Below are 144,179 nucleotides of genomic sequence, written 5' to 3'. Positions count from 1 at the left end.
CAGTAGTGGTAAAACTGCCCTAAAACTTTAAGACTCATAATATTCTAATACCCCAATTAAAAGCTAAATATAAGGTAGTGACATCAGATGTATCTAATGCTTATATTCTTTCTTTGAGTTAAGGTCATATGTAGCTCAGGCCCTTGAACTTAGATCTGGTCTCCCCAGTGCTGGGATTACAGACAGGCTTGCCCAGCAGTGTGAGGAATCCAACCCAGGTCTTCATGAACACTAGGCAAATATGCTACCATCCACATCTCCAGCCTGGTTGTTTCAAACTCTTAGATACGTAACACAAGACCTATGCTAACTTCTGCAATTTAACATGATATGTTACTAAGATTTAAATCTATGAAGATCACTCCGACCAGGTCATTTGACTAATAAAAATGAATTCAAGCCCAGGTACACATCCTTTAATCCCAGAACTAGGCAGGCTGAGGTAGGTAGATCCTTAAGAGTTCCAGGCCATCAGGTCTACATGGTGAGAGCTTGCCTGGGAAAAAAAAAGAAAAAGAAAAAGAAAGGAGGAAGGAAGGAGGGAAGGGAAAAAACAAAACTCAAAAAACAATCAGCCAGCCAGGCGGTGGTGGCGCACGCCTTTAATCCCAGCACTCCAGAGGCAGAGGCAGGTGGATCTCTGTGAGTTTCAGGCCAGCCTAGGCTAAGAGAGTGAGTTCCAGGACAGGCTCCAAACAGAGAGCTCTTACACAGAGAGACTCTGTCTCGAAAAACCAAACCAAACCAAACACCACTCAGCCATACACACCTCAAACAGCAGTCACCGGCTATCACCTAATTCCCTTTCTTTTTCTGACACTGGTGACTGAACAGGCCTAGTGGGTGTACCACTGAATCAATTCCCAGCTTCCAACATTCCAAATTTCTGCTTTTATCTTTCCTTGCTTTTGTCCAGTACTAGGGATTGAACCCAGGGCCTTAGGCATGCTAAACAACCACTTTAGCAATGAGCTCTATCCTGGCCCATTTTTACTATTTATTTAATAGGATTTTTCAAGACAGGGTTTCTCTGTGTAGCCCTGGCTGTCCTGGAACTTGCTCTATAGACCAGGCTGGCCTCAAATTTACAGAGATCCACCTGCCTCTGCCTCCAGAGTGCTGGGATTAAAGGCTCTTGCCAACATCACCTGGATTTTTATTTTAAACAGAGTCTGTTAAATTCAAACTGACCTTGAACTTATTCTGTACCCTGGCAGGTCCTGAACTTGTCCTCCTACTTCACTCCCAGAGGCTGGAAGGAATCAAAGGCCTGAGCCCCACCCCCACCCCCAGGCCTGGCATTTTCCTCATTTTTACCTTACCAGTTTTAAGTCTTTCTGATACTAAGCTCCAGGGACTGATCCTGTGGTGGGCTTACTGTAGCAGGTAGTTAGTGTATGTAAAGAAAATGTTCCTTTTAATCAACACCAAACATTTTCTGGCACATCTAAAGAAATAGCAGACAAGGTAGAAAAGTACAAGTTTCTTGTAAATAAAGTAATGTTCTCCAAAGAACACATATCTGAGCCAGCAACACTAGTAATCCCTGTGCTTTTGGAAAGGGGCTGATGCAGGAAACACCCAAGAAGAAAGTCCAGCCCGAGCTACAAAGTACATGTGGCCAGCCTGGGTTAACTAAGCACACGCCTCCTCCCAGAATTCCCATCTCTAAGTCAAACACTCAACAGCAGCAAAGAGCAGGTCAGAAAATGGTGCCATTGCCTGCAGTTTTCTCCATTTCCTCCTAGGCTTCCTCTGGGTATCCTTAACCTATTTGTAACTTTTCAAGTACTATTTAATTCTCCGAAAAATACCAAGTGTCAGAGTAAGGTGTGCTACCATTTTTTGCAAAGAATATATACACAACTTCTTAAAGACACAAAAATATATCTTTGGAAACATGTGAGAAAGTTAAAGTTGTTTGCTCCAGGGGAAACAGGGTTTCAATTCTATGCCCTACTGAACCTTTCCAATTTTGAATCTAAGTATTATTCTTATTAAATGGACCAACAGTTAAAGACTAATAAAACTCTCTCTACCCATCTTTCTCCACTTTTCATAAAGGCAGAGCTCTCCTTTTTCACTATCCCAGTTGCCAGGTCCATAGCTCGTACTCGAAAACCATCCTCAAATCAATGAACCAAATGAATGACTCCTTAACTTCCACGCTGACTTTCATACTTGTATAACACTTGAACTGAGTCAACTCAAGACATCCAATCCAACTTTATCCTATATAAACTCATGTTTCCTCACCTTTTCCCCATCCCTGTACATGGTACCATCATCCTCCAGTTGAGTTCTAAAACCCAAGAGACCCTTTCTCTACCAACTTTACTCTTATCCAAACTATAACATGTTCAACAAGTGTCTTCAACATAGCTGGAAACCTTGTTACTTGTCTTTTAATGTTCCAAGGCCACAACTCTGACCCCGGGTGGGGGTGTCTTTTGACATCTACTCTCCAATCTATAGAATGTAAATCAGATGATTACTCCTTGGCTTTCAAATTCCAAAACCTACAATGTTTTAAAAACCAAACCCTGGCCCCTGGCTTCGGCTCAACCTCTCTTACAGGGTCTACCTTCCCCGAGCTGCTTCCAGTGGGCTGGACTCTAGTTCCACTCTACCTTGGGGCTTTTCCATTTGTATTTCTTCCAGAAAGTTTCTTCAGAACTTCCAAAGACCTGTTCTTTCTGGCTTTTTCAAGTATGTCAAAGGTCACCTGTGACAAGCCTTTGCTAACCACAGAATCTGAAACAACTCCCAATCACTACAATTCCTTATTTCCTTCAGAGCACCATTCTATTTATCTACTATGTCTCTCCATCTCGGGCAGAACTGAAGCCTGAAAGAATGCAGAATTCAGAGCCATATCCCTAACTCCTGCACTACTGCTTAGCACAGGAACCAGATCCTCCTAAGGGAAAACTAACTTTAAAAAGGTTCGTACAGTTGAGGCTCAATTACTGAGGATGAAAGATTAAAAGATATAGATAAGCAATCTTACACATTAACATATTGATAAAATACAGAAAAACTAAAGAAAGCAGGGCCTGGTGGCACGCATCTGTAATCCCAGCACCTGCTGAGGTAGGATCCCCAGAATGTGAGGTAAGCTGAGCTACACAGTGAGTTCCAGACCAGTCAGGGCTATACAACAAGACCCTCAAAAGAGAACTGGGTGTGATGCTACATGCTTTTAATCTCAGCACTGTGGAGGCAGAGGCAGGTGAGGCCACTCTGGTCTACATAGTGAGTCCCATACAGCCAGAGCTGCATTATAGAGAGACCCTGAATCAAAAAAACAAAATAAACAAGCAAACAAAAAACAACTCCTTCCCTCAAAACAGCAAACAGTCCCACAACTCATAAATAGCATGGGGGAGAGAGGAAAGTAAAAAAAACAAACAAAACTGTGCACTACTGTTAAATTCATCTGTGACTCTTTGGGAAGGGACTTCCACATACTGAATATGGACAAAAAAAAAAAAAAAAAGCCAAAGTTTAGCTAATTAGATCACTTTTATGGCTGGGCGTTAGTGGCACACGCCTTTAATCCCAGCACATCTATGGGAGTTCAAGGCCAACCTGGTCCACATACAGAGCGAGATACAGGCCAGGCACCAAAACTAAACAGAGAAATCCTGTCTCGAAAAAAAAAAAAAAAACAAAAAATCACTTTTATATCATGGAATGATACATGAGATGAAAAAAAGAATAAAGTAATCTCCCATATTGTGTGTGAATGTGGGTTTGAGGTAAGTTCTAGGGCAAGGATCTTTTCCATTGAAGTAGGTAAAATACACACACACTTTTTTTTCTTTTTTTCTTTTTTTCTTTTTTTTTTTTTTGCAGAAGGCAGTGCTGGAGTTGAACCCAGGGCTTCTTGCCTGTGAGGCAAGTGTGGAAGCACCGAGCTACTGCTCCAACTTAGTAGTTTACATCTTATCTTCAAATTGAAACTTGGAGGGTACTGCCATCCAGCCAGTAATAGTAACCAAGGAGGACGGGGGGTAACATAATAACAATAGAAATTCAAAGATGTTCTACTTGCATGCACGTAATGGTAGGAAAGGGTCTAGACTCTAGTATGTAAACAAGTGCTGCAGTGAGTCTAAGCCCATAAGTGTTGAGGCAGGAGGTGTAGCATGCACGTACAATACTCCTCCCCAAAGCTATCAATCTTCACTGTCTGCGGAAACAAAAGTGAAATACTCGTGGCTAGGATGTATGAGATTGATGCCACCCTCTTCAACAGAGACTTTGGTCTCCGCGCGCGCACGTAAATAAGCCTGAGAGCACACTCTCACCTTCCCTCCTTAGGAGGAAAATGAGGCCGAGGGAGGGGCGGCCGGCAGCAGATCGGGGAGGCCCGGGATCCGGTCCAGGGGTTGCCTGGCTTAAGGGTCAGCAGTCTGGGGAGCCGAGGTCACTCACAGGACACCATCTTGCCGGGCCTCCAGCTCCCAGCCCGCTCCCCTCCGCCAGGTCGCCCCTAACTCCGTTCCTCCGCCCCATCCCCGCCACCCATTCGCCGGGAAGGGAAGTTTCCCTGCGCCCGCAGCCCGGCTCCCCAGCTTCTAGCGGGGTTACCTTCTGCGGAAGCAAGGAGAGGACGGGGGCCCGGGGAGGGAGGCAACCCGCAGGCGTGAAGGACGAAGCCCCCGGCTCTGAGGGTGGGCGGCGGCGGCTGTCAGCTCGCGTTCCCCGGCTCACAGCGCTGCCATTACTGTGCGCCGAGGCCGCCTCCCCGGCCGGCCACCGCCACCACCCGGGAGCCACGGGGGTGCCCGGAGCAAGGCGCTGCCACTCACCTGCTGCCGAGGGAGCCGTACAGACAAGGCCGCTGCCGCGGGTCGGGATAGAGCCAGGGGAGGAGGACGGGCAGGTGGCGGGCTCGGGGAGCCAGTCGTCCTCCAGGGCTCCGGGCTTTGCCCGACACACGCCCTCCGCTCTGCTCTCTCAGCCTCTTGCACTCACACACCCGCAGGATGCAATGGTCCAGTCCAGGTTACGGCAAGCGCAGGGAGCCACGCTTCGAGAATCGCGAAGCCCTTCTAATCAATTGTCAAAGTAATTCATCGCCCAGCACACTTGTCAATGAGGCAATCGCAGTTCCCTGAGCTCAAGGGTTGCAGTGCCCACCAAATTTGGGGAATGTTGATATCCAAATCACAATGGGGGCGCGGGGGGGAGGGGCGTTCTCTTTGTTTTATTTGTATGTGATTTTTGTATGTGATTTTGTGTTTTTGAGACTGGGTCTGGCTAAGTGACTCTTGCAGGCCCAGCGCTCCTTTTACAGCCTGAGCTGGCATTGAACTTGCAATCTTCCTGTCTCAGCCTCCCCATTAAGCCACCACTCCCAGCTCTTGTTTTTCCCTTCAAACAAAGTCAAAGACCCAAATATCTCTTTTCAACAGTGATGGCTCAACACCTCCTTTGAAATACAGTGTCGGGGGTGGGGGAGGGGGAGAAGAGGGTGAACCTCACCTTTGTTATTAATTGCCTTTCCCATAGCGAAGATGTCAGTGGCTGGGGATGTGGAAGAGTTATCTCCATTTCTAGCCTTGAACAAACTTTTTCTTTCCAACCTCTTCCAATCTGTGCCACTCCTTTAAAGTTCATTTAAAATCCTATCCTTGCCAGGCGTGGTAGCACACGCCTTTAATTCCAGCACTCAGGAGGCAGATCTCTGAGTTTGAGGCCAGCCTGGTCTACAGAGTGAGATCCAGGACAGGCACCAAAACTACATGAAGAAACCTTGTCTCAAAACAAACAAACAAACTTGGGAGCCAGGTATTGGGGTAAATTCTGAAAGATCAGAGAAACAGAACAAGCCACAGCCACCTCACCTCGCCAACTTCTCAGCCGATCCTGTTTCCTCAAACTGGAAGGCTCTGAGTCCTCACCCAGAATGGATGTCAGCTGAACAGCTGCTAAAAAGCCTCTAGTTCCTGGCCCTCATGCCTTATATACCTTTCTGCTCCCTGCCATCCCTTCCTGGGATTAAAGGCTTGTGTGTGTGTGTGTGTGTGTGTGTGTGTGTGTGTGTGTGTGTGTGTGTGTGTGTGTGTGTTTTGAGACAGGGACAGGGTTTCTGGATAGCCTTGGCTGTACTGAAACTCACTCTGTAGACCAGGCTGGCCTTGAACTCAGATATCAGCCTACTTCTACATCTTGAGTGCTGGGATTAAAGGCCTGTACTACTACTGCCCTTGGGGAGGGGGCCCTGGGGGCACTTAAATTTAAAAGGGGCTTAATTACCATACCAATATTGCAGATCCAAGTCAAGGGATGAAGTCTCTTCTGGTCCTGAGCAGGAGCTGATGGCTGAAAGAGGGACTAGAAGTGTGGGGCTCAATGTTGAAAGTATTTGCTGCTCTTGCAGAGAGACCTGGGTTGGTTCCCAGCACCCACATGGCATCTCACAATTGTCAGTAGCTCCAGTCCTAGGGATCTGATGACCTCTTCTTAACTCTACACACACCAGGCATGCAAGTGGCACACGGACAGACATACATGCAGGCAAAACACTAATACAACACAAAATAAATAAATCTAAAAAACAAAACATTCTACCTTTTAATTCATTGGTATGACATCAATATTAAACTCCTTGAGCTGGGGACATAGGGCAAATCATTAAAATAATAGGGTGGGAGGGCAGGAAAACCATTATCCGAACCAGGTATGGTAGCACATGCCTTTAATTTAGGAGGCAGAGGCGGGCAGATCTCTGCGTTTAAGGCCAGCTGGTCTATAAAAGAAATTCCAGGACAGTCAGGGCTACACAGAGAAACCCTGATTTGTAAACATTTTTTAAAAAAGAAAGAAAGAAGGCAGGGGTAGGGGGGATCAATTATCGGACCAACTTCCCTGTCTAAACTTAAAGTTTAGCATGCACATGGCTTAGCATGAGATTGAGCTGGTGTGGTGGCACAAGGTTTTAATCCCAGCACAACAGAGGCAGATGCAGGAAGATCTCTAAGTTTAAGGCCCTAATGAGTTCCAGGCCACCCAGGACTCCAAGTGAGATCCTATCTCAAACATACACAAGTCCCAAACAAAACAAACAAAAGCAGATGTCTTGGTTAGATCCTATCTCAAACGTACACAAGTCCCAAACAAAACAAACAAAAGCAGATGTCTTGGTTAGGATTTCTATTGCTGTGAAGAGACACCATGACCATGGCAAGTCTTATAAAGGAAAACATTTAATTGGGGTGGCCCACTTACAGTTCAGAGGTTCAGTCCATTGTCATCATGGTGGGTCAGGGTGGCATGCAGGCAGACGTGGTGCTGGAGAAATAGCTGAGAGTCCTACATCTTGCAGGCAACAGGAAGTGGTCTGTCTCACTGGTGTGGCTTGAACATATATGAGACCTCAAAGCCTGCCTCCACAGTGACACACTTCTTCCAACAAGACCATGCCTACTCCAACAAGGCCACACCTAATAGTGCCAATCCCTTTGGGGGCCATTTTCTTTCAAACCACCACAGCAGGCATGATGGCACAGGCCTTCAATGCCAGAACTGAGGTAACTGAGGCACATAGGGACCTCTGTTTGAGTTCCAAACCAGCCAAGGCTGGAGAGTGAAACCCTCACGGCAGGAAAATCAAGCATTCAGGGTCATCTTTGGCTACATATGAGTTCTGAATCAGTCTTGAGAGATTATTGTTGTTATTTGTTTTTGCTCTTTTGGGGGTCCCACCACCCAGCTCCCAAATAAATCACACATGGAGTCTTATTATTACTTATAAATGCCCAGCCTTAGCTTGGCTTGTTTCTAGCTAGCTCTTCTTAAATTATCCCATCTACATTTGCCTCTGGGCTTTTTAACTTTCTTACTCATGTATATCTTACTTTCACTCTTACTCTGTGGCTGGATGGCTGGATGGCTGGCCCCTAGCATCCTTCTCTCCTGGTCTCTTGCTCTTTTTTCTTTTCCTCCCAGATTTTTTCTTCTATTTATTCTCTCTGCCTGCCAGCCCCGCCTATCCTTTCTCCTGCCTCACTATTGGCTGTTCAGCTCTTTAATAGACCATCAGGTGTTTTAGACAGGCACAGTCACACAGCTTCACAGAGTTAAACAATTGTAATATAAAGGAATGCAACACATCTTTGCATCATTAAACAAATATTCCAGAGCAGAAACAAATGTAACACACCTTAAAATAATATTCTGCAACATATTATGAGTTCTGTCTCATAATGAAAAGAACAGAGGGCGGGGGGGGGGGGGGGGCCTAACCCAGGAAGAAAAGGCAGACAGATCTTTATGAGTTCAAATCCAGCCAGAGCTACACAGTGATTTAAACAAACAAACAAAAACTAAGCACTCACAGGTATGAGCCCCAAAACAAGTCACTATTAGGGTTTATGATTGCAACCCCAGCATTTGGGGGTTGCAGGCAAGAGGATACGACATTGCTTTCCTCTGACTCCCGAGTGCTGGGATTCAAGAAGCACACCACCACGTGGGTTTTGGTTTTTAAAAGATTTATTTTTCTGTCTTGTATATATTTTTGTTTTATGTGCATGGGTGTTGTGCCTACATGTATGCTAGTGCACTGTGTGCAAGCCAGGGCCCACAGCCATCTGTCCAGCCCTCTACTTTCTGTCCTTCAGTATCTCTTTTCTTCCATTAACTGAGTATTTCTGAGCTCCAGCCAGTGCATGGCTAGTGCTAAGACTAAGTTCTTAGCCCCACTCCACCTCCTTTTACTGGAGAGGGAACCTGAGATCTCTCTCATGCTAAGTGTTAGAAAAGCAGATTCTTGGTGCTGCACGAACAAAGACCAGAGCACAGTGGCACTAACCTGGCAAGGCTACTTTGTGAAAAGGGCTTGATGCAACCCAAAGCAGACTACCGACAAGCACACCAATGCAGGGTGCTCACTCCGTTTTTATTCTGACGAAGGTGGTGACTTGTGCTTCATCCCATGAATGGAAACTTTATCTCACGATCTGATGGGATTGGCTAATTTATAATTGGAGAACAGGAAATGAAGGAGAGGTGTAAGAGGTCAACTGCTCGGGGTCATCAAGTTCTGGGAATGTAGAAAGGCCTTTATGTAAACACACATTTTTCATCAAGTGGGAGAAATAAAAAATTACATAAAAGGTTTTTGCAAGGTTGGAGAGATTTATGGACTATTGGCCCTTGGCAGGCTAGCCTCCTTTGATAGAAAAAAACTGTTTTCCAAAAAAAAGTAAGGCTCTATCACTGAGCTATACCTAAGATTCAGTTTTTTTCTTGATTTTATTTTGTTGTATTAAATAATTAAATATTAAATAAATACAACAAAATAAAATTAAAATAAATTTAATAGTGTGCATTTGAATCTGTCTTCCCAGAAACCAGGAGTATGTATCTAAATCTGTCTTCCTAGAAACGCCGTGTGAGGGCAGGAGAACTCTGGCTGTCTTAAGGCTGAAGAGTACTTGCCTTGCATGCACAAAGCCCCACGTTTAATCCTCGCAAACCAGTGTGATAGCACCAGTCGGCAATGAGAGCACTTGGGAGGTGTAGGCAGGAATAGCAGAAGTTCTAGGTCATCTTCAGCTAGTTAGGAAGTTGGAAGCCAGCCTGGGCTACATGAGACTCTGTCTCTAAACACACACATAGAAACTTTAAAAATTCTAATGCAGTATACAAAACAGCACAAACTTCACTCCTAATCATAATACGAAGTCACAATGAAAGGTATACAATGAAACATATTTGCTCTATTAAAAAAAACCACAGAGCCGGGCGGTAGTGGCGAATGCCTTTAATCCCAGCACTCAGGAGGCAGAGCCAGGTGGATCTCTGTGAGTTCGAGGCCAGCCTGGGCTACCAAGTGAGTTCCAGGAAAAGTGCAAAACTATACAGAGAAACCCTGTCTCGAAAAACCAAAAAAAAAAAAAAAAAACACAGGCTGTGGTGGTGCAAGCCTTTAATCCCAGCACTCGAGAGGCAGAGCCAGGTGGATCTCTGTGAGTTCGAGGCCAGCCTGGTCTATAGAGTGAGATCCAGGACAGGCACCAAAACTACATAGAGAAACCCTGTCTTGAAAAACAAACAAACAAAAAACACATAACAATAAAATCCATATACTTAGACACAATACTTTCAAGGAAATGCTCCTTCCAAAACCTGCCAGGTGGCTTTTGGTGTGTGAATAAAATACACTCAATAAGACTGAAGACCCTAGATCCAAAAATATTCTTCTCCAAGGCTTCCTTTCCAGAACATTCCCACACCCTGTTGAGTGATAAAACTTTTCCGCCGGGCGGTGGTGGCGCACGCCTTTAATCCCAGCACTCGGGAGGCAGAGGCAGGCGGATCTCTGTGAGTCCGAGGCCAGCCTAGGCTACCAAGTGAGTTCCAGGAAAGGCACAAAGCTACACAGAGAAACCCTGTCTCGAAAAACCAAAAAAAAAAAAAGACAAACAAACTTTTCCTTGGGAGACAACACAGATGCCTACTAACCCCAGATAGGGAACCCACGACAGAATAAAGTGATGATACCACCAAAGTCCAGCTTGGTGAATCCAGTGAGTTTTCCTGGGTTTCTTACGGGGAGGGGTCGCTTACAGGAGCAGAAAGGACTCGGGACAGCTGCATCAGCAAAGTCCGCCCCAGCCTGGCTGACAGCTCACAGAGCTGAAAAAGCGGGAGCACTCTGCACAGTCTCCAGTCAGCTCTACAGGTTGGAGAGTGTCCTTTCCAACTGGTCTACACCTCCTCCAGGCAGCTCGGAGGGCTTCTGCTTCTTCCAGGCAGCTGGCCTGGCCTCAGAGTCTTCTTTGCAGCTCTTCTCCTCTGAGAACCTTTTTTTTTTTTTTTTTTTCCCTGCAGCTCAGCTTCCCTCAGTCCGAGGGGGCCTCCCACAGCTGCCTGCATCTCCAGCTCCAGGAGATTCAACAGCCTCTTTGGCCTTTGAGGGTACTCATGCACACACAGAGAAAAAGAGTGAGGCCAGGCCAGGCCTGGTGGCACACAGACTTAATTCCAGCACTCAGGAAGCGGACACAAGTGTATCTCTGTGAATTCCAGGCTAACCTGGTCAACAGAGTAATTTTCTGGTTTGACAGGGCTATGTAGTGAGACCTTGTCTTTAAAAAAAAGAAAAGCTATCATAATGGCTCATATCTATAATTCAAGCATTCAGAAGGTTGAGACAGAAGGATTGCATGGGTTTGAGGCTAGCCTGGGCTACAGAGTGAAACCCAGTCTCAAAACAAGACAAACTGGAAGACCTTGTTCCTACTTTTAAACTTTTACTATTACTAAAGTCATTGCTTCTTTAATTTTTAAAAATTTATTATTGTTATTATTATTATTATTATTAGTGTGTGTGTGTGTGTGTGTGTGTGTGTGTGTGTGTGTGTGTGTTAATAGTAGTATTGGAGACAACTTTGGGGAGTCGGTTCTCTCCTTTCTCCTTGCTGTGTAAACATTTCCTCCAAGACAAACCTTGCAGGGGAACTACCTTGTACCAACACATTACTATAAAAATATCTCTTCTGTTCTAAGAGGCTGGAACTTCTGCTGGACCTCACAGGCAAAGTTAACAACACATGGTGAGGCCACTGGAGACTGCAGTCCCACTGTGTACTCAACGTGTTTGTTTGACCTGCCTTTAGGAGAACAATGTAACAACCAACTTCACTTACTTTGAATTTCCCATGTAATTAACTTTTACAACCTCAGGTAATGCATACAGCTGTAATCTTAAATTACTTACTCTTTCATGCCCCTGGACCCAGAGTAATGAATGTGTATATGTATGTTATGCTAATAAACACCGGAAACAGCAAATATATGTTGAAATCAATCTTCTGAAATGAACACGTGCCATAAATGTTGGGGATGACATACAGATATTGCTTCACAGTATTTGTCTGTTATCTGGGTCTGTTGGTGTCAACTGGAATCTGAGATTTAGTCCTTTCTAAAACTCTGTTAAAGATTGCTGTAAAGTATCCTTTATTCCCTCTCCGTGTGATGCTTCCTGTGCTACTCAATAAATACAGAGCAAAGCCCTTTGTTAGGGACACACACACACACACACACACACACACACACACACACACACACACACTGAGACAGGGACAGATTCACAAGACAGCATTCAGGCAGGCACAGATTCAGACTCAAACAACAGACAGACAGGGAACAACAGGAAGACATAGGGAGAGAGAAGTGGAGAGTTCAAATCCAGGCTGGCTCTCGGTTAAATTAGACCAAGGGGAAATGCTTTTAAATTTACTTTTCTTAATGAATGACTGGTGACTCTGGGTTTATCATTAAGTCGTTCATGCACTCGCTAGAGGAAATTCTACTCCTGACACTTTGCTAAGCCAATATAATATCTAACTGCATTCTAAATACTTCTCCCTGTGCCCACAGACAAGTATGACTCTTCCTCCTCATCAAGGAAGCTTCTTTTGCAGTTGATGGAGACTATTACAGAGACCTACATCTGGTCAAAATACAGAGAGCAACAGGCTGTGGGGTGTCCCACCCTAACTAACACATCTCCACCGAAATCCCTACAGCTAAGGTTCAGGAAACACTGCAGAAGAAAAGACAAAAAATTTCCTGAGCTCAAGGACTAGGGCATCTTCTGGGAGCTGGTGTCTTCTATATAAAACAGGGATGCTGCACCCATGAAATCTCAACAATATGGCTGCCTAAACAAGACCTGCAAAATGACCCCAGTTGACATATCATCGTGGATGGGAGAAACCTCACAAGGTCCCACCTCTAGATGAAGAGCTCCAGATGGGCCTTCAATGGCTGCCAAGGGAAGGAGAGAATCAGTCTTCTCCAGGTATGAGTATGAGGCTCCTGGCAGGTTAGACAATCCCAAACGTTCAGTCCTAAAAACATGCACATGTGAACAACACTAAATGGACCCAGTAGGTTGATGTGTGTGTGTGTGTGTGTGTGTGTGTGTGTGTGTGAATATGTTAGTGTGTATATGCATACCTGTAGCAATTATAATTAAAGAAGAATAAGTCCTTAATTTAAGAGGGCAAAAAGGACACACAGGAAGAGTTGGAAGGGTAGAAGAAAGGGTAGAAATGATGGAGTATGACCACAGAATACTGGGCAAAAGCAAAGGGGCATTGCAGAAAGGAACTGGAAAGGAAGACAAAGACCTTTGGTTTGTCTGCTTTTTCCTAGACTATGTCTTGCTATGGTCTCCAGACAATTTTTAAGCTCCAGTGAACATGTGTGTGGTTATTTTTAATTGCCAACCTGCCCCAATCATGGATCCACCAGAATGAAGGTTTCTGGAGCACAGTGGAAGGCAGCAGTGACGATCATCATGGAGGAGGAGAGGTGCTGACCCTATCTCAGAAGGCATCAGTACTGAAAGCAGAGGACAAGGTGAGAGCTGCCTTCTATCCCAGGGTCCCTAGAGAAATACTTCCAGTGCCTGCCAGACCCTGCCAGAGTATGGGTACAATGGGTAAGATCTAACAAGCAAGGTAGGAGGAACCCAGGAAGAAGAGATTGCAAGTCCCAGCCTCAACCAAGTAGCCCTGGTCACCAAGTGCCAGCAGAACACTGGCCAGCCAAGATGTTGGATGTATCAGTGTCTGGAAGGACGTGGTTAGAATCAGGGTTTCTAAGGAGTGGATCATACTGTTTCACAGGTGCTACTCATTATCAGGGCACAGTCCTGGCACCCTCAGATCCCTTCTGTGCTCATCGTACCTGGTGACAAGCTTCTGCAGGCTTCTGAGTCTAAGACAGGGCCTTCTTTGTGAAGCCCACTGACTGCTGGCCTCATCAGGCTGTCTCAAATGACGTGAAGGATGAAAGGCAGGCACTTGCTCAAGGGTCCTGATTGGGCCAGGCCCAGGGACCCAGTCCTCCGTGGTTATTCGGTTGAGGCATAGCCCTGCTCAGCTGGTGCAGTGTGTCATCCTACCCCTGCTGGCATCTCGCCAGGACGGTGGAGGAGGGTGGAGGACTGACTGTCCATCTCATAATAGAGTGGGTCTGCCACCAAGTGGACAACTCTTTGGTGAGTCCTGTCCTCTGACAGCAGAACAGGCAGGCACCGTTTTACTCCAACAAGGTGTCCACATCGACCGTTTTCTCCATGAAGATCTCATTGCTGAACTTGGATCTTCTGGGTCACCTTCCCCATCACACCTGTCCATAGCTATTGCTTTGATGAACTACTATAGTTGCCCGGTGGGAAAATCTCTCTGGGGTGTCTCTGAGGACACATCTGACTGGGAGGTGTATGGAGGCGGATTTCAGCAAGCGCTGGACACAGGGACTAAACAGGCTGGTAATCTGTGCAAGTCCAGTCCTGAGAAATGCAATCTTTCCTTCACAGACCTTATTCTGGCTTTTTCTTTTTTCAAGACAGGGTTTATCTGTGTAGCTTTGGAGCCTGTCCTGGAACTCACTCTGTAGCCCAGGCTAGCCTCAAACTCATAGAGATCTGCCTGCCTCTGCCTCCCAAGTGCTGGGATTAAAGGCGTGCACCACCACCTCCCGGCTAGTCTGCCTTTTTTAACTGCAGCAATAATTCTAGGATTCAGGTCCAGTTGATCCAAACCCATTTCCTCAGTAGGTTTCACTACCGAATTGCGTAACTTCCCAGGGATAGACAAAGCCATAGCCACAGTTTGCCTCTCAGGACTTGAGTTCATAACAGACTTAGCTAAAGTGTCGCTAGAATTCCCCAGTGTAATTTTCCATGTATTTCCATTGGAGATTCTCTTTTTCAATCGCATTAAAAATTTTAAATAGATCAGGTGTGGTGGCACACACCTTTAATCCTGGCACTCACGAGGCAGAGGCAGGAAGATCTCTATGAGTTGGAGGCCAGCCTGGTCTACATAGTGAGTTCCAGTACAGCCAGAGTTACATAATGAGACCCTGTCTCAAAAATTTTTTTTAGTTGTATTATTATGCTTTTAAAAAATGATTTATTTTATGTTGGCATGTGCATGTATATGAAGATACTTGAGGAGGCCAGAAGAGGGCGCTAAGCGTCCCGAGCTGAGTTACAGGTGGTGGTGTGTTGCATGAAGGGGGTTCGAGGAACTGAACTCAGGTCCCTTTTCAAAAGTAGCAAATGCTCTTTCTTAACTGCTGAGCAATCTTTCCAGCCCCAGTGTGTGTGTGTGTGTGTGTGTGTGTGTGTGTGTGTGTGTGTGTGTGTGTGTGTGTGTGTGTGTGTGTGTGTAGAGAAAGAGAGGGATGTTCACTAACTTGGAGGACAGAGGGTCAGAAGACAACTTCATAGAAGAGTTTGTTTTCTTTTTCCACTTTTTTTTGGTTTTTTGAGATAGGGTCTCTCTGTGAAGCTTTGGCACCTTTCCTGGCTAGCCTCAAACTCAGAGATTCACCTGCCTCTGCCTCCCGAGTGCTGGGATTAAAGGCTTGCGCCACCACCGCCCAGAACTTCCACTTTTATGTGGGTTCTGGGGACTGAATTCTGTACAGCAACTGACCTTCCCCACTGAGCCATCCCATATTTTCATTAATTAATTTGTAAAACTCAGGCTTGGTGGCAGGAGCTGTCTCATTGGCCTAGGATTCATATAGTCTTCCCTCCCCACCCGATCCACATTTAATTTGTGAGACAGGATCTCACTACACAGCCCTGGCTGGCCTGAGCTTGGAACTCAGAGACCTGCCTATGTCTGCCTCCCAAGCGCTGGCATTATAGGCATGTATCTGGCTCACGATTCCCTTTGAATATGAGGTCTCACTCTGTAGCACAGGCTGGCCTGGATCTCACTGTGTATTCAGGATGATCTCACACTTGTGGAAATCATCCCACCTCGGTCTCCTGAGTGCTGGGATTAAAGGCGTGTATCTGGCTCACAATTCCCTTTGAATACAGGGTCTCACTCTGTAGTACAGGCTGGCCTAGATCTCACTGTGTATTTAGGATGATCTCACACTTGTGGAAATCATCCCGCCTCGGTCTCCTGAGTACTGGGATTGCAGGTGTGAGTCACCATTCCTGGCTGCATGGTGAATTTTATTCTCAAGGGCTTGCATATGGAACTTCCGGTTCTGACTCAGTTTGGACTATCATTTTATATTCTCAACAGCTGCATGATCTCATTCCTGAGGGCTTTTCACTTTCAAGGACACGATGACCTTCTCATTTCAGCCCTGGACATAGAGGTCTAACTCAGTCTCCTGGGTTTTGTTGAACTGTACTTACTGCTTTGGGTCACATACATGCCACCCTGTTCTACTGTTCTGTGATCTCTGTTTCTGTCTCTCTGTCTCTTTCTGAGACAGGGTTTCTTTGTGTAGCCTTTGCCATCCCGGAGCTTACTCTGTAGACCAGGCTGGCCTCAAACTCACAGAGATTTACCTGCCTCTGCCTCCTGAGTGCTGGGATTAAAGACACATGCCACCACTGACCAGTGAATTATTTCATTAAATGTGGTAATATCTTTCATACTCCACATCCATTTCACAAATAATGCTGTTTCCGTTTGAATTTTCCAAAATTCTACTTTTTTTCCTGAAGCTTTTTGTTAAGCTTATTTTATATTCATACCAACTCCTGTCTGTGAGTTTGACTTTCTTTGATGAGAGTAGTTCTATGTCTTGCTTTAACCATTATCTAACTTCCCAAATGTTTTGTAAACTTTCTCCCGCGCACATTGCTTGGAACCATCCTCTGCCATGTATTGGCCGGGCGGTGGTGGCGCACGCCTTTAATCCCAGCACTTGAGAGGCAGAGCCAGGTGGATCTCTGTGAGTTCAAGGCCAGCCTGGTGTACAAAGTGAGTTCCAGGAAAGGCGCAAAGCTACACAGAGAAACCCTGTCTCAAGAAAACCAAAAAAAAAAAAAAAAAAGAAGAAGTATTGGCTGTGCTTCCCCGGTGCAGCGTAGAGCGTGCAGAAGAGGCACATCTTGTTTTAAGTGCTTCTAGGATGGTGATCTGTCTCCAGCATCCCCCTGCTTTTCCTCCTTCAGCCATCATTTGTCCTGCAGGATGTCCCCAACACTATACTCCAGCCCCTGCTCCTGGTAGATCCAGGGAGAAGCAAAGGGGTCTAAGCTGGCCAATCTGAACTCAGTATGGTCTGAATATTTCCATGAATCTTTGTTGCATCCATATTTACTGCAGAATGATCCAGAATAGCCTAGACATGTAACCAGCCCAGACACCCATTAGCAGGTGAATGGATAAGAAAATGTGGTAAATAGGTATACAATGGAGTTTTATTCAGCTGTAAAGAAGAACAAAATGATGTTATTTATAGCATGCTGGCTAGTTTTATGTCAACTTGACACAAGCTAAAGTCATCTGAAAGGAAACCTCATTTGAGAAAATGCCTCCATAAGAGCGGGCTATAGGCACACCTGTAGGGCATTTTCGTAATTAGTGATAGATGTGGGAGGGCTCAGCCCATCATGGGTAGTGCCAACCCAGGACTGGTGGTTCTGGGCACTAGAAGAAAGCAGGCTGAGCAGGCCATGTAAGCCAAAGAAACCCTTTCCTCCCCAAACTGCTTTTGGCCATGGTGTTTCATTGCAGCAATAGTAACCCTGACCTAGACATTTGGAAAAATGAAGGGAACTAGAGATCACCTTGTTAAATAAAATGACAAATAATGCATGGCTTTTCTCTGTTGTTAGACTTTTCCTGAACAAAAGTCTATTCCCCGTAGACAGAGCGTGAACAGCAGATTAAATGAATGATTCTACCAATAAGCTTACTGGGTTACCTAAACACGCCATACCAGTGTGGTGATAATTCACTAAAATTTGTTTCCTTGGAGTTTCCTGTCCAATGCAGGCAGGTTCCATGGAAGATTCTCTTTCCCAACAATTGTTTATTGCTTATATGACCTCGGGAGAGGGACTTGTGAGCCTTGTAACTTTCTGAGTTTTTGAGTTACACAGTTTTGTGAGCTTCCCAACTTGTGAGCCTCTCTCCAGTCTCTAGGAATATATGTTTCCATTAGGAGAATACAGCTGCACAACACTTCTGCTGGCCTTATATTCTTTCTAACCCCTCTTCCACAGGAATGCTGAGCCTTGGAGAGAGTAACACAGATATCTGATTCTTTTCTTCCATGTATGGCTGAGCATTGGGCACTATGCCAAAGCAACAGTCACTTATTTTCAGCAGCTTGAGCAGTAGTGAACCCCTGTAGTATCTACCACTCACTGCAAAAGGAAGTTTCCTTTCATGACAGAGGCTGGTAGCAGCAATATTCAATGATATTAACACAAATAGTTAGAAAGCAAGTTGGCAGGCACATCACGTTCATTCAGCGAAACAACAACAGTTGCTTTGCCACTGGTACCAAGGAACTCCCTGCCTTTTGCTTGGCTTCAGTACCAGACGAGAGTTCCCACCTGTAGAATAGGCTTTAAATCCACCTGGAAAGCAGCGTGTTGCACCCGTAACAGTTGTACCAATATTGCGTCAGTAGGTACACCTTGCCTAGTATGTTTGTAGTGTAGCATGAACAGTCCGGAACAGAGCAGAAATTGACATTTCTCCTCCAGCAGCTTACATGGCACCTCCAGGCACCACAAAAGCCAGCAGAAAGAGGGGATCTTCAGCTTAGTCCCAGTCTGAATTTTCCCTGTCTTCAGCAATAGGGTCTTATCATCTAGTTATGACATGCAGCCAACAGGAATGGCAATACTTCAATGGCTTGTCAGCCTTAAGGGTCTTCCTGTCCAACAACTTATGGAGAGAGAATTTACTTTGGTATTTGGATTTTCTTCAAACAACTTCATGGATCCTGGGTGTGTTTTTTTCTTTTACCACTCTTCTATAAGATTTTAAAAATCTTCAACATACTCAAGGGTTATCACTATATCATATACTTTTAAAAATTTTGAAAATTTATGTTTATTTATTTGTGTGTGTGTGTGTGTGTGTGTGCATGTGTGCATATGCCACAGCACATGTATGGAGGGCAGAAGACCACTTGCAGAGGTAAGTTCTCTTGTGTGGATTGAACTCATGTCTTCAGGCTTTGTAGCAAGTATGTTTACCTGCCTGCTCAGCCATCTTAGGCTTTCCTCCAGGTTTTTTGTTTTGTGAGAAAGCAACTCACACACCCCAGGCAGGCCTCAAAATCATTAGGGAGATTTGACTGGCCTTGAACTTCTAATTCTCCTTCCTCCACCTCCCAGGAGCTGGAATTACTGGTGTACATCAAAGATGACTTGAATATATACCACATAGAGACACTATGACCAAGAACTCTTATGAAGAAAGCATTTAATTGAGGGCTTACTTAGTTTCGGAGACTTACTCCATCATCATCATGGTGGGGAGCATGGCAACACACAGGCAGACATGGTGCTGGAGAAGTAGCTGAGAATTCTACATCCTGATCCACAGTCAGCAGGAAGAAAGACTACGCATGACCTGGGCTTTTGAAACCTCAAAGCCCACCCTCAGTGACACACTTCCTCCAACAAGGCCACACCTCTGAATCCTCCTAAACCTATCAAAGAGTCACTCCCTGGTGACTAAGCGTTCAAATATGTGAGCCTATGGGGGCCATTCTTATTCAAACCACCACACCCACTAACACTGAAATTTATACAGTGCTGGGGATTGAACTCAGGTTTTCCCACATGCTAAGCAAGCATTCTACCAGCTGAGCTCTATCCTCAGCCCTATATTACAGAAGACAGGTGAAGGGTTTCCACACCCGGTATTAAGTCTCTCCGCTGTAAGCCAAATCAAGCCAAATTAAAAAGTAAAGGACCAGGTTTAATCTGAGCAAAGCACACTCAGGTGACTCTCAAGCCCCCACCCCCACCCCCGGGGCGGGGGGACCACATGGCAAGCCTAGGGACCTGAACTTAAATACCTTGTAGGCACTGTCTTGAGCAGCTCCAGGGGACCCAAGCGGAGCTTCTAACTGAACAATAGCCAGCATTTTATAAGACCTACTGTTGTAATTTAGAAACGGCTGAAGGCAACCTTGGCGGGTTGGAGCCAAGGGGCCCCAGAAAGTCATGCCACAGGACAGACAGAACTCATGTGGAGAATTTATTGGCGGGAGAGAAAGGAAGAGATGCAGAGTGTGCCTTTGGAGACAAGAGCAGGGAGAGAGAACAAAGAAGAGCGAAGAGAAAAAGAGAGAAAGCAGGCCAGGGCTGAGAAGAGAAGAGGAAGAAAGGGAAGCCCCTTTTAAAGCGGGCTCAGCGCATGTGCACAGAGGCCACAAAGCAATGAGCGCATGATGTTGTTAGGACCCTCAGCAGGCCAAAGTACTGGCTGCATACTGGGAGCACATGGGCTCATGGATGACACATCCCTGTCAGGTCCCCAAGAGGCAGGCCAGGCAGGCCTGAATGCCAACACCTACGATCATTGATGTCAAATTAGTGCTAGTTGGTCTTGAGCAGCTAAGGGAGTTCTAAAAAAGAAACATCAGCGAGGTCCAATACAGTGAAAAGATCCAGCCCTTTGTATCAGTGGTCTCCTCAAAGGGGAAACGTTGTGTATAGAAGACACTGCCCCATCTAGCCCTCCATAATTTACAATCATTTTCCGAGAGCCGTCCAGCTTCCTCATTCTGGGGTGCTGTTGCTCCCACAGTGCAGGTACACACCTCTCCACTTCTGCTAGTCTCCATCTGGGCCTCAGCAAGGTCCGCTTGTGCTGCATTGTCCTATTCAAGCCCCATGGTGGAGCAAGGCCACACTCCAGCCTGCTATACCTTCTGATTGAGCCAGTGAGCTCTGGGCTTATACATGCATGGCCTTTGCCTTTCTACTGTTCTCTCTTGGAGGCTTAAAAGACTGTGGGCAGGGTGAACAATATCTAACCTCGGTGTACATACTTTACTTTTGTTAATTTATTTGTGTATGTGCGTGAGTGTGACCATGCTGAGATGCACATGTGAAAGTCAGAGGACAGCTTGCAGGCGTTGATTCTGTCCTTCACCACGTCGGTCCCTGGAATCGAACTTCGGTCATTAGGCTTGTCAGTAAGTCTTTACCTGTTGAGCTGTCTTATTAAACTGCTCTATGTCCCCTGCCTCTAGCCCTAAATGTTCTCTTACAAGGGAGAAATGCATAAGCATACTGTGGGATGGGGTGTTGGAGCGGGCAGGATGACTGCCCACAAACACAACAAGTTTAGCTGTGCAGTTGTGGCGCACGCCTTTAATCCCAGCGCTGGGGAGGCAGAGGCAGGCGGATCTCTGAGTTCAGTGCCAGCCTGGTCTACTGAGAGAGTTCCAAGATACCAAGGGCTACACAGAGAAACCCTGTCTCAAACAAACAAACAAAAACAAAACAAAAAACCAAATTTAACCTTTTTTTTTTTTAAACAGGGTTTCTCTGTGTAGCTGTGGTGCCTTTCCTGGAACACACTCTGTAGACCAGGCTGGGCTCGAACTCACAGAGATCCGCCTGCCTCTGACTCCTGAGTAGTGGGATTAAAGGCGTTGTGCCACTACCGCCCGGCCAATCCGTCCCTTTTTAAATTAAATGTCTCTGTTTTCCATGCGTAGGCATGCTCATGACATGGCATGTATGAGGAAGTCAGAGGACAACTTAAGGGTGTTGGCTCTCTCCTTCCACTACATAAATCCGAAAGATGGAACTCAGGTAACGAAGCTTGGTAGCAAGTGCCTTAACACACTGTCCAATCTTGCAGACTCCAATCCTTTTCTTTTTCTCCTTTTTTTTTTTTTTTTGGTTTTTTCAAGACAGGGTTTCTATGTATAACAGCCCTGGCTCTCCTGGAAATTGCTTTGTAGACCAGGCTAGCCTTGAACTCACAGAGATCCACCTGCCTCTGCCTCCTGAGTGCTGGGATTAAAGGCATGCACCACTATGCCTGGCCCCAGCATTTTTCTTAAGTCTCCTGTGAACAAAGTCCACTGTGAAAGGCCTCACACATTGCCTCTTGAGTGCCCATTTTCCTCAGTAATACCTGTTCTATTGCCCTCCAGTGCCTCATAGTCATGGTACCTCAGCCTGCAATAACCAATGCCTAATGACTCATATAAGCAAGTCCATCGGGACGATTTCTCTCATATTACCTGAGATTATGTACATTTTGTTTTAAGGAGGGATGAGTAGCTATATAACTCAGTTTCTCTCTTTCCACAGAACTGAGGCTGATCCCATCCATACCCATGTCCCATATCATCGCAAGGCAGGCTGTAAGAGATGCTTCCTTAAAAACAACCCCCCCCCCCAATTCACACAGCTCTGTTGCAGAGTAACCCTAATTATCACAGTTTCCCAAGTTGCATGCAGTGTTGAAATCTAACCTGAGGAATACACTTTTACCTCATTTTATTCTTCCTCACTATTCAATTTTCTCCAGGGGTTCCAAGTTTTTGGACCCCGGGAAGTGCTCACAGATCAGATTTATACTCTTTTTATTCTTGCATCCTCCCAGCTGTAAAAAAAACAGCAGGCCAGCAGCTCCATCTCATTCTGTTTTTTAAATTTCTTTCTTGCCAAATCTGAAGTTAGTGCAGAGGATAGCATCTGTGTGTTTTAGTCTTCATTGTAATTTTTGTTTGTTTGTTTATTTGTTTTGTTTTTCAAGACAGGGTTTCTCTATGTAGCTTTGCATAATTTTTTTCCTTACAGGGGCAAGTCATCTCTGGGAAGACAGCTGAACCTCAGCTGCATGTCTTACCATCCACAGCAAAAGCAACATGGCTCACACCATAGCCTCCTTAGAGCCATGTCCCATATGTACCATCAGGGATGCAGTGTACTCCCTACCTGTAGCTGGAGATTTTCCTGTGTCCCATCCCATCCCATAGTCACTCAGACCCAAATAACCATACAGACGCTTATATTAATTACAAACTGTATGGCCATGGCCTATGGCTCAAGCTTCTTGCTAGCTAGCTCTTTATAACTAAACTCAGCCCATTATTAATCTATATGTCACCTCATGTTCTGTGGCTTTACCTGTGTGCCATTACATGCTGCTCCCTGGATGGTGGGATGGTGTCTCCCCTGCCTCTCCTTTCTCCTTTCATTATCTCTCTTTGATTTTCCCACCTGGCTCCATGCTGCCCTGCCATAGGCCAATGCAGCTTTATTTATTAGCCAATGGGAGTAACACATATTAACAGCGTACAGAAAGACATCCCACAGCACCTACTCTCTTGGATGACTTGGGGTCATACCTGTTCATTGAGGCATGCCACTCCATACCATGTAGAGAAAGGCAGCAGCTATGCTGGGATTCTCCCAAAGGAGGCTCTGTACTCAGACAGGTTGGCCTAGGGTGCATACTTTACCAACCATCATGGCTATAGGAAAGAGACAAACCATCCCCAGTGACACGGGGAAAGGTAGTCATATTGTGATTGCCTCATGAATGCTCTCTACCCTCAAACGGATCAGCTGCTGTTGCTTGTCTTATCATCCACTGCATGGGCCACACAAATGCATCTCCCCAGCTTATCTTTGCTTCTGTCAGTCTTGATTTGGGTACCAATTATGTTGTGTGACTTTTCCTGGGGAGATGAGCAAACATCTCCTCACCCCAGAGAGGGCCCCGATGGCAGACCTAAGAAATCATCTCACCCGGTACTAGCTCGGTGAACCAATGAGTTTATTTGGGTTATTTACAAGACTACATGTCAGGGATTACTTACAGGAACATGGCTGCCTCAAAGGCAGGTGCATCATGGAAAAGCCCACCCCAGCCTCTGTGAGAACTCGTGAAAGCTGTAGCCTCGGAGCTCCCTGCACCACCTGCAGGTAGAGACACAGGATATTCTCCTCTGGGCCCATCCCACAATTGTTTATCGTTTATATAAACTTGAGGAGGGGTTCCATGAGAGTCTCATAATTTGGTGAGCTTTGTGAATCTTGTAAGATTTATAAGCGTTTCAATCTCAAGAGCCTCCATCCTGTCTCTTCCCTCAGGAGGAAATGTTTTAACCATGAGAAGATAGCCATACAACACTTTAATATGAAACAATTAGGGTTAAAATACATATATATATATATATATATATATATATATATATATATATATATATATCAGTGTATTTAGTCAGGGTTCTCTAGAGAAACAGAACTCAGAGAATGAATATCTCTCTCTCTCTCTCTCTCTCTCTCTCTCTCTCTCTCTCTCTCTCTCTCGCTCTCTCCCTCACTGTCTCCATATATGCCTATGAGTGGAACACCCAAGGATCCAATAGTCATTCAGTCCATGAGGCTGGATGTCTCAGCTGGTCTATAGTATTCCCTGGAATCCAGTAGGCTCTGATGCTAGAGAAGGAATGAATGTGCTAGCAAAGGCGAGAGCAAGCAGGCAGAGAGGGAGAGAGAGAGAGAGAGAGAGAGAGAGAGAGAGAGAGAGAGAGAGAGAGAGAGAGAGAGAGAGAGAGAGATTCCTTCTTCCATGTCCTTTGTGTAGGCTGCCAGCAGAAGGGGTGGTCCAGATTAAAGGGGGATCTTCCCACCTCCAAAGATCTGGATTAAAGGCTTATCTTCTCACATCCAAGATCTGGATTAGAAGTGAGTCTTCCCACTTCAAATGATTTAATGAAGAAAAAAATACCTCAGTGGTGTGCTCAGTCATTTGGGCTTCAGTTAGCTCCAGATGTAGTCAAGTTGACAGCCAAGAAGAGCCATCACAGACAGGAACGTCAAAGCTGGACTCTGTGGAGGTGGTGGTGAGTTTAATGCTAAGAAGAGCGGGAACAAGAGAAAGTGGTGGAGGGGAAGAAAGAGAAACGGTTCCATGTTTCTCTCATATGTGCGATCTAGGGGTGTGCGTGCATGCACGTGGGTGTGACATATATATGATAGGAAGAAGAATGCCAGGATAGAGGAGACCAACAAGATGGATAAGGAGGAATAAAGGAGGGAAGTGAGGATGGTCATGTGTATAAAGCATAGTGATATGTGAGTGTAAGATGTCATAATGAAGCATATTTTATATGTCAACTACAAATTAAATTTTTTTACATTTATTTACTCTCTGAGTGCACGTGTGTGTGTACACATGTGCGTGCTCATAAGCCAAGATGCATGTGTGCAGGTCAGAGGACAACTTGTGGGAGTTGGTTCTCTCCTTCTACCTTACAGATCACAGGGATCAAACTCAGGTCACCAGATTTGGCAGCGTGTGCCTTTACCCACTGAGGCACCTCAGCAGCACTGAAAATTAGTGTGAAAAACGTGCTTTTGCTGGCTCTTGCCCTCCCCTGCCCCTCTTCCTTTTATCCTCCTTGTTGGTTTGTTTCCCACGGGCGCTCACACATTTCTTTTCGGGAGTTGGTTCTCTCCTTTGGCCATGTATGTCTCAGGGATGGAATTTAGTTCCTCAGGCTAGGTGGCAGGTGTCTTTACCATCTTGCTGGCCCTGGTTTCTTTTCTCGAACAATGGAGGTTCTCTGGCTGCCATCTTCACAGTCAACACACAGCGCCAGCACAAAGCACCATTGAATGTTCGTTACATGGTGTTCTTCTGTTGTTGTTGGGACAGGGCTTCTCTATATAGCTCTGACCGTCCTGGAACTCACCATGTACATCAGGCTGGCTTTGAACTCAGAGATCTGCCTGCCTCTGACTCCCAAGTGTTAGGATTAAAGGTGTGAGCCAGTACACCCAACTATATGATCTTTTAAAAGGGAAATAGAAAGGATATTTCCACCTAAGTCCTCCTTCTTGGAGGAAGTAGAGCTCAGGTCCATCTTCAGTGGGCCTTTTTTTTTTTTTTTTTATCAGCTCAGTTATTTTTTGTCTTAAAATAGGTTTAGCCAGTAAGTAACAAGGAAGGCTCAAATGAGGACACAGGGAGCCTGGGAACGGGGAATACAATAGATTTTCTGAGTGGGCTGGGGTTGGATGAGGATGGGAAAGGGAAGGATCAGGCAGGTGGAGGGGGTTACTAGGAGAGATGACAGGGGGCATTAGGGGGATAATGTGGAAACCTAGTGCAGTAGCAACTCCCTGGAATCTTTGGAATCTTTGAGAATGACCCTACCAAAGACTCCTAGTAATGGGGGAATGAAGCCTGAACTGGCCATCTTCTATAACCAGGCAAAGCTTTCAGCAGTGGGACTGGGACGCCAACCCAGCCACAAAACCTTTGACCTACAATCTGTCCTGTCTCCAAGATGTGCTGGGGTAATGGTGGCACAGAACTTGTGGGAGTAGCCAACCACTGACAGGTGCAACTTGAGGCCCACACCACCAGAGGGACCCCATGCCTAACACTGCCTGGATAGCCAGGAACCAGAGGCTGGACAGCCCAGAGACCTAGGGTAGAATCAAACATGACTGAGGGAAAAAAATTCAATGAAATAATTACTAATAACATTCTGCTACACTCATAGATCAGTGCCTCGCCTGTCATCAGAGAGACGTCAAATGTGGATCCTCTGCAAGAACAGTAGGTGTTCTTAACTCCCACATGGTTTGTTTTTTGTTTTTTTTTTTTATAACCAAGCTGTGTGGTGGTCCTAACTTACAGTTTCAATACTTGGAAGGCAGAGGTAACAGGAATTCTAGTTCACAGACAGCCTGGCCTACTCAGTGTCTGCCTCAAAAACAAAGCACAGTGAATTTCCAAATAACTAATAAAAGTATCAAAACAAAACAAAGAGATAGCTCAGGGATTAGGACCACTGGCTTTTGCAGACAGGCTGGGTTCTTCTGCATGGCTGCTTCCAACAATCTGTAACTTCAATTCCAAAGGATCTGACGCCATCTTCTGGCCTCTAGGGGTACCACACAGGCCAAACTCATATACATAAAATAAATTTTCTTTATTATCACATTCAGTCTAATAAATCCTATAAAACCAGAAGATGTAGAATGAGGCATGCGACTTGATGGTAGAGCCCCAGTTTAGCATTTGAGAGGTTCTGAGTTGAACGCCCAGTGTCGCCACCACCACCATCACCACCACCACCCCCACCACCCCCACCACCAAAGACTTTAAGAGCACTACAGTGGTAATAACTCACGGGGCTGACATGGGAGGATCATTTGCAAAAGTTTCAGTCTTTGAAGCCCCTGTCAACAAAAAACTAAAGCACTAGCTTGGCATGGTGGTGCATACTTATATTCTCAGCACTGGCCAGGCAGAGGTAGAAGGACCAAAAGTTCAAATTCATCCTCAGGTACATAGTGAATGTGAGGCCAGTCTGGGCTACACAAGACACTGATTCAAAAGAACAACGATGGGGGAAAAATCTCCAAACTTTAAAAGCATTTCAACCTGGGTGTGGCAGCATGTATTACTAATCCCAGCATTTGGGAGCTTTGGGTAGGAGAATTTAATGAGTTCAAGAGTAGCCTCATTTACATAGTGAATGGAGGCCAGTCTAGGCTACATGGAATTCTGTCTTAAAAAACCCCAAACCAACCAAATAAACAAATAAAAAAAGAAACACTAATTTAACTGACATCATTCTACCAATTTGTTTTTCAGAGAACAAAATCAGATTTCTATTCTAATCCTACCTAATACTGCACTTCCCGGCAGAAGTCAGTTTGTGTTCATGTGGAATATTACTTTAACTATGTAAAGATGTGTTACATTTGTTTATGCTGCACTTGTTTAACTAGGCAAAGATTTGTTACATTTTTGGTTTTTTTCCCCTCAAGACAGGGTTTCTCTGTGTAGCTTTGTGTTACATTTGTAAACAAATGCATTTGTTTAACTAGGCAAAGATGTATTACATTTCTTTATGCTGCATTTGTTTAATTATGTAAAGATGTGCTACATTTGTTTTATCTTGCCTGCCTAAGGCAATTGATGGTCTAATAAAATGCTGAATGGCCAATAGCTAGGCAGTAGAGGCCTAGGCGGGGCTGGCGGGCAGAGAGAATAAGTAGGAGGACTCTAGGCTTGAGAGAATGAGAGAGAAGAGAGAACTAGAGGGAAAGAGAGGGAGACACCCAGGGCCAGTCAGTCAGGTAGACACCAGCCTGCCAGACAAGAGAAGCCAGAAAGTAGGACATACAGAAGAAAAGAAAGGTAAAATGCCCCAAGGTGAAAAGCAGATGAAGAGAAACAGGTTGATTTAAGTTATAAGAGCCAGTGGGACAAGCCTAAGATAAGGCTGAGCATTCATAACCAGTAATAAGTCTCTGTGCCATGATTTGGGAGCTGGTTGATGGCTCAGAAGAACCTGCTGCAGTTCATCTTCAGCTTTCTCCTCTTGATAGCAGCTACAAAGCAGGTCTGTGTGGGAAACTCAAAACCCGTCAGCCAGCTGAATTTGTTGCCAAGTAAAAACACACAAAAAGAGAACTGAATGTCAACTTTCATTCTATATTTATGATTTAAAATTAAAGCTTGGTGATGTAGCTCAGGGGTTGAGTAAACAGCTAGGTAGCAAGCATAAGGCCCAAGATTTTATCTCCAACCCCTGGCACTGTTTTTTTTTGTTTTTTTTTTTTTTGTTTTTTTTTTTTTTTTTAAATAGCTTAATGACTGCAAACAACTTTAGTGTTTTGGTTTGGTTTTTGGCTGCAAACAATCTCATAAGTGTTTTGTAGGCTGTCTGTGAGCATATGATCCTCCTGCCTCATCTCCTCCTTGCTGGGATTATAGAGGGGAGCTACCCCATCTAGCTTGACATAAGAGAATTTCTAAAGAGCACCAGTAAAAGAAGTGATATTTATTTAGCTGCCTTAAAGGATGATAAAATTTTAATAAGGAGACACACCCAATTAGTGTGAAAATGGAGAGAATAAAGGCTACAAGAGTTGGAAAATGTAAGGCATTTCTATGGGTCAACAAGAGGTAAAGGTTTAGCTATAGTGCTACAGAGGAATTACAGCTTTTCAAATTGATCTGCACATCTTAAAAGAAGTGTAACTATGGTCACCTATAGTCCTAGTACTCAGGATGCTGGAGCAGGAGGATCAGGGGTTCAAGGTCAGCCTTGGCTACAGAGTGAATTTAAGGTCAGCCTGAGCTACGTAAGAACCTTCCTTCAGAAAAAAGAACAAAACAAAAACAAAGAGTAGATTTATCTGTCCTTGCTTGGGAATTTTGACACACAGGTCAAGTTATCACCCCAGGTCTGGAAACTAGTCTTTGCAATAAATTCTTCACTAATTCTGATGCCCATTTTTGACTGATGTGTAGAAATGAGGAGGAGGTGCTGGAGAGGTAATACTTACTCTTCTCACAGAGGATGGAGGTTGGGCTCTTACCACCCACATGGCAGCTCAAAACTGTCTATAACTCCAGCTGCAGGATCTCTGATGCCTCTTCTGATCTCCGAGGGCTCCTGTACACACATGGTGTACATACATACACTTAGGCACACACACAGACATATGAAAATAAACAAACAAATAAATGTATGTATGGTCAATGTAAAATCCATTGCTCTCAAATATATTTTGGAGGTATTTTGAGTGACCATGGCCCAGGAAACACAGATTTAGGTTACCCCAAATTCCATGTTACAATGTGAAAGCAGTTTCATTAAATTTTTATTGTTTTACAAAACAAAGAATGTCATAAATCAAGACAAGTGTAAAATACATGGGTGGGCACACCAGAGAGGCAGATATATTGAGATGGGGTGGCTATTTTATAGGCCCAAGATGCTCTTAGATTGGTGGAAGCTAATGTTCTGTTAATAGCTTTTAAGACTAAGAGGTGTTTTTATTTATTATCACAAGGTATTAGTTCTAAGTTGATAGCTTCTAAGAGGTTTTTATTTATCGTGAGGTGTTAGTTCAGATACAGAGTACAGCAAGCAATGGCTGCTCCAGAGGGTCAAACCAGCCCAAGATAAAGTAATTAGCTTTTTAACCTACAACATTCTAACCCCTCTTTTGAGTCTTTTGTTCACAGCCAAACACAGCTTCTTTGTAGAAAATTTTGTTCACTAATATGTTTAAGCCACCAAACTTGGCTGGTGAGATGCCTCAGTAGGTAAAGGCACTTGCCTCCTAGCCTCATGACACAAATTTGATTCTGGGGCCCCACACGGTGGAAGGGAGAGAGCCGATGTGTGCAAATTGTCCTCTACATGCACCGGTCACAAAATAAATACGTGCAATATTTTTATATTTACTTTTTCTTTTTTTTTTTTTGGCCAGGGTTTCTTTGTGTAGCCCTAGCTGTCTTGGAACTAGCCAGTCTGTAGACCAAGCTGGCCTTGAACCCACAGAGATCTGCCTGCCTCTGCTTCCAAGTGCTGGGATTAAAAGTGTGAACCACCATGCCCTGCAACTGATCCGGTTTTATTTTTAGTTTTTTTGTATGCATTACAACTGAAGTAGTTTGGGTTGCCCAAAATTGGTAAACAGCAGGATTTTGTCACTGTGCCTCCTCCCACCCCAACCCCTAGACATCAGACACTGATTTGGGTTGTTGTTATTGTTTTTGGTTTTTTGAGTAGGGGTTTCTTAGTGTAGTCCTGGCTGTTCTGGAACTTGCTCTGTAGACCATGCTGGTCTCAGAGATCCGCCCTGCCCCTGCTTCCTGAGCGCTCTCTTGAACGTGGCATCCTAGACAAGTGCTGTAACCCCGAGCTACACTGCCTGCTCTACAAGTACTTTTGGTCACACACAAAACATCCCTTTTGCACTTGTGCTACCTTGTTCTAGGCATTTCGTTCACCACAACTTTTCTAAAGATTTCCAGATGGTCAGTCTTGAAAGAGTGTTGGTTCAGTTTATTTGTTTAGGATCGTATAGTGTTTTTTGTTTGTTTTGTTTTTTCTTCGAGACAGGGTTTCTCTGTGTAGTTTTGGTGCCTGTTCTGGATCTTGCTCTGTAGATCAGGCTGGCCTCGAACTCACAGAGATCCGCCTGGCTCTGCCTCCTGAGTGCTGGGATTAAAAGCGTGTGCCACCGTTGCCCGGCTAGTGATTTAGTTTTAAGAAGCAAGTCCTGTCTTCAGAGGACCAGACCATCCTGAGGGGGGTTTAGTGTAAGATGAGGTATTAGAAAGGCGTTAATTAAGCCGGTTGATGGTGGCGCACGCCTTTAATCCCAGCACTCGGGAGTCAGGGCCAGGCGGATCTCTGTGAGTTCAAGGCCCGTCTGGGCTACAGAGTGAGTTTCCAGGAAAGGCTCCAAAGCTACACAGAGAAAGGCGTTAATCACAACAGGTGACTGCTTTACAGGCCTTATGCAATATCTCACGGTCTCCAGCTCAATGAAACCCAAACTCTCCGTTATAACAGGCACTAAAAAAAATCCTGCCTTTTACCAAAGGCCTTACTTTGTTCTGCCACACCTCTGCCTACCTAAGATCTGGAGCTATTTTTTTTAAGACACTGTAGCAAACAAGTTCTCCCAGGAGACAGCAGCAGGTTAGGAATAAGAACCGCGCCCGAGTACACCCCAGGCCTAGCGGCGTTTTCCAGAACCATGGACACCGCCAAGGGGGGGCGCTCTTGAAGCCGAGGTGCCCAGAAGGCCTTAGTGCCCAGTACGCGTCTCCGGCAGGGACCGAACCCCCACACTCGGGGGCTGAGGACAAGGACTGGAGTCATCCTAGAAGACATTTAGGGGGGAAAAAGGATGAAGCACCGCTCGCCGCCGTCGTGGAAGCAGTTGGAGAGTAAGGCGATTTAGGGCGCACGCGCAGAGGATGCTGCTTCCGGTTTTCTGCCCCCACCTCTTAGCCCCCTCCTAGTCTTCCGCCCCACCAGACTAGCTCTTCCAGTAGCCCCGCCCCCAATGCTAACCACGCCCCCACAAATAGGCCCCGCCCCCGACGGTCCTCTCCACCCCCCCCACCCCCCCGCCCGTCCCGTTCTATTTAATTGTTGGATCGTCAGCGCTGCCATCCCGCTGTCGGCCAGCAGGGGGCAGAGTTCGAGCCTGCAACTTTTTCTTCTTTTTTTTTTCCCCCCTCCTCGGCCCGCGGCCCCTTAGGGAGGCGGCCGGCGTGGGGGAGGGGAGGGCGGGGCTCGAGGCCACCGTTCGGTCGGCTGCTTGCGCTGCTTTCTGTTCGCGTCGGCGGAGGGGCCGCGACAACCGCATCAGAGCTGACGTGGGCGCGACGTGGGGCCGCCGCCGCCGCCGCCGCCGCCGCCGCCGGGTTGCCTGGGCGGCGGCCGTCAGGGCTCTGCGTCCCCACCTCCTCCCGTCCGTAATCAGTGACGAGGTCCGCTACGTAAACCCTTCGCGGCGGGTAAGTGGCGCGCCAGCCTCGCATCACAGCCCGCGGCGGGCGGCGGGCGGCGGCGGCTCGGGACGCGGCCTTCCGCCCGGCCTGCCTGCCTGCCCGGCCTGCCTGCCCGCACCGCCGCCCGCCCGCCCGCTCTCTCGCGGCTCGCCACCGAGAGAGCCCACGAAAGTCCCGAGCGTGCAGCGAGCGGGCCGTCCGCGCTCGCCCTCTGCCGCACTTCATCTTTGGGACCGGCGGCAAAGCCGGGCGGCCGCTCGGGCTCGACAGGCTGACGGGGAAAAGGGCGCCCAGAGGGCGTCGGTCGGTCCTGCTCGCCCCAGCCCCGGCGCCGCCGTGGCGCCTTCGCCCCAGCCTTGGCGTACGCGGTGTAGATAGAGAAATAACGTACCCCATGTCTTCAGAAAGCCAGGCGCAGGGACTCCACGATCGTGCCATCTGGTCCCCGCACACCGCAGAGCCGGGGTGGGGGGAGCGGCACCCCGAGTCGCAGTTGGGGCGGGGGGAGGTTCCGGGGGTCCTCTTCTGACTTGTTCAGGAGCGTCGACCCCTGACTCCCCAGACCCGCGGAGTAGGGGAGACAGACAGACGCCTCCAGCGCAGTTCTTCCCCCTGTCGCCTGTCACACGTGTCTCCAACCGCCAGCTTTACGGGGCAGGTCCCAGCAACCCTCCCCGGGAAAGCCGCTGCTGTCTGCTCGCCATCGCCCCAAAGTCAAGCTAGAGCCCCCTGTATCGGGCTGGCTTAGGTGACTGCCTGCGTTTCTGCGCAGTGTGAAGCGGGGCCGACCCGACTGCCCTCATCCAGCATCGCATTAGTTAGAATAATTTATGTTCGTGTTTTCTTTCACGCGGGTCACCACATCAAGCTGGTTTCCCTTCGGAAGATACCTGTTCTTTGAATCTCTGAACTTGAGACTCCTTCTCAAAGGAACAGTGTGTTCAGACAACGTGTTTTGGCCAATAAATGTGATTATTTATCCGAAACTTAATTTTGAGAGAGGGTCTCAAGTAGCCCAGTTCCTTGAACTGGTTATGTAATGACTGACTTTGAACTAATGATCCTCCTGCTGAGTGCTGGGGTTTTAGGAATGCACCATACTGTGTCAGTTTAACCAAACAAACTTTAGAGAGGTTTTAATCCTTCACCTGGGAATTGTAATTGGCGTATTAAATACGGAAATGACACGAACTATCTTGGTGAAACTGTAAATAGATCACTGTAACTAGTGTTTTCCCAAGTGACAGTGCTTCATGTGTAATAATTTTGGAAATGTGAAATTGTTACAGCGAAGTTACATGTATCTGTAAGATATGAATAAATTTTTAAATGTATAAACAGAGGAACTTTTAGTCTTTTTGCTTTTACATTGTGCCCAAAAGTTAATGAAATTCCCTCTACTGAAAATTTTTTATTTTATATATATATAAATTTTGGTTTTTCGAGACAAGGTTTCTCTGTATAACAGTCCTGGCTGTCCTGGAACTCACTTTGTAGATCAGGCTCGCCTGGAACTCATAGAGATCCACCTCCCTTTGCCTCCTGAGTGCTAGGATCAAAGGCATGCGCCACCACCACCTGGCTTGTACTGAGAAAATTTAACTTACTCCAACATCATAGAGGATAGGCTGTACTTTGGTTTCCTACAGAGGTAAATAACTGCATGCTTTCCCAGTCTTGCTTAGAATATAGCGTATTATCAAAAAATTAACATATATAGGAATCCTGACCAAATCTTTACTAATATAAACATTTTTTATTTTCTTTTTCATAACATAATCATCTGAGTAAATATTGAGTCATAAAATTGAGCCAGGTTATTGCTGAAGGTAGGTAGTCTGCTGGGATGCTCTCAAATGTCCTGTCCCATTTAGATAGACTTCTTTAAATACTTTTTTGAAAAAAATTTAATTTTGAAGGAGAGAGAGAGAGAGAGAGAGAGAGAGAGAGAGAGAGAGAGAGAGAGAGAGAGAATGAGAATATGCTATGTATATTTGGGTGTTCTCTGAGGCCAGAAAAGTGTGTGTGATCATCACTTGGAGCTGGAGTTAACAGTGATTGTGAACGCCTGGTGTGGGTGTTGGGAACTGAACTTAGGTCCTCTGGAAGAAAAAGAAGTGTTCTTAATAGCTGAGCTGGTTCTCCAGTTCCATTTAGGTAGACTTTGTAAAAATGAAACTCAACAAAGTGAACTCTTGCCAATGAGAGGCTTTAACTTTTAGAACAGTGTTAGAACCATTGGTTGATGGGAAAATAAACCTGAAGTAGCTGAAATTTCAAAGTGTATTTTTACTTTATTGAACTCATGAGTTTCATATATGGAAACAATTTTTGTTCTTTGTTTTGAGACAGGATCTCACTATGTGTCCCAAGATGTCCTTGAATTTGTCATCCTGCCTCAGCTTCCCCAAGTGCTGGGATTATAGGTGTGTGCCACCAGACCTGACCAAAAGACAACTTTGAGAAGAAATACTAACATTGGATGTGGTTTCAATATTATCAGTGTAGGAACTTAAACATAGAGATGATAGGGAAATGTCTCACCTGTAACACAGTGGGCATAGATGAACACTTTAAGTGGTTACATTAATAATTTCCTTTAGTTCAGGGGTGTAACACTGCCTAGCATTGGAGCGTTCCTTGTTTTCAATCACCTGTACCACCTCCCACAAAGAAAAAGAATACATGAAGTTGTTTGTTTTTGTTTTTTGAGACAGTTTCTCTGTGTAGCCCTGGCTGTCCTGGAACTCACTCTGTAGACCAGGCTGGCCTCAAACTCAGAGAGTCCCCTGGCTCTGCCTCCTGAGTGCTGGGGTTAAAGGCATGTGCCACCATCACCCAGCAATATGAAGTTTTTAAACTGTGTTTTTCTACCATGACAACTGTATAGTAAGTAAGGAGTGGTATGTTTAAGACTAAAATATTTCTTTGTTCTTGTTTTCTAATGCTGTTAAAGGACAAGGAAGAAAATCTCGGGTAATTTTAGTAGGGATTTGTCTTTGTTTTGTTGAGACAGGCTGTTCTTCACCTTGAGATCCTCTTGCAGCTCAGAATAGAATATTATCTCAATTTATTTCTCTTTGATAATACAGTTTTATTTTGCTTGGAAATGTTGTCTTAGCTACTTTTCTGTTGCCATGGCAAAACACCGTGACCAAGGCATGTTTATAAAGGAAAGTATTTAATTGGACTCACGGTTCCAGAGGGTTAGAGCCCTTGACCATCATGGTGGGGAGCATGGCAGCAGGGAGACAGACAGACAGGCGTAGTGTTGTAGTGGTAGCTGACGACCTGGATCTAATCCACAAGCATTAAGCAGGGACGTGGGGAGGGGAGAGGGGAGAGAGGAGAGAGGAGAGGAAGAGAGAGCTAATTGGGAATGATGCGGGCTTTTGAAACATCAAAGCTCATCCCCAGTGACACACCTGGTCCAACAAAGCCACACCTACTGATCCAGTGGTTTTCAACCTGTGGGTCATGACCCTTTTGGGGACTGTCGAATGACCCTTTCATAGGGGTCACATATCAGGTATCCTGCATATGAGATATTTTCAATTCATAACAGTAGCAAACTTAACAATTATGAAGTAGCAATGAAGATAATTTTATGGTTGGATATCACCACAACATGAGGGACTGTATTTAAAAAAAGGTCGCAGCATTAAGAAGGTTGAGAACTACTATCCTAATCCTTTCCAAATAGTTCCACCAACCACAGGCCAAGTATTCAAATATTAGAGCCTACGGAGGCCATTCTCATTCAAACCACCACAAATGTTCTTAGAATCCCCTTTCTTCAAATATCAAACCCTGGGCCTTGCGTGTACTAGGCAAACACCGTACCACTAAGCTGTAGTCTCAGCTTAGTTTGATAGGACGAAAGCCTCCAGCTTTGGAATTAGGACACTTTTATCATGTATACTACTACTTACAGATGCTCTGGATACTTCATTTTTATGATGTGTGTGTGTGTGTGTGTGTGTGTGTGCTGTTCACATGAGTGTGCAGTGTACTCCATGTGTGTGTATTGCAGAGGCCAGAGTGTTGTCTATTGCTTTTTGCTGTATTGCCTTGAGACAGGATCTATCATTGAGCTGAAAGCTTTCCATTTGAGCCAGGCTGGGTGGCCAGAGAGCTCTTGGCATTCCTATCTCTGCTCCCAAATGTTGGGGTTAATGGCTTGCACAGTCACGCCTAACTCTTTAGGTGGGTGCTTGGAATTTCATTCTTATAGAGCAAGCATTCTTACCCTCAGAGCTATCTCTCTAGCCTAGTATGCTTTTATTTGTTTGTTTATTTTGAGGCAAAGTCTCATGTTGCCCAGGCTAGACTCAGCCTTCCTGTGTAGCTGAGGGTGGCCTTGACTATCAGTCCTCCTGCTTCTACCTCTCAAGTGCTGGGTAGATCCTGCATTCTTTTTTTTTTTTTGGTTTTTCGAGACAGGGTTTCTCTGTGTAGCTTTGCGCCTTTCCTGGAACTCACTTGGTAGTCCAGGCCGGCTTCAAACTCACAGAGATCCGCCTGGCTCTGCCTCCCAAGTGCTGGGATTAAAGGCGTGAGCCACCACCGCCCGGCTAGATCCTGCATTCTTAAAGTTGCCAAAGGGATTACATTTGGTTAGTCATGTTTCATTGCTTAGGTATTACTTAAATTTTAAAAAAGATTTTTATTTTATGTGTATGGGTGTTTTGCTTACATGTATGTCTATGTACTACATGCATGCCTGTTACCCACAGAGGCCAGAAGAAGTTGTCTGATCCCCTGAAACTAGAGTTACAGATGGTTGTTAGCCACTGTGTGAGTGCTGGGAATGGAATCCAGGTCCTTTGCAAGAGCAACAAGTACTTTTAACCACTGAGTCATCTCTCCAGCCCCTTAGGTATTTGGTTCAGAAATACAAGCTAGAACCAAGCTAGGTAAGTATAATAATTGTATAATAATAATAATTGTTTAAATTCTTCTCTCTAAATACTGGCTAATTTAAGTATCTATTTTCCCATATTCATATTATATTTTTATAAATTTTATTTTATGTGTATGGGTGTTTTGTCTACATGTGCTTACACCCCCTGCCCCCTCCGTGTGTGTATCTGTGTGTGAATGCGGTACAGAGTGATAGAGAATGCCAGGTGTTCTTACCACTCTGCACTGTCTCATATCCACAGTTTTTTGGTTATGATAATTATAGTTTTGAATTCTTTTTCTTTTTTTTCTTTCAACAGTTTCTTGCAAAAACGATCTCAGCAGTACAATATTTAAAGATTCTACTTTTGGTATTTAACAAGGAATCAAACTCTAAAACTTTGGCTGTTTTACGTATGCTTTCTATAGTGCTCTTTACTTTTAGAATAATGCCTCTCCCAGTGTTTTGTATTTGTGTCTACACTCCCAAAGCAGAATTTAAAAAGTCATTATTAATTATGTGTATGTATATGGATCTTCATGTGGGTATATGAGTGTGAGAGTAGGTGTAAGAGGAGGCCAGAGCTGGCAGATCTTCTGTAGCTGGAGTTACAGATGGTTGTGAACCCCTGCTGGATTTTGAACTTGGGCTCACTGGAAGAAAAGCCCTGGATTTGGTCCTCAGCTCCGGGTAAAGAAAAAAAAAAAAAAGTCCTATAACCAAGAGAAAGGATAGTGATCATTGGTTCATTAAATACCAATCAGCATCTGTTATATGTCATGCTCTTATGCAAATTCCTGGAGACACTCTACTCTCCAAGAGCCTGCAGTCTAAAGGGGGAACAGATATATAAACAAAGAATAATGGATATTCATAATGAATAAGCACTCTATCACTGAGCTAAATCCCCAACCCCCGGTTACACGAGTTTTAAAGAGGATAAAATATTTCCTTATGAAATGTTAGCATTATATAACTAACAGTAAGGGTTAATTTCAAGGAATGGCACCCTTTTTTTTTTTTGTTTTTGTTTTTGTGCGCCTGGCGCACCCTATCTTTTTAAATTAAAACTTTATTATGATGATGATGATGATGATGATCATTGTGTGTGTTGGGGAGCTTGTATGCCATGTTTTTAGATTAGAGGACAACTTTGTCCAAGTTGGTTCTCTCCTCCCTTTATATGGGTTCTAGGGACTGAAGTCCGACCACCAGGCGCATATATATATATGTATATATATATATATATATTCACTTATTTTTAGTTTATATGTATAGGTGGTTTGCCTGCAGGTATGGCTGTGTGCCATGTGCATGCAGTGCCTGGGGGGTTCAGAAGAGGGCATTGGCTTCTCTGGAACTGGAGTTACAATTGTTAGCCACTGTGTAGATGCTGAGAACAAATCTGGGTCCTTTGGGAGAGCAAGTGTTCTTAACTGATGAGCCATCTCTCCAGTGGCTCCCTTCAGTCTTTTTAATGCAAAGTATCTTGTAGTTCAAGCTGACCTTGAACTCCCTGTGTAGCCAGGGATGACCTTGAACTCCTGATACCCGAGCTTCAGCCTCCTGAGTGCTGGGATTACAGGTATATTCGAAAGGGGGGCAAGCCTGCCTGTTGTCTGCAGTTTCACAAAGAGGCCCGGTTGGGGAGGGGTTCTGGCCGCTAAGCCCTACGTTTCTGGCATTCTTTCCAGCTCTGAGATGAAATCTTATACACTTTGGTCTTTTCTTTACCAGTTTTGCCTCATTCTACAATGTCAATTGTTGAGAAGTAAAAACTGGTAAAATTTTAAAAAAAGATTTATTATGCTGAGTGTACCCCTTTAATTTCAGTACTTGGGAAGCAGAGGCAGGCAGATCTCTGTGAGTGTCAGGCCAGTTTGATCACCTCTGTGAGTTGCAGGCCAGCTAGAGTTGCATAGTGAAACCGTGTCTAAAAAAAACTAGTTTTATTTATGTGTCTCTGTGTGAGTATGTACATATGTGTGCAGCTGATGGTAGAGACCAGAGGAGAGCACTGGATAAATCCCTTGGAGCTGGAGTAATAGGCAATTGTGAGCCACCCAATGGGCAGGAACCAAACTGAGGTCTTTGGAAGAGTACAAGTGCTCTTTAATCATTTCACCGTTTTCGAGGTTCCCCCCCCCCCCACATCCCCCCTTTTAAAAATGTTTTGAGACAAGGTTTCTCTGTGTTACAGTCCTGACTGTCCTGGAACTCTCTCTCTAGACCAGGCTGGACTCACAGAGATCCACCTGCCTATGCCTGGGATTAAAGGTGTGTGCCACCACTGCCTAGCCTTTTTTTTTTTTTTTTTTAAACAGTTATTGTGTGTGTGTGTGTGTGTGTGTGTGTGTGTGTGTGTGTGTGTGAATGTATGTATGTACGTGTGTGTACGTGCATGTTTGCATCTGTGGATGCCTGAGACAGGGCACATGTGGAGGTCAGTGGGAGTCTGTTCTCTTCTATCTTTGCGTGGGTTCCAGGGATTGAATTTAGGCTATGAGGCTTGGCAGCAAGTAGCTTTACCAGATGAGCCTTCTTACATGCCTCTAAAAATATTTTAATTACTTAGGTACCAGCCTCTTTGTTTGTTTGTTTTTTCCTAGATAGGGTTTCTTTGTGTAGCCCTGGCTATCCTGGAAATCTCTCTGTAGTAGTCTCGAACTCAGATCTGTCTAGGATTAAAGGCATGTGCCACCACCACCTGAGGTTTTTTTTCTTTTCTTCTTTTCTTTTCTTCTTTTTTCTTTTCCTTTCCCTCCCTGCCTTTTCCTCCCTCCCTCTCCTCCCCCTTCTCTTTTTCTTTGATTTTTCAAGACAGGGTTTCTCTGTGTAACCCTGGGTATCCATACCAGCCTTTTAAAGTGGACTGAAAAGAAGTGTTTTAGATGAATTGGTAGTTTGGAATTCAAGCTGGGCCTGCTGGAACACACCTTTAGTCCTAGCACTCAGATGCAGAGGTAGGAGGATCTCTGTGAGTTAAAGGCCAGCCACGGCGGACTAGTGAGACTGCTTCTCAAGAGAAAATAAAATTCTTTGACAAAACTCAACTTTGAATTTAAGGTAAAAGTGGCTGAAAAATTTGATGTAATGGAGTGAAATTTAAGAAAATAATAAATTCAGTCTGGAGAGATGGTTCCAGCAATTAAGAACACATACTACTCTTCAGAGGACCCAAGTTCAAGTCCAGCACCACATCCAGGGGATCTGACACCTCTGGCCTCTGCAGGCATCTATACTCTCAAGTGGGGACGGACACACACACTTAAAAAATTAAAAAATAATAAAAATAAATCTCTAAAAAAGGAGAAAACGATAAAATCATTAAGTTTACAAAGCTGTCTTTGCCTTTGTAAATAGTGGATTACTGAGTGCTGTACTGTGTGTTGGGTTAGGTAGCACTGTATTTAATCCAGTGGTTCGAATCTGAGAAACAGCCATTGTAAGTCTTAGGACTCTTCCTTCTAGGAAGAGAAGAACACTGAATATTAAATTGATAAGGTTTTTTTTGGTGGTTGTTTGTTTTCTTAGATGGTCTCACTATGTAACTCTGGGTGGTCTGGAACTCATACAGTTCTGCCTACCTCTGCTTCTCAAATACTAAGATTAAAGATATGTGCCACCATATCTGACATAAATTGATAATTCTGAAGAATAATTACAGAGTCCTTTTCAGCCTTTAATTCTGTTTTTTAGTTTTAAAGAAACTAGACTACTTACCAAGTATAGGGGTGCACACCTCTAATCCCAGCACTTGAGAAGCAGGGGCGGTTAGATCTCTGTGAGTTTGATACAAGCCAGCCAGGACTACATAGCAAGTTCCAGGCTAGCCAGGGTTACAAAAAGTAAAACCCTGTCTTAAAAAATAAATAAAATAAGTAAAAAGGAGAGGAAGGAAGGAAGGAAGGAAGGAAGGGAGGGAGGGAGGAAGAAAGAAAGAAAGAAAAAGAAAAGAAAGAAAATATTTTTTCTGGCTCAGTTTTGAGAATTTAATTTTTTAAAAATAAAATATTATGACCTAATTCAACATTGTAATTTTACTGCAGGATAAATAAAGAAGAAAACAGGGAAGGAGCAAAGCGTTCTTTACACATGTAATAATAATGAGCAAATGTGGCAGGAAAAAGTATATGAGGACAAATGTAAGGTAGGTGGATATGTTTTCCTATTCTTTGGGAGGTCTGCTTGCGTGCATGCATTTCATTTATGTTGTGACTGTATGTACTCATATCACTCAACCATCCAGCTAAGGCCTTCAGGTTTTAAAATGTACTCTGCAGAGCAGGGGTTGAAGCTGAAATGGGTCTTTGGCTTTTGCTGAGTTTTGATGACATCTTCAGCTCAAAATAGACATGCCCATCTGGATGTGCATGGCTGAGAGGAATTATAGAATTAAAGAGTTCTCAAAATTTGAGACATCTTGTAGTCGGAAGTTTTCTCCCTTGCTATTATACTTTGAAAAGGAGAGGAGAATCTCCAGAGTGTTTTACAAATCAAATCTTCAAGTTTTCTTTTAATTATCCTCGGAAAACACCGTTTCATTAGTTAGATCTATCTCTAACAAGAAAATAATTTTTCTGTGCCTTTTGGTAAAGCTACTTGGAAACAGGAACACACTTTGGCCTGGAGATGCAGCTTGGTTGATGGCAGTGCTGTCCTAGTAGCACAGAGTCCCAAGTTCCAGCCCTAGCAGCAGATTAAGTGGGCATGGTGGTGTGGGCTGTAAGTCCCAGCGTTCTAGCTGTATGGATAAGAGAATGAGGAGTTTACAGTCATTTGGGGCTACATAACAAGTTTGAGATCAGTTTGGGCTGAGATCTAATCTTACATTAATGAGTTTTTTTCTTCCAATTGTATTATATTTTAAGAACGGATGAAAAATATCTCAAGGGCAATTTAGTTGTTTACCAGTCTGTTTTTATAAATTGGAAAGACCCCAGACTACAAGTTTACTAGTTAATTATAGTTTTAAAACTGTCTTATTTTTCGGTTAGAATTTTTGGGCTGTGCTTCCTTTTCTCTTCTTTGATCCTAACTTTTAAGAATTGTTTCCTGGGTGCCCATGATAGCACTTATTTAAAATGTTTTTCCTTTTTCCCATTCTTTTTCTTGCCTATATAACCTTGAATATGCTGCTTGTGTGGGCCCATCCTCAGCAGATGTCATAATTTCTGCCTGTGTTCTCAAAGTATTTCATATATATCATACTTCACATAGTTTAAAAAGTTCTGCCGGGTGGTGGTGATGCACTCCTTTAATCCCAGCATTCAGGAGGCAGAGGCAGGCGGATCTCTGAGTTCGAGGCCAGCCTAGTCTACAGAGTGAGTTCCAGGAAAGGCACAAAGCTACACTGAGAAACCCTGTCTCAAAAAACAAAAACAAACAAAAAAAAGTTCCTTGTCCTTGGCTTTGTGGTAGGACTGTGATCCCAACACTTGGGAGGCTTGACTCACAAGTTCAAGGCCTGCCTGGCCTAGATAGTAAGATCCCATCTCAAAACTAACACTTTACCCCCAACACCTTCCACACACACACAGCAGATACTGTTGATGAAAGGCAATAAGAAAAGAGATAAAATACTGGAACTGTTAAAGGAAGGACATTTTTCATAGTAGACTATAGGTTTTTATTTTGATATAATTACTCTTAAATTGTCATGATCAGATATTTAAGTATGAAAATGACCTTGTAGTATAGACTGCAGAGTGTTTTACAAATCAAATCTTCAAGTTTTCTTTTAATTATCCTCGGAAAACACCGTTTCATTAGTTAGATCTATCTCTAACAAGAAAATAATTTTTCTGTGCCTTTTGGTAAAGCTACTTGGAAACAGGAACACACTTTGGCCTGGAGATGCAGCTTGGTTGATGGCAGTGCTGTCCTAGTAGCACAGAGTCCCAAGTTCCAGCCCTAGCAGCAGATTAAGTGGGCATGGTGGTGTGGGCTGTAAGTCCCAGCGTTCTAGCTGTATGGATAAGAGAATGAGGAGTTTACAGTCATTTGGGGCTACATAACAAGTTTGAGATCAGTTTGGGCTGAGATCTAATCTTACATTAATGAGTTTTTTTCTTCCAATTGTATTATATTTTAAGAACGGATGAAAAATATCTCAAGGGCAATTTAGTTGTTTACCAGTCTGTTTTTATAAATTGGAAAGACCCCAGACTACAAGTGAGAGTGGAAGCCTTGGATTCAGGTAATGGCTATTGAAAAACCAAAAAAGTGAAAGGCCTAGATGAAGGATTTGTAGAATCTGGTAATAACTTAGTCTGGTAAAAACAGTTGGTAAATACATTACTATTTTAATTTAGCTTTATTTTGTCTGCATTTTTTTTCTCTCTTATTGGGGCAGTATTTTTAGATTGGCTGTCTTTCAGTCCATCTAGGCTTGCCTCAAACTCACTATGTAGTTGAAGCTGGTCTTGAACTTTTGATCCTACTGTGAATTAGAGGCATTTGATACTTTGCCTGGTATATTTGTTACTTTTTGTTGCTGTGATAAAACACCATAACCAAAAACTGCTTTAGGAAGACAGGTTATTCTGGCTTGAGATTCCAGAGGGTTAGAGTCCATAATTGGGGGCGTGGGGATGGGCACAGCAGCAGGCAGCTAGAAAAGAGAGCTGAGAGGTCACATCTTGAAGTTTGGGTTGTGAGTCTAGCCTTTAACAGCTGAACCATCTCTCCAGACTGAGAGATCACATATTTGTTCACCTACAGGAAGCAGAGAACAAACTGGAAGTGGATAGAGGGTATGTATTCTCTTTCTATAGCAAGGCTCTACTTCCTAGAGGTTTCATAACCTCCCTAACAGCTCCACCAGCCAGGGACCAAGTATTTAAATATTTGAGTCTATGGGGGACATTACCCATTCAAACCACTACATCTGGCTTTTATGTTTCTCTCTTAATAGAATAAACTTCTTGTAATATGATGTACCTTGTAGAAAGATACCATATAGAAACCATTAACATAAAATGAGTTCAGAAGTGAAAACATAACAAAAGTAAGTTATTCCTTGAGAAATGACTTACTAACTGAGGGTCTGATGTAGCTAGAGTTTTCCTGCCTGGCCCAAGGTCAGGACAAATCTCTCTCACCCGCCAGTCCCACAGCCACTCAGACCTAACCAAGTAAACACACAGAGACTTATATTGCTTACAAACTGTATGGCTGTGGCAGGCTTCTTGCTAACTGTTCTTATATCTTAAATCAACCCATTTCTATTAATCTACAAGTTGCCACGTAGCTCGTGGCTTACTGGTATCTTAACATGTTGCTTTTCATCACAGAGGCTGGCAGCATTTCTCTGCCTCAGCCTTCCACTTCCCAGAATTCTCTTCTCTGCTTGTCCCACCTATACTTCCTGCCTGGCTACTGGCCAATCAGCATTTTATTTATACAGGGCGATATCCACAGCAGTTTGAGGATGTAGCTCAGTGATAAAGCACTGCCTAGCATGAATACAACCCTGGGCTCCCCATCCCAGAACTGCAAATTGGATGAATGAATGAGTAAATCAGTAACTCGGAAGCTGAAGGAAGGTGCTCACTTCTTACTTATTCTACTTTTCTGGGACTTATCTTCAGAAACTGCTTACTGCCAACAGAGCCAGGTACATGATTATAACACAGTGTAGACAATGGGGAAGGAAATCTTTCACATCATATCACAGTAGAAAGCAGGTATTTTAGGTCCTTAGAATTACTGATGCTGAACCTTTCCTGTAATATTTCATCTAATGTTATTATTCATTCATACTAAACAGAACACTTATCAAGAAGATGATTAGTAATTGTTTTAAGTCTTAAAAAATTATGTTTGGGGTGTGTGTGTGTGTGTGTAGGTCAGACAGCCACTTATTTGTGTCAGGTTTCTTAGTCTACCACAAGGGTCCCAGGGATTGAACTCAAGTCATCAGGCTTGGCAGCAGACACTAAACAGCCAATTCCCGTAGAATACATTACAGTACTCCCTTAGCCCCCTTTGTGTTTACTGAGCAGAGAATTAGTGTCAGAGAATTAAGACTCCGTTACTGAACTTGTTTGTTGACCCCCTTTTTCTTTTTACTTATTCTCTCTCATGTAATACATCCTGACTGCAGCCTTCCCTTCCTGTTCATACCCATCCCACTAGAGTCACTGCTTCTCCATTCCCTTCAGAAAAGAGCAGGCCTCCCAGGGATCTGAACAGAACATGGGATAACAGGATGCAGTAGGACTAGGCACAAACCCTCATATCAGGGCTGGTTGAGGCAACCCAGTAAAGGAAAAGGCTCCCAAGTGCAGGCAAAAAAGTCATAAACACCCCCACTCCCACTGTCAGGTATCCCACAAAAAACCCAAGCTAAATAACCACAACATGTATGCAGAGGGCCTCACACAGACCAATGCAGGCTCTGTGATTAGTGCTCTCTTCTCTGTGAGCCCTATGAGCCCTGCTTAGTTGATTCTGTGAGCCATGTTCTCCTGGTTTCCTTGGCCTCTCTGGCTCCTACAATCCTTCCTCCCTCTTCTGTGGGGTTCCCCAAGCTCTGCCCAATGTTTGGCTGTGGTCTCTGTATCGGCTCTCATCAGCTGACAGAAGAAACCTTTCTGATGATGATTGGGCTAGGTACTAATCTATAAGTATAGTAGAATATTGTTAGGAATCATTTCATTGCCTTTTTTTTTTTTTTAAATGACAATAGTGTTTGGTTTTACCCTATGTCGCTGGGCTATTCAGCTTCCAACTCCTGGCTATCTAGGCAATGTCAGGCATGGGCTCTCTCTCAATGGGTTGGGCCTCAAGATAAACCAGTCTTTTTTTTTTTTTTTTTTTTTTTTTTTTTTTTTGGTTTTTCGAGACAGGGTTTCTCTGTGTAGCTTTGCACCTTTCCTGGAACTCACTTGGTAGCCCAGGCTGGCCTCGAACTCACAGAGATCCGCCTGGCTCTGCCTCCCGAGTGCTGGGATTAAAGGCGTGCGCCACCACCCGGCTAAACCAGTCTTTTTGGCCACTCCCACAAACTTTGAATCACTATTGCCCCAGCACATCCTGCAGGCAAGACTGTGGGTCGAAGGTTTTGTTGGCTGGGTTGGTGCCTCAGTCCCACCACTGGAAACCTAGCCTGGCTACAGAAGATGGTTGGTTCAGGCTCCATATCCTCCATTATTAGGAGTCTCACTAGGGTCACCCTTATAGGTTCCAGGAAGTTTCCACTGCACTAGGTTTCCACATCACCCCCTAAATGCCCACCCATTCCAGTTGTCTCTTCCCATACTCTCTCCCTCCATCCTTCCCTTTCTCTCCTGATGCATCCTGTTCTCATCCCCACCTGCCCCCAGGCCACCTGAAAAATCTATGTTATTTCCCCTTCCCAGGGAGGTCCATGTGTTCCCCTAGAGCCTTCCTGATTACTTAGCCTTTTGGGGTCTATGGATTATAGCATGATTATCATTTTCTTAACAGCTAAAATGTCTACTTATAAGTGAGTATATACCATGTTTGTTTTTCTGAGTCTGGGTTACCTCACTCATGATTTTTTTCTAGTTCCATGCATTTGCCTGCAGATTTCATGATGTCATTTTAACTGCTGAGTTAATGGAGTTTTAACTCCATTGTGTAAATGTACCACATTGTTTTTTATCCATTCTTTAGTTGAGGAACATCTAGGTTGTTTCCAGTTTCTGGCTATTATGAATAAAGCCACTATGAACATAGTTGAGCAAGTGTCCTTGTAATTGGATAGAGTGTCCTGTAGGCAGAGTTTTCCTGTCCCATAGCCACTCTCAAATAAACACACTGAGGCTTATATTAATTACAAATGCTCTGCCAATAGCTCAGGCTTGTTACTAACTAGCTTTTACAACTTAACCCATTTCTATTCATCTGTGGGCTGCCCTGAGACTCATGACTTTTACCTCTATCCCATTTTGTGTGTCTGACTCATTCTCTATTTTCCATCTGACTGGTGACTCCTTTGACTCTGCTCTTCCTCATCACATCATTCTCATTTTGGCTTTCCCACATAACTTTATCCTGTTCAGCTTGTTTATTAACCAATTATAGCAACATATATTCACACAGTGTACAGAAGGATTATTCCACAACATTTCCCCCCTTTTGTCTAATTAAAAAGGGAGATTTTAACTTTAACATAGCAAAGTTATATACAACAGAAACAGTTATTAAGTAAGAATTATACCAACAATGTCTAGTCTTTTATTTGGCAAAATTAGAGAAAATATTATTTATTTTATCTTAGTGAGTCTAAAGTTTTATACCTAATTTGCTTTCTATCATAATTAAAGAAAACTATAAGTTTAATTATTTAGTTTTTAACTCCATCAAAGACCCCAAAGGATGAAATGTTACCTAATGACAGGGACATCAGGCTGTCTGGTCACCCAAAGTTCCTCTGTAATGCTGGGGCATCCAGTTCTGGCCTACAGGCCTAGCATATCTGACAGACTTTCCTGTGAAGCAGGAAATTTTGAAGGACTGTCCTACCTTGTCTTGGAGAAGTTTGGCAATCCCCTTTCTTGCATCCTGCTGATCCAGTTTGGACAGTATGTTGTCAGCAATTGAGGCAAGGGCAGTTTTTTTTCCCCCCCAAATGGCTAGCTTTTTCCATAAAGAAAACAAACTCCATATGGAATTTCTTGGATGCCCCTCATCTTCTCTGAAGTAGATTGGTACTGCCAGGACCAGATGTGTCTCACTGTCATGAAAAGCCGTAGGTTATTAAACATATTAAATACCATATTTTATAGGTCTTTGAAGTGTTTGAACACCATCTGTATATCTAAATATATTTGTAGCCAGGCGGTGGTGGTGCATGCCTTTAATCCCAGCACTTGGGAGGCAGAGCCAGGTGGATCTCTGTGAGTTCGAGGCCAGCCTGGTCTACAGAGCGAGATCCAGGACAGGCACCAAAACTACAAAGAGAGAAACCCTATCTCGAAAACCCAAAAAATAAATAAATCTGTATGACCTTGAAAACATGCCTAACATGACTATAAGTTTGACTATTAATCTGTATTTCTTAATTTTACATTACATTTTTAAATGAGCTGCATAAATATAATACTTTAAACAAGACTAGAAATATACATACAGTATAACAAAATTAACTTTAAATTTGTATCAATAAACCAAAATCCATACCAATGTAAAATATTTAAGACTAATAGTTTTCTTTTTGGATTAAAGTAGATTTAATAATTTACCCTTTTATCCCATCATTTCTGTATCCCCCTTTTTTCTTTTCAGGCTGAGATCCCTGAATCTAATCTCTTTTGTTTAGCTTTTTCCCTGACCATTACCAGTAATGACTTGTAACCAACCCCCATAGATGATAATAAATATCCATAGCCCATGTTTTGGAGAATGTGGGCATTGTTCTCTAGACTACTTCCTGTTGTTTGAGGCACTGGTAATCTTTGGACCCTGAGAAAATTTAATATAATGGTTAAGTCTTGACTGGAGTAGTCTGTGTGGCTGGATCATCTCAGCCAGCAACCTTGAAGCTGTTGTGGATGTAGAACTTGGAGGAAATTGTAACAGAGGTGCTCTAAGATGTTGGATCATCTAGGTCATTCAATTTTATTAGTGTTTGGTCTTCTTGTTCTGAAAAATAAATAAACTGTTAAAGGTAACATACATTTTTGTATTAATACAAGTATAAACTGTGTGTTGTACACAAGCTAGCCAAAGATGATTTTTTGTTTTATGTTTGAGCAGGTAAAAATATACATCATGTGTCTTATAGTTCTTCTAGGTTTATTTACTTATTTTTTTTATGTCAGTAGCCAGGATTTCAGGGGGTCTTCCCCGATCAAACCTGATTGTCTTTAACCTGGAATGAACCCACAGTTTTATATCTCCTGTGGAAATAAAAGCATAACCTCTCCTGTAAAGCAACCAACTTTTTTTTTTCCGAGACAGCGTTTCTCTGTGTAGTTTTGGTGCCTTTTCTGGATCTCGCTTTGTAGTCCAGGCTGGCCTCAAACTCACAGAGATCCGCCTGGCTCTGCCTCCCAAGTGCTGGGATTAAAGACATGTGCCACCACCACCCGGCAAAGCAACCTACTTTTTTTTTTTTTTTTTTTGGTTTTTCGAGACAGGGTTTCTCTGTGTAGCTTTGTACCTTTCCTGGAACTCACTTGGTAGCCCAGGCCGGCCTCGAACTCACAGAGATCCGCCTGGCTCTGCCTCCCGAGTGCTGGGATTAAAGGCGTGCGCCACCACCGCCCGGCTGCAACCTACTTTTTGATTTAAATTTTGAAGTCAAGGTATTTTAAAAATATATAGGTTGGTTGACTCTAGCAGTTTTCATAATGCAGTGTCTCTTAGCTAAAAAATTCAAAGACAACACAATAACACATAGGAGTCAGAAATATATACAGAGAGAAATATATACACAGAGAAATACTCTGTGTATTTCCCATATTTACATGTTTTTTAATGTGTATTTTTAAACACACTATAACCCATTTAGAGGTTTTTTTTTTTCCATCTGAATTTGTTTTTACTGTGTATCTGTAACCTTTTCTGTCTGCATGAGCAAAACCCCTAAACCCTCCATGCAGCTTGCGGCTGGGACACCTCTCTATACTGCGGTCCGTGTGAGAGACTATAGGAACCCCACCATGTGTCTGCACATGTGTCAGCACAGCTCATGGTGTGCTGGCAGTAGCCAGGACAGGCGTTTCTGTACCACAGCAGGCGTAAGAGACCTAAGACTAGGAAGTCACATCTGGCTCTGTTTCTGTGCTTTTAGAACCTTTTTTTAAAAGCTTTATGTAGATATACGTGGCCCTGAATGTTGTGCGCCATTTGCAGGTGGAGTTTTCCTGTTCCACAGCCACTCTTAAATAAACACACTAGGCTTATATTAATTACAGATGCTCTACCAATAGCTCAGGCTTGTTACTAACTAGCTCTTACAGCTTAACCGATTTCTATTAACCTGTGTGCTGCCCCGGAACTCATGGCTTTTATCTCTATTCCATTTTGTGTGTCGATTTGTTCTCTGTCTGGCTGGTGACTCCTCTCTGCCCTTCCTCATCCCATCATTCTCAGTTTGGCTTTCCTGCCTAATTTTATTCTGTTCAGCTATTGGCCAGTCAGCTTGTTTATTAAACCAATGATAGTGACATATATTCACACAGTGTACAGAAGGATTATTCCACAGCAGTGTCCTTTGGGTATATGCCCAGGAGTAGTATAGCTGGATCTTGAGGTAGATTGATTTCCAGTTTTCTGAGGAACCATCATATTGAATTCCATAGTGGCTATACAAGTTTGCACTGCTACCAACACTGGAGGGGAGTTCACCTTGCTCTACATTCTCATTGGCATGAGCTGTCACTTGTGTTTTTGATCTTAGCCATTCTGACAGGTATAAGATTGAATCTAAAAAGAAAGAAAGAAAAGAGTATTATAGATATCTGCCAGAAGTAAATATCAGAAAGCTAGGTAGAAGCAGTAGCCGGTGTTTCTAGATCCTTCAGTTATTGCTGTAATGTATTTTTCTTTTTGTCTTTTAGGCAAATGACCATGGAAACAGTTGAATCACAGCAGGATCGAAGTGTAACACATTCTGTGGCAGAGCGCAGCTCTGCTCATGTGCATACTGGCCAAATTTCTGTTCCTACTCTAGCTCAGGTAGGCCATAGGCAGGCACTGATGAAAGTTAAAATAAATAGAAATAAGAATTGTGTGAATATTTTTCACTTATCTTAAACAGCCCATATTTATTTATTTGACTTTGATAAGATATTTTTGCATTGTAACGTGTGTTTGATAGTACCCTGACCTCCACTGCTCCCAGCACTATAGGAAGGAAAGAGAAAGACTCCTTTGTAGCATGTAAATTCCAAGTTATTACTTGACTGGTTTGCTAATTCCAAATATATACAGTTCTAATATCATAGTTATAAAGTTGGTGGGAATTTTCTATTTGCCCATTGTGTATTTAGTTTGATCTTTATTTTCCTCTCAGTCAGGTTATGAATTTTATTAGTTCTTTGAGAATTTGTACACCATATTTTGATCATATTCACCCTCTTCCAACTCCTCCAGTTCCATCTCCATTCCATATCTTCCCAACATTATGCCCCCCCCCCTTTTTTTTTGTTGGAGCTGAGGACCGAACCCAGGGCCTTGCACTTGCTAGGCAAGCGCTCTACCACTGAGCTAAATCCCCAACCCCCGTGTCTACTTTTTATAATTATTATTTTTTCTTTTTGAGACAGGATCTCACTGTGTAATCCAGGCTGGCCTGGAACCCACCATGTAGACCAAGCTGGCTTGAACATACAGAGGTCCACTTGTCTCTGCCTCCTGAGTGCTGAGATCAAAGTCCTCTGTACCTTGACCAGTTGTGGGTCTCTATATTGATTTCCATGTATTGCAAACAGAAGCTTCTCTGATCAGGATTGAGAGATCCATTAATTTATGACTATAATGATAAGTCATTAGGAGTCAGTTTAATACCATGTCCATTTAACAATATAATGGTACTAGGTTCTTCCTAGGTACTATGATCTATTGCCATAGGCTCTTGGCCTGACAAAGGTTATAGGTATGGCTTTCAACTTATTCAGCAGACCTTAAATCTAAACAGAAAGTGGCTGGTTGATTCTATGATGTTTATGACACTATTGTACCAGTGGACATATCTTGTCAGTGCAGTCATTATTGTAGCTTGCATGGTTTACAAGTGGCTATGACTGAGGATTATTTTTCTCCTCTAGTAGCATGAATAGCACCTTGCTGCATTATGGAAGCTAGCCAGTAGGGATAAAACTTTCAGGTCACTACTAAATTGATAATCTCTATGTTCTATGACTCTGGTATGTGCATTTTTAGCAATAGAGTCTTACTGTCAAGTTTCAGAGGGTAACTGATAACATTAGCAGTAGTAACCTATAATATGTGGGGGTCTATTGTACCTTACTGATCAATAACTCAAAAAGAGATAATCCATTCTTAGTTTGGGGGTTATCTTCATTATTGTTCTATTGCTGTGAAGAGACACCATGACCAAGGAAACTTACTGAAAGTATTTAATTGAATTAATTGGGAGTTTGCTTACAGTTTTAGAGGGTTAGTCCATGAACATCTGGCAAGAAGCATGGTGGCAGGCTGGCAGGCATGGTGTTGAAGCTATAGCTGAGTGTTTTATATCCTGATCTGTAGGCAGCAGACTGAGAGAGAGACTGCCCTGGCATGGACTTTTGAAACCTCAAAACCTACTCCCAGTGACACACCTCCTCCAACAAGACCACACCTCCTAATCCTTCCTGCTTACTGCTTTAGTTTGCAGAGTGAACCTGGGATAGTGGGGCCTAAAAATGAGGCAGATTAAAGTCTCATGCAATAGCCAACTTTATTCAGAGCATCAGGTAATTTATATTCTGATGGTTAGGAAGAGTCACCTGAGTAAAGTATGCAATCTCAAGGACAAGCTGCATGTGGCAAAAACATATTTTTTCATAGAGGCATATGAACCAACAATAGCAAGTTGTAATGAATAATCTGAAGTGAACTCACTCCTACCTATTACACCTGGGAGGGTCACGAAATCAGATTCCAAGAACAACCTATGTTATGGAGGAACAGAAATTACAAGACTCTTGACTTGTTTGCTTAGAGTTTTCTCACAAGCTCAGAAATCTCCCACAGCATCATTCATGGACTGTGTTCTGAAATCTTCCCCTTTTTTAAAATTTTTAATAGCAGGATATCTGGTGGTTTTGATTTGAAGTGTTGTAGATAAATCTAATTGTCTTTTTTTGTTTGTTTGTTTGTTTGTTTTTCGAGACAGGGTTTCTCTGTGTAGCTTTGCGCCTTTCCTGGAACTCACTTGGTAGCCCAGGCCGGCCTCGAGCTCGCAGAGATCTGCCTGGCTCTGCCTCCCGAGTGCTGGGATTAAAGGCGTGCGCCACCACCGCCTGGTTCTAATTGTCATTTGATGCATGAGTATCCTATAAGCAAACAAACTATATTATTTGAACAGTGAAAACATTGATTGTAATACTGTGCCATCAAAAACAGAGATCCAAACTATGTCCAGTTACATTATTTTATTGATTAGAAAATAGATTGAAAAGAGACCCATATAATTAGTAGTTTTAGTACCTGGTAAAATACAAGAACATATGTGCCTTCTAATAGGAATATAAATTTTATAATGTCCTATGCAAATAGGAAGTGATTTAAATCCCAAGGAAAAATTAAACACAGTCTCTTTTCTAGATGAATGAGTTTGTTACAGTCTCAAGGTCCAAGCATAAACACAGAGTCATTAGTAAAATAATTTCTCCCTTGGTGCACAGGGCCTTAACTTGGCCCCAGGTTGGCAGACTTGATTTCTGATAATACAGTCCAAATTTCCTTTGCCCTTCAGTTACCTGTTTGCTATCTTTCTAGTGACTTCTGCTGTTTCTCTGACTTGATTGCCCGCGTCCAGAGGAGCTGAAGAGGGATCCATAATCCTTAAGTGGATCCGTCTTCAATAACAGATGCATACCCCTTCCCAGTTTTCTTCTGGAGATGTAAAAATAGGACAAGTTTATACATCATCTTGCTTATTTTCTTCTGCAATAAAACCATGAGTCCATTGCTGGAAATAATCCTAAAACATAAGCAGAATCTGAAACTATATTTAAGGGCTTAGGAATTGACCATAATAGATAAATCAAAAAAGCCAGTTCCACCTGTTGGGCTGATGAAAAGAAAATTGAATAGATTGATGACTACCTGGACCACGAATTCTTCCTATACCATTAGATGAACCATCAATAAAATAAGTATCCGCCTGTGGAATGGCAGAAGGTTGAACAATTTTTGTTATCACAAATTCAGTTCGTATGAGAAAATCCCATAGTTTGCCAGCTGGATATTGATTTCCTATCTTTCCATAGTAATATGCAAATGAAATTTGAAAAGCCATAGAGTTCTGCAACCTTCTTAAAAACTGATTGTTGCCGGGTGGTGGTGGTGGTGGCGGCGGCGGTGGCGGCGGCAGCCGCGGCGCTGGTGCGGGCGCATGCCTTTAATCCCAGCACTTGGGAAGCAGAGGCAGGTGGATCTCTGTGAGTTCGAGGCCAGCCTAGGCTACAGAGTGAGTTCCAGGAAAGGCGTCAAAGCTACACAGAGAAACCCTGTCTCAAAAACAAACAAACAAACAAACAAACAACAAAAAACTCAAACCGATTGTTAATTAAGGGTAATGTAAGACAGCAAGGATCAAATCCATATAATTGTGGACATCAGTTCCTCCCCTGATTTACTAATTGAGCAAGAAGAATAAGGTAAGCAGTTCGTTTTTTGTGGCCCTTCTGGTGTAAATAAATCCATTCCAAAGTTTATCCTCTTGTGCTATAATACCTGTAGGAGACAATAGTGGGGGAAATAACTAAGTTTAAAGGCAGTGAAGGAGCCACCCTGTACACAAAGGCTTCTTTGAGTCTGAATTCAAATAGCTGTAGTACTTTCTCACCTCTCAAGATAATCTGCAAGGACTGTCCAGTGCTGCCTGTTCTTCTAGAGTTTTATATAGATCTGTTAGTGCATAATTAGGTAAACATTTTGATTTTGCTGACATTGCATTGAATATACCAAACGCAGCTCCTGAGACTGGGGAAGAACTGGTAAACAAATTCCATTTTCCTGCTGTGCCCAGCTTGCCTACATTGTAAGGTTAGTCTTTTCACAGGCTCTCCCAAGTCCTTATTAAAAGTGGAGCAAATTCAAGATTAGCTAGATTATCACATTCCTCACCCCATGCTTCAGGGTCGCGCGTTCAGGCAATGGAGGATACGTATCTAAAGGAGGCTCCAGAAAGGGAGGGAACTATCACCTTCCCTGGCATAGTTGTTGGTAGCACTGTTTTTACTTTCGAGCCTAAAGAGGGAAAATCTCTTTTTGCCTCTTTTGCCAATTTTAATGTTTGATCGTTCAGTTTATATTCATTCAAGGAATTAGCCATCATTTCCTCATGATTAATGTCCTCCTTATCTTCCTTAAGTATCTTGATAACAGTCCAGATTACTGTCCAAGTGACCCAAAATTGAACAGGTATCTTTCTCCCTTGTTATTGTTGCCTCTTCAAAATTTTTTCAGACTCTGTCCTTTATTTCTTCATCTGAGGTCCCTTCTGGAAACCAGGGATCATAATCATAAACACACTGCAAGCAATCTAATAGTTGTGATTTTGATACTTGTGCTCCTCCTTTCTTTAAGGAATGATGCATAGGCTTGACATCAGGCAAAGCTTTCCCTGGTCTCTGCCCACCATACTCACTCACCGCCTTCTCTGAGGGTCCCCACTCTCTTATCTCATAGCTGACTTCAGGCCCCTGATTCGTGGTGCCACTTGTTTAATGCTCTAGTTGGCGGTGTGGACCTGAGATAGCAGGGCCTAAAAATGAGGCAGATTAAAGTCTCATGCAATAGCCAACTTTATTCAGAGCATCAAACAATTTATACTCTGAGAATTTATAAGAGTCACCTGAGTAAAGTATACAATCACTAGGACAAGCTGCATGTGGCAAAAACATGTTTTTCTGTAGAGGTATATGAACAAATAACAGCCAGTTGTAATGAATAAGCTCAAGTGAACTCACCTCTACCTACTACATTTAGGAGGGTCATGAAAGCATATTCCAAGAACAACCTATGTTATGGAGGAACAGAAATTTCAAGACTGTTTACTTGGAGTTTTCTCATGAGGTCTCAGAAATCTCACACAGCTTCATTCATGGACCATGTTATAACATCTTCCTTAACAGTCCACCAACTGGGAACCAAAATTCAAGTTTATGAGTCCATGGAGGCCATTGTTGTTCAACCCACCACAGGGGCTTTTATTTGTAGTGTATGATGTCCAGTAGGGCATTGTTACCTCTGTTAGAAAAGAGAGGCTCTCATTCTGCATCCCAAGCTGACCTATAACTAAGAATGTAGTTAGTACAGGCTGGCCTCAAACTCAGTGTAGTGCTTCTGCCTTAATCCCTAAGTGTTGGGATTGTAAGCATGAGCTACCACATCTTCAGTTAGGTCTGAAACTTTGAAATGGCTTCATTCAGAGAGTGCTAATAACAGTTAATGCCCATTGGTCAGCTCCTGAGATACCTATATAAATAGATAAGATGACAAGTACATTTATGAATTTATTGGTTTGTCAAATACTTGGGAAAATTAACAAAATAAGTGTTTAAAAGAATACCTACTGAATCTTGGCATAGTTCTAGACACACAGAGATTTGTAGCTTCTGGATTTAAATAAAGTTTTGGAGTGGTGTATTAGTTACTTTTCTGTTGCTGTGTTCAAACACTATGACCAAGGCAGCTTGGTCTCAAGAAATAGGAAGAAAGAGTTCGTTTGGGGCTTATGGTTCCAGGGGGATAGGTGTCCATGATGGCAGAGTGGAGGCATGGCAGCAAGCGGCAGAAGTGTTGACTAGAGCAAGATACTGAGAGTTTACACCTTGAGCAAAGCACAAAGCAAAGAAAGTGAACAGGGAATGGCAGAAATCTTTAAACTCTCAGAGCCTGCCTTTAGAAGTGCACTTCCTACAACAAGGCCACCTCCTAAACCTACTCAGATAGTGCCACCAATGGGGCTAAGTGTTCAAATGCGTGAGCCTAGGGGGAACTTTTTTTTTCAAATCACCATAAGTAATGAGGTTTTATATATTTTAATAATTCCAGTACACATGAAGTGGTGTTAAATCTTACTGTATACAATACAGAAAGAATAAGGCATGTAGCAGAGGGAGTAGTCAGCTGCCTAGGTGCTCTTTATGTGGTTTTTCATTTGAGGTAGGTACAAGGGCTAGTAGTGTTTTAGGTAGATGTGGAAAGAGGGAAGTGTATTCTGAGTAGAGGAAAGAATGTGTGCAAAAGCACCAAGTCGGCATATGGGAAACTATAGATAAGCAACAGTTTGTGGGAGTCTACTGTCTAGTCTGGGAAGTAGAACTGGTCAAAGGAAGCAGAAGGTTGTTGATTGAGACTTTAAAGTATCCTGTATTCTAAATATGCTTGAAATAGTTTTAGATGACCACTGTGTTTAGAATAGTAGTAGCCCTGTGGAGATGGGGTTGAAAGTCATTGAGCCAATAGGCAGGTCATTATTAGGATTCTGGTGGAGCCATGGTGATGTGGGATATAAGAACTACTACAGGGCTGGAGAGATGGCTCAGCGGTTAAGAGCACTGGCTGCTCTTCCAGAGGTCCTGAGTTCAATTCCCAACACCCACATGGTGGCTCACAACCATCCATAGTGGGATCTGATGCCCTTCTGCCTTGCAGGCATACACACAAATAGAGCACTTGTATACATAAAATGCATAAATAAATCTTTGCCGGTCAGTGGTGGCGCACACCTTTAATCCCAGCACTTGGGAGGCAGAGCCAGGCAGATCTCTGTGAGTTTGAGGCCAGCCTGGTCTACAGAGTGAGTTCCAGGACAGAGAAACCCTGTCTCAAAAAAACCAAAAAAAAAAAAAACCTACAATTTTTCAGAATTAAAAAAAAAAATAGTGTGTGTGCATGCATGCACATGTATCTGCAAGTACCAATGAAGGCCAGAAGATATGATTGGGTCCTTTGGAACTGGAGTTACAGGCAGTCGTGAGCTGCCCAATGTGAGTGCTGGGAACCAAACTTTGGACCTCTGCAAGAGCAGCAAACACTTTCTGAGCTATCTCCAGTCCCCCAGAATCTTAAATAAAATATTTGTTTATTTAGTGTGTGCCTGTGCTGGCACACATAAGGCTAGAAAGCTGACTTAGCAGGTAAAGGTACCTGTTACCAAGCCTGATGACCTGAGTTTGATTTCTAGGATTCACATGGTAGAAGGGGAGAACCAACTCCCAAAGGTTGTCCTCTTAATGTCCCTCCACATGTGTGCCATGGCACTTAGTACCTCCACAAATACACACAAATAAGTGATAAGTAAATAATTTACAGGAAATTAGTAAGCAAATGGAAAAAGAGTAACATAAAACTGTCTAGCTTTTAACATCCAGAGATATAATCATTTTGATATTTTGTGCATATACTTTGTTATTTTTGTCTGTGAGAATATAATAAAATACAAAGCCTATTTTTTCCACTTGAGGTGTCTCTGTTTTGTTTTGTTTTTAAACCGTAATTCCTGGTCTCAAATTCTGCCATTTATTGCTGAAGTCACAGTTGAAATCAAGCCTTCCTTTTGTCTCTGCTTTCTTCCCTTCAGGTACTGACTCACTGACTTTTGCTCATGTCATTTCTCCAGAGGCAGTCAATACACTAGGTCCCTTCATTTTAGGTTGATAATAAATGTGTAGTTCGAAGGGACCTTCAGCTGTGTAAGCCTCACTCACAAATTGCTAAAAAGGTTACCATTAAGCTGCCTCCAAAGCACTTGTGATTTATGCAGTTTGGAAATTTAATCCAGTGGTTAGAAACTAGTGTTTTACATCATAATTAATTTCATCACACACACACACACACACATTGTGTGTATATATATATATATATATATATATATACACACACACACACACACATTGTGTATATATACACACACACACACATATATATATAGTGTGTGTGTGTGTTCGATTATATATATTGAGTGTGTGCGCACGCATGCATGCACCTGTATGTCCATGTATGTGCATGTCCATGTGAGTGCCATGGCACTCGTGAAGGTTAGAGGACAACTTGAAGAAGTTGGCTTTCTCCTTTTGGGAATCAAAGTTCAATTGTTGGGTTTGGCAGCAGGCTCCATTACCTGCTGAGCCATCTCAGTGGCCCAGAAACTAGATTTTAGTAGGCTTAGAGAATAAATAAGTAGAAAAGAGAGGGAAATTGAAAATATAGATCCCTTAAGATGGAGAGTAGAACTGAGAATAGAAAGGAGGATAGAGACTTAGGAAATGTCTGAATCAAGGAACTGGAAATTCCTTGATGGTTTATGATGGTTCTTTTAAAACAGCAAGTATCAAATACTCGATATTTTAAAACTCCAGATAGCAAGCTTATGGATTTTGCTGTATTCTTACTTTCTGTGTTTGAAGTATGTGATCACAAATAAACCAGGGAGCCCTTTCTGCCGTCTTTCTGTGCCGCCATAATGATACATGTAAATGTCCTGGCTGTTCTCAGTAGCATCCTTACTAGACTGTGTTCCAAAGTGGTTGACTGGTGTCTAAATGTGATGATGAAGCATGGCTACATTGGCAAATTTGGAATTACCAGTGATCATAGAGCTGCATTATTATGACTCTCCCAGGCAGGTTAAATAATGTATTGATTAGCTCCAGACTTGATATGCCACTCTAAGAGTTAGAAAAGTGGCAGAATAAACCACTCCCATCTAGCCAGCTTGGTTTTATTGTATGACAACCTCAGCAGGCATTATGAACCTTGAAAAAGCAAGACAAAAATACATATGTGGGAGAATCCCAGGATTGATTTTTAGGGCTATAAAACATATATATTGTGGTGGTTTGAAAGAAAATGGCCCCCAAAGGGAGTGGCACTGTTAGGAGGTGAGGCCTTATTGGAGTAGGTGTGGTCTTGCTGGAGGAAGTGTGTCACTGTGGGGGTGGGCTTTGAGGTCTTTTTTCTTTTCTTTTTTTTTTCTTTTTTTTGGTTTTTTGAGACAGGGTTTCTCTGTGTAGCTTTGCGCCTTTCCTGGAGCTCACTTGGTAGCCCAGGCTGGCCTCGAACTCACAGAGATCCGCCTGGCTCTGCCTCCCGAGTGCTGGGATTAAAGGCGTGCGCCACCACCGCCCGGGTCTTTTTTTGGTTTTTCGAGACAGGGTTTCTCTGTGTAGCTTTGCGCCTTTCCTGGAACTCGCTTTGGAGACCAGGCTGGCCTCGAACTCACAGAGATCCGCCTGGCTCTGCCTCCCGAGTGCTGGGATTAAAGGCGTGTGCCACCACCGCCCGGCTGAGGTCTTTTTTCTTAGGTTTCATTCAGCATGACAGTCATTTGACTTCCTGTTACCTATAAGATAGAGCACTCTCAACTCCAGCACTTATCTGCCGCCATGCTGCCATGCTCGCTGCCATGCTCCCCGTCATAATAATGGACTGAACCTCTGAAACTGTAAGTGAGCCACCCCAAAGAAATGTTTTCTTCTTAAGAGTTGTCTTGGTCATGGTGTCTTTTCACAGCAATAAAAACCATAACTAAGACACATATAAATAAAATTTCTCAGTGGATTCTGAAAAAAACAGAACCATGGAGCCTGATGTGGTAGCACAGGGAAGCTGAAACAGGAGGATCAAAACTTCCAGGCCAGCCTAGACTATGTAGCAAGACCTCGTCTCAAAAGATAAAATAAGCTTTAGCTTTTATCTTTCATATCTAGAAATGTGAAGAAATGAAAAAGTAGTGTGAGGTAATTCCTGAATTATTTTAGTTAACTAATAACCGTTGTCTGTGCTTTGCATGGATCTTGATAGTTTGAAGAATTATACTATTCTTAGCTAAAATCTTATAAGTAGGATTAATCATTTAGGTTCCTGTAGTATCTAAAGCTATTCATGCCTGAATATTTGCTGTCATTACACAGTACTATATATATATATAACTTAAAAAGTCACACTGGCCGGGCGGTGGTGGCGCACGCCTTTAATCCCAGCACTCGGGAGGCAGAGCCAGGCGGATCTCTGTGAGTTCGAGGCCAGCCTGGGCTACCAAGTGAGTTCCAGGAAAGGCGCAAAGCTACACAGAGAAACCCTGTCTCGAAAAACCAAAAAAAAAAAAAAAAAAAAAAGTCACACTGAAATGTATTTAATCCTATTATATGTGTCCAAAGTGGCTGATTATTCTCACTGGTTCCTGATAGCGCAATAAAATTAAATTTGAGGATGGTATTTAGACTTAAGTTCAGCTTTGTATGAAGATTATTTTCTTGTTTATGTGTCCAAATCATCATTAAACCATGTGGGATAAAAGTTGTGACCAAAAGACTTGGTGGGTCTGGTCTTTTTTGTGTGACATCATATGATGTTAGTAGCTGTGGCACCTCTGACTTTTCTAGAACTGCTAATCAGGTACTCTGAAGATCATAGTTTTAAAACTCTGGAAACTGTTGACCTTGGTCTTTGCCTTAAGACTCTGTACTGAAGAGTGGAGGGAAGGAGCCTACCAGACAAAGGCTGCAGTTTTATATTTCTCTGCTTTATAACTTCCTCTTATTTGTGGCACCATTTTCATCTCTGTTCAGAGGGCAAACTACGGGGCAGCTCTGTGTAGTGCTCTATGCCTATAATTCCTAGTACTTGGAGTTGGATATAGGAGGATTAGGACTTCTAAGACCATGCTCTGCTACTTAGTAACTTCAAAGTCAGCCTGAGCTACAGCCTGAGAGTCTGTCCTCAAGGAAAAAAAGGAGGTCAGCAAGATAGCAAGATAGGAAGAGGTACTGAAGGTCAAGACTGGCAATATGAGTTCAACCTTTAAGACCCACAAGGTAGAAGAAGAGAGCAGACTCCCACAGGTTGTCCTCTGACCTCCACATGCCCTCCCCCAGAGTTAATTTTGTTATTTATTTATTTATTTATTGAAGCTATTATCTTAAGTATATGTTCTGATATATAAGATTAACATCCCACTCAACCCTGAAAAAAACTCGTGTTAGTAAATTAGAGGATTGTAGCTAGAAGTTTTCTCCGCTCCCGAGTTCCTCCAGGCCTGCCTGGCCCTGCAGTCCTACAGCCGCTTATACAATAATCACTCAGAGGCTTAATATTATTTACAAACTATGTGGCCTATGGCAGGCTTCTTGCTAGCTAGCTCTTATAATTTAATCCATTTTTATTTATCTATAAGTTGCCATGTGGACGTGGCTTACCGGCACTTTCACATCTTGCTTCTCCTGCTGGTGCTGGTGTCTCTCCAGACTCCGCCTTTCTCCTTCCTTTCTCTCTCCTTGGATTTCCTGCCTGCCTCTAAGCTGCCTTGCCATAGGCCAAAGCAGCTTATTTACTAACCAATAGGAACAACATATATTCACAGCATATAGAAAGACATCCCCCAGCACTTCCCCTTATCTCTCTAATCAACAAGGAAGGTTTTAGTTTTAATATAGTAAAGTTATATATAACAAACAGTTATCAAGCAAGAATTATAGTTACAATATCTAGTCTATTTGTACTTGGAGAAATTAAAGAAAATATTCTATCTATCCTATATTTGTGAGTCTAAAGTTTCATATCTAATTTATCTTTTATCATATCCAAGGGAAATTATAATTATAACTAAGGAACGAGAGAACAGAGAGAGGAGGATGCTAGAGGCCAGCCATGTTCTTGTGCTAGGAAACCCTCAGCTGGAGAGAGAGCTACCTCTTGTACACTCCCACGTGTATCTTCCTGTGCCCTGCCTCTTACTCCTCTCTCCACCCAGTGACATCACTTTCCGTACAGACCTCCAGACCTGTGGTTAACTAGTGCTGGGAATTAAAGGCATGTGCCACCATGCCTGGCTCTGTTCCCAGTGTGGCCTTGAACTCACAGAGATCCAGATGAATCTCTGTCTCCCGAATGCTAGGATTAAAGGCATGTGCTACCATTACCTGACTTCTATGTTTAATATAGTGGTCAGCTTTTCCCTCTGATCTCCAGATAAGCTTTATTGGGGTGCACAAATAAAATATCACCACAGAGGATCTAGCTTAACCCAAGAAGAAATCCTTTCCAAAAATCAGAATGCTAAAAATCAAAAATACTACATATCTAAATAATTTTAGCTATATTTACATACTCTGGAACAAATGATAATCCTCCTGCCTTAGGCTCGTAGGTGCTAGGATCAGAGCATGAACTGCCATGCCCAGGTATTTGTAACCATTTATTATTTTGTTTAAACTGTGTGTGTGTGTGTGTGTGTGTGTGTATGTGTGTGTGTGTGTGTGTGTGTGTGTGTGTGTGTGTGTGTGTGTGTGTGTTGGGGAGGTATATGCTTACCTGTGTTCACTTGTGTGGCGTCCAGAGGATTGCATTGGTTACATGTATTTCCAGGGCCACACCTGGATTTTTACGTAGGTGCTAGAGGTCCATACTCATGTTCTCTTTCTTGCACAGCAAGAATTTTTGCCCACAGAGCCATCTCTCCAGCCCAGTTTTAGCCATTTGTAGTAAACAGTTGAAACCTGAACTGTACCCATAACAGTTCTCCTTTTCTTTTCCTCTTGGTTCCTATAACCATTCTACTCTACTTTTTGTTTCCATGAAATTTAACTAGCTACCTCCTAGGCAGAGAATCGTCTAGAATTTGTCTTTTTTGTGACTGGCTTCTTTCATTTGTCATGATTTCCTCTAGGTTCATCCATGTAGCTTGAGATAAGTTTCCTTCTTTTTTTTTTTTTTTAAAGATTTATTTATTTATTATGTATGCAGTGTTCTGCCTGCATATATGGCTGCAGGCCAGAAGAGGGCACCAGATCTCATTACAGATGGTTGTGAGCCACCATGTGGTTGCTGGGTATTGAACTCAGGACCTTTGGAAGAGCAGTCAGTACTCTTAACCGCTGAGCCATCTCTCCAGCCCAAGTTTCCTTCTTTTTAAGGCTGTATAAAATATTCTATTGCATGTCTTTGTTATTACTGTTTTGTTTTTGTTTTGTTTTGTTTTGTTTTGTTTTCGAGACAGGTTCTGTCTGTGTAGCTGTCCTGAAACTCACTCTGTAGACCAGGCTGGCCTAGAACTCACAGAGATCCACCTGCCTCTTCCTCCCAGGTGCTGAGATTAAAGGTGTGCACCACCACTGACTAGCCTGAAGTGTTCAATTTGTAATGTTCTGTTTTTCTGTTTCAGCCTCGAAATATTTGAGATATTCTTTAAACACTATTTTCCCACAAGAAACAGAAATGGAGACAGTTTTCAACAAGTTTCTTAGATCACTGAAGGGAATTTTCATTCTAGTCTTTGATGTTAATCTAGATAACTCTGAGATTTGATCTCTCAGCCAGCAGAGGAGACAGAGCCAGTAGTCTGCTATATTGTGAATTCACATCTCTTTAATCCTTTATTAGCTGTCCTGAATGCAGGCCATGTCTGTGACGTTCTTAGCTCTATTGTGACATCACAAACCCCACCGTGAGGGAACCTAGCTACGCACTGGAGCTGGTTTACTAGGTGCTGATCGCATGCTGTGCTACAACACTGTGAGGTTTCCCCAGTATAAGTGTCATTATTAGAACTTTTTTTAAAATTCCAAAGCCAAGTGAGGCTATCAATCGCATCACCTACGCTGTTTCTTTAGACTAACTACTGTCTGTAGTGGGTTCTCAGTGGATGTGGTGGCATCAGCATAACCTATGCTTCAGGCATCCTATAGAAGAAGATTATTCTTCAGGGGATCTGGATAAAAAGGTAAATTCTTATCTGCTGTGAGTTGAATTCTATGTTTTTAAAGCCTCAGGAGAAGAGCCTCAAACTATAAAGTATAATAAGTACCACCTTTATGTTTTTAACTTGTTTTTGAAAAGATGCCTATTTGGTTTTTGGAATGAAATATGTCTGTTCTTAGTTCTCTCTGACTTTTGCCTTCTCTTCATTTATGGTGATGGTCCCTCCCCTTTGACACTGCCTGTGCCAATGTCTTCTCCCCTTTCCCACTAGAGCACATCTTTCCATGCTCCTCTGCTGCATCACTTTCTAATTCCTTGCTTTGATTTTTCTTTGAAGAATTGAGCTCTTTCCACAATATTTGTTTCCCCAATCATTTTTCTCCTTTCTGACTTGGGAAGGCAGGCCTTGGATACTTTCTGCTTAATCTCTGAGCACTGGCCTGTAAAACCCAGAAAATAGTTAATGAATACAAGAGTGAGTTAATTAAAAAATACTTTGCATTCCTGTGAAAATTTTGGTTATAAAAATTGTTTTAGGGCAGCCAGAGAGATGGTTCAGCAGTTAAAAGTACTTGCTGCTCTCCCCTCACCTCAATCACTTGTCTTTATTTTCTCTTAACTACTTTTTTCCATTGCACTTAGGAAGATTTCTCAAATCATAGCATGCTTGCATATCTGTTAACTTCTACTTAGTCATTATAAAATTAAATTGCATATACATAGTGCTTGTTCTTTCAGAGGTTCATTTTCCAGCACTCACATGATGGTAAAAAAGCCTTCTGTAACTCTAGTTCTAAGGGGATCTAGTTCCTTCTCACCTGTAGGTGACCAGCATGCATGTGATGCACATACATAAATTCAGGCAAAATGTTCATACATAAAATAGACTAGTCTAAAAATTTTGTTTTAGATTGTAAACAGTGGTACATGTCTATAATCCTAGTACTCAGGAGGCTGAGGTAGAAGAATTGAAGGTTTGAGGCCTTCCTCAACTGCATAGTAAGATCCTGTCTCACAAACACAAAAGGAACAAACACCAAAAATACCAATAGCCTTAGAATTTTGACGTATATAAGAGATTTCTCTGTTTCTATCTGTATATTAGAATTCAAATGCACTTTATTGTCTTATAAGTAGGGTTTGTTGTTGGTGGTGGGTTTTTTTTAGTGTTTTTGTTTTTTATTTGATTGGTTTATTTTTGAGACATGATTTCCCTTATGCAGTCCAGGCTGGCTTTAAACCTGCAATCCTCCTGCATCTGCCTCTTTAATGCTGGGAATACAGGGATATACTGCTAAGCCTAGTTTACTAATTCAGTGTTTCCAAAGCTTCTTTAGAATTCTTTGCATGCCATAAGTAATTACATATGTCTATTGATTCCTCTCTTGATATTATTCAAGTATGCATTTTCTTCATGAACTCTAATACAAAACTCCAACCCTTAATTCTTTTTAAACATTCATCTTTAAATGGATTTAATATTAGCCTGCTTAAAACTGAATTTATCTCTTCATCTGAAGTGAAATACTACTTTTTACTTATCCATTTTGAGCTTTGGGAGAAGATAAATGTTCTTAAAATGTTATCCTTGTTCTTTCTGTGTCTTGTGTATATACCTTACTTTGAAGAGAGACAAATATTCAGTTGCAGGACATATAATCACTATAAAAACAATACTAATAAATTGAGAAGACGGGGAGCCATGTGAGTTTTGTTGTTGTGTCCTTACCCCCAGTTAATGGTACTAAGGTATGAGTTTTGTCTTGTAGAGCAGGCTTTAAATCCAGCCAGCAAGTGTGTGACTGCTCCCATGACACCCTTGCCACATTATTGCACTAAGTGAGCCAACCTTGTCAGGACAAGAGTTCTTGTAGCACACAGGGTTCACAGCTGGGTGAGACTGTTGATTACTGTTCTCTCCTGGCAATACGCACCATGGAACCTAGCCAGTAAGAGATGAAGCTTCTAGGTTGGTACTGGCTTGGTTTCTCCTTGTTCTGGTACTCAAGTGTGTGTGATCTTTGGCAGTAGGATCTTACCATCAAGTTCTGGAGAGTAACCAAGAGCAATGGCAACAGCCTGTAATGTTTGGGGGACACTCTATGGGACTACACTGACCAACAGCTCCAAAAGTGGTAACCCATACTTAGCACTGAACTTTTTATTTGATAGTCTGTGGTATCTGGGAGGGGCATTGCCCCCGTTATCGGGTAACATCACTTAAACTCCTTTTATATGTGTCTATAATATTTTAGGAAATTTCTCTAGTAGCAGTTTTTATATGACTTTTTCAAAGGTCTTTAGTGTTAGTTATCCCTCTCCATACTTCTCTATCCTGCCTTCCTAGTCCTTGCCCCAGTTAGCCCTCCCCCCCACCCCCCAAAACAGGGTTTCTCTGTGTAGTTTTGATGCCTGTCCTGGATCTCGGCTCTGTAGACCAGGCTGGCCTCTGCCTCCCGAGTGCTGGGATTAAAGGCGCATGCCACCACCGCCCGGCAACCCTTTCTGTTCTTATTTCCTTTCCCTCATACCACACACCTGTCTTCTAGTCCTCTTCACGTTAAGCTGACCCTCTGTGGCACCTTACTAGTTTTTTATTTTTATGGATATTTTAATTTCAATAGAATTTATCTAAAAATTCAAAGGTAGCATCCATAAACGAGAGAGAACATGTGGCATTTGTCTTTCTGGGTTCATGTTACCTCACTTAAAATTATTATTTTAAAATGCATCCATTTACTTGTGAATTTCATAATTTCATTTTTCTTTGCAGCTGAATAATATTCTATTGTGTACATGTATCACCTTTCCATTATCTATTCATTACTTCATGGACATCTAGGCAGTTTCCTTTTCCTGGCTTTTGTGAATATAGGAACAGTAAATACTGATGAGCAGGTGTCTCTGTAGAAGGATATAGAGCTCTTTGGGAATATGCCCAGGAGCTAAAGCTGGATCATATGGTACACCGATTTCTGGCTTTCTCGGGAACCTCACACTGCTTTGTTAGTGGAAACACTATACATTTTATATTCCCACCAGTAGGGAATGTGTGTCACCTTCTCCACATACATACCAGCATTTGCTGGCATTTAAAAAATCAAAGTCATTTTAACTAGGGTAAGGTGAAATCTCAAAGTGGTTTTAATTTGTGTGTCTCTGATGGCTAAAGATATTGAATGTTTAAAAATACATATATCAGCTCTGTATATTTCCTCTTTTGAGATTTTTGTGTTTAGTTTCATGCTCCATTTTAAGTTGGGTTTATTTTCTTGTTTGTTTGTTTATTATTTGCATTCTTTGTATATTCTAGACACTAACCCTCTGTTAGATGTCTAGGTGGTAAAGATTTTTTTCCCATTCTGGAGGCATCTTAGTCACTGGAATGATGACTTTTTTTGCTGTACAGAAGCTTTTTGGTTTCATAACATCCCATTTGTCACTTTTTGGTTAATGGTGGTATAATCCTGTTCAGAAAGCCCTTTCCTGTGCCTGTAAATTGAAACATATTCCCTACTTTCTCCTCAGATTTAGAGTCTTACATTGAAGTCCTTGATTCATTTGGAGTTGAGCTTTGTGCAGGGTGAGAGATAAGGATCTATTTTTATTCTTCTATATATTTGAATGTCACCACTTGTTGAAGATACTGTCTTTTCTCCAACATGTATTTTGGCCTCTTTGTTGAAAATCAGGTGACTGTAGGAATGTGGGCTTATCTTTGGTTCTTCAGGTTTATTATATTGACCAATGTGTCTGTTTTAATGACAATACCATGCTGTTTTTATTACTTTCAACTATTACTTGAAATCAGGGCTGTTGATACTTCAGCAGTATTTTTATTGTTCAGGATTGCATTAGCTAGTCTCGGTCTTTTATGTTTCCATGTGAATTTTGAGATTAATTTTTCAATATCTGTGAAGAATTTTATTGAAGTTTTGATGGGGATCAAATTTGAATCTATAGATTGCTTAAAGTAGAATGGTCATTTTTACATTAATTTTACCAGTCCAGTAGCATGGATGGTCTCTCCTTCTAGATCTTCTTCAATTTCTTTCTTCATTATTGAATTTTCATTGTGCAGATCTTTCATTTCTTTGGTTAGATATATTTCAAGTTTTGTTTTTGAGGCTGTTGTAAGTGGGATTGTTTCCTTCTCAATATGTTTGTCATTTAGTATGTAGGAAGGCGGCTACTGATTTTTTTATATTAAATTTGTATTCTACTACTTAACACTCTATCAGCAGTTGGAGTTTTCTGGTAGATTTTTTGAGGGTCTTTTATGTATAGAATTATATATTCTGAGATAAAGGTACTTTGATTTCTTTGTTTCCCCATACCTCCCTCTTTTTTCTTATTGCTCTAGTTAGAAGACTTCACCAACTATGTCAAAGAGGAATGGAGAAAGTATATATTCTTGTCTTACTCCTGATTTTAGTGGTAATACTTAGAAGTTTATTTATTTTTAGCATTTTCATGATGTGGGGTTATTGTTCCTTGATTGAGATATGTCTCCTCTATGCCCAGATTCCTTAGTTCTTTTATCATGAAGGGATACTGGATTTTATCAAAGCCCTTTTCTGTATCTAATGAGATGATCTTTGAGTCTCTTTATGTGGAGAATTACACTTATTGATTTATGTATGTTGAACCATCCCTGTATCTATGGGATGAAGATAACTTGATTGTAGTGGATGATACTTTTTGATTTGTTTTTGTTTTTTGAGACAATCTTTCTCTGTGCACCCTTGGCTGTCCTGGAACTCATCTGTAGACCAGGCTTGCCTTGACCTTACAGAGATCTGTCTGCCTCTGCCTTGGGAGTGCTAGGATTAACGGTGTATGCCACTGCTGCCTGGCTTTAGATGATACTTTTAACTGTTTTTGAATTTGATTTGCAAGTATTTCATTGAGAATTTTTGCATTTATATTCAACAGTAATATTGGCCTATAATCTTATAATTTTGTTGTTGTTGCTGTTACCTGTCTCGTTTTTGTTATCAGGGCAGTACTGACTTTATAAAAACAATGTGTTGAGCTGGGCAGTGGTGGTACATGCCTTTAATCCCAGCACTTTGGAGGAAGAGGCAGGTGGATCTCTGAGTTCAAGGCCAGCCTGGTCTACAGAGAGAGTTCCAGGACAGCCAGAGCTGTCACACAGAGAAACCCTGTCTCGAAAAACAAAGCAAAACAGAACAACAACAACAAAAAAAACCAGTGTGTTGAAAGGAAATGTTTTTTCCCTTTATAGAAAAGTTGGAAGAATATTGGTATTAGTTCTTTGAAGGTTTGGTAAATTCTGCACTGAATCCACATTGTAAGTGCTCTTTTCTGTTGAGTTATCTCTCTAGCCCCTAGTTAGGGGGATTTTATGTTACTAATCTCATTATTGTTTGGTCTGTTTAAAGTATTTATTTCATCATAGTTTAACTTTGGTGGGTCATATGCATATAGAAATTTATCCATTTCTTTTAGATTTGCCAGTTTAGTGAAGTATAAAAATTTAAAGTATGCCTATGATTCTCTGAATTTCCTTAGTGTCTGTTAATTTTCTCTCCTTTTCATCTCGAATTTTATTGACTCAAATTTCTTTCCTCTCAATCTTTTTTGTTTGTTAATTTTACTAGAACAGTGATGTAGCTGAAGTTTTCTCCAGTCCTGCCTGGCCCAAGGTCAGGATAAATCTCTCTCATCCGCCATTCTCGAAGCCGCTCAGACCCAACCAAGTAAACACACAGAGACTTATATTTCTTATAAACTGTATAGCCGTGGCAGGCTTCTTGATAACTGTTCTTATATCTTAAATCAACCCGTTTTTATTAATCTATAAGTTGCCATGTGGCTTGTGGTTTACCGGTATCTTAACATCTGCTTCTCATCATGGCAGCTGGCAGCATCTCCCTGCCTCAGCCTTCCACTTCCCAGAATTCTCTTCTCTGCTTGTCCCGCCACCTATGCTTCCTGCCTGGCTACTGGCCAATCAGCATTTTATTTATACAGAGCGATATCCACAGCACAGTGGTTCTTAGCCTTCCTAATGCTGCAACCCTTTATACAGCTCCTCATGTTGTGGTGACCCCCCAACTGTAAAATTATTTTCATTGCTACCTCATAACTGTAGTAATTTTGCTACTGTTATGAATCATAATGTAAATATCTGTGTTTTCTGATGGTCTTAGGTGATCCCTATGAAAGGGTCCTTTGACACCCCCCCCAAGGGGTTGTGACCCACAGGTTGAGAACTACTACACTAGTGGTTTGTCAGTCTTGCTAATTTTTTCCAAGAACCAACTCTTTGACTCTGTATTTTTTTTATTTCCTTAATTTCACCCTTATTTTATCCTCTCTTGTCCACTGTTTTTTGGGTGGTGTTCTTGTTTTTCAAGTGCATCATTAAGTTGTTAGAGATCTCTCAAATTGAATTTTTTTTCAAGACTTTTTTTCTGTTTATGAATGTTTATGTGCATTCATGTATTGCACCACATCCATGCATGATACCCATGGAGGTTGGAAGAGACCATCTGATTCCCTAGAACTAGAGTTAGTTATGGTTAGGAATCATCATGTAATGCTGGGGACTGAACTTGAGTACTCTGCAAGATCAATAAGTACTCTTACCCACTGAACCATCTTTCCAGCCCTCTCAAATTTTTTTTGTGGTAGGCACTTATACAATAAACCTTCCTCTTAGGGACTGTTTTCATGCTGTTCTATAGATTTTGGTATGTTATATTTTCATTTTCAGTCAATTCTAGGAATTTAAAATTTTCCATTTTAGTTTTTTACTTAACCCAATCACCATTCAGTAGTGTGTTGTTTAGTTTCCACAGGTTTGTGTACTTTCTGAAGTTTCTCTTGCTGTTGATAACCAGTTTTGCTCAGGTAGAATACAGGATGTTATCACTCTTTTGGCTTCCAACACCCACATGGTGGCTCACAACCATCGATGTTCTCTTCTGACCTCCATTAGTAACAACTGCACTTGGGTTCTTATGTATATATTGTTGAGAATTGTTTTGTGTCCTAATATGTGATCAGTTTTTGAAAAAGTTTCATGGGCTTCTAAGAAGGATTTGTACTCTTTAAGTGTTTAGGTGGAATGTTCTGTAGGTATCTGTTGGATCTATTTGACTTACGATATCATTTAATTCTAATGTTTCTCTCCTTAGCTTTTGTCAGGATGTCCTGTTTATTGGTGAGAGTGAGGTGTTGAAGTCCTCCACTATCACTGTGATGAAGTTAATCTGTGAATCTAGTAGTATTTCTTTTATGAAATTGAGTGCATCCATGTTTGGTATACTTATGTTTAGAACTGGAGTATCCTCTTGGTGGATTGTTCTTTTAAGGAATATGAAGGGACCTTCCTTATCCCTTCTGGCTAGTTTTAGTTTGAAGTCTCTTTCATTAGACATTAGAATTGCTATTCCTATTTATTAGTTACATTTGCTTGGGATACCTTTTTCCATTCTTTTATTGTAAGATGGTGTCTATCATTGATGGTGAAGTTTGTTTCTTGGAAGCAGCAAAAAGATTGGTCCCGTTTTTTTAATCCAGTCTGATAGTCTGTGTCTATTTGTTGGGGGAATTGAGATCATTAATATTAAGAGTTACCATTAAGAGGTGTATATTAACTACTCATATATTGTTGTTTTTATGTTTTCTTAGACTTCTTTTGAGTAACTATTTTGGAGTTATTTAATACCTGTGACCTCCTGGGTGTGTTTATTTTTTCTCAGACTAAAGTATTCTTCCAATAATCTCTGTAGAGCTGGTTTAGTGGTCATAAATTAATCTGTTTTTATCATGGAAATATCTTATTTCTCCTTTAATTTTAATTATATAGTTTGGCTGGGCATAATGATTTTCATCCCTTTATAATATGTTGTGGGGAGTTTCTTTTCTGGCTCTATTTGGAGTCCTATAGGCCTCTGATACTTGGGTGAGTCTTTCTTTCTCTAGGCTGGAGAAATTTTCTTCTATGATTTTTGTTTTGTTTTGTTTTTGAGGCTAAATCTCACTGTGTAGCACTAACTGGCCTACAACTCACTGGGTAGACCAGGCTGACATTGAGTTCACAAACATCCCCTTCCCTCAGCCTCCTGAGTGCTGGCATTCAGTATTGTATGCTACAATACCCAGGCTTTTCTATGATTTTATTGAAAATATATTCTATGCCTTCAGTGTGGTAGTGTCCTTTTATTCTCATAATCTACAGGTTAGATCTTTACCGGGTGTCCCATGTTCTCTTCATATTTATTTCAGAATTTCTCGATTGACCTTCCATTTCCTCTGCCTTGTCCTCCAAGCCCAGACTCTGTTTTCCCATGGTCCATTCCATTGGTAAGGCTTTCCACTGAGATTTACATTTGGCTTGTTGAGTTTTGCATTTCCAGTATCATTTTAGTTTGGCTTTTCTTCAGCAATTCTGTTTCCATTGAATTCTGTTTTCACATCTTGGATTGACTTCCTTACTTCATTCATCTCATTGTTTTTAGCTCTCTTGGAATATATTCATGTCTTCTATGAGTTATTTGAACATGATTGTAATTCTGAATTCTTTGGAAGTTTTTCCTGGTCACTTTCATTAGGTTCCATTATTATGGGATTTAGTTGTGGGGGAGTCATGTCATCTTGGTTTTTGTTTTTGTTTCTACTCTGGGACTTGTGCATCTGGAATAGTTTGTTGGTTGAATTCCTTCTTTTCTTTCATTGTCTTCCTCCAGTGGAGGTGTTTACAGTGTTCAGGAAAGTACTTAGTACTAGGTCTGAGAGGCCTGCTTTCTTTTGTAGGGCTGGTATCAGAAGAATTTGAGCAGCAGAGATGGGCCTAAGCAGGGGAAGCTGGGTTTCCAAATGCTACAGGAAGCTGTGCAGGCAAAATTCCTAGGCACTGTAGGTGGGCTGATCGCAGGAGGCAATGACCAGCACCTGGAGTGTGGTTTCAGGATGGGGTAGATGGACCTAAGCATGGGAAGTGGGATGCAGGAGGCTGTGGGGGAGGGCCAGCCTCCAGGTGCCAGAGGTTCCTGGCAGTGCTGTCCTGTGAGCTTTTAATGAGTAATAATGATGGAGTTTAAGTCCATTAACTCTAGCAATACAGTCACAGGCTTAATGCTTCTCACTTATCAGCTTTCTCAAAGCTAGTGAGCATATAGAATGGCAATTTTCCAGATTTAAATGCATTCTTATTTAAAAGGCTACATCTAAAGTTTAACATCAAGGGTACATTATTTGTGTTTTAGGAGTTTAATGATGGTCTCTTAACTTTTGGCTGCCCAGAGTTTGGGCATAACAGAATTATCATTGTAGAATTCACTTAGCTCACCTCTAGGATTTTAGTATAGCCTGTTTTGGAGGAAACTTCCAACTTGTTTCTTCATTAATTTTGTTTTTCTGAGACAGGGTCTCACTGTGTAGCCCTGACTGGCCTGGAACTCACTATGGAGACCAGGCTGGCCTCAAACTCACAGAGGTCTGTTTGTCTCCTGAAGGCTGGGACAAAAGGCATGCACCACTGTGCCTGGCCCAGGTATTCTTTAAAAGACATATTTTTATATTATTTATTTTGTGTATGTATGGGTATGAATATATGTGTGCCATGCATGGTGTGTATGTGGAAGTCACAGAACAACTTGTGGGAGTCAGTTTCTTCTTCTATGATGTAGTTCCAGGATCAAACACAGGCCATCAATCTTGACAACAAGAGGTTTTACTCATAAGTCATCTTGTTGGCCTGCATTCTTAACACTAAACCCTTTCTGATAGAACTGTTGTTTAATATGGAGTCCTGAGAATTCTAATTGAAAGATAAAGTAACTGAAAGCATCTCTCTCTCTCTCTCTCTCTCTCTCTCTCTCTCTCTCTCTCTCTCTCTGTGTGTGTGTGTGTGTGTGTGTGTGTGTGTGTGTGTCTGTGTCTAGTTTTATGTCAACTTGACACAGCCTCCACAAGTCATCTGAGTGGAGGGAGCCTCAATTAAGAAAATGAAGATTAGCCTGTGGCAAATTTTCTTAGTGATTGATGGGGGAGAGCCCAGCCCATTGTGGGTAGTACTACCGCTGGTCGTCCTGGGGTGTATAAACAAGTAGGTTGAGCAAGCCGTAAGGAGCAAACCAGTAAGCAGAACTCCTGCATGGCCCCTGCACCAGCTCTTGCCTCTAGATTCCTGCCCTGCTTGAGTTCCTGCCCTGACTTCCCTCAGTGATGGACTGTTCCTGGAGGTGTGAGCTAAAATAACCCCTTCCTCAGCAAGTCACTTTGCTCATGGTGTTTCATCACAACACTAGGAACCCTAACTAGGACAGTATATATGATTCATTCTTGCTTTAGTTCTTCAAATGATCTCATCCTTTGAGGCTGACGTGTTTTTCCACAGAAAGTGAATACACAGATTACAGATCCTTCATGCTCAGTGCAATTTTTGAGGGTATTTCTAGTATTCTTGAGTTTCTGTTTCCTTATCATCAAATGTCTTACTTTTTTATTATTATTATTAAAAAAAGGAAAACCAGCAAATCATTGAGATGCACTGGATTTCTGGCAGGGCATGTCAGAAAACTCTAATTCTACAGAGTAAAGTCCTTCCATATGAGCAACTGTCATAGTCTTAAAAATTCCTATCACCAGTTTGGCATTGTGCTGTGCCTATAGTCCCAGTTACTGAGGAGGTCAATTGGTAAAGGCCATAGTTTGAGACTCCATCTCAAAAAGAAAAAAAAAAAAGAAAGAAAGAAAGGAAAGGAAAGCAAGTGTAGGGTAAGGACACCTGCAAACGGTGCAGCAGCATCTTACAGGAGCATGCTAGCCAACTCTTCTCTTTGGGGTAAAGTAGTTTTGTTTTGCCTTTCTATACAGGTTAAAAGCATGATTCATAGAGTAGCCATCACAAAGTGTTCTGTGCACTGCAGAACCTTGGATGAGACTCTGAAGTTGCTTTCAAAAGATTTGCTAAGATAAACTCATATATAATAATAAGATGTTGCCTTTTATGTCTAATAATAAAATATTATTTACCTTTTACTCTCTATTAACTATCTGTACTAGTGTGACAGAAACAATGGGTGAGGATAAACTGTTGGTCTTAACTGAGTTAGTGGCATTAAGAAGCATGGTTAGCCTTTGTTTTCTTCACTGCCATTCCTTTGAAGTGAGACTATTCTGATGGACCAGTAAAAGCTGCAGCCCAGCATGACCCTTGAGTACACACTACCTTAATACTCTCTGTCATGAAGTGGGGTGTGTTTTTGAGGAAAGGTGCTGTGGTTCACATTAGCTTCACCCACTGAGCCAGTGCTTTCCTGGAAGGATGATGTTGCATAATCTTGAGTGGGTTAAAGATCCATCCAAAGGCTACAGATCAGTGGATTTTAATGTCATTGGGACAGAGTCAGGAACAACCACTTGTGAGTTTGAGTTGAGACAAAAAAGAATATTCTTTCTTGTCTGTAAAAAGCTGTAATAATTCTCTTGCCCTTTAAAATCCACTGTCTGTGAGGTCCATATTTTCTTCACATATCACCTAATGCAACACATTGCAGATTCATTGTAGAAGTGTTTTATATATATATTGGGTTATACACACACACATACACACACTTTTTTTTTTTTCAAGATAGGGTTTCTCTGTGTAGTTTTAGTGCCTGTCCTGGATCTCGCTCTGTAGACCAAGCTGGCTTTGAACTCACAGAGATCCACCTGGTTCTGCCTCCTGAGTGCTGGGATTAAAGGTGTATGCAACCACTGCCTGGCAAGAAGTATATATTAGAGTCTGGATCTGTTTGATTGCTTATCTCAGCACTTGGGAGGCAAGGGGGGGATTTGGGGGAGGGCGCATCATGAATTTGAGGCCATTCTTGGAGATATATTAAATTCCAGGCTAGCCTGTGCTACATATTGAGAACCTGTCTCAAAGAAACAAAAAGCCTAAAGTTGATGAGATAGCTCATCAGGTAAAAGTACTTGTTGTTGCATGGTACCTGATGGCCTAGTTCAATTCCTAGGATCCACATGGTAGAAGGAGAGAACCTACTCCCTCAAGATATCTTCTGCCTCTGTGTGTGTGTGTGTGTGTGTGTGTGTGTGTGTGTGTATGTGTGTGCACGCACATGCACATAGACAGATACAAGATAAATATAATAAGAAAACCAAACCCAAACAACAACAAAAATCTTTGTCATTAAAAGAAGTTGTTAGTTTGCCATGGTGGTGCATGCCTGTATCTCAGCAGAAGCAAGTGGATCTCTGTTAGTTTGAGGCCAGCCTGGTCTATGTAGTAAGTTCCAGGCCAGTCAGGGATACATAATGAAATCTTGTCTCAAATACAGCAACAGCAAACTCCAGCCAACTGAAAACACACATATACACACAAAACCCCAAAAGTAAAAGTACTATCACTATTTTCAGTAAATAATTGTTTTGAAAAAAAAGTAATTTTTTCATAAAATAATAGCATGCGATATATTTACTGTTGCTGAGCTATTGGTTGATAATTTTTCCATTTTACTTTGTAGTGTGGTACAAATCAATAGATAAAACCCTCTGGAGCTGTCTTGTATGGGCTTGCAAGAACCAGATATGTACATCTTTTTTCAGCTTTGTGTATATGGTCTCCATCTGCAGCCTGAAACAAGTCATGATGCATAGTACATAGTTCATATCACAGAAATAAGCAAGTCTGAAAGTCAGGAGTCCTGCTTCCTAAGATCTGATTATTAACTATTTACTAGCACTCTACTACGTACAAATCCAGTAGATTTAGATAATGTAAATTCTGTAGGGCTGGGGAGATGCTCAGATGCTGAAAGCACTTACTGCCAAACCCGATGACCTGAGTTTGATCCAGGAACTCCACAGTACAAAGAGAAACCAGTTCCTGCAACTTGTCCTCTCCCCTTCCCATGCACAGCGGTGTGCACACACACAAAGTGGCATATACACAGTGCATAGACACATAACATGGTACACACACACACACACACACACACACACACACACAAACTCACTCTAAATGTAATAAAACATTTAAAAAACAACTACAAGAAACTGAGATTGTAGCAAGTTTTAAGTAAAAAGATGTCCCGAGACAAAAAACTTGACATTTAATTGTGAGGAGAAAGGAAACTTTTGGCAGTTAATTAACACAGAGGTAGCTGCCTTTTTATAATTTTACAGTGTTGCCTTTTGTGCTGAGATTTGTAGAATAAATCCTTTAGCTGTTTAACCTATGGTTACGAATAAGATGTTCTTTCCTCCTACAACCCAAGACAGATGATATTGGGACAGGCAGGCTGAAATTGCCTGGCAGGTTGTATCAGTTGCCTCTGCCCTCATTTGTCACTTGGAAATCAAGGCTTAGATCAAGGTCTGGCTTCAGCCCTGGCCCCACAGAAAGCCTTCACTTTTTGTTCAGGGCTCCACTGATCTTCTGTACTCCTATGCCATTCGTGACTGAGCTCTTTACCTGTTTGATCTGTTGTTTCTTAGGCATCATTTTTTACCAGTTCTACTTTATACCTTAGTCCATGTAGTCCAGTGCTCAGCATATGGTTTCTCTTTTATGTATTAAATTGTAACCTTTGGATTACCACAGAACCTATTTGCTTTTTTAGAAAATGATAATGTAAGTAAATTGTAATTATTTGTTGCAAATCTAGTTGTTTTTTTTCCCAGACAAGGGTCTTGTATTTCCCAGCCTGGCCACAAACTCATGATCCCCCTGCTTCAGCCTCCTGAGTGCTGAGATTTCAAATATATGCCACCATGCTTACCTTGCAAACACAGTTTAAAATAGTTTTTAAAATAATAAACACTAGCATAGTAGCTTGGGACTCATTGGTGTCTCTTAGAAGTGAGGTCACACATAGAGGCTTCCATGAAAATTAACACCTTGAGGTTCTCCTGATACTCAAGATAGAAACTCCCAGTATGTTTCATTTTCAAGATATTTGAGTGGTTTGAATAAGCCATAAGGTACAGTGAATCTAAGTAAAATTAAGAAAAGTTTCTAAAATTATAGTGGTCAAAAAGACAGGTTGATTACTAGAGACCTTAGTAGGTTTCAAATCCAGTCCAAAGCATGTTTGTTGAAAGCACTCAGTAGATGGCAGATGCTTGTATTTACTCTTCTCTTAGTTCAAAAACTGATGGATGGCTCTGGACCACTCTCTTGATACTCCATGTTGGGAAGAGGATAAAGTGTCAGGAGGCTACACCAGCCCTGTAGGTTTTCTGGAACAGAGACTCTAAAGGCTTGAAAGATCTTGCAATTTCTTGCTCTATGGTGTACTCTGTGTGTGTGTCTGTGTATTTATAGACTACAAAAATTACTTTTTCTTAAAATAATATTGAGACAGGGTATCAGCTTGCATCGAAAATAGTGAAAGAATTACCATATATAAAACATTTCATCTATCAAAAGGTTATCCACATGTGAATTTCCTCTAGTTTCTCTTAAGCAGTTAAAGAGGAAGAGTTTATATTTGGCCTGAAAAGGGCATCCCCATTAGTAGCCATGAGCTGCATCGAGGTAGTTTAACTGCTTTAGAACTTTGTGCTCGGAACATTCTTAGCTGCCAAAGCATGGGCACCAAAAGTGAGGCGCATGGGTTCTTTAGTATCTGTCACATCAGAGAATGACAGTTCCAGGACGGTGACTACCTCCTAATGGTAAGTACTCACTTGTTTATCATTTCTTAGTTTCAAGAAAAAGAAAAGAGAAGTAGGCTGATTGTGATAGCAAGTGGTACTCTTAAAAATAAACAAAAGCAATGCAAGTCCAGCTTTAATCCTCAATGATGGTCATTTTTTCAGGTTTCTGTAGCTGGATCAGGCACTGGAAGAGGCTCCCCAGCTGTGACTCTAGTACAGTTACCTTCAGGCCAAACTGTACAGGTCCAGGGAGTAATTCAGACACCACATCCATCGGTTATTCAGTCACCACAAATACAAACTGTTCAGGTTAGCTTCCCTCCCTGACCATTTGTCTTTGACCTTCTTGAGCTTTAAAACTTCTTTTGTTTAATTCATTTATCATCATTTTTCTTTATTTTATTTTATTCTTTTGGAGATAAGGTCTCATTATGTAGCTAAGGCTAGCTTTAAACTCCTCCTCCTTCTCCTCCTCCTCTTCCTCCTCCTCCTCCTCAGCCTCTCAAATCATGGGACTACAGGCATGTGCCACCACACTTGGCTCTTTTGTGTAACTTTATATTGAAGACGTCTTCTTGGATACTTGGAAGAATTTCTTTTTATGTATGGTACATTGTTTTTTGCTGTGTATATAGATTGACTTATGGGTTGGAGTTTTGTTGTCACTCTTAATTTACATGATGAATAATTGCTAGTTAAACAGTTCTTTTAGCTTATTTTCAGACTTTTATTTATTTAGCAAAGCTCTCTAGTGGTATTTGGGGGTTCTTGGAAGACATTGTAATAAAAATAGTACTGTGAAGACTAGAGTCCTGGCTGGCTTTGAACTCACTTTGTAAGCCAAGTTGGCCTGAAACTTACAGCAGACCTCCTGCCTCAGCCTCTTGAGTGCATCATTGCACTTGGCTCAGAAATTTATTTTAGATTTAGTGAATGCAACCTTTAGATGTCAGGATATTACTATTTACTTATTTTGGTGCTGAGATGTAAACTCCAGATCTTGGTGCATGCTAAGTAACATGCCCTAGCGCCTACCGTATCCTTGTCACTGGGGCACTGTATTTCCATGTCATATACCTCCTCAGATTGAACCTGGGCTTTTGTAGATGTGATTGTGATACAGATACATGTTGTACTAATTATTATTGTTACCAGAGTGGTCACAGGTCCTAAATTCTTGAAAGTAGTTTTTTTCATTAACAGATGTAAATTATTATGTATGCACTTTATAGCATACTTTTCTTATCTACTGAACTGATTTCTGTTTCTTTTTTAGGTCAAGTTCTTATTATTCTTTAAGTGTAGAAATTATTTGAACCTAACTGGTGACAAAAAGCCTCAAATATATGAGGAAAAGGGACAGGCATATACTTAATCTTGCCTTTGCCTGCATGCCTGAATGTAGTTTATCACAGAACACCGTGAGGACTGACATGATAAATTCACATGCTTTCTAAGCTTGCTTGTCTTTTCAGAATAAGTATCTTTTCTTTGTTCTTGGGGTGTAAAAATAATTCCTATCGTTGTCTTTAGTTTTCTGTGATGACCCTTGATTCCAAGAATTTGTAATTTCTGATCCTAGTTTTCCCTCATTGTTCCTTACATTATGGCTTTTATTGGAAGTACAAATTTTACCTGGCTGGTGTTGGAAGGCAGCATTGTCTTATAGTCTGAATACTTTGTTATTGCTGTTGTTTTGTTAAGTAATGATTTGATTGACTTTTTAGAGATAAATGCTCATAGATCTTGTCTTAGAATTTCTGTGTTTTAAGTGACAAATCATTCTGCATGAACTTTAAATTTTTTAATGTTTTTACTAGTGTATATTAATTATGTGTAATTCATTATATAATTATATTCATTCATTATTATATTTCATAATGTATTTTGTTCATATTCATCACAACTTTTCTATTTCTTTCTTTGTCTGTTTTTTTGAGAAAGGGTTTCTCTGTGTAGCCCTGGCTGTCCTAGAACTTGGTCTGTAGACCAGGCTGGCCTCAAACTCATAGAGATCTGCCTGCCTCTGCCTCCCAAGTATTGGGATTAAAGGTATGTGCCACCACTCATCTCAACTTTTCTAAACTGGATAAAATAATGGCTTCTACTGCACATGAGGGAAATGCTGCAGTTTAGGACAGCTGTGTGAAATGTATTGCCAGTGTAAGGTACATGCTACATGACCATATAAGGCAACATTTTCCCCCCAATAGGTTATGTTCATTATATGTGTGTTTTTGTGTATTGTATCCATGACTAGAAGTGTCATATATATATATGTATGTGTATACACACTTATACACCTGTCTATATTCATTGAAAACTATATATTCCTTCTATTAAAATCATAAATGAATTTTTAATATATTTTTACTTGGCAAACAATTTTTATCAATTTATTCTGAATAGTATTTTGTTTTGAAGTGTGTATACATTGTGGCATGACTAAACTGGCTAGTTAAAATATGTATTACTTTATGTCATTATTGTTTTTTTCCATGCTGGAAATACTTTAAATCTACACAAACTTGTAATTTTCAAGAGAAAATATACTGATACTCTTCTTCCTCCTCCTTCTTCTTAGCATTTTTCTGGAGAATATTCATGAAGCTCAAGCTGGCTTCAAACTCACAGTGTCCCTAAGAATGACTTTGAATCTCATATGCTCCGTTTCTACCTTCAAATGCTGGCTTTATGGGCATGCACCACCACACCAGGTTTTATGTGGTGCTGGGGTCAAACACATGGCTTCATGTACAGTGGAAGCACTCTACACTGAGCCCCAGCCCCAGCCCCATGCTGTTCTTAACTGTACTCACTATGTTATGTAGCAGGAACTACATGTTCTTGCTTGTGTTCTTGATATTTTTAGTTTTTTCCCACATTAGATTCTCATGTAATTCTGACATGAAGTTTCATAAACTTACCTCCCCTAAACCTTAGAGTTAAATGACTAAATAAATTGGCAGAAGACATATTTAGAGATTCATTATTTTAGTTTTCTCATTTTCTTTAATTGTCATTTGTTGCCTGGCTTGAAAACGAATTCATGCTGAAAACGCTAATGCTTTTATTTTTATCTGTCTATCTATCCATCCATCCATCCATCCATCCATTTATCATCCGCCCACCCCACCCCCCAATCTATATTTAATGTGGGCGTGTCTTTTGGGTGCATTCCATAGTGTCTACTTGGAGATCAGAGGACAACTAGTGGGAGTTTGTTCTCTCTGTCTTCTGTGTGGGTCTTGGGGCTGAACTCAGGCTGTCAGGCTTAGAGGCAAGTGCTTTTATTCACTGAGCCATCTTACTGGCCCTTTAAATATAAATTTATTTTGACTTCAGAATCTTTAAACTCTAACATACTCTTGTAATATAAATCCTTTCCTTAATAAGCCCAGTTTACTGACTTGTTTACATATTCATTCTTCTTTGGGCCTACCTAATGCCTGACTTTCTTTTTTCTTTTTTCTTTTTTTTTTTTTTGGTTTTTCAAGCTAGGGTTTCTCTGTGTAGTTTTGTGCTTTTCATGGAACTCACTTTGTAGACCTTGAACTCACAGAGATCCGCCTGCCTCTGCCTCCCGAGTGCTGGGATTAAAGGCGTGCGCCACCACTGCCCGGCCTATGCCTGACTTTCATACTCAGCTTAAAGCCTGTGATAATGTGAAGAGAGCACTAAATTGGGTAGTTTTTCTGCTTCTGTTATGGTCTCACACTGATATCTGGACTTAAAAGGACACATTCAGGTTTGGGGTTTGGGGTCTGAAGTGGTTTATGTTTTCCCTTTCCTGTGATGCCTCACATGGTATTCCAGATATTCTTTCCATTGAATTTATGTAGTGTTTATTATGTGTACCATTCTTTACAACCCTTTCCACACAAGCACTAAGCTGAATTCTACCAGTAGACTCCTAATCTACATTTTTTGAATGAGGATGAAGATCATATATTTTATGATGCGTTTCAGAAAATCTTGTATTATAGGTAGCAACAATTGCAGAGACAGATGATTCTGCAGAATCAGAAGTAATCGATTCTCATAAACGTAGAGAAATTCTTTCTCGGAGACCCTCGTATAGGTGAGTTAACTAACTTTCCTACTGGAATATTTCTACCCAAAAAGGTACAATAATTATAAAGCAAAATAATTATTTATAGCTTTTCTGTTGTCTGTTTCTTTCTATATACTAATTGCTTATATTGTTAAATTATATTTTAGAAAAATACTGAATGAACTTTCCTCTGATGTGCCTGGTATTCCCAAGATTGAAGAAGAAAAATCAGAGGAAGAAGGAACACCACCTAACATTGCTACCATGGCAGTACCAACTAGCATATATCAGACTAGCACGGGGCAATACAGTATGTATGCTACGATTCCATAGACACAGTGCTAGCTTTAAGTCTTCCCTAGTTACAGTGAAGCTGCGTGGGCTTGGGCATCTGATGCTTCATTAACAACTGTGCATTGTTAACAACTGTGTGTCATAGAATAAAAAGTACATGTTAAAGCAGTAAGATATCTGTATTGGCAGCTGAAAAGTGAAAGTCTTATTGCTGAGTATGAAAGATAAGTTAAAAGTTGAAGGGAGGGAGTCCTATTTACATGTTTATATTCATCTCAAGTAGAAGTTTTGAAGTTCTTGTTTTTGTTGTCTTCATGATATAAATGTCTGTATTTCATTGTTGCTGGCTTTTGTTGCCAATAACTTATTGCACTTAATCTAAAAGAGGTAACTATGTTTTCTAAGTTGTGTTTTAAATGTAATTTTGTTTTCACTCTGTTAATTTGTGCTGCAGTTTTTCTAGAAGAACAAAAGTGATTTAACTTTCAAACTGTAGCAATTGGATAGATCATTTTATTTGAACTTTACCCACTGGAAGCTCTAATAAACAGATACATTGGCATTTAGTCTTGTGCATTTTAATGGATTGTTACTTCTGTGCTTTTTGTTTTAACTAAAGCACTAATTATTTTCCCACTTTCCAAGTCAAGGACATTTGCTAAACAAAAATAATGAACCATGATACCTAGCAAGCAAAATAAAAGGGAAGAGAGGCAGGCAGGGGAACTGCTGCTTGGGTACTTGGGGTTGTGTGATGTTAAATACTGTGTCCAAATAAAGTGTGAAGACTTCACATTTTCAGTTTTCCTCTTAAAACGTACTAATACCCCCAAAGCCTCAAGGCTTGGCTGTTAAAATGTGCTATTATTTTCTTTTGTGTATGGAAAGCTCTTACAAGGTTACTAGGGTTTGCTGTTGTTGTTTGTTTCCTAGAATTCCTCCTGTGTTGATAGATGTTTGCAATATTAAATTAAATCCCTTTGGTAATTTTGGGTAGATACCCTCATGATAGCTGTCTGAGATGCATGTAATTTGTCCACACTCTTTACAGGATGCTGAATGCACATGTTCAAAATGACCTTTTGTTTCCATCTTTATGTTTCTTTGATTCATTGGGACTAGTGGTGAATGTTTTAGGACTATAAACCAGAGCTTGCCAGCTTGTGTGCCTTTGTAGTACCATTCTAGGTGTCAGGAGGGCAGAACTTCTTAGCTCTTGCTCCCTAGACAGGCTGAGCAGGCCTGGGAGGCTAGAGCCTCCTGACCGAGCCCCAGCCTTGAGCAACTTTGCCTGTTTACCCAGTGGGCTGTTCATACTATTGTTTTCTGTTTGTGCTGTGACAGGGAAAGGTTGGTAATCACTGCTGAAAGAATGTTAAGACTTTTGAAAGTTTTCGGAATGAGCTAAGAGGCTGTAATCTTGGCATTTCTCTGGCATAGTCTGATACTACGTAGGACTACATGGCAACAGTGATCTATCTACAGAGAATAGGGAAGTTGATGCTGTGGGCTAAGTTCCTTAGATTATTACTACAAAAATGTGACATAGTGAAATTAAAGCTAAGACAATGTTGAAGCTGGAGAGGATGTGGTGAAGGACTCTGGTGTCTGCATTTATTCACTCAATAATCAGGTCAAGAGGTGTCTCAGGTTTTAGTCTTTGAGGTGGGAATAATTTCAGTGGCCAAACTGTGGGGTTTGTGTGAAGACAATAGAAAATAACAGGTCAAACTGGGAAGAAAAAGATGTGCAAATGTTGGGAGGAGACAAAGAAGTGTAGATTAGCTGTGATAATCTCCACGTGCATTAAACCCTCTCTTTTCAAGGAGCTTTTGTGCCATGACTCCTGTGCTCCTGGCACCAGCTTCCACACTTGGCATGTAAGCTCACTGGCTGTAAGATACAGGATTGGGGGATGAATCAGGAGTTCCAGGCAAAACTAGACAACATGTGTAGAGAAGTTCAGCATTTACTTGTTTGTCCCATAAGAATAATTTCTATACTTCAATTAGAGAACATTTATATTTATATTACACCTTTTCATACATACAAGATCCATTGTAATTAATCTTATTCTTACTAAGTAAAACTTAGTGTGTCTTGATGCTTTTATATGTTATATATAAATATTTAATAGAAACAGTTGTTAGCATTCTTTGGCTTTTAAAATAGTTTGACTAGAATTTCTGTATGTTTTTCTATGCATTGTTTTGAATCACTCAATTTTAATTGTGACATGAGTATTGAAATTGAGGAAATAAAAATATATTTACTTAATTTCTCCCACATAAAAATAGTTACATTAAAATTATTCTGTATATGTATGTACATGTGTGCACATACGTGCACAGGTGCCCTTGCTTACACATGCATGTATAAAAGCTACAGGCTGACATGAGGTGTCTTCTTCTATGGCTTCTTTGCCTTATATTTTGAGTCAAGGTCTCATCTGGAGATCACCATTTTGGCAAGACTTTGTGGCCAGTGAGCCTCTAGTATTCACTCATTTCCACTAACTGCTGGGGTTACAGATGCATAGGACCATGCCCAGCTTTTACATAAGTGATGGGGAGGGAGCCAGGTCCTCATGTCTGCACAGCAGGCACTCTTCCCACGGAGCCGGCTCTCTAGCCCAAAGTCATATTTCTAACAGTTGAAATATATTTGTTGGCAATTGATCTTACTGTTTTAGTTTTGGTAGTTCTAGGGATCCATCTGGGACCTTATACATGTTAGATAAGTGCTCTTTACTGAGCTGCATCCTTAGCTTTTGCTTACTATTATCACAAAAATTAAATATTTTCACTAGGAACAGGAAAAATAGGTAGACTGAAAAACAGAACTTACAAAATTTAAACGTTAAACAGGCAAGGATTCATTGTTACAGCACCAAAAAATAGCTACAGCTGCAGAGCCTGCCGGGACACAGATCCTTGCAGTGGGTCTGTTGTCTGACGGAGGAAGCCAGGGGTATGGTCCCCGGGAGAACACCTACCTGGTATGTGTGAGGCCTGGGCTTCAATCTCCAGCACATGGTCAATTGGTTTGGTCAAGGAAAGTCTGTTCCACCTCAGGGGAGTATCCTGAGATAAGCTACCATATGATGGCATTTGAGATAGTGTTAGCAAAGAATATTACTAGCTGCATGAAACATTTAAAATATACAGTGAATCAGAAAAGCAAAAGGGAAAAGAAAATTAAATGTCTTAAAGAAATTTAAACGAAGTTTAAAAAATATTCATTTTATGTGTATGGGTGGCTTTGTGTGAGTGTATGTCTGTTCACCATGTGTATCCCTGGTGCCTGGGAAGGCCAGAAGAGCTCATCAGATCGATCCTCTGGGACTGGAGTTACGGACAGTTATGAGCTGCCATGTGGGTGCTAAGATTCAAACCTGGGTCTTCTGCAAGAGCAGCCAAGTGCCCTTAACCACTGAGCTATCTCTCTACCCAAATGATTAAAGGTTTTTAATTTAATAAATTTTCTCCTCTGAGGAAAAATTAAACCCATACTCTGCTACCCCCAACCTCTTCCTTTAACAGTGAAAGGCTGTCACTAAGACTTCACATTATTCTTTCTAGATATCCCATTTTTTCCTCTCTCCTACTATATTTTACTAAGAATCTTATTGGAATGAGTCTCTATGACTCATCATTTCTGGATATGAAAGGTAAGTGGGTCAAACCAAAATCCACCTAAAAGACAAGTATGGCTATTGTGGACTGCTTAAAGAACCCAGAATTAAAATGTTCTCTTAGTTTATATTAATTATATATAATAATGGGTTTCATTATGACATTTTCATACATATGCATATATTATAAGAATTTAGAACTTTAGGATGCTCATATGAATGAACACTTTTCTCATAAAGGCAATTGGTTTACACATTCTAAAGAAACTATATTTTTATATTCTTAGCAGTGACATTGCTTACATCCCCCTAGTAACTTTCAAAATTATTTGTGTAGTTAGTGTCGTGTAAATATGTTTTTTTGACCTTTGTATTTCTTTTCTCATAGTAACTGTGATTTAATCTTTTTCTGTTAATCTGGCTTTTAAGACACGGGATTTAGTCCCTCTTTCTTCTCATTTTCTCTCCTGCCTCCACACCCCAGTTCCAGTGCCAGGCATCAAACCAAGGCCTTGTGCTTTGTGCATTTACTCCACCACTGGGCCACTTCTGCTATCCTGTTAGATATTAATGTAGTAGCCCGGCAGTGGTGGCGCACTCCTTTAATCCCAGCACGCAGAGGCAGAGACAGGTGGATTTCTGTGAGTCTGAGGCAAGTCTGACCTACATAGTTTCAGGACAGCTAGTGCTACACAGCAAAACTCTGTATCAAAGAAAACAAAAACAAGACCCCAAACAAAACAAAGAAACAAAAATTAATGTAGTGAAATTTCAGTTTTGAGTTTTTCAGTTACAGTTTGAAATTAGAGTAGATTTGAATCATATTTACTTAAATGTTTACATGCTTATGCATTTGAATTACTTCTATGCACACGTTTAGAATAAAAAATATATATGAATTGAGTAACGAGAGCTCAGATCTTAAGTTGAGTACATTCTACTCATTTGCTTGGAAACTTTTCCAGTTTTCCAAATTTTTTTCTTTTGAAGCAGTCTCCCTATGTAGCTCTGGTTGGAACTCAATATGTAGACCAGGCTGGCCCCGAATTCATAGAGGTCTGCCCAGCTCTTTCTCTTCTGTCACTATCAGAAAGGGGTGACACTATCATACCTGGCCAGGTTTCCACTTCTTAAATCATCTTTTCTGTTTTTATCAATTATATAGGACTTACAATTTGCCTTTTGGGCTTGGGGACATCCAGTTCAGTTGGTAGAGTGCTTGCCTAATGTGTATAAAGCTCTGGTGGTCTCTCCAGTACGGCCGGAAACGAAGAGTAGAGTATATACCACTAACTTGAGCACTGGGGAGGTGGAGGCAGGAGGATCAGAAACCTAAGGTCATCATCAGCTGCATATTAAGTTCAAGGCCAGGCTGAGACATGAGTCCTTGTCTCAAAAACAAGTATCTTCTTACTAAAAGTTTTGAATCTTCATCTCATAAATGATATTTTCCTCCTTTAATAATACTAATAGCTTTGATAGGAGGTTGTGTAATGCCAGTGAGTAATGGAAGTAACAGATTTCTGGCATAGTTTTGTGTCCCAGAAATATGTGGTATTTATTGCCTTGGACTAGCAGATAAGTTTTGTCATCCTATCTGGTACCATTTTATTCTATGTAATGTTATTAAGGATATAGAAAATAAGTACTAGCCGGGTGGTGGTGGCGCACGCCTTTAATCCCAGCACTCGGGAGGCAGAGGCAGGCGGATCTCTGTGAGTTCGAGGCCAGCCTGGGCTACCAAGTGAGTCCCAGGAAAGGTGCAAAGCTACACAGAGAAACCCTGTCTCGAAAAAAACAAACAAACAAACAAACAAAAAAAAAGAAAATAAGTACAGTCAAAATTAAAAGACATTTTTTCATTTGCTTGAGTCCCAGTCAATATTTATGGACCTGTATAGACTCTGCTTTGTTAACAAGTATGTAAATTTCAGTGATAGGAGCCCTTATGCCTTTGTATGAGTCACTTCAGGAAAGCATTTAAAAGGCTAGATCTGGGTTGGAGAGATCATGCCTCTGACAATACCTACTACTTTTTCAAAGAACTGGACTCTGCTTCTAGCCCGCATCTCAGTCAGCTCACACCTGCCTGTAACTCCACTTCAGCAGATCTGACACCCTCATTTGGTGTCTGAGGTCACACACACACACACACAGACACACACACACACACACACACACACACACACACGAATAATACAACTTAAAAATTTAAAAGCCTAGGTCCCCAGGGTAAAATGACTGGGAGATACAAAGATACTTTATTTTCATGATTACTAGTGACCATTCAATTGTGAATACTCCAGACACCCCCCCCCCCCACACACACACACATACACAGTAGTGGCTCAAAAGATGAATGGGCAGGATGACAGAAATAGCTCTTCACAGTTGAGCATGGTAGCGTATGCCTATTATCCCAGTCAGTATGTAGGAGATAGAGGCAATAGGATCAAGAGTTCAAGGTCATCTTCTAGTTCTAGGACAACCTATACTGCATGAGACACCAACTCAAAAACTCAGGACGACAAATACATTTCTTTTCACTGTTACGTTTGTTGGAAGCTTTCTGTAATAGCTTTGCTCTTTCAGCACACGGTCTCACTGTAGCTTAGACTATCCTGGAGCTCATGTTGGTCTTGCTGTGTCTCCCAGAATGCTAGGATTACAGGCACATGCCAACATGCCTGGCTGATAAGTTTTGTTTATTGTTTGTTTTTAAAGGCTAAAATAAAATATATATCTAAATTCATTCAGACATATCTTATTTTTCCTACTTTTATCTTTATTGATGTTTATTAAAAGCCAATTATTCTATCTTTGGATATTTTAGCTCCTTAGAAGTTCCTGCTTAAATCTGTTACTACAGATAGCCCATTTCCAGAATCTCTGAAACATTAACCTTTATTTTCCAACAGTAGATAGCCTTTTGAATGGGAAGAGCCTCTAGCATTTCCTAATGCTAGAGTCCGAAGCCCTGTCCGTATAAACTATGAAAGGCTGATGGAAGAGGTTTATCAGTAGGAATGTTTCCTGTGTCTGGCGTGGTAGCTTGTACCAGATCCAACTGTGCTATGAAGTATATTCAGTTTTGTTCATGAAATTCTGTATGTATTTCCATTTAATTATATTGTGGTTTCACCAGAAAATAAAATGACAAACAGATCCTTAATATTATAATCTGTTCATATTATGAAAACAAAAGAAGTTTTAGTTGTAAATTTAGGAGAAGAATTACTTAAAAATACTAAAAAGGAAAAATTAAGAAAAAATAGGAAAAAAAACCAAAATAATTTGGTACTTACCTCAGTTAGGATTCTAATAACTTCTCCAAAAGCCTGATATTTTATTGTTGAGAAGTTAAAGATAAAATATGATTTCTGTGACTGGGGTTTGAAACCACCACTTAACTCAGAGTTACAAGTCCCTCCCTTCCTTCCTCCTTCTTCCTTCCGTCCTCCCTTCCTTCCTTCCTTCCTTCTTTCCTCCCTTCCGTCCTCCCTCCCTCCCTTCCTTCCTTCCTTCCTTCCTTCCTTCCTTCCTTCCTTCTTTCCTTCTTTCCTCCTCCCTCCCTTCTTCTTTCCTTCCTTCCTTCCTTCCTTCCTTCCTTCCTTCCTCCTTTCTTCATTCCTTCTTTCTTTCCTTCCTTCCTCCTTCCTTCTCCTCCCTCCCTCCCTCCCCCCCTCCTTCCTTCCTTTTTTCCTTCCTTCCTTCCTCCATTCGTCCTTCTTTCTCTCATTTCTGTGAATGTTTGGGATTGTATCCTGTGCCTAGTGCATGATCTGAGCATGCACTCTACCACTAAGCTGCAGACACCCTCAGCTCTTAAAACTGCCTCTCATTTGACAATAAATTAGCTAGGTGATTTAAAGTACATGCTTAACGTAATTGCATACCCAATGGAAATGTCACTGACCATTTCCTAATTCTCAGAAGAATGTTGTTTATAACCAAAAATATTTGAAAGAGTTAGTAATGCTTCAAAGCTAGACTGTGTATCTCAATAGCTGTTCTTCCAGAGGCCCCAGATTAGATTCCCAGCACCGGCGTGGCATCTCACAATGGCATAACTCCAGTTCTAGGAGATCCAGGGCACCCTTCTGGCCTTTACAAACACCATGGGGTGCACAGGCAATACACTGTACACATTTAAAAAAAATTGAGTGGAATAGATACCTAGAAGGAAAACTTTGTGGACTCTAGGAATAATAAAAAAAATTCTGAATACAAAATACACTCAACAGCAAAACCAAAATAAATAACTTGTATTGATAATCTTTTATGAAGCCCACCCCACGATGAAGAAGCTAGTGTTCCTTAGTAGTCCCACTTGGACTTAGACTAAAGTAACTGTGGAAGTAATGGTAGTATATAGAATATATTATATTCTCCCAATATGGGATTAAAGTAACTCAGAATTCTCTAATATTTCTTCTCTTTTTCTGTTAAGTTGCTATAGCCCAAGGTGGAGCAATCCAGATTTCTAACCCAGGATCTGATGGTGTTCAGGGACTCCAGGCATTAACAATGACAAATTCAGGAGCTCCTCCGCCAGGTGCTACAATTGTACAGTATGCAGCACAGTCAGCCGATGGCACACAGCAGTTCTTTGTCCCAGGCAGCCAGGTGGTTGTTCAAGGTATATTTTATTAATCTAATACATTTAGAGTACCCGTGGGTTGCTGTGTCTCACCTTTTAGTGTCTATCTGCAGTGTTGTGAAATATACAGGGGTAGATTTTTAGGAGGGATGGGAGACACTTTCACAAGTTCAAAGAAATACTTATACTTCAGAGAAGTTAAAGTATGGTTCTCACTGAAGAAAGGATAATTTCAGAGCAGCATGATAAAAGAAAGGGAGATGGAAACATGAATGCATTTTTAAATTAAGTAAACTCTTTCATTTAGTGTCACAGTGTCAGTGTATTTTTACTTTAAAAAATTTTTGTTTATTATTACTGTGCCTGTTCGTGTGCATGTGTGTGTGCGTGTGTGTGTATACAGTGCTCATGCTATGGTGTGTGTGGAAATCAGAGGATAGCTTTGATATATAGTTACTTCATCTCACATTTTATGTGGGTTCTGGATCAGACTCAGAATATCAGGTTTGTATGGTAAAACCCTTTACTGACTGAGCCGTCTCGCTGGCCTCCAGTATGTGTCTGTTAACTTTTATGTGGGTATTCAAGTTCATAGCCAGTAATGTCTTCAGTTTGTTCTTCTCTCCTACCTTAATTTTCAAGTCTAATTTTTACACACCTCATTTAAAAACGAGTGCCAATTTTCATATATTTTAGACTCTTCTTAGTATTTAAGGTCTCCATTCTAGGTCTTATGAACCAAGTCTGTAGTGAAATAAGACAGGATGTAGCCATAAGCTTTTAGGGTTGCCTGTGAGTTGAGTTAAAACTGGGTTATACATTATTTTAATTTCATTCAGCTGTGCTTATGATAACTATAAAGCATGTATTTAATACAACTTAAAAATCATGGTTTAATTCTAATCTTTTGGTGGATCTATTTGTCTAGAATGCATCACACTCACATTAAGGAAAGTAATATCTGTTCTTTTATTTTGAGTGTCTTGAGAATATGGTCCAGCTGACCTAGAACTTGAAGAAGTTCCCCTGCCTCAGCTTCCTAAGGGCTGAGATTACAGTCATGTGGCACTATGCCTGGTTGATGAATCCCTTTACTCTTACATATTTGAGGAATGAGTGTGGGGGATAATAAAAGAATATGGAGTCTGAAAAGGGCGGGAGAGATGGCCCAATGGTTAGTGCTTGCTGCACAATCATGAGGACTGGAGTTTAGATCCCAGCATTCACACAAAAAAGTCAAGTGTAATGCATATGCCTGTAACCACAGCTCCAAAGATGGTGGAAACAGGATTTCTGGCTTCCAGCCTAGCCGAGAAAACAGGAACCTCAGGTTCAGACCCTACCTCAAAGAAATCAGCAGAGTCAGAGGAGGACACTGGCTGTCTTCTGGCCACACACACATATACACATATACTCCACACAGACACAGAAACACATTCAAAGAAATAAATCTATCCTTAAAACAAGAAAGACTGAAGCTGGATATGGCCGTGCATGCCAATAATTCCAGGACCTGGGAGGCAAGAGGGTTACTCTGAGGTGGTTTGGTTTTGTTTTGTTTTGGTGTTTGGTTTTTTGTGTAACAGCCCTAGCTGTCATGGAACTAACTCTATAGACCAGGCTGGCCTCGAACTTACAGAGATCCACCTGCCTCTGCCTTCCGAGTACTGGGATTAAAGGAGTGTGCCACCACTGCCTGGCTACTCTGAGTTTTAAGCCCACCTGGACTACACATGAGTTCCCAATCAGCCAGGGTTCTGTAGTGACACCCCATCCTCCCAAACCAAACAATAAAACAAAGATCCCCCCAAAAAGAACCAAAGAGGTGGTATTTTATGGGGGTAAAAATGGTATTTACACACTGATGCTTTTCTTACCATTCATAAATGTTTCTTGTTTGTCTAATGAATGAATAGTCTTTTCTTCTCCTGTCACCTGCTTTACATGGAAAAATAGCAAAATTGATACTTTTAAAAATGTCTTTAGACTTTTTCATGTTTTATATAATATACATCTAAGTTTTATACTTTGGGGGTTAAAAATCATTTTCTTCAAGTTTTAAACCTATTTTATTTTACTTTTGTGTGGGGTATACATGTATACATATCTGTGTCTGGGTGGGTTTCTGCCTCCCAACTGCTGGGATTGCAGGCATGCACCCAGCCTGGCTTTTTCTTGAGTGCTGGGAACCAAACTCAGGCTCTCAAACTGTGTGGCAAGCACTCCACAGGCTAAACGGTTTCCCAGCCTCTCCTTTTGCTCTCACTGTTTCCATTGTTTTGAGCCAGAAACCCAGGAGTTATTCTTCACACTCCTATCCCTCTCTATCCAAAGCCCCTTCATGGATTCTTCCCAATAGTTACGTCAGAAGGTTGTCATTTCTTCCACCCACTACTGTCATCCAGTTCGGGCAGCTGCCCCTGTGGTCTGGAATACCACAACAGACGACCTTCTTGGAGCTGATAGCTGTAGGACAACTTTTCAGTACTCCTGATCGTGCTAGGGCAGAGGCTGTGTTCCTGACTCAGTATGGGGAACACTGCCTCAGAGTTCATTCAGATCCTTGTCATCACTTTCCTTCTAATGATGCTGGGAGCCATTAATACTTCTTAGAAACAAGATGTCTCCACCATCTCTGCTTTTATAGTATACTCTCTATTTATAGAGAGTGTGTTTGTGCAGGTTAAAATGGTATGCCCCCAAATTCCACCTAAGATCCCTTTAATCTATTCAAGATGAGATAAAATACCACAGACTGGACTGCTTTCATGATTCACCTTTATATTCTTATGGCTCTGGAGACTGGGAAGTCTAAGAATCAGTGTCTGTGGAGTACTGCTTCCTGATTCACACATAGCCGTCATCTCTCTGTCTCCTTACATGCTGAGAAAGGCAGGGGGCTCTCTAGGACATTGAAGCCACTCATGAAAGCTTATTGTATAACTTTCCCTGGGAGATGTGAACAATGTCTAGTAACCGAGGCTGGGGCAGCAACGACGACAATGAACGATTGTACCCGAGTCTGATGTGGTCAGTCAGTGAGTTGGCAGGGTCGCTTACAGGAGCACACTTGTAAAAGACCTTTTATAAAAAGGCCTTCCAACTTCGAGCTACACAAGTGAGTGGCTACTTTTAGGAGCATGGGGACTCAAATGCAGCTGCCTCACAGAAAAGATCATCCCAGCACAGGTGATGGATGGCCTAGTGCCCCCTGTCTACTCTGCAAGCAGCTCTGTGGTGGGAGAGTCTCCTCTGCTCAGCAACCATTACTGCTTTCTATAACCTTGAGGAGGGGACTCAAATCTTGCAGTTTCTGGAGCTTCTGGAAGACTTTGGTTTACTGGTGAATCCTGTGGGCCTCATCTTCCTCCTAGAAGAAGGGAAGGGATATTTTAATTAGAAAAAAAATCATCACACAGAAGAGCTCTACTCTCAGAACCTAATTACTCCCAGTACTCTCTTGCATTGGGGTTAGAATTTCGAGGGGTTGCACACGCATTCACTCAGTAGTGTGGTGCCAGACTACACTCAGAATGTCAGCGAACACTCGTTATGTGCTAGACAAAGTCCAGACTTCATGGTGTAGCCTACCTCTTCCTCTTATGCAGGCCTTGCTCCTTCACAAGCCTTCTCCTCATTCCCTCTGGTGACACGTAATCCTATCTTTCATTTCCTCTGACAGGCCTTTTTCCTCTCCACAGCCTTCATATCTACTTCTGACAGGCACCCTTCCCTCAGCTTCTATACATTATTCAGGTTTCACCTTAGATAACACCTCCTCCAGGAAGACTTCCCTGACTTTTCAAATACGGCCTAGGCAACCCCACAGTTCCTACTGCACCTTCTTAGGTAATGGATCACATGTACTGTCACTCTGTGTCCTGCCTCAGTGGTAAGTTCTGTTTGCATTACAGTGTTTAGAATCTAGCATGCTCTCGTGTGATAAATGTATACATTTTCCAAATAGAAGTGGTGTGGAGGCTCATGTCTATAATCCCACCACTTGGAATTATCCATCTGAAGGCAACCAAAGGAGGTGCTGGTCAAAAAGAAAGAAAGAAAGAAAAAAAAAGTCTTTATCTCTGAAAATGTTGTTATATAGTCTGATCAACAGTTTAGTGTAGGGGCCATATTAAAACTTTATTAATAGCAATAATCAACTTAGAAATGACCCATTCCCCTCTTTAAAAGTGGCATTATTTATTTATTGTGTGGGTGTGGGCATGCCACATACATGTCAGAGGACAACTTGCAGGAGTTAGTTCTCCCCTTCTACTAGGTAGGTCCTGGTGATTAAGCTCTGGTTGTCATGCTTGGTAGCACATGCCTTCACCCACTAAGTCATGTCATGGGCTCTTCTCTCAATTTTTACAGTAATATTTATTGACTGTCGGTGTACAAGTTTAAAGAAATATTGAGATAAAAATAAACCTGAACTCTGAAATTTTAAATAAGAATTATTAATATTATTCTAAACCCCAGAGCCTTAGGTGTACCTGGATGGGAAAGAATCTCGGTGGAGCCTTGTTGAGACTGACATTTGTGCTGATTCCTCAAATCATCTTCTTTAATCATCAGCTACAATTGTGATCTCATTGCAGGGGCTCTAGAAAACCATTAGAAATATGGATGGTCTGAGCCCTGTGGTCACCTCATCCATGCTTAAACATAAAGTCCTTGCCTTTACTGCAGCATGCTTAATTGAACAAAGTAAAACTACAGCATCTAAAAGAAATTGTTGCATCAGATATGGTGGTGTACACCTTTAATCCCAGCACATAAGAGTAGAGGCAGGTAGATCTCTGAGTTCCAGGCTAGCCAGAGATACACAGTGAGATCCTTTCGCAAAGGAAGGAAACTATTGACCATTTATGACATATATATACACATCATTAATATGAAATCAGATTGAGTTTTAATCATATAGGAGAATGGATTTTTTCCCTAAAGGTTTATTTTACTTTATTTTTTTAAGTTTTTTTTTAAAAGATTCATTTATTTTTATTTGCATTGGTGTTTTTGCCTGCACATATGTCTGTATGTGGGTGACAGATCCTCTGGAACTGGAGTTAACAGACAGTTGTGAGATGCCATGTGGATGCTGGAAATTGAACCTGGGTCCTTTGCAAGAGCAACCATTGCTCTTAACTGCTGAGCCATCTCTTGAGCCCCAGGAGAATGGAGTTTTACAACCCACTGGGGGGAAACAAAAAAGAAGGTCTTGTGAGACATGTTGGGTTTGTTTGTTTGTTTTCAGTAAAGATGAAAAAATATTCCAGGATGTAGGGCCTGATATACCTTATAATATGTGCCAGCTTTATGTCTGATCTTGGTATTGTTAAAGCTTCAATAATGATCTAGCTTTTTATGTGCTGAGATCTCATCAAGTAATCCAAATAAAAATTGACATTAAAAATTATGAGTAGCTGGGTGGTGGTGGTGCACGCCTTTAATCCCAGCACTCGGGAGGCAGAGGCAGGCCGATCTCTGTGAGTTCAAGGCCAGCCTGGGCTACAGAGTGAGATCCAGGAAAGGCATAAAGCTACAAAGAGAAACCCTGTCTCGAAAAACAAAAACAAAAACAAAAAAAAAAAATGAGTAGTAATTTAGTTATGAATTAAAAAAATCAAACTTCAAGGTATACTGAATCACAAATTTCTATTTCTATGGGTCAAAAAGATCAAATGTCAGTAAGTTCACATTAATCTGGCAGTTAAGGAAGGTGGTGCTTACACTCGCTGCTTTGGCACAGGGAGTTTCTAGACTATCGGCATTTACTCACTACAGTTGAAATGAACAAGTTCTGGTCACTCTGGGAATAGCTGGATTTTATGGTGTGGTAGCAAATAAAAGTGTAACTGAGTGAAGGTGGCTGGAGATTTCCAGCTTGGGAAGTTTAGAAGTATCTGTGAAACACATTCTGTATTGATTCACAATTTTTTGTTTAGTCTCCAAAATATGAATCTCTAAATACTTTCTTCTTTGAGTTCTGAGAAACAGATGGGGCTCATTTCTTCCTGTGTTTTCATTTTTATTTTTGCCAGAGCCCATGTGAAAAGATTTTTATGTAAAAAATGAGAAACAAGAACATTAGGATGGTTTATTACAGGAAGTTTTTACAGGGCTTTGGTTTCAGTGAGCTGCTATGTGACAAAGCAAATTGATGGCAGTGATAGGCTGGTGATGTCATTGTGATGTCAGTACTCCTACTTATCTTACACATGCTTGCTAGTTTGGAACACTTTATTTTGAACTGTGGTACGGCCAACAAGACCACTGTATGCAAAAGCCCAACATGGCTGTAACCGGAGACGAAACTGGTAAGTCCTTCAAGGGGGGTTTACATTAATTCTGCAGTTTTTTCCTCCTTTTAATATAGCGTTTAGGAGTATTTAGGAACTTGGAAGTGTTTTAGGAAGTGTGATTTCTTAGTTGCTTATGCATACGAAGTTTCTTTCTGTGCACGTCTGCACATTCAGCCTGCTTTGTTAAGTCCTCACAGTGCGATTGTTTCTTTATACTGCGATTGTTTCTTTACTCGGGGCTTTACTGCTCGGTTGACTGAGGCGGTAATCTGCGTCCCTCTCGCCCGCCCTGCTTTTCTCTTCCCCTTCCTCCACTCTAGCCGCTCTGCCTCACTGAAATAAGCTAATATTTGATCTGCAACCTGTTGCAAATTCAATCGGGCTACCACTTAAAATATCCGATGTCCATGTTGTAAACAGTTGAGATACTAAGTACTAGCTAGCTCCACACGGGATAGGGGAAAAGAGCGTGCTGTGAATGGATATTTTCCAGCCTTCTATTTCTTTCCTCCTGCCTTTAAAAAAATGGTCCGCTCTTCAGCTAATTGAGTTCAAAGGGCTGACGTCATTACATTTCCTGGAATCGTGTTTCAGCGGGGAAGTGGAAAAGTTAAACTCCAAGTGAGCTGCACATTGACGTCAGCTCCGAGTCATGTTGTGATTTAGTCAGTTCCTTTCTGCTTTGTCAAGCGCTGCGGACAGATCGCAAGTTTGTTAACTAGTTCATCACCGCCTCTGGCTGCAGGAACGTCCTCAGACCGCATAGCATTTCTCGTAAGTCTGACTTTAGCATTTCTCTTGTGGTATCTGCTTGAAGATGGGGAACACTTATAAGAACACTTGTAATGCTTGCATGAGCACAGCTCAGAGGCTGTCTAGCAAGTTAAGTGGTAAGGTCGTGCCTCCTGAGAGGCTGTCCCTGCACCTGCCTAGCGACAAGTGGACTATATTTAGGCCGAGATTTTGGTGCTTGCCAGATCTATAGGAACTTGGGGTTCAGAGTGCCCTCTAGTGTCCAGTCAGGGACGTGCTTGCCCTTCATTGTTTCCTCAGCCTCTTCTATTGAAGCTTTGTGATCCGTTTATTAGTTTTTACTTTCCTTCGTTAGAGATAAGAGATTAGTAAGACTCAGTTACCAGTGACCTTTGTCTGGTCGCAACATTGTGTATTCAGTTGGGTTTATTTGTAAACTAGTTTTGAATTTGCAGTTGAATTAAGAATGAAGAGGATTCCATGGCTTCCCCACAATTTAGCTTGTCAGAGTCAGTGGGGCTCAGCCCTCGTCCTAGATTGAAAAAGACTGTTGCCTTAACCAAGAAAACAGCTTGCACTGAATTGTTTCTCAGATGGTCTGTAAGGAGCTGTTGTTTTTGTCAGCCAGTACTTGTTGTGAAGTCTATAGATGTCCTGTAGATGTCTATAGATTGCAGAAGCCCTGGAGTGACTGATGAGCCAAAGATACCCAGACACTATGCAGCATGAATCTTAAAACCAAGGCCTTTTGTGTGTGCATGCGTTTATTTTAGAAAATTATTGGTTGATTTTTTTTATTTTAACCAAATTTTAAATTTCTATTCACCTATTGACTTGTCAGAGCAGGAGAGAATATAGCAATACAAAAAAAAAAAAAACACCCTAGAGTAATTAAATAAAATACTGAGTATATTTAAAGGTGAATAATTAAGGAATGCATCTATATTAAAACCTTAGCCGTTGCTTGTGATTACATATTCATATACATTTATGTTGTTAGGATGAATATATCATCTTTGAAGCATTTCCTTCCTACAGTTTGTTTTACCAGTACTAAGCTACGATTTCAAATTAAAAATTTCAAAATACTGAAACTTACTTATAAATGTTGAACTATGTAGAACATTTTTTTCACAAGAGCTGACTGTAGTTTGGAAATGATTATTTTTATGAATTTGTCGCTTCTCACAGTAATAGTGACATTTGAAAAAGTGCCATATTGAAAATAATGAATGAAATTTACCTCCTTTATTATTAATGAGTGAAAACTGCACATGATGTAAGAACATTTTCAGCAGCATAGCAGAGAGGCTACACCAGACCTTTGGATTCTTGGCCCTAGGCTAGTATGGGTTGTCAAGCCAAGGACATTTTTTTAGACCTGTAACTTGAAAATCTTTGACCACAATCAGTATTTTATACCATGATACAGTGGCATGTATGTCTTACTCTGAATTTATATAAAGCAAGTTTCATATACAAAATAACACAAAGACAGAGGTTTCTTTCTATTTTGTTTTATTTTTTGCTTTAAATGTTAGCTTGACCCATGAAATTGATTTTATGACCCATGGTCTATAGTGTTTGCCTGAGATCCAGACATAAATCAGGCTTCTAATATTAATGACTGCTCCAGGAAAGACCTTTGCAGCGTCTCTAATAGGGTCATGGAATCTAATATAGAAATGATGTTGTTGCTGAGTGGTGGCAGCACATAACTAATCATAGCACTTGGGAGGCAGAGGCAGGCAGAGCTCTGTGAGTTGAGGGGCAGCCTTGTCTACAGAGAGAGTTCTAAGACAGCCAAGGCTACACAGAGAAACCCTGTCTTAGAAAAACAAAAATAAAAAACAAAACAAAACAAAAAATAATATTGTTGATTCTGTTGGTGTAATTTAAATTTGTATTGTCTTTTTTTGGTTTTATTCATAATTGATTATGTTAAGAGCCCATTTCCTGTCTTAGACCCTGGATTGTAATGTTATATTGAAGAGGGTTTCAGAATTGTGAAACAGACTTCTCAACTATTCAGATTTGGAAAATAGTATGTTAGCATTTGATGCAGGAGAACAGGGAATACATACCACTTTGGCGATTTCTGTTAGGAAAATTTGACATAAGGGGATGGTTTTAATTAGGGTTTAATTTTTCAAGTTGCTATTAAAGCAAATTATACTTTCATTGGAAGTAGATAGAAGAACAACCTGCACTGTGTTCAATAAGGCCTTAAAGCTCATAGGACAGTTACGATGTTGTCTCCACTTGGTGAATGCATTTTAATGCAATGTTTGGGATAGTTATTTTACTTTTCCCTGTCTTAATTTCCTATGTGAACATAATGCCTAATAAAGTAACTATGTTAACATTTTTACATTTATGTAAATATATGTAAACTATGAAAAATATTTATTACAGGTAAACATAAATACAAATTAAAGAAAGAGCTAACAAAGTACTCAGATTATAAAGTAGACACAGGAAGAAGGAAGTACAGATTGAAGCATTGGAGGCCTACATGGAGAAAGCCATACTAAACCCTGGAAAAGGAGAGATACTTTACATTTATGCTCACTGACCACACAGGGCACGTAGCACTGCGTGGATAGTAGTTCTGTGAATAAATGTAGATGAGAGTAGGCAGGCACTCTTCTGAGTTACAAAGCTAGCTAGCAGTGAAGCAGCCCTGGTCTTCACAATCCTTTGGTTCTGCTCATACTGTGCTATGCTGCTCTCAAATTCACCTGATACTGATATGTAAATGCTAATGTAGCATGGGTCATAATAGCATGCTAAACATAGCTTTAAAATGTATAAAATGAAGCTAGCACCACTTTAAGTAATCAAAATGGGTTTTTTCCTAGACTGTTATTCTAATAAGGCAATAGGGCATTTATTTGTCTTTCTGTAGGACCTTGAATTTCAGTATTTATAATTTCCTGTCTTTTTCATAGATTTCCTGACTTTTAAGACTTTCATTGAATAAACAACCTAAGAAGCCCCTTTATGTGTAACTTGGGTTGAATATGGTAATTATTTCACGTTGTATATAAATTCATCAAAGTATCATATTGTATACCTTGAATATATATAATTTTAAATTGTTGACTATACCTCAAATAAATAAAAGCTGAAAATATTTATTTAAAAATTTATTTATTATTAGTGTATGTGTGTGTGTGTGTGTGTGCAGGTGTGTGTGTGTGTGTGCACAGGTGTGTGTGTGCAGGTGTGTGTGTGCAGGTGTGCAACTCATGCCGTGGCATCTGTCCTTCAGAGGACAGATTTGAAGAGTTGATTCTCATCTTCTGTCTGGGAAACCAGGGGATCAAACTTTCATGACAAGTACTTTGACACCCTGAGCTGTTTTGCTGGCCTTAAACTGAAAACATTTAATGACTTAATTCGGTATGGTCTATATGCTATAGGACTTTAAACCCAGTTGAAAATGCTCACTGCTTGCTTATCACTTTTATGTAGGATTTTGTTTTCTTAGAGAAAAAGGAGCAATGGGAAGGGAAATTTCTGACAGAGTGGGACACAAGGCATGGAGAGGCCTCATGTGGGAACTAGGAGCATTGGTGTGCTGCTTAAGAGGGAGAAAATTGGGAGGGGGGTGAGGAAGGTGCCAATAACTTTTTGGAGCTTTGGAAAAGCCACTTTTCCTCATTACAAGTATAATTGCTAAGTCACCCCTATTGTTTACCGAGGTTAAGATTAGTGGTCCACAGTGAGGTGACATAAAGGTGAGGACTTTGGTACACATGATGCCTTAGGTCTATGATCCCAGTATTCTGGAGCCTGAAGCAGAAAGATTATGATTATGTCCCAAAACACCAAAGCAAACCAACAAAGCCCCTTATATTCAGTCAATGTGTGCCTCGATAAATAAATAATTGAATAAAATGATGGTCCTTTGGGGGTGTTGATGAAAGCTTCTCTTTGGAAGCTATCAGAGTAGGTGTTTGGGGGTATTTGTTACGTCTTTGCTTCTATCTCTGACTTGTTTTTCCTAAGGACTAGGAGTCATACACTCTGGGTCGTCAGACTTGTTAGAAGGGGAACTTCTAATGGGAAGAATTATTGGTGGTGTTATAAAGCCTTTTAGCTAAATATAGTGTAAGTGTAATTTAGAACACTGTCTTTCAGACATGAAGGGAGGGGATTGGAAGGGAACTAATGCACCAGGTGTCTGCTGTGTTCCAGGCACTGTACTAGACATTTTGACATGCATTGCAGGGTTTCTTGTGAGTATGAAATGAGATAATGTATCCCCATTTTACAGATGAGGAGACTGACCTTGCCCCAAGTCACATGGCTGGTAAGTGGCAGAGCTGGACTAGAACCCAGACCCCAAATCCAGTGCTTTTTCTGCTGTACCGTGTTAGAGCTTGACAAGTGAGGTATGCAGTTCATAATTAGAATTGACAGCTCCAGGAATTGTTTTTCATGCCAGGAGTTAGATGGTTAGAAACACATTATCAGAACCCCCTGCCTCTAAGCTGCTGTGTTAGGTATATCTAAAGTGTATTAGGGAAAACAATACCTTTGTCAAGAAATGCCAGATTGAATGAGCATGTGGCATCTCATGGGACTTTCTATATCTTTGTGTTAAAGACACAGCTACAATAAAGTGTCCACAGCAAGACAGCTTATTAAATACTCTAGGTGACAGCATGTCTATGCAATACACTAGGGAGTTTAAACTTGACTTGATAGGGTACACATAAACCCATTAAGCATCCTGCATACAAAGACCTATGCTAGATTCCAGAGCATAAAGTGGAAAGATACTGTTCTTGACTTGTCTGGAAGTTCTTGCCTTCCTGAGAATAAACTTGGGGTATACTATTACAGCAAAGCATATTTTTCTTATTATTTATCTTCAGTCATGATTTTTAAGCCCTACACATGACCTATGGATTCTCAAAAATTAAAATGAAATTCTAAACTCAGGTGTGGTGCCACCTGCTTGTAACCCCTAGCACTTAGGCTAAGTCAAGAAAATTGAAAGTTTAGTGCCAATCTGAGTGATATAGCAGGATCTTACCTTAAAAACCCTTACAAAAATAGTTTGGACATGGTTAGTACTTAGATGGGAATCAGAGCTGGGCTTTATAAATAATGCATGGATAAAATTATGTCACCAGAGACTGTAGGATGGTTCTTTGAAATTACCACTGAATTTATAGTGTTAGAGACTGATGCTAAGATAAACATATTCTCATAACTTGTTTCAAAGAAATTTGACATTTAGATTCTCTCAGAATAAAAGTCTTTCCCCAAATTACTTTGGTGTACTTCACTAAGATTATATTTGTATATATAGAATTTATCCATTAACCAATGGAAGTGTATCATAGGGTCTTTGGGTTGATATAGGAATCTGTTTTAACTCCTAATTTATACTAATTCCTACTTCTTGTTTGAACTAGTGAGTTGTAATCTTGGGCTTATGTTAAAACAAATAGAATGAATACACATTTGGAGCACAATGGAGCCAAGCTTCCCTTATTTCTCAGAACTAATATACTCAATTCATCATCCTCTGCAGAGGGAAAGCCACTAAATTGTTACCCAGCAGGTTTGAAGAATGCCTCATTTGGGATTGCTCTTGTCCCTCATGCTACCAAGTCTGGCTCTCCAAGGGCAGCTATGGCTTCTGCAGACAGACAAAAGGGTTTTGTTTGTTTTTAAAATACTGTTTCTCATATACATTGCATCTGTGAAGTGACTCTGCCCTCCTTCGCTTAAAAAATGAAAAGAATGCCCTTAGCAGCTTTTTTACATTGAGAACAGAAAATAGCCAACGTACACATTGAAAGTACAGTGAAACGATTCCTTCTTCCCTTTCCCGCCTTTCTCTCCTTTTCTTTTAGAAAAGAGCTATCTTTATCTAGGGTATGCCAGTGACAGAAGAGCCCCTCACCCACTGCACATTTCTAGTACTGTTTTTACACTTGTTTACGAGTAGTCTCAGAGACCAACTGGAAGCAGGTGTGCTTTCATGCTGCCAGCAAGACGCAAGCACAGGGCTGTGTCAACTTCACCCTCGTCACTGGTCATTGTGCTGACTTTAGGAAGCCAGGGCAGCCTCTAGCTGGGGCATTGTTTCAGCATTTATTGACTTATAACCTCCTTCCTTGGCTGTGGGTAAAAAAAGGTAGAGGGCTGTGGCCTCCTGTTCCAGCTCTTATCTCTTCTCACAAGATGACCAACAGAGTAAGAAGATGCTAACATGTTAGTTTATCCATTGTTTTCTTCTTAAGTATTTAAACTTTATTTGATGAGATTTCCATGTACACAGTGTTTCCAACTGTCATGACAATAAATTTAGGACATTCCTCAAGAAGCCAATTTAAGAGCTTTACTGTTTTTCTTCCATTTTTTCCTGTTATCTTTAACTGAATCTACAGCCAGTTAGATTCCTTCCCTTGCCTTTGCCTTTTCATGTTTCCTCTTCTTATTTTTGTAATTGAAAGGCTTTGAATATCTGCTTCAGGTATAGGCACAGGAAAGTCCCATTTGGAACATCTGGAGGATGGCCGTGTCCTACTTGGAGTATTTGTGATGACATACTAGAGCTGCCTTCTACTGGTTTGCTAGAGCCAGATGTTAACTTTCAGGACCTTTGTGAGCTGGTTGTAAAATCAGTGTCCATATATATTTACACACTTAAATAGAGATCATTAAAAGCAGCGACTGTTCTCAAATGCTTATCATTTGTAATAATCTTCAGATTGTTTCCATTTGTGAACATTATTCCCAACTTGCCACTGAGTGAGGCCACATTGGTATCTTTGAACTTGCCACAGTGAAAATGTTTGTGCTGTGGAACTCATTAGACTCTGCAGAGCAAGGTTCTCCACTCCTGCCCCCAAAGAACAGTTCCTTAGAGTTACCAGCACATCATTGGTGCAGGCTAAAATGGACTGTAGTTGGAAAGCCTATCTGCTTTAGCCTGAGATAAAAAGTGCTAAAATGTGCTAAGACATGTTCAAAAGTGTAAGGGACAAGCTAAAGTACTTTTAGCTTTGTTCCAATTTGATAAATAAAATTCTTGATATTTAAGACCCCTATAATAAGAACAATCACTTTTACCTCTACAAAACAATCTCTACTGACATGTACAAACTATACCATTTCTAGATTAATTTTGTGTAAAATATTAGCTAGTGAATTGGTGATATAAGCTTGTAATACCTTGTTTCATTGCAGCTGCCACAGGTGACATGCCAACTTACCAGATCCGGGCTCCTACTACCGCTTTGCCACAAGGTGTGGTGATGGCTGCCTCACCAGGGAGTCTGCACAGTCCCCAGCAACTAGCAGAAGAAGCAACTCGCAAGCGGGAGCTGAGGCTGATGAAAAACAGGTAAAGTACTGGGTAATCTATAGCCACCGGGAAGCATCACCTGCTGCCGTGTGCGCTTAACATAGTGACTTACTGTGGCTAAGCTGCTTCTCAGGTTCAGTGTTCTGTGGCTCCTTGTCTATGCTCAAGTTGTACCTGTGATGCTAGTTTGTCTGCTGGTGAGTTCCTGCTCATTTCATAAGCAGGAGATATATTCCTTTATATTATAAGGGAAATCAAAAGATGTTATTTTTTTAAATAATATTACTAGATTCTTGATTATAAGTAAAGCTTGTTCTATATATTTTGTTAAAAAGTATTGTGACAAGCAATTTTTTAAAATTTAAATTTAATTTAAATTTTAGCACCCCCCCCCCAATTGGTATTGTGGATAGAACTTAGGACCTAGGGCATGCTAGGCAAACATTGAGATACATCTCTGACCCTGATTTTTTTTTAGCTTTTTTATTAGCAAAATAAATTGAAATGTTAAAGCATTTTTTGGTATTTTATCCTTTTAGCTATTTTGTATTGTTTTTACTCCATTATAATAAAGTACATGTTCTTTTGACAAATTCTAGTCAAGTGTAAATACAAAACAACAAAAATCACTCATGCCCTGCCGTGTAGATACCTGTTAGTGTGATAGGAAGTGTGCTTGCAGTCTTCGCTCTCATCCTCTTCTCTATCCTCCTGCCTCAGCTTCCTGAGTCAGTCTCCTAAGCACCACCACTTCTCTCATTTATTATTGCTCCATACTCTGTGTCATTGTTTAGTCATCAGCATATCATATTAAAAGCAAACTTAAATAATATTTTATTTGTATGACTTAATTAATATTAATTTTTTAGTTCTTATTGTGGAGAACGAGACAACTTAGTTCAATTTTCAAAATGAACAGAGCTGTCTAAGAGTTTCCCGGTGTATTTTGTCACATATCCCTCAGTGTTCAATTGTATCCTTACTGCAGGAAAATGAGTCAGTTAGGCTGGGCCAGCCGCTTTGCCTGTCTGTGGCAAAGGCCGACTGTGGTTATTGACTCATCCGATGTTACCAACTTAGTTAACCTACAGATGTGGCAGCTGAATCCCTGAAACTCAGCTCTGAGTTCATCACTGCCCTGTAAACTGGGTCTGGACTTAGATGGTTGTGTTCACTGCATTAGTGGTCCTTTAAATGACAGTCGGGGAGCTAGAGAGATGAGTCAGCAGTTAAGAGCATCTAGTGTTCTTGCAGAGGAACTGAGTTGTTCTGTTCCCAGCAACTATATCAGGTGGCTCACAGTACCTTGTAACCCCAGCCCTTCTTCTGGCCTCTGCAGGCACCTATGCATGCATGCACACAGAAGCTTGCACACACACACACACACACACACACACACACACACACACACACTCACACTCTTAAAGACTGGAGTTAGCAGTTAAGAGCACTTACTGTTCTTGCAGAAAACCTGGGTTTGATTACCAGCTCTCGCATAGTGGTTTATAACTGCATGTAACTCCATTTCTTAGGAAACTGGTACCCTCTTCTGGCTTCCATAGGCACTAGGCATGCATGTAGTGCACATACATAAATACTGGCAAACATCCATACACATAAAAATAGGGCTAGGTGTGGTGACATACACCTTTCATCCCAGCACTTGGGAGGCAGAGGCAGGTGGATATCTGTGAGTTTGAGGCCAGCCTGGTCTACATATAGAGTTCTAGGCTAACCAGGGTGACAAAAACAAACAATAAACACCACTACGAAAAAAAACTTTATAAAAAAAATAATCTTTTAAAAGATTCAATTTGATATACTGTGTGACTTCATAAGTTAGCTACGTTTACCAAACTTACTGCTTGCCTAGATCATTAGGTGAAGTGTATACACGAGAATGGAGTGATACACTAGAGTGGAGTGTGTACACTAGAAGTAGGATTATAAAAACAGAAACAATTATCAATAGTTTGTCTCGGGTCATAGTTTTTCATCAGCAATGTTTTGTTCAGAAATCCAAGAGTGGCTGGAGAGATGGTTCAAAGGTCAAGAGCACTGGCTGCTCTTCCAAAGGACCCAAGTTTGGTTTCCTGCACACATAACAAGCTGCTTAAAACTGCTTGTAACTTCAGAGCTAGCACCCTATTTTGATGTTCACAGGCACCCATACACTTGTTTCTCTGTCTCTGTCTCTCTGTATCTCTCTGTCTCTCTCTCTGTCTCTCTCTCTGTCTCTCTCTGTCTCTCTCTGTCTCTCTCTCTGTCTCTCTCTCTGTCTCTCTCTGTCTCTGTCTCTGTCTCTCTCGTATAGAAAGGGCTAAATGAGTGGAAATGGGTGGAGCTCACAAGACTACCTAGTTGTGTTATAGCTGCTTTGTTAATCCTTAAGCCAGGTGATGGCATACACCTGTATTTAAAATATATAATTAATAATTAATAGAATATATTTTGGCTACAAATAACTAAAGGAAATAGAGGCTAAAACATGTAGTCGGGTTTTTATCTTTATGGCAGGTATAGAGGTATGTGCAGCCAGAACAAAGTTCATGGCATCCCCAGGGATCCAGGCTCCTCCTTGCTGCTGCATCTTCAGACTGTACAGTTTGTTGTCATGACCACAGGATGGCTGCTGCTGCTCCAGGTGGTGTCAGACAGGAAGAGGGGAGGATGGTTGTGGTCAAAGAGTGCAGCTGTCTCCGTCTCTCTTGAGAAGATTCTTCTCTAGAGACATTTCTGGCAGCTTTTACCTACATTTCATTGACTAGGACTAGGTCCCTGCTGTAAGGGATTCTGAGGAGCACCACTTAGCCTGCCAGCATCAGCACCAGTGGCTCTTGGTGACTCAGCATCTGCTTGGCCAGTTTCAAGAGCTTGCTCCCCCAGTTCCCTCACAGTCTCAGCTCTTGTGAGGCCGGGTGGTTACTTGTCTCATTTTGCAGATAATAAACTGGAGTTGGAAATGGTTAAGTGGCAAGTCGGCCACGATCATAGAGCCAGAGGAGCCAGAAGTGGGGTATGCTGTCTAGCAGTTCTTTCTTTCAGAGCCTTCCTCTGTCCTTACACCAGGGTCACCTCAAAAGACCCTTGGCGGAAAGCTTCAGACTGGACTTCATGGAGAGGATGCAGGTTTTATAGTTAGCATGAGTGAGCTCATGTACCGGTTGACATTGATACTTAATTATATCCTACCTAGTGGTCAGCAGTAGCTTTTATTCCTCTGCAGTCCAGTCACCATTTCCTGTTATTGTGACTTTGGCTTTGAGACTGTCTCACTGTGTGGTCCAGGCTGGCCTCAAACTTGTGGTCCTCCTGTCTCCCTTCGCCTCCTGAGCGCTGGCGGTGCAGGTGTGCCGCACATCGGCTTTATCCTTTTTCTGTATAGTTCACCTTGTTGTTTCCTCTCCACGCTGAGGATGGACTCAGTCAGATACAAGGCTGCAAACTGAGCTATTAATAGAAGAAGCAGGTGTTCTCCACAGCGGAGAATACTTAGGAATGTTCCAGCCACTTGTGCGGTCACTAAAACTCTGTGCCTGGGACATTTTGACTCTAGTCACATCGTACACACAGTGTAAGATGGGGTGTGGATATTTACAGTAAGTAGCTCAATAAGCAAGAGTTTAAAAGCTAACCACCCCACAACACTGCCATGTATTTAAACTTTCATTTAATGTTTGTATAGAAAGACTGTCTTCCTTCTAGATTTAGAATTTAACATATTTATTTCATGATGAAAACATAGATATTTTTAAATCAATTTCGGTTTCTTGGTGGAAGAGAATTGAGTTGCATTCCCCAGCTGGCAGGCCTGTGTGCTTGGACATGCTGTCACTCCCCCTGGGTCCACTGGATTGCTGTGACACTGCTCTGTCAAGCTCCATTTACTTTTGCATGCTTTAGTTTTATTACCCAGTTGTCTAGCTTTGGTGAATTCACAGGGTGAGTGAGTACATCACTCTTGGTTAGGAAATGGGGGCTTGTTCTTTTCCTGCAGTCCATCAGGATTTCAACATTCCTTTTCTGCTGACTTGCCTTGCACAGAGAAAACAGAAATCCAGTCCATGAGAGTCAGTTCTTCTAAAAATACAGCAGTTGGCTGGGTCTGTCCCATGTGTCACGGTTGGGGGTTAGCATTGCCGACTGCCATTGCGGCAACTGGTGTTTAGACATGCGACCTTGCCTTTGGGAAATTCAGTTGAGCAATAGTGACTGACAGTTTCCGAGAGCCGAGCACTCCCAAATCAAGCTTTAGCAGAGGCCTCTCCTGTGGAGGAGTTAAGTGAAGTTTATGCCACCTTATCCCACTCTGAAAAAAAGGAGAGAAAATAGGGCACTGTTATTGTTTCCTGTAACCATGCATGAAAGTGACTAACTTGTCTTTGTTAGCTTCAGTTGTTTGGTTGCTTGTTGGTCTGTCTTTTCCCTTGGGTTGCTTAAAGTTCTGTAAAATGTGTTTAATGTGCATTAAATGCAAGTGGTTAAAGAACAGCATAGGCTACTCTTCTTAGCTACTAGCTTCCATTTTCATAAATTTATTTATTTATTATTTATTATAGGCTCTTACATAGCCTAGGCTAGCCTTATGCTCATAAAGTAGCTGAGGTTGGCCCTGACCTTTTTTTAATTTTTTTTAATTACTTTTTTATGTGTGTGGGTGTTTGGCCTGAATGTATATCTATGTACCACTAGTGTGCCTGGTAGTCACTGTAACCGGAAGAGGGTGTTGGATGCCCTAGAACTGGAATTACAGACAGTTGTGAGCCACTGTGTGGGTGCTGGAGATGGAATCTTCCAGGTCCTCTGGAAGAACATCCAGTACCCTTAACCACTGCTCTCTCCAGCCCCTGGCTTTGGACTCTGATTCTCCTGTCTCCACCTCCCAAATGCCAGGTATGCAGATATGTGCCACTATGCCAGTTTCCTTTTTATAGTTTTAATTGTGGCGTTCTGACACTTGTGAGTTTAAATGATCTGCATTGTGAAATTTTGTGTCACGTTACTCCATTCTTTAATTTTCACAAGCAGCATCATAAGCATGTATGTGTTTTATTTATTGTTATAATTTATCAATATTGTGTTTTCTATTCAGAAAACTGTTTCTGGCAGTCATGGTTGATCATATTTTGTTGAGATTTAGTACTGAAGCATACAACTGTTCAATATTGGCATTTGAGATTTCATAGGATTCTTCTAATCGTTTTCATCAAATGAAATTTTCTCATTGTGATGAGTATGTGTATCTTTTCAGCTAAAAATTAACTGAGAGGCTTGAACAGATCTGTAAATGTCTTAATAGAGATTCTGCTAGGTACGTGGTCCTCTTGTTGCTGTTTATTGAACACAGAGGGTCGTTCTTAGCATGGCATGGACGCCCCAAGAGAACACTATCTGGGTAAAACTGCCCATGCTCTTCAGTTGTTCTGTCGTTCTACATGAGGCACGTGTTTCCTTCAGTTGTTGTGTGGCTTTATGTAACTGTCCTCAGGTCAACTGCTGCTGCTTGGGGAGAAGGGGGGCAGATGTTCACGGAGTCACTCTGGATTGTGCTGGGAGGTTGTTCCTGTAGTCATTTGCCTTGTGTTGGTTCCAGGGAAGCTGCCCGGGAGTGTCGCAGGAAGAAGAAAGAATATGTCAAATGTCTTGAAAATCGTGTGGCTGTGCTTGAAAACCAAAACAAGACTCTCATTGAGGAACTCAAGGCCCTCAAAGATCTTTATTGCCATAAAGCAGAGTAACTGTGTTTGACTTGGACCTTGTTTACTGTGAACTCTAATCGAGGCAGGCGATACAGCATCCTCCTAATGGCCGTGTGGACTTGTAGATGGGTCTCTTAACCCTTGCTTAAGAATCCAGTTTGGCGTAGGGTGTGAATTGGGCATACTGTTCCACGGGTTGCAGCGCAGCTCTACTCACATGACCAAGCTTGCTCTGTTGTCAATAGCATGCAACATATGTTTTGTTTGCCCTTCTGCTTCTACTTTTTCCAGGGAAGCTGCTAAGGAATGTCGACGTCGAAAGAAAGAATATGTAAAGTGTCTGGAGAGTCGCGTTGCAGTGCTGGAAGTTCAGAACAAGAAGCTTATAGAGGAACTTGAAACCTTGAAAGACATTTGCTCTCCCAAAACAGATTAGTAGAAATAGTTAACTATGAACTGATTACAGCATGTACAGTTGCTTTTGAATGCAATACAATATATAGCCGGCAAGAATTATGGCTTTTTCCTTTGTATCATTCATCTGACTTTCTAATATCTAACATTCCTAAAATGCTTCATTGTATTTAATTAGCTCTTACCTCTAAGGTCAATTTTTTTTAGAAGAGACAAACTGTAAAAAAATGTATGTAACAAATTCTTAAAATGAAATATTTGTAAGACTTGTTTCAGTGCAACCTATTTGCAGTTCCCAGTCTCTCTGTCCTGAATAGTGTCCTATGCAATAAACATTTTGCAGGTTTTAAGAATCATTTTAGGAAAGGATGATCAAAGGCAGTGCATCCAGCAGTACAATAAAATCAAACCACAGAAATACCTCAGGAAAGAATGAAAGGAAGTGCATCTTGATGACATGGCTATGTGAGAAGAATAGCCTAGAAATGAATTTGTGCATTTATAGATTTTTATAATCATCACTTTGTAAAGAAAATATTGTATTGCTGTCCTTGAATGCCATAGTTGAAGACAGTTTTCAATAGAACCATGTTGGTTGCTCTTTGTAGTATTTGGTGTTTATTTAACTATCTGAACATTTACCTCAGCTTTCTACTGTGTATGCAGTACAAGTAATCCTACAGCAGTTTCTTCTGCTTCACTGTTATCTAATGAAAGAGACAACATACTTTTGGTATCTGGAGTGAGTTCCAGGAACACGAACTTGTTGCTACACTGGGTCATGAGCCTTGCAAATACTGGGCCGTTTTATCAGAAGGACAGGGCTCCCAGGAGCAGAGTTCAGTGTAGAGCACTGGCCTAGCATGTGCAAGGCCACATGTTCAGTCAACAGCACTGTGACAAAACTGAGTGACAGTGTTTGAAGGGAAGGCTCAGGGATCCACACATGGGTGGGAGGCTGAGATCAGAAGTCAGCCTTTGTGCTGCTCTAGGCTTCCTGCATATGGTCTGGAAAGTTCCTGCTGATGACCTTCCATTGTGAATTATTGCTAGCAACCTCAGGTATGTTAAAATTTAAAAAACAACCCAAGATTTCATTTTTAATTTCACAACAACTTGAAGTCTACCATGAATCAACTTTGTTTTTTTTTTGTTGTTGTTGTTTTGTTTGTTTTAATGCAGCTGTGTGCATTTATCATGTGGGTCCAGGCTGGCCTTGAACTCACATTCCTCTTGCCTCAGCCTTCTGAGTGCTTGGATTATAGATGTGGGCCAGAATATCCAGTTTGATCAAATATTCTTTTATAAAAGATGTATTTCTTCTTAATTGTGTGTGTGTGTGTGTGTGTGTGTGTGGCGTGTTGTCTGTGTATGTGAATGCAGATGCCCAAGGAAGTCAGAAGCATCTGATCTCCCAGGAGCTAGAGTTATAGATAGTTGTGAGCCCCCTGACAGAAGTGCTGGGAACTGAACTCAGGTCCTCTGCAGGAGCAGCACATAGTCTAAATGACTGAGCCATCTCTCCAGCCCTATGATAAAATATTCTTATGTGGAATATTCGGATGAAATTCATTACAATTGAGATAGCTATGTTATTACTAGTATCTACAGCTTGTCTGTTCTTATAATAAAGAGACTCAAAGCCCTAACCATATGATACTATGTCATCTCTCATTCACTAGCAGTTATTGACTGTGTGCTACGGGCTAGAGTCCACTGTATTTTCTGTTGTTGGCTTCTGATTTATTAAGAATCTGCCCCACCTACCTCGGTTTTGATAGTGGATCTGGTGATGGGTGTAGGGAAGCATAGAAACAGGGGTGGAGCCCCCCGTTGATGCTTCCATCCTGTCTTTGTCTGTTACTTCCAAAATGGAGGTGTCCTGGTTTGGTGGTATTCTTGTCATGATAAATAAATACCCTGACAAGAACAATTTAGGGGAAAAGGTTTATTATAGTTCACAATTCCAGGCTGTAGAGTCCATCAAAACAGGGACATCAAGGCAACAGGAATTTGAAGTAGCTAGTCACATCCACAAATGAGCAGAGAGAGAATGAATGTGTGCATGGTTACCAGAGTTCAGCTCGTTTCCTCTACTCTTACACAGTCCAGGACTCAAACTCAGTGAATGGTGCTGTCTGCAGTGTATCCATCAACACAATCAAGGCAGTCTCTCACAGACACACTCACAGGCCAACCTGATCTGGACAAGATTGTGATTCTAGATTGTGTCAGATCAACAAACTAACCAGCACGTGGACTAGAGAGATGGCTCAGCAGTGAAGAACACTTGCTGCCCTTTCAGAGGACCTGTGCTTGGTTCCCAGCACACAGTGCTCAAAACTGTTTATAACACCAGCTGCAGGGGATCTGATGCCATCTTCTGACCCCTGTGGGCATCAGGCATGCATGTGGCACACATGCACACATGCAAGCAAACCATTTATACACATAAAAATAAATAAAATTTTAAAAAATCCTAACCTTCATGGTAGGAAATGCAGACTTGGGCTTTATTTTAAATTACCTTTCCTGTAGTACCTCAGCTCTAAATTTCTTCTATCTCTATTTATCATTTCTTCTACAGTAAGTTGAGGAAACAATACATGAAGAAAATGGGAAAGGAAAGTCCCAGGTTTCAGGTGAAGTAAAAGTACATCATATGTCCTTGTCCAGGGACTGTGTAGCACAGTGGTCTGCTCCGAGTGGTAAACATGGAAAGAAAGATGCAGGAATTGGGAGACAGGGTGTGGAAGTATGAGGCAGCCAGTGCTGTGTTTAGAGTTAGAGAAGCAGTCTGGAATTAAATAGGAGGCTTCCCATAGGAGGTTGATTTCAATCTAGAGTGCTGGGAGTAGAGATTCCAGATGGAGTGCAGAACTTGCATCTCACTTCAAGCTGGGTTCTAGATTCAAGCAGGTAAAGTTAGCACTCCCACAAGATTTCCATTTATAAAACAGGAGATGAATGTTTGTGCATGAATGCATGTGTGTAATCTATCAAATGTCACATTGTTTTAGAGGATGGGGACTAGTCACCCACTCAAGGCCGGTCAGTGGCCTAAACAGTAAGAGTACATTCTTACCTCACAAACAAGCCAGCATGCAGGCGATCTCACAACTTGCTTAATTCGGTCACTTAACAGTGGAATTTTGGCTGGAATCTCCTCATCTAGCCTGCACCACCCCCCTTGCTGGTTCCTGATCCTAATGTGGATGCCAAACTTCCAGGCAGCAGGACTGGAAAAGGTAGGCACTCCCAGCACCCCCATTTTTGTCTGTCTTGTTTGTTTTTGAGACAAGATTGTGTCTGGAAGAGTAGTAAATAGGCAACTAGTAATGACTTCTGTGGATAGATGAGTGCTTAAGACCATTCATAAAATTAGCTTGTGAGAGGGCTCTGGGCCAGACTCTCAGAGATGCCTAGGAACTTGTATTCTTGCTCATCTAATTGGTTCCCTGAACCAAGCCTTTGCTACCATAGAACCATTAGATACTGCCTGTTGTCTCTCAGTTAACGCAGTGAGCAGTAATTTGGAAGCTTTCCATGAACATCGTATGTCCTGTACTTACTTTGGTGTCATGTAGAATCCAGAGATTATGTCTTTTTGTTTTTTAAATCTGAAAGGTTTTAGAATCTGGATTGTGGGCTGTACAAATTACTTATTCTGAATCATGAGATTACACCATCTGATTGTGTCATCTAATTTGGTACTTCATGATGCTAAAGTCTCATATAATGGGAGGACACAGAAAATGCGTTTATGCTACTATTTAAATGCATGTGACTACTATGCTTGCCCCAAGCTGAGAACACCAGTATCATTATACTTGATGAGGATGGCACCTTGGATATAGCTGAGCCTCCTGGGACCATAGCTATCAGCTTCTGTGTGCTCACCCTGAGGAAAGCATGTTATTGGTGCAGTGAGCAGGGTTTCTCTATAGTGGTGCCGATCTCTCAATTACAGCTGTTTCTGCAGCACTGGCCTGAATTCTCTCCCACCCTAAAATTTCCTCTGTCAAACAAGCCAGTCCATTGTCTTTAAATTCGACTTCACTAGGTTTTCAGAACACAGACAGAATAAAGCTAGATTCTTGTCTAAAACATCACAAGAATGGTCCAAAGCCCAGCCCTTGCTCCCCGCTGAGACTTCAGCATCACTGTCTTCCAAGCTCCCACAAGAACAGCCCATGGGTCTCTTCTTCCAGAGCTTAGTGGCTTTTCTAGTCCAGCATGTCCAATGCCTCCGCTCTTCTCTGACAGTTCTGAAGGTTAAAGGCTACAGGGTCAGGTTTGTCACAGCCGAAAGCCCACATTCTTGCTATTGGTTTCTGTCCCGATTTCATTTCTGTTGCTGTGATAAAGGAACCTGACAAAAACCTGAGAGAAAGAGTTGTTTTGGCTCACAATTCCAAGTTACTGTCCATCATCGCAGGGAAGTCAAGACGGCTGGAACTTCAGACCTACACGTCACATCCAGTCAAGAGCAGAGAAAAATGAGCTCATGCGTGTCTGATGCTCAGTTCTTTTCTTTACTCTGACACAGGGATCAAACCAAGAGATTATGCTGCCCACCTTCAAGCTAGGTCTTCCTTCATCACTTAAGACAGTCAAGACACCCCCCAACAGATATGTCCATTGGCCAATTGGACCTAAATAACCCCTCAGTGGTACTCTGTTGATAATTAAAACTAACAGTTCTAAAGGACACATATGAGATTATGAATGGTGTGTGCGTGTGTGTGTGTGTGTGTATTTGTTATACGGGATATGTTTTTTATTAGATTTTGAGATTTTCATACAATGTATTTAGGTTATATTTACACCCTCCCCTAATTCCTCTCAGTTCCACCTTCCCTTTTCTACCCACCCAGTTTTGTATCCTGAAAACAAAAAAACAAAAAACAACTATCAACTACAGTTTGTGTTACCCACATACTCTTTGCAAAAGAATTTTTATTAATTTTATAATTTAGTTTAATTTTACATATCAGCCATGGATTCCCTTGTTCTCCCCCTCCCGCCCCCCTGCAAAAGAATTTTTAACCTTTATTTTTACAAAATGTGGGTGTTTTGTCTGCACATGAGTATGTCTGTGCCCACCTGTGTGCATGCAGTAACTTCTGGAGACCAGAAGAGGGCATCAGATTCCCTAGAACTGGAGTTATAGGTGGTTGCAAGCTGCCATGTTGGTGCTTGTAATCCAACCCATGTCCTCTGAAAGAGTAGTCAGTGCTCTTAACCACCGATCAGTATCTCCAGCTTCCCCATATACTCTTGAGTGTTTGACCTTCCATTGGAACATGGTTGACCTACTAGGAGCCACACCATTAAATAAAACTGACTCTCCATATCCCAGCAGCTACTGATTAACAATAGCTAGGGGTGAGACTCTGTCCACCCCTCCCACCCCTCCATTCTGGGAATTTTGCCTGTGTTGAATTTGAGCAGGACATGTGCATATAGTCACAACCATTATGAATTCATATGTGCAACTCGCCTTCTGTGTTGAGAAAACACAGTGTCTTTATAAGTTATCTACCATTACCTCTGGCTTTTAAAATATTTCTGCCCCCTGTTTCCTTGAGCCTTGGGATGAGAGGATGTGATATATATGTCCCCTTTAGGGCTGAGTACTCTGAAGTGTCTCATTCTCTGCAACTTGACCAGTTGTGGGTGTCTGTGTACATCTCCATCTACTGCAAAAAGAAGCTTCTCTGATGAGTATTGAGAGATGCACTGATTTATGAGTGTAATGATAAGTCACTAGACTTTGGTTTAACACTGTGACCATTTAGCAGAGTAATAGTAGTAGGTTCTCCGCTGTGACCCATGGTCTTTCTTGCCCCAGGTTCCTGGCCAGAGTAACAGTCCCAGGTGTTAGGTTCTGTCGTATGGAGCAGGTCTTAGATCTAACCACAAAATGGTTGGTTACTCCTATGGCATTCCTGTGACTATTACACCAGTGGGCATGCGCTTGCCAGACCATGAATAGGAAAGCCAGTGCCAGTAATAAGTTGTTTCTTTTGGAGTTGTGGGCCAGTGAGGTCTCAGAGATCCCTAAACTTTATTGGCTATTGCCATTTTTCTTGGTTACCTTCCAGAACTTGATGGTGAGACACTGTTGCTGCAGATATCACACACTATTAGTCAAGGATCATGGAGAAATCAAATTGAAATGGAACCAAAGGCTTCATTCCTACTGGCTAGATTTCATAGTGCTGGAAGGTGCTGTGCATGTTACCAGGGGAGAAAAGTAATCATTAATCTTATGGAGCCATGAATCCTGCAAACCACAGTATATTTTAATCTATACACTTTGTGACTTCTATATAAACTATTTCCTTATGCATATTCTTTATATAAGATTTTTTTTGAGACAGGGTCTTGCTATTAGCCTCTGGCTGGCCTAGTATTTGCTAGATAGCTTAAGTTGGCCTTGAACTCATATGTTTCTTCACTTCAGCTTCCTGGGTGATGGGATTATAGGCCTATGTTACCACATCCGGTATTCTAGGAGCTTAAATATTTTTAATGCACAGATTTTGTGTGTGTGTGTTCTATGGAAATCAGAACCCTGTACATGCTAATCAAGCATTCTGAACTACCTACTGAACTACACCACTGAACTACCCTCTTTGCCCCACAAACCATTTTCAGTACAGTACTTATTACTGAGAGATTCTTTGGCCTAGGACTACTGAGTGACAGTTTAATTATGAGACTTAAGAGACTTCAAGGCCAAGTTCTTCACACACACAATTCTATCAGGGACAGAAAATGATGAGTGATGGAGAAAATGAACCGTGTTTTGTTAGGCTTCATTGTACTTACTCAAACAAAATGACCTCAAGTTATTTCTAAGGTGGTCTGAATTTTTAAGAGGACGAAGAGAATTTTTTCTTTCTTAAAGAATAGTAGGGCCAGTAAGATGGCCCTGCAGGTAAAGGCTTGCCTCCAAGCCTGATGACCCGAGTTTGAAGCCCTAGCACTCCTCACATGGTAGAAGGAATGGACCGACTCCTCTGGGCTGTCCTCTGACTTCCATGCATGTACTGTGTCGTGCATGCTCACACATACGCTCACACAGATAAAACTAAAATTGTTAAAAGTAGAGGCTGAGAGCTCAGGGTAGAGCATTTACCTAGCTGTGTACAAGGCCCTGGATTCATTCTCTTCCACACCAGCCTCCTGTGTGCTGAGGTTAGGCATAAAAGGTTTTTTGTTTCTTTGTTCATTTGCTTCGTTTTGTGGTGCTAGAGAATCAAATAAGTGCCTTGTGCATGCTAGACTAGTAAGTGCACTACTCCTCAACTCTGTCCCCACCCCGAGGAACGGGATTTAAATCCCCACCTTTTGAAGTATAGTACTGATATACTCGGAAGGGCCAGTGCCCATAGGTAAGGAGGCTTCTGGTGAAAATGTTACAGGATAACATGAATATGTCCCTGTGCTTATTATGTTTTGCATCCCATATATCCAGATTTTTGGTTCAAGAGGTCTGGATATTTGTAGTCCATTCTATGCTATTTGTGAGTCATGCTAATGTTAGAGAACATTGAATTATGTCATCCAGAGTTGGTCTTTCCCCAACTTTCTGCTGTCATAGATGGTATGCACCTGTGTGGCATTAATTGAGCTCTTAAGACTGTACCAAGTGTGACAGCCACTGCTCACCTAATGTATATGTTACTGCTACCAGTCCCTATTCTCACTGAAACATTAGTCTACAAGCCCTAAAGTGATCGGTGGGGTGCCATGAGGCAGGTGGCTGTGGTACAAGGATGTCTTCTTGTGCTCCGGGTTGGTTTGCTGTTTCTGCCTAGCCTTGGCCTTGGAGGTTGCCTACAAGGCTCCTGCTAGTGTCTCTGGAGTATGAGAGGCTGCTGAGCTTGGGTGGCAGTGTCCAGCCTAGAGGATGTCCTTGGCTGTAGCCGATGAAGCAGTAAGCTCAGCAAGGAGTATCAGCTCTGTGGCTGGCAGTGGCATGGAAGGCTCCAGAGCCTCAGACACTTTGATGAAAAGCTGCATGACTCCAGTGGTCATAGTTAGTAGGAGAGGGACAGCAGTTTTCTGATTAAAGGTGGGTTCCTGAAGATCCTGTAGGTATTACATTACCTTCACACACATGCGTACTCGGGAGCACAACACACACACACACACACACACACACACACACACACACACACACACACACACAGAGAGAGAGAGAGAGAGAGAGAGAGAGGGGAGAGAGAGAGAGAGAGAGAGAGAGAGAGAGAGAGAGAGAGAGAGAGAGAGGAGAGAGAGAGGAGAGAGACTGACCTGAGCAAGGTCATCTATGAGCAGGGCACCTGCCCACAGCCTGTACCTCCGCTCCTCAAGAGTCATGGGTGTCCCTGATGGTTACAGTGTCAGTTGTGATACTCAGCATAAAAGGAGGGTGTCCACCAAGAGGAGATGCTGCTGGCTGTGAGTGTGATACAGGTGAGAGAGAGAGAGAGGCTGGTCTGATGGAGGAGGGAGGCTGAGACTACCTTCACGAGATACTTGAAGCTGATTGGGAGTTGTAATGCTCTTGTCAGGGCCTCACTATCCCTCCAACCAGTGGGAGGGAGAGGTCCCCATGGAGGGAGCTGTGTGTGGAGCCAGGGCTCAGCCACCCGTACCCCCCTTATTCTCCACTGCTGTCCACGTCACTGGGAATTCACAGGCCTGGCCCCTCTGGTTTGTGTTACTTGGCTCTTAAATGGCTGGTTGGGATAGAACCCCCAAGAAATAAAACTTCCAGTGGATACCAGGAAACAAGCGATGAGCAACATTTTCCACAGACTCTCCAAGTGTATGCCATGGTCCCATGAGGGCAGAAAGGGTCAGGCAGTTTTCTCTGGTCTTGTTTAGTGAGCTATTCTCATAGTAACGGCTGAGTCTAGGTGAGATAGCATGAGGGAGGGGATATCGGACAAGATTCAACAAGAAAATCCTGTAACTATAGGCTTTCCCCCCAAGGCACACAGGTACACAGCAACTTGGAAGTGGAATGAGCTAGTGGATGTAGGTACCATGTAAGTTGCTTCCAAGCCATATATATATGGCTTTAAAGGCGGTGCTTTCTTAGTGAAGTTAGAGATGTTGCTTTAGCTATTTTTTTCTGATTGCTTTAGGTGGCTAGAACATATTGGAAAATTAGGCCTAAAGGTCAGTGTGTTTATGCATCTATCACTCATGACCAAGGATGGCTCTTCAGTCCTTTCAACACTTTCTTCATGTAGTTTGTGCATGTATTTGTGTAGGCGAGCATGCCATAGGACACATGTGGATGTCACAGGACAGCTTTTGTGAGTCCTGGGAAGAAGCTCAGGTCGTCAGGCCTGGTGTTGCCCTGGATATTGGGGGCCCTACCTGCTGAGTCCTAGCTTTTTAGTTTTTACCTATTATCAGAAGTTGGTGTCTGGGGGATGGGGTATCTGAGGAGCACCATCTGTCCCTAGAAGTTAGTGATGATTCTTAGAAAGTACCCCACCCTGTGAGAATGCAATGGTATATTTTGACAGCTACTAAACAATACTCTGTTGCCTAGAAGTTGCTGGGTTCTGCGTTTTATAACAAATGAAAAAACAATATACTAGCTGATGAAAGCTCTGGTGGCCTTTGATGACTCAATAAGTGACATTCATGACCATTAGGCAGCATGCCTTCAAACATCTCAAGTGTGGTGAGCTTTGATATAACACGTGAAAGTAACAGGAAAAGGCTAGCAATGCTAATATTAATTTGCTATAAACACACTCAAAGGATCTCCCTGCCTTCGCCCCCACCTGCACCCCCAGCAGCTGGGCATGGACACAGGCCACTGTGTCTGGTTATTTTCTAATCTATCTTGTATAAAGATGACTACAGAAACAGCCAGCAAAGCCTCGGCTGCGGATGCTGTAAAGAGAGCAAGAGTAACAGGCTGTTTCACGGAAGGCTGTGGTCCAGGCCGGGGACCCTGGGGTGCACTCTTAGTTTCTCTGTTAACTTCCTCTGCCCCTCTGGCCTGGACGTCTAACCCTTCTGAACCTTTTGTTTCTTCTACTATGGCTTTGGCATTTACTGATACTGTAGACAATAGACTGTCAAATTCCAAAGAAGAGTTACTATAAATTACACCTCATCAGCTTTCCTAACATCTGTGTTGCTCCCAATTCTCAGTAACTGAGTCATTAATCCAAGGAATAACTTCCAAAATGCTTCAAAATATCGTCATCATCATCATCCATCATTATTTTTCTGATTCTGAGGAGTATCTTTAAATTTAACCGGGATTCCAGAGAAGAAAGGCACAAGGTTGAAACAACTTCGTGGACAAGTCACTACTTAGACTTAGGTTGAGGTTTGTATACATAAAGATTTTTCCTTTGTGCAGAGGTTCTTCCATTCACAATTACTCAGAAATATCCTCGAACTGTGAATGACAAATTTCCCCAGCCCTTTTCAACTACAGCAGAGTTGAGCTTGAGTGAAAATACCCTGGCTAGAAAAGGTGCTGGCTCAGATAGTTTATAAGGAGAGTTAGCCTCCTATAGCCTGGCTTATTTTAACTGTTCTCAGAAGAGCGAAAATACTGAAGGAAGCGATCATCTTTTAGATGACATTGCATGTCCACTAGTTGTTTGAAAATTACTGGGGCAGGCGAGATGGTCCAGTGGGTAAAGGCAGAACTCAGGTCGTCAGGCTGGGCACCAGAAACCCTTACGCACGGAGTCATCTTGCTAGCCCCAAAATACTCATTCAAAAATACCTGTGACAAGATTGGGATTTGAAAAGGTTTATATTTATATAAAAAAAATTAAAGTTTAGATTTCTTAGCTGTAAAATGTATCATACAAATCAAAATATTAAGGAGGACGGAGAAATGGCTCAGTGGTTAAGAGCACTTTCTGCTCTTCCAGAGGACAAAGTTCAATTCCCAGCACCCACCTACATCAGGTGGCTCACAACCCCCACCACACCAGCTGCATGGGCTCCAACGGCCTCTACTGCCCTCTGCAGGTGCTTACACACATGTTATGTATGCACTTACCAACTCCCTCCCACATAAACAAAAGCCAGGCTTGGTAGTGCACACCTTTTAATCCCTGCACTCAGGAGACAGAGGCAGGTGGATTTCTGTGATTTTGAGGGCTGGTCTACACAGCATCTACACAGTAATTTCCAGACAAGCCTGGTCTACATAGTGAGTTCCAGGTTATATAGTGAGACACTGTCTTAACCCTCCTCTCAGAATAATTAAGATTAAATCAAAGTCTTAGCTAACTGGAAATGGGTATGAATATTACTGAAGTGATAGAAATGTCCAGAATCTGGATTTTGGTAATTGCACAACTCAGTAAATTTGCTAAACCTCAAGATCATGATGGGGAAAACCACAGAGACAGCTGACCCGAGCTGGTGGGAGCTCATGGACTCTGTTTGGCCTGTCAGCTGGGGAGCATACATGGGACTGAACTAGGCCCTCTGAATGTGAGTGACAGTTATGTGGCTAGATCTGTTTGGGGAGCCCCTGGCAGTGGGACCAGGACTTATCCTGGGTGTATGAAATGGTTTTTGGAACACACTCCCTAGGGTGGGATACTTTGCTCAGCCTTGACACAGGGTGGAGGGGCTTGGTCCTGCCTCAACTTAGTATGCCAGACTTTGTTGACTCCCCAAGGGAGGACTTTCCCTTTTTGAGGAGTGGATGGGGGTGAGATGAGGGGATGTGTGTGTGGGGGGGGGGTAGGAGAAGAAGAGGGAGGGGGAACTGGGATTGGTATGTAAAATGAAAAAAACTTAAAAAAAAATAAAAATAAGGAACTTCCAGATATTGGCATAAGTAAGTCTACAATGACTGACCTATCAAGTCATTTTTTTGTTTTTATATTATTTAAAAATCTCACACTGCAATAACCCTCAATAAGGAAAGTAAAATTTCATTTTTACCAAAAGTATTAAAATTGAGCCACGTGCATTGTGCATGCTAGAGATCTGCCTGCCTCTACCATCCAAGTGCTGGGATTGAAGGCATTCACCACCATGCCTGCTGTATTTAAATGATTACTGATCTATCTAGTCAGAGATGTGCATAAATTCTTTATATCTGTCACTAACAGTCTGAGGTAAGCTTCGAACTGGGCAAGTAAGGCTGTCATCAGGACAGGCTCTGTGCCACCATTGAGCTCATTATCAGCAGAGGAAAGCATCATGACACTTCAGCTGCATCAGCAGCAGGCTCTTGTGTGAGCTAAAAGAAGTGGTTGCCCTGGCTGGTGAGATGGCTCTGCTGGAAAAGGTGCTTGCTGCCGAGCACAATGACCTGAGTCTGACCGGGACCCATACAGTGGGAGGAGAGAACCGTCAAGGGGTACTCTGGTTGCCATCTGTGCATGTCTACACACACACAGACAGACACACAGAGACATAGACACACACAGAGACACACACGACACACACAGGCACATATATATATACACACACAGACACAAACACACATACAGTACACACACAGACATAGACACAAACACAATGATACACACATACACAGTTACACATAGACACACATACAGATACACACAGGTACACACACACACAAAAAAACCTCTAAATAAATAAAAATTTAAAAAAAACATGCATGCAACGCACTTTTCTGTGGATACTCTTGTGTATTTCCTTGTTTTCTGGTGTGTGTAGCGTAGGCATTCCTCTGTCTGGAAATCTCTCTGGTGTTCTAGGATGGTGTAGAAAAATAAAGGACACCCTCGAGCTTGTCGATACTTCCAGATTACCAACCCTGACCCTAATATGCCTGAAACTGCTTAGAAATCACATCCAATACAGTGTATTTTTACATCTCTGTCTGAACTACTTTTCTTTGAACTGATAAGAAACATGGAAGGGTGTGTTTTACCTCACAGTTTAAGAAGGGCATAAAAAGAAAAAAATGATGGAAAATAAAAATTTAAGACAGTATAAAAAAAAATCACTCACCCTGAATGGACTTTGTACATCTCTTCTTCTAATTCTGTGAAGTTGTGCTTGTTTAATTATTAGATGCATACAAGAAAAAGAAAAAAGAAGGGTGTAAGGTCCCTGATGGCTGGGAAGGCACAGGAACCAGAAGGAAAAACAGACAAGAGGTGCACTGGGCTGCAGAGCATCAAGGCCTGTTCCCAGGGACCGGCTTTCTTCAGTGGGCTCCACACTTCAAAGGCTCCACAACCTTCTTTACAATGCCGTAAACCCACGACCAAGTGTTCAACACCCGAGCCTCTGAGGGAATCCCCATTTCGTATGCACACCGCAACAGTTTGATTTTCACAGCACTGGAAACTGGGTCATTTCGTTGTCCTGTTTTCTGTGTCTAAATTTACAATGGCACCTTGTCTCTGTCATCACAGTGGTTCTCAGCCTGGGGGTCGCGTCCCTAAAGACCATTGGAAAACACAGGTACTCAGATTATGATTCATAACAGTAGCGAAATTACAGTTATGTTGTAGCAACGAAAATAATTCTATGATTGGGAGGTCACCACTTGAGGAACTGTGTGTATCAGAGTGCTGCAGTGTTAGGAAGGTTGAGAACCACTGCTGTAGTGATTTGAAAAGTGCTGTGGGCTTCTGGGCTCTCCAGGGGATACCCGTGCAGCTAAATATAGTACAGCCAAGGTGTTAAACAGTGACATGGTATTGAAAGTACAAAAGAGCCATACTTGCTGACCAGGACTGCTTCCCCAGACATGTATGCAGAAAAATGAAAATTGTGAATAGCACAAAAGTATCATCTCAGTAGGGTTACAAAAAGATAGACACACGTATTTGTCATGAGAATAAATTTGTGGAAAGTGCTGCTCGGTGCTCTGAGACCACACACTGTGATTTAGCCAGACTCTGAATTGGTCTATTTCCTCTCTCCATGGGCAACTTCCTAGAAAGGAAAATGATTGGGGACCAGGGGGATGGGTCAGTGGATAAAGCTTCTGCCACACAAATATGAAGGCCGGAGTTCAGATTCCCCGGAGCCCGTGCAAATGGCTGGGCATGCGTGGTGACCATCTGTAACCCCACACTCAGGAGGCAGAGACGAGATACTTAGGACAAGCTGGCTAAACGGTCTGTAACCAGGGAGCTCCAGGTTCAATGATATGCTTTGCCTCAAGAAATAAAAATGCAGAGTGATGGAGGGAGACACCTAATGTCAGTCAACACTGCCCCCTCACACCTGTGCACGTGTACCCGTACATACATAGGCACATAGGCACACACCCCATGAATGCACACTCAAAAGAAAAGGTGGTCTAGTTAGAGGAGTGCCAGCCTGAAGGGGCAGGCTCCGTAGGGGTGGGGAAGTCCTGCAGGGGCTCTGTCCCTGGGACACATCCTTGGTGAGGGTGGGCAGGGAAACTGAGCATAAATTCTGGGTATAGAAGGGCATTGACTGGGCCATGGCAGGCACCAAATCATCTCTGTTGGGAATTTTTCCTGACCCAGACCTAGAAGGCTGCAGGATCCAAACTCACAAGAAAGGCAAGCCCCTGTGTGAGCAGGGCTGCAGAGGCTGGTGTGAGGCCAACCAGAAAAGGAAATGTGCCTCCGAAATGCCATGGGAGATGTTGGTTGTTCACGCAGAGAAAGATAAAAAAAGCTACCCCAAATGCATCGCATGTTCTCAGCACTCCGTGCCAGCCTGGGCCACAGAGTGGCATCCAGTCTCGATACCAGATCAATGACTGATGTGCTAAGACTCGACTGGAAGAAGCAAACACCAGAAGAACCTATAAAAGAATATCTTCGTGGTCTTGGAACAGGGCACATTTACTTAACAGACTAACTGTGAAAGAGATGATAGAGGCCGGAGCTCAGAGGTGGAGTGCTTCCTAGCATGCATGAGGCCCTGGGGTCCATCCCCAGTCTTGTCAAACTAGAATAAAGAGTTAAATTTGACTACGTTAAAATTAAAACTCTCTGGTTGTAAAAAATCTGTCACACAAACAGGGCACTAGTTTTGCAGCATGCACAGTAAGAGCAGCCTCTCCAATGAGAGCATCCAAAGTGTAGAAAACCCTATACCTGGCGTGAGGAGGTAGAGAGAGGAGGGCTCAGTGGTTAAGAGCACTTGCTGCTCTTTCAAAGACTCAAATCTGATTCCTAGCACCCACACAGTGCCTTACAAACTGCCTGAACTCCAGTTCTAGGGGATCTGATGCCCTCTTCTGACTTTTGTGGACCCTAAGTGCCCACATACATGTAGGTGAAACATTCATATGCATAAAATAAAAAAAGTTTGAGATTTAAAGAAAAAAAGCCCCACATACCAGAAGAGTTCATCAAAGAAAAAAAGATGTGAGACACATACAATAGGAAATGATATTGTCAATAATCACAGGATGTGAAACACATACAATAGGAAATGATATTGCTGATAATCACAGGAAGAGCTGTGTTGTCTCCAGCTGGAAAGTCAAGATCATGAGATACGTCACAACTGGCACACTAGACAGGTAGCTGGAGAAGTCTGGCAACAGGATGATAAAGAAGACACAAGATTCTGCCTGTAGCCATGATGGATAGTATGAGGAACTGATTGTAAGCATCGGCACAAGTTGGGGATCCGTGGGAGGGACGCTGGTGGAATGGGCTCTGCCATGGCCTGAGCATGGTGTCTGGAATGGCTCTTGACTCTGTGCATGAAAACCAACAGAGCCAGTAAGCTAGGGAAGCAGAATTGACTCTAGTGATGAGAACACAGCCAGAAGCCACAGCGCAGAGCACCAAGAGAGCTATGAAGAGGCTGGGGCCTGCAGAGGCTCCTCTCAACTCTTTCCTGATCCTGAGGTGGGGAAACTTAAGGAATGAATAGGAAGAATGTTCCCCAGGTCCCCCAGAGTCAGGAAGAATTTGCATTTCTGACTGCCAACCTGGAAACCATGTGGGATCCACAGGCAGCAGGCAGAGCATTGGGAAAACACCCACTGCCTTGGCTGGAACAGATCTTCCTGCAGCTGGGAGACCATGGCAGCGGGCTCCTTGCTTTGTGACAGGTCCTGAGTTACAGGACTCCATGAAGCCGGGGCTGGATTCCTGACCCACAGAAACTATGGAGTTACAAGTGCCAATTGACCCCAGGAAGTCTGGGACTAACTTGTTATGCAGCACTATATAACTAACTCATCCAATTTGCTGGACTAAATAATTTACACAACCGGATATTCACTCGGCCGGCAGCAGAGTCAGATACTGTGTCCCCTACCTCTGGCGATGAGTGTTGGGACCCACCGTTGAAGCATAGCTGTAAAAGGAGGAGCAGTCATCATCCAGGTCACACTTGTAGGTTAGGTGTGATGATCTACCCAGAGCTATGCACCCCAGGAAGAACCCCCGGGCCTGGTGACTAAGAGCATCCCCAAGTCTTGCCAAGTGAAACAGTGTTTTCCACAATCTTAGGATCTGCAGGCCTAACCGGCATGGTCTAGGGGCTACGTCTTCCAGGCTATGGAGGCTCTTTGTGTCGGGAAGTGGAGTCACCTTGGTGGCTGTACATATGGGCATGGTCGCTTGCAGGATGAAATGCTTCTGTCACTTAGAGAGCATATCTACAGTAGCTAAGGAGGTAGAGTGCAACCCTGGCCTGGTGGTGGAGGTGGGGAATATTGAGGCAGATTGCAGCTCAAAGGCCAGCTGCTGTGGCCTTGTCTCATTAACCTCCTTCTTCTAGACCACCCCAGGGGAAGGCCCCCCAAATCTCACAGGAGCTGTTGCCTTGGGCTCTGAATTGAACAGCTGAAAGAGCGTACCTTCTGTGGGGAGCACTGTGGCACCACTCATCTGCCTCATTGAGAGACTCACACTCCTAGTCTCCAGAGTGCTGGCCACATGCTTTAGATCAGAGCCTTCTGGGCTTTCCTGAGCCACAGGAGCTGCCTCACCAATGTCCACGGCGGATGCAGCCCATGGCTGACTCAGGACAACCCCAAAAGGCCAGTGTCACACCTGAGCCCCTGTGGAGACAGAGAGCACTGTCATTTGGCCAGCATAGCAGCTCATTCTGTGCCTCTGCCCAGTATTGGTTCTTCTGCTTCCTTCTTCGGGGACTCTCACTATAAGAGCATCCTTTCCAAACCTGTGTGCTAAGTACATTGCAGACTCTGTTCCCAGGGAGTCTCATACGGTAGTAACTTTGTGTCAGTCAAGGTCAAGACATAGGCAAGTTAGCAATTATGTAGAAAATTTCCAATTAGACTCAAAGGGGAAGAGAAAATCTGAACAGTAATAGACATTTATGAAAATTAATTATAAAATAATAACACTATGCTCATTCTGTATTGGAATTATATTGCTAGCAATCCACGGAGTCTATTTAATGAGCAAAGGAATTTATTTGGGACTTAACTCACAAGACAGAATAAAGGAATTTGTTGCAGGATCTTGGAAGGGTGAGGCATGGTCCAATGATGTTCTCTAGCACGCTCTGCCCTGCTCCATTCCAGCATCTAGAACCACAAGGTATTGAAGAGAGATTGTGTATGTGCTTCCCAGGTCTTAAGGGTTCCCCAGCAGCCATGCCCCAGGGGCATGTACCTCAAGGTAGGCAGGTTACCTGCTACCTCACTAAGGGTGATGCTTCAGGGAATGGCTCAAACAACCACCAACTATAATTCTGATTTTTAGACAAGTGTTATTGAATTTCAAGTTAGGAATCTGGGTGTGATGGTGTATGCCTTTAATAGTACTCTAGAGGCTGAGGCAGGAGGATCACAGTTTTAATATATACATATGAAATATATACACACATATATAATATATCTCTTGCCTCAAAAAAATCTAAGGCATAGATTTCAAGAAAAAAAAGTTACAGAGAATAAAAGCTTTTCTGATCTTACAAGATTAGTAATGCATTTATATTAAAATTGTGAAGTCCAATATGATAAAGAAAATGATAGGAAAGCCTATTTGAAATCAGCCTATTATAGACATTACCAAGTAGGGTTTATTGTAGGGACATACATTCACATATCAGAGGAACATTTTAAAAGAAACACACACACACACACACACACACACACACACACACACCACTCTCCTGGAGTTGCATGTGCCATTGTATACACACAGAGGTCAGAGGACAACTTTGTACCTAGCATGGTGGCACTTGGGAGGTGCGGGCTGGCAGATCTCTATTTGTTCAAGGTCATCCTGGTCTACTTAATGGGTTCTAGTCCAACTAGGGTTACATAGTGAGAATCTGGAGGTGAGATTATCTTGTGGCCTTGTCTCATGAACCTCCTTCTTCTAGACCACCCCAGGGGAAGGCCCCCCAAATCTCACAGGAGCTTCCACCTTTAAGTGGGTTCTGGAGCTCAGGCCACCAGACTTCTGTGGTAAGAGCCTTTACCCACTGAGCCATCTTGATGGCCCTAGGCTGGAAATTTAAAGTTCAATTCCACTTAGTGTTGTAGGGTAAGGAAAAATGAGGCGTTTCCTATGTCATCCAGGCTGGCCTTGAACTGGGATGCTCTTGCCTTAGCCTCTGGAGTGCCAGGGTTAAATACTCACACTGGCAGGGATGTAAGTTGATAATACTACTGTATAGAGCAATTTATTTGTATCTACTAGTGTTCAAGAGGCAGATACATTATCATCCATCAATTTATGTTGAGATATACATCTAAGAGAATTTTTTATGTATGTGTCTAACTAGGCAGGTACGGGATGCTGTCTATGTCAACAATGTCAGTAGTAGAAAAACATCCCTTTTCTACATACACATACATTTTGTATGGCTCCACATTATCTGCTGATTTTTAAAGATTTGTTTAAAATTATGTGTCTCTGGCCATCCTGATTCTGGTCAATAGCAGGATACCTGAGACAAGTCGTGGTGATGGTCCAGTATTTATGGTGCCTCAGAAACCAGAAACCTTGAACCAGGCTGATAACTAATTGCAATGAATATTTTCATATAAAAGTTGTTTGGACAAAAAAATACACAGCGGTTTGCAATGCCACTTCCATGACCAAATATGTGATAGAAAGTGGGGAAGATGGAGGAACAGAGCAGCGAGTGTGCGGTGGAGAGAGTGGGGGCTAGAGACGGGAGGGATGGCGGTGAGGTGTGGGGAAGGCTGCGGTGGACAGGAGAGCATGTCACTGATGAGTGTGGCTGGCAGTGTGATGTGTAGCAGCCCAGAGCTCATACAGGCTCTAACCCTGAACACACAGTCCATCTGCATGATCTCCCTGGCTCTGAGCAACAACGGGGTGTCCCAGATGGAGGATGGTTCTTCTCTAGATTAGACCTGAGGCCACGTTGAGGTACAGGTTCTGTGCTGCCATTGAGGGTCATGTTGAGGTCCGTGGTCCTGCTGTTGGGGGCCCGTGTGGATGTCCGTGGCCTGTGTTACCACCGAAGGCCATTGGTTTTCCGTGGTCTGTGCTGCCACCTAAATCCACGTTGACGCCTGTGGTCTGTACTGCTGCCAGAAATCACCTGGACGTCCACGATCCATGCTGCTGCTGACTATAAAGGACGAGGAAGCTTCTTTTTCAGTGGTATCGATGACAACAGACTCAATTGGAAATGAGAGACAGCTTCTGTGACAACCTCTACCCTCCACCCCCAAAAGTAACAGTCTAGACAGAAAGCCATTGAAGAGAACTCCTAAAAATTGTGATAGGGATGCTGAAGTGCAGCTCCCCACATTTGATGGCTTCTGGTGGGGGTGGGGTGGGGAAGGACTCAGTTTTATTTAAGGGGCTGGCCACTGAGAGTTTGACCATGCTCCAGTGAGCATCCGGCCAACACAAATTGTTTTGGTTTTTTTTTTTCTTTTCTTTCCCCTTGGGGGAGGTCATAAGAGTGAGGGGATGGACCTGGGAGGACTGGGTGTGGTTGGGGTGCATTACGTGAAACTCCCGAATAATAAAAATGTTATGTTGGAAAAAGAATTCAAGTGTATTCTTAATATGCTGTTACAATGGGTTCATGGCTTCCTCTTTAGTTACTGCTGTAATAAGTGTATTTGTGTGAGAGGAGAACCTTTAACAGGGCATCTGGCTAAAGAATGGTTTTATTAAAGTAATGCGTTGGCTTTATGCACGTTCACAGGTACAATGTGATGATATCATTAGTTTTTCAAATGAGCTTCTAAAGACAGTCAAGCAGTTACTGAAGGGAGAACCCCGGATTGCCATGGATGATGGAACACTGCTCAAGTTAATCGTATATCTGTTGTGTGAATTCTTCCTATGTGAAGAAGTAGTGGGAATATTCTATAAGAGGAAAACCAAGAAAAGGGAAGGTCGGCAGGCTTATTTTCAAAAACACGCTGCAGCCAGGCTTGCCCTGCAAGGCCTCGGAATGCCAACCCCTGCTCCAGAGCTAAGAATGCATTTTACATTTTAAAGTGACTAAAAAGAACCAAGATCAGCAGAGCATGGTTGTAATCCCAGTACTCAAGAGGATCACAAGTTAAAAGTCAGCCATGGTGAGGGGTGGGGTCTCTCTAATACTCAAGGAGAGGGGGAGGAGAAATAAATAAACAGAAGGAAGAAAAGAGAGAGGAAGAGGGAAGGAAGGAAAGGAAGCAAGACTCTGAGAAAGGTAAAAGGAATAATAATATACAATGAGCCGAAAACTCTGCAGAGTTTGAGTTTTTGGTGTTCATTTATGCATTGTCCACGTTAGGACTTAACTGGTTCTGTACCTGTTACAGAAAACTGTATGGCCCACAAAGACTAAACGTTTACATTATGTCACTTCTCAGAGCATACTTGTCAGTCTCCATCCTGGAACAGTTATTCTCAATTTTGGAACTGTTTGGAAAGCTTTAGCAACACTGCTTTGATTGGTCTGTGGAGAGTCTGATCACATCAGGATATGTGTGATAGTCCCACTCTCCTTCCCATAATCCTAAGCAGCAGGCAACATTGGGAATACCTGGTATGATACTAGGCATGGTCTCTTGTAGCTCAGGCTGGTCTAAAATTCGGTATGGTAGCTGGGGATGACCTTAAACGTGAGCTCTTCAAGGTCTAGTTTTCTGTAGTGCCAGGAATTGGACCCAGAGTTTCACAAAGGCTAGGCAAACAGTCTGCCAACTGTGCCACACACTCAGCCTCACTCGACGTGATTCTTTGGGGGTATCAGGGTTGGGAACCTGGGCTCTAACTGTGAGACTCAAAGTTTTGCTACCCTTTCAGTGGCTGCGTGTCCTGGGAGAAAGGATGCTGAGCCCTGATTCCCTACCTGACTAGCAGGCTGAAGAAGAGAGAGGAGGGTTCAGTGAGGGATGGACCGCTGCCTCTGGTAAACGGATGAGCACGTTAGATCATTTGACCGGGTTATGTGAAGACACACCCCTGGGCATCCCTGGAGCCCAAACCTGAGTGCCATCTGAGGGGCCTCCGGTCTGACTTCTTTCTTTAATTTTCAGGAATCTTTGGCTTGCACAGCCAGCAGCAGACTGTGGTGATAGTAATAGTGGTTTAGAGTTGGGTTTTGGCCTTTGGCAACTTCATTTCCTCAAAAAGATCTAAACACCCTAAAATATATAAAGATGGGTGTCAGATTAGTGTATCTGAGACATTTTTGTGCCCCCCATTTTTTTGTATCTGAAGTTTAAAATTTCCTGCGGGTCCTACGTTTTTATTTGGTAAATCTAACTCTATGTACAAAAGTCAGTAATTAAAAATTAAATGTAAAGTTTGCTAAAATATCTTTTGCCAAAAAAAAATCTCCAATCATTTTCCTCTAAGGCTTAGAGCCTAAGCTTTTCTATATGAAATAAATGACTGTTTTGTGTTTTTAAAAGGGAATGTGTAATTGAAGTCTACTAAAATTTGAAGACTGACCACTAGAGGGAGCCAGACTGCTTTTAAAGAAACGGAACTAACCTTCTGCATCTGTCCTTAGCCCTGAATGAAGACTAATGAAATTGAAAATCCCTTTTCCCTCCTCAAAGACAGGGTTTTTGTTCCCTTGAAAAAACACAGAAGGATCATGTTCAGTATCTGGAAAGGTTACAGACACATCCTTTCAACGAAAGAACCTTTTGTGCTGAACGTTTTCCATTTGCCTGTGGAAGGAGATGGAGGCTGGGGTCAGCAGGAAGGCGAAGCCTTGGGAAATACCCGGATAATGAACTTGAAGACCCCTTACATAGCGCACTGAACTTAAAATTATAAACAAGAATGGGATCTGAGCAGCTATGTGCTGAATCTAGGAGGAAAACAGAACGGGGATTCTCCAAAGTGAGTCTCCCTGACTTATCCGGTACCATCCTCTCCATCCATGAGCCATGGATGATCTTTCTACAAAGGAAAAATTACAATGTCCTGGGATGCCCCCTCTCAGTCCTGGGAGTCCCTCTCTTCTGGCTTAGTGCAAATGTCTATGTTACTTTAAAACATTTCAAAAGGTCATTATCTGTCTGTCGTCTGTCGTCCGTCTGTCATCTATCTCTTCGTTTATCTCAGTGGTTCTCGATCTTCCTAATGCTGTGACCCTCTAATGCAGTTTCCCTTGTAGTGGTGACTCCCGATCATAAAATTATTTTCATTGCTACTTCATGACTGTAATTTTGCTACTGTTATGAATCGGAATATAAATATCTGATCTGCAGGATATCTGATATGCGATCCCTGTGCAAGGATCATTTGACCCCCTCCGTGGGTCACAACCCACAGGCTGAGAACCAATGATTTATCAGGTTTGGAGACAGGCCCAGGCTGGCCTGGGACTCCCTATTCAGACCAGGCTGCTCCTGAAATTGCTATGATCCGCGTGCCTTTGCCGCTTAAGTCCTGGGGTTATAGATGTGTACCACGACACCTGGTAGATTTAAAATTGTATTAATAAAGTAGTATTCGGTGACACACTACCTGTCATCCCAGCACTTGGGAGGCAGAGGCAGGAGGATTAGGAAGGAGTTCAAGGTTATCTTTAGTTCCACAGGAGTTTGAAGCCAGTCATGCCAATAACGAAACGGTCAGCCAGGGAATCCAGTGCTGGAGGTGTAGGAGTGCGCCGTGATGCTCAACCATGATGCTCCATCTTTTCCTGCGGGATGAAGAGATTCTGTGATAGTATGAGCATGCCCTATTTGTCAATATAGGCCTTCTTGTATTTGGGGCGTGAGGCACATGTGGGTGTTTCTGAAACACGCTTAGAGAAGGTGAGAATGTGGCATATCAGGAAGAGAGGAGTTTGTGGGTGGCATACCTTTCTAAGGCAAGCCCCGTCTTTGCCAGGCACACACTCCTTTTTGCTCAGGACAGTCCAATAGAATCAATCCCCATTACCTCTTTTGTTGGAGGTTAATGGCTTTCTGAGTATTTAAGTGAACTTGGCAAGTTAGAGTTTACCTCCAGAAAGGTTTTACTCTTTTAATGCTAATTGTCTTGAAAGGTGGAGGCTATCCTCATGTGAGTTTAGTGTGCTTAGTGTACAGTGAAGAGAGTCACCCACATGTTTTGAGAATATTGATATCCAAAAATAAAATAATAAAAGATCACATCTACCAGTTCAGACGTGAGAATCTATGTGACTAAGCAGGGGTTTGAATATGGTCCTGGGAAATGCCAGCTCAGATTTGGTGGCAGTTGGTTCAAATGGAGACAAAAATATTTGGCTATGGGAATTCCCATGGGCACTGAAAGGGAATGGGATAGCCACACCAGCACACTGCTGTCCATGGCTTCCTGGCATGGACAGGAGGGCGTGGCGGTTAGGAGTGATTGGAAGCTGCGGTATGATGATGTGAACATGAGGTTTAGTCTCATAAGATTTATGAGAGCCTGTCTGCTAGTGTTTTTGTTGTTGGGTTATGGAAACATAAGGTAGTTTTAGAAATGGATCTTTCCAATTCATTTACTAATGATTTATCGAGCTGTGAATCTGAGTGTTTTGGTTGTTGCAGTTGTTTTTCTCTGAATGCTTTATTTAAACATGTTACCCTTTCAGGAGAAGGGTGTGTGTGTGTTTTGAGTGTCTTGTAAATCTACCATTAAGGTGGCAGTGCAGATGAGCGAGGAGGTGGAGTCTAGGAGGGCTCTTGAAACATTACAGCTTGGAAATGTGATGGTATGCAACATCTGTAGTGGGAGGAGAAGGAAGAGAAGAAGGAGGAAGAGGAAGAGGAAGAAAAAGAGGAAGAGGAATGTTGCTGGATCCTAACAGCTCCCTGGGGGGGGGGGGGTGACACAGACATCGGGAGTCAGTTGAAGGCAAACAGCAGACTCATTTATTCAATAATGGGGAAGGCCTTATATACCCTCCTGCCAGCACCAAAGCTGTGTCCTATTCTGGTGGCATTTCGTGGTTGTCCCTCATTGGCTAGGCATGATCAGGAACTCTGACAGTGCCTGTTGCTAGGCACTCAGGCAGACTCCAAGTTGGCTCATAAGGAAGTACCTTATGTGCATGCCTTGGCAACTGGTTTGAGCCAATTTTCTCGACCCTATGGGCCTGTCCTACTACAGAGGAACAGGAGGAAGAGGAAGAAAAAGAGGAAGAGGACCAGGAGGAAGAAAAAGAGGAAGTGGAGGAAGAGAAAGAGCAAGAGCTGGATAGGAGGAGGAGGTAACAGAGAAGGAGAAGCCACAGAGCAGAGGCCGGAAGGAGGAAAAGTGTCTTGAGAATGGAATGCATGTGGGAAGGCAGCCCTAGAAGACATGTATTTTAAAGACTACTTTGGTGACTGTTCAGCTGGAGACAGTCTCTTCCAATCTGTGTTTGAATGCTTCTGCATCCCAGTGAAATCAAGCCACCTACCCACTGTCTGCTCTAAAACTGGCTTACTACAAGTGTTCAGACTAATTTGGGGGATTCCAAAGGCTCTCTAATTTGGCCAGTGTAATCCTAAGTCTTGCCAGGTCATTTGGATTCACATACTTAGAAGCACATAAAAGGAAGATGTATGGCATGTTACAGAGAGTCAAGTGGAGTTCCAGAATGAATTAATTTTCCTTTGCATCTTGAGAGTGTGAATTTCCCTTCTGGCCACTTACAGAAGGAAAGAGCCTTTAACCTAAAATTTCCACCTGAGGTCAGAGACAGAATTAAGTTGAAACCCAAATCACCTGCCCAGTGGCAAGGACAGAATCCTCTGATGAAAGTAGGGACTAGTCAACAGAAGGAGTCCCTGCCCTGGGCCACACTTCTGCAATTCCTTTAGCTCCTAGTGCTGACACCAGCAGCCACCACTGGCCCACATTGTCACTTTGCCAATTAGCTCCACATGTATAAGTTCATAGAACAAAGAAAAATGACATGAGAATCCAAGGAACATGGATTCTTCCAAAAGTTACTAGGCCCATGATCATCAACCCCAATGAGAGTGACCTGGAAGAACCGCCAGGCCAAGAATTCAGAAGAACGATTATAACCATGCTCAAGCAACTCAAAGAGGGCATGAGTGTACTCCCGGAGAACAACGACAAAGAGATGAATGACAGAAGAAACCCAGTGCACGACGTGAAAGCCAGTGAGGACACAGAATTACTGAAGCAATGCCAAACTTAAACAAAGCTAGAAATGAAAAACTCAAGAAGCCAAATAAAAACTTCAGTGGAAAGCTTCACTAGCAGACTAGATCAGATGGAAAACAGAGTGTCGGGGCCTGAAGGCAAGGTAGAGCAATTGGATTATTCAGTAAAGGTTCATGATAAACTTAAAACATTTGAAAAAAAAACCATGCAAGATCTCTGGGACACTATGAAAAGACCTAATGTTCAGATTATGGGCAGAGCAGAAGAAATATCACAGTGAAGGAACAAAGAATATTTTCAATAAAATCACAGAAGAAAACTTCCCAAACCTAGAGAAAGAGATGCCCATCTATGCACAAAAGGCCAACAGAACTCTACATTGACAGGACCAGAAAGGAAATTACCCACGAGAGAGGAGGGCCTCAGACCAAGGAACCAGCAGGTGCAGCAGGGAAGAGTGTGGCTTTACCATTCTTGCTCGGGGGTTGGGGAGGTAGGGGAGGACGCCACTTGAGCCAGCCTCACTGAGTTTATCGGGGTAGAGAAATACAGGAGGTTCCACAGACGAGCTCTAGGATATGGACGTGAAATAGATCAGAGGGAATGACTGAGAATTGTGGGGCGCTAATTACGTTAACATCTCCTAACCACAATATTGGACACTTATCTATTAGCAAAACAATTGATACAAATGGATGGGCTGTTTCCACGCTGTGTTAGACCTTGCTTCAGTTTTACTTTAGTATTTCTTATTTTTTTTAAAGATTTATTTATTTATTATGTATACAGTATTCTGCCTGCATGTGTCCCTACAGGCCAGAAGAGGGCACCAGATCTCATTACAAGTGGTTTTAGCCACCATGTGGTTGCTGGGAATTGAACTCAGGACCTCTGGAAGAACAGTCGGTGCTCTTAACCACTGAGCCATCTCTCCAGCCCATGTATTTCTTAGTTTTGAACTTATGTGATTGTGTGACACTTGCTCTGAACAATTGACAACAGACTTTCAAGGTGCTTGACCAAGGTCATGTTTGTAATTCCACTCTTCATTACGGGATGGTGGCTCAGAACATTGTGTCGGCCTGTCTTTGTTAAAAAGGTTTCATTATACAGGGGACATGACACTAACCTCAGAGTGTTTTGCAGATCTGGAAACCCGTTGAAGAGTCACATGAATGCACCTGAAGGAGCAAGCATGGGAACTTAGGTCACAAAGGATACAAAGGCTAGATGTAGCTGTGGACTTTGTGGTTGGGTAAAGTACAAGTGATAGCAACTAAGGCGTCTGGGAGAGTTCTGTGACAGCTTGGGCCTGTAAATGCTAAAGAATGAACAAAGGTATCTTGTGAGAATGCAAACAGATGCTAGCAGAGGTAGAAGGTTGTTGAGACTCCCAGTGCTAGGGTGGGTCACCTCCTAGTGCTAGGGTGGGTCACCTCCCATTGATAAGGTGGTTCACTTCCCAGTGTTAGGGTGGGTCACCTCCCAATGCTAGGATGGGTAACCTCCTTAGGGGTTCTGATCACAGAGGCCACAGAGGCCCCTAAAACAATAAAGGCTATTGCCACTGCTGTTGGGCATATTCCAGAACTCGATAAGATCCTATTGCGGAAGACATCATGCAGGACTTGGAGAAATAAAGCTAGGACTCAACTGGAAGTGTCCCTACCCTGTGAACTATCTCATTTGTATCATAAGTTGCTACTAAGACTGCCCAGGAGAGCTAAGGTAAAATTCCTGTTCAGCTGTGGATTTTGCATGTTTCATAATGGAAGTGCATGGAAAGATCGGCCAGCTCGTGCAATAGTGGCATTAGTCGTCCTGATAGGACCAACTTTCTGATTGGATCTGCAGTCCACTCTACAAGGGAAAATTCCCACCTGATATAGGGCACTTGAACAAAGCCTGTGACTAGAGATGTCATAAGCTCTACGGAGAAGCAACTGCTATTGCATTCTTTCTTAAACGTTGTACCAGCTAGGGTGCGCCTAACATTTTTGTTTACTATCATAGGCTAGGACTGCAATAAATGTACATTTGGATATTTTTTCTGTTTCCCATTTTTCTCTTTTCCTTTATGTTTTGTGGGTTCGTGCCTCACGTTGAGCGACAATTGTTATGGTCAATCCACATAGATCTATTAAATGTGTAACACAATTTATTAAGATATAAATTGAGGCAATACACTCATGATTACAGAACGGAGTAGATAACAGAAGTCGTCCTCTGATCTGACTAGGAGCCAATCCACCTAGCAGGCAGGAGCTGGAAGAAAGGGCATGTGACCCTTCCTTCCAGCTCCTTATCAGAGGTCATGTACAATGGCAGGAAGCATCACCTCCTTTGGCGTTGCTTGGCGACAGTGGGTTGCAGTTGCAGTTGACAGGAGTACCTGTGCTGCCGCGACTCTACCCTACAGTCTTGCCTGTGGGTGCTTCTTTATGGTCGTGGGTGGTGCTGGTGAGACTCGCTTGGCTTCCTTTCAGAGCTACATCACTGTGTTGGTTGTGAGGGGGGCCAACAGCCCACCGTGGGAGGGAGTCGGGGAGGGAGGGCAGGGGTCGCGATGACGGGGGTGGGTGGGAAGCTCCACCATGAAGAAGTTCTTGGGCTTCTTCAGTCAAAGGCTGTCTTCTTCCCGATCATCCATCAGCCAGGGGACACCCTTTCCGGGCCCTGGGTGGTAGTGTCAGAGTGCTCCTAGCCCCGCCTCCTCCAGACAGCTCAAAAGCGACACAGATATTGGAAAAATTCACAAGGCTGCAAGATTGGGTGACGTTGCCTTGGTTCCGCACAAATTCAAGCTTGGGGAAAATGGCACCAATGACCGAGACAGGAAGAACAGGTGACTGGGACTGGGAGTCAGGGGCAAGGGGCAGGTTGGGAGGCGTGTGGAGAAAGAAGTGTCAGCTTCCTAACTAGCCCTGAGGACAAGGGAGAGGAAGGAACAGCCCATGGCTTCCGGTGCTGGTGTCTCGTATGTTGACCTTTGTCATGAAGACGTCTTGATGATCAAAGGCGGCAATCTCTGTGCTTGGCAGTTTATTCTGTTCCCTGAAGAGGGCAGGGCCCTGATGTTGGAGCTGTTCGCCGCCCGACTCCCTTAACACTGGAATTTATTTCCCAATGCTTTGATGTCCAGCCCTCCTCTTTTCTGTGACTGCATGATACACTTGAGTCTCACCCAGGCTCCGCACGTTCACCCCCATGTCATTATTTCTTCTTTTAACCCCCCGGAAGAAACTCAGTTTAAAGGAATAGGCGCCCTGTCAAGATGGACTCTGAGTACGCTCCTATGAAGAACCCAGAGAGCCAAGGTGGCTAACTCCTCCAATGCTAACTTTACTCTCTGGAGTCATTTTCAAAGGAGTCCTCCAGCGGGATTTCAGGATTGGGGAAACTGCGGTCTTATCACGTGGCCTAGGGCAGCCACACAGGTACTTCCTCATCAGCGCTACCTAATCTTTCTATTTCTCAGAGTTTTTCATCCGTCTGAAAACTATACTGTGGCTCCAGTGTTCTCCCTCATCTCTTTAGCATAGATCATTTGTCTTCTTAATTTCTCTCAATCTGGCCATCACAAAGAATTCACTTCTAATATGCCATCCTTGTAAGATGACTCCTTTTTTCTTACCTATGATTTCTGCCAAAAACACTTGCAGAAATATTATTAAACATTTAGTGGTAATAAAATGGTTCTTGGGAAGAGCAAGTTTATATATATTTTACACACAATAATTTCTTATATCCTATTTGAAACCTGTATATTGATTGTATGTTGATTCCAACACTTAAGACAGCTTTTAATATAAACTGTAGATTTATTGTGCAACCATATTATATACAACCATACTATATATATATATGTATAGTTTTACTATACATATATATATATATAGTTTTACTATACAGAAATAATTCGACATCATCATTTTAGCTGCATTTTCCTGAAGATAAGATAGCAAATATGTTTATCACTAATTCAAGTTTGAGTGAAGGCATTTTATGAACATTTTCCTTACCAATGTTTAATAATGACTGCAGTCACAATAGAGAGAAGGAAAACATGACTTCAAAAGTGAAAACATGTCTTACATTTGCCCACTACTTTTGCTAAACAATAAAGGGAGTTATTTAATGCTGAAACATACTAATCATATATAGGGACTGGTCACAGAACAAGAGGAAGAGAAAAGTTTAGGTTATAGACAAGAGAGAGAGAAAATTAGAAGTATTAACAGAAAAGCAAAGAGCTCCCTTCATGAAGTCAGGAAAAGTGAAACATAGGAATGAGAAAATAACTATGAGCTTTGTAAAAGTTGTGTTTCAGTTTGGAAAATTTTGGACAGCAACGTCATTTATACATCACCTCTCGTTATGCTGGATAAACACTGAATGATTAATGTAAGCCCATATATGAATAACAGCCATTTGACAATCCAATTTGCATATCTCTATGACAACTTTATTCTCTCTTGGAGAGTCTGCACAGTACTGTGTGTGGGGACATCTCCTGAAGCATGATCAACCTACCAGTGTTTATACTCCCAAAGAAAAAAAATTTCATCCTCCTCCAGCAGCCATCAACCAATAGCTCCTTAGGTAAGGGTGGAGCCTCATAAGCCACTCCCCTGTACATTCTGTAATTTTGCCTATTTTTATATTCTACAAGTCATGTGCAGATAACCATAGCTGCTATGGGTTCGTGACTATGACAGCTATGTTAAATTCAGAAAAAAGCATTCCTCCCTGTTCTCTGGCTCTTATGTTTCCCAACCCCAATTTTCCTCAGTGTTCTCTGAGCTTGGGATATGTTATAGATGTCTCACTTAGGGCTGAACACTAATAGCCCCCTATTCTTGACACTTAGAGCTGGTATGCATTTCTGCATTAATTGCTGCCTCTGCAAGAAGAAGCATCTCTAACCTGCTACTGTTCTTGGCGGCATGAACCTGGGAGAGCAGGGTCTAAAAATGAGGCAGCCTAAAGTCTTGTGCAACAGCCAGCTTTATTCAGAGCATCGGGCAATTTGTAGTCTGAGGGTTAAGAAGAGTCACATGAGTCGGGTGTTTAATCACAAGGACAAGCCACACATGGCAAAAACATGTTTTTCTACAGCGGCAAATTAATAACAACAGCTGAAGTGAACTCACTCCTGTCTGCTACACGTGGGGGAGCATGAAAACATTCTCAGAACAATTCCATGTTTGGATGAAACTGAGGTCACAAGACTCTTGTCTTGTTTTCTTACAAGCACTCAGAATTCTCACAGGACTCCCTTTTTGGACTGAGTTCCCACACCAACCGGGCTTGAAAGTAGCACAGATCTGTGGGTGTAACATTAATATTTAGAAAGCTGTTTGATAACATGACCATTTAGCAATCGTCGGTTTTCTCCTTTTCAATCAAACAGAAATAAGGCACAATTATATGAGTATCAATGCCATGTGATGATGCAGTTAAACTCAACATAACATAGAGTTTTCTTTGTTAATTTTATCTTCATCTGTGTGTTTGTGTATATGTGTCTGTGTCTTCCACATCTGCATGTGCCTAAGGTGGCTAGAAGAGGGAACAAGAGTGACAGGCAGTTGTGAGCAGTTGGCCGTAAGGGCTGGCAACCAAAGTTGCTCCCACTGGAAGAACATGTAAGCCTTTTAACCACTGAGTGCCTCTCCAACCCCACAAAATAGTTTTTATGAGAAAAAATCATGAAAACTAATGAGTCAAGTGGTAAAATTAAGTTTTTATATTAAATAACATCAGTTATTGGGCCTGGAGACATAGCTCATTGGTTAAGAGCACTGGCTGTTCATCCACAGGACCTGGGATCAGTCCCCAGCACTCACATGGTGGTTTACAACCATCTATAACTCTAGCTCCAGAGGATCCAATGCTCTCTTCTGGCTTCTGAGAGCAAGGGCATGTACATACTGCACAGACATACATGCAGACAAGACACTCATACACATAAAATAAATTTTAAAAATCCGAATCAGTTATTCTCAATATCGACCTTTCATCAAAGGCCACCGAAGGAGCTGAGAAGCACAAATGCAGTGGATGCATCAGAACACCTGAATCATGATGCTGCAGCTTTAGTCCTACAAAGTCAGGATGGAAAAGCTCAAGAGCCGCAGATTCCTGTTGAGGAGACCTGAGAAAATGATGGGTAAGGCTACAGTGATACTTAACAGTAGATGCTATTCTCCAGTGAAGCTCATATGGATGATGAACATGTTCTCTACTTCTTAGACCTGGGACACGCTGTCTTGCACGATCATAAGATGCTAATCAACAACCAGATGCTATTATTTTCAATTCTGCGGACATGTTTTATTCAAATGACAACCAGGGTTGGCAAATGTGAGAAAAAGCATTCACAAGCACTGTCAGTGAAATCAGTGAACAGATTTTGAGGAGTAATTTATTATGTAGCATGTATCAAAATTTCAAATATTTAACTCTTTTTTTTTTTTGCAGGGGGGATTTTCGAGACAGGGTTTCTCTGTGTAGTTTTTGTTCCTGTTCTGGATCTCACTTTGTAGATTAGGCTGGCCTCAAATTCACAGAGATCCACCTGGCTCTGCATCCCGAGTGCTAGGATTAAAGGCAT

The 144,179-nt window shown here is 42.1% G+C and overlaps 2 protein-coding genes across 20 annotated transcripts in view; one reads left to right on the top strand and one right to left on the bottom strand.

The window, feature by feature from the left end:
* Nucleotides 1-4,963, bottom strand: part of Cul2 (cullin 2) — a 41,096-nt gene extending 36,133 nt beyond the window's left edge. The window contains exon 1 of one of the 2 annotated variants that reach the window (XM_059263718.1): nucleotides 4,818-4,963. The gene's annotated coding sequence lies outside the window, so the exon portion shown is untranslated. Of the gene's footprint in view, nucleotides 1-4,596; nucleotides 4,752-4,817 lie in introns of those variants that run through there. The other variant, XM_059263717.1, reaches the window with a different exon arrangement.
* Nucleotides 4,964-31,989: 27,026 nt separating this feature from the next.
* On the top strand, nucleotides 31,990-112,686 carry Crem (cAMP responsive element modulator). Of its 18 annotated transcripts, none has more exons than XM_059263698.1 (10): nucleotides 31,990-32,099; nucleotides 41,046-41,146; nucleotides 50,532-50,649; nucleotides 79,156-79,302; nucleotides 82,980-83,074; nucleotides 83,215-83,357; nucleotides 91,426-91,614; nucleotides 102,916-102,951; nucleotides 105,849-106,005; nucleotides 111,957-112,686. In XM_059263698.1, the coding sequence occupies exons 2-10, from the start codon at nucleotides 41,103-41,105 to the stop codon at nucleotides 112,099-112,101; spliced, it is 1,074 nt and encodes a 357-aa protein (XP_059119681.1). In that variant the 5' UTR covers nucleotides 31,990-32,099; nucleotides 41,046-41,102; the 3' UTR covers nucleotides 112,102-112,686. The 18 variants fall into 18 exon arrangements, with proteins under 18 accessions (XP_059119681.1, XP_059119682.1, XP_059119686.1 ...); XM_059263699.1 differs by lacking the exon at nucleotides 111,957-112,686 and adding an exon at nucleotides 111,560-111,946; XM_059263703.1 differs by lacking the exon at nucleotides 79,156-79,302.
* Nucleotides 112,687-144,179: the final 31,493 nt, after the last annotated feature.

The sequence above is a fragment of the Peromyscus eremicus genome, chromosome 5 (genome assembly GCF_949786415.1).
Source record: "Peromyscus eremicus chromosome 5, PerEre_H2_v1, whole genome shotgun sequence".
Classification (NCBI taxonomy): Eukaryota; Metazoa; Chordata; class Mammalia; order Rodentia; family Cricetidae; genus Peromyscus; species Peromyscus eremicus.
Note: the sequence above shows the minus strand (reverse complement) of the source record. Positions and strands in the feature narration are given on the sequence as shown.

What these genes read in the sequence shown, in the direction of transcription:
- Crem (XM_059263698.1), top strand. Translation starts at nt 41,103, where the DNA reads ATGAGCAAATGTGGCAGGAAAAAGTATATGAGGACAAATGTAAG. An exon ending in TCTCGGAGACCCTCGTATAG is followed by an intron (nt 83,075 to 83,214) that starts GTGAGTTAACTA and finishes ATTATATTTTAG; the next exon opens with AAAAATACTGAATGAACTTT. An exon ending in GACTAGCACGGGGCAATACA is followed by an intron (nt 83,358 to 91,425) that starts GTATGTATGCTA and finishes TTTTCTGTTAAG; the next exon opens with TTGCTATAGCCCAAGGTGGA.